Source organism: Nicotiana tomentosiformis, chromosome 3, assembly GCF_000390325.3.
Source record: "Nicotiana tomentosiformis chromosome 3, ASM39032v3, whole genome shotgun sequence".
Lineage (NCBI taxonomy): Eukaryota > Viridiplantae > Streptophyta > Magnoliopsida > Solanales > Solanaceae > Nicotiana > Nicotiana tomentosiformis.
The window spans coordinates 34,111,893-34,256,071 of NC_090814.1; the positions used below are offsets into that span (position 1 = coordinate 34,111,893).

The 144,179-nt window shown below is 38.9% G+C and overlaps 3 protein-coding genes, 1 long non-coding RNA gene and 1 other non-coding gene across 7 annotated transcripts; 3 read left to right on the forward strand and 2 right to left on the reverse strand.

The window, feature by feature from the left end:
• The first annotated feature begins 51,640 nt into the window (after window positions 1-51,640).
• LOC104094407 (ceramide synthase LOH2-like) lies at window positions 51,641-67,225 on the forward strand. Of its 3 annotated transcripts, none has more exons than XR_685888.3 (7): window positions 51,641-52,057; window positions 55,322-55,530; window positions 61,279-61,434; window positions 65,721-65,906; window positions 65,996-66,174; window positions 66,928-67,016; window positions 67,102-67,225. XR_685888.3 is itself a non-coding variant. In XM_009600336.3 (6 exons), the coding sequence occupies exons 1-6, from the start codon at window positions 51,941-51,943 to the stop codon at window positions 66,945-66,947; spliced, it is 867 nt and encodes a 288-aa protein (XP_009598631.1). In that variant the 5' UTR covers window positions 51,666-51,940; the 3' UTR covers window positions 66,948-67,225. The 3 variants fall into 3 exon arrangements, 1 of the variants encoding a protein (XP_009598631.1); XR_685889.3 differs by having other exon boundaries at window positions 51,666-52,057; window positions 66,928-67,012; XM_009600336.3 differs by having other exon boundaries at window positions 51,666-52,057; window positions 66,928-67,225.
• Window positions 61,441-64,788, forward strand: LOC138907004 (uncharacterized). Its single transcript, XR_011414673.1, has 2 exons — window positions 61,441-63,214; window positions 63,815-64,788. It is a non-coding gene; the product is annotated as an uncharacterized lncRNA (long non-coding RNA).
• A 24,962-nt stretch (window positions 67,226-92,187) lies between the features above and the next one.
• LOC104106831 (ethylene-responsive transcription factor ERF109-like) lies at window positions 92,188-93,349 on the reverse strand. The gene has a single exon (XM_009615469.4). The coding sequence runs from the start codon at window positions 93,329-93,331 to the stop codon at window positions 92,498-92,500; it is 834 nt and encodes a 277-aa protein (XP_009613764.1). The 5' UTR covers window positions 93,332-93,349; the 3' UTR covers window positions 92,188-92,497.
• Window positions 93,350-98,217: 4,868 nt separating this feature from the next.
• On the reverse strand, window positions 98,218-98,324 carry LOC117279322 (small nucleolar RNA R71). Its single transcript, XR_004509734.1, has one exon. It is a non-coding gene; the product is annotated as a small nucleolar RNA R71 (small nucleolar RNA).
• A 13,553-nt stretch (window positions 98,325-111,877) lies between these two features.
• LOC104106834 (uncharacterized) lies at window positions 111,878-113,436 on the forward strand. The gene is made up of 3 exons (XM_009615475.1): window positions 111,878-111,910; window positions 112,376-112,522; window positions 112,609-113,436. Exons 1-3 carry the CDS (start codon window positions 111,878-111,880, stop codon window positions 113,434-113,436), a joined length of 1,008 nt encoding a protein of 335 aa, XP_009613770.1.
• Window positions 113,437-144,179: the final 30,743 nt, after the last annotated feature.

The following is a 144,179-nucleotide window of genomic DNA, read 5'->3' on the forward strand; positions in this document are numbered from 1 at the left end:
GGGGTTATTGCGTTGGTAATTTTCATGTGATGTTGTAATTTTCTTGTGTTTATTTTTATACTTTGTGCAATTTGTCTTGTTGTTGGTAAATTGATAATAGTCGAATTTATGTTGAAATTGGGGGTCTGTGGCCATTGCCAGGCAGATTATGATATGAAATATGGGCACGAGGTGCCGTGAGTAAATAATGATAATATTGGCACGTGAATTATCCATGCAGTTATGATATGAAATGAGGGCACGAGGTGTCGTGGCTAAATGATGATGATATTGGCACGTGAGTTGTCCGTGCGGTTGTGATAGAGAAATTTGGCACGAGATGCCAGGGAAATATGAAAGTGGGTTGAGACCCGTATTTTATGATTATGAAATGAGGTGTCACATGGTGACTTTTAATTGAAAGAATTATATTCAAAATATTTATTTGGAAGGATTTTTATTCTAAAAGATATTTATTTGAAGGAATTATATTTGAAAGAGATTTATTTTTAAATAATTATATTTGAAAGATATTTATTTGAAGGGAGTATATTTGAAATATATTTATTGGAAAGTATTATATCCTGAAGATTATTATTTGAGAAGCATATAGGCGAAAGCTTTATAATTGAAAGACTTAATTTAATTGGGTGTACTTGTATTTATTATTTGTTGAGCAATATTAATGGTGTTCTTGTTTCCCTGCTATGCATATCACTGGTTGATTAGTGTTGCCATTATTGTTATTTATTTCCTATTATTTTGTATACTATATTGCACAGGTTAATAGACTAGTGAGTGTCTTGATTGTACCTCGTCACTACTCTACTGAGGTTAGTCTTGATACTTACTGGGTACCGACTGTGGTATACTCATACTACACTTCTGCACATTTTTGTGCACAGCTAGGTATTAGAGATATCAAACTTGGACAGAGTTAAAGCGGGATCGTAAGGATTTAAGGTAGAGCTGCTTGGTCGTCGCAGTCCCTTGGAGTCTTTTTATTTTATTGTACTGTTAATTTTTAATCCAACAGTATTGAGTATTCGATCCTTGAGATCATTCTATATATTCAGTTAGTGTTCATGACTCAATATTACCAGTCTTGGGAGATTTTTATATTTGTTTCCGCTGTTAGTTTTGATTACTTATAAAAACAAATGGCTTGAATTGTTGTTATAATCGGCTTACCTAGTCTTAGAGACTAGGTGCCATAACGACGCCTGAGGTGGGATTTTGGGTCGTGACAAAGTGTCATCACAACATCCTACGGAGGGAAATTAGGGTCGTGACCAGTTGGTATCAGAGCTCTAGGTTCATAGATGCTACGAGTCATAAGAGAGTTTAGTAGAGTCTTGCAGATCGGTACGGAGGCGTCTGTACTTATCTTCGAGAGGCTACAGGGCTATTAGGAAGACTTCACTTCTTTCATTCCTATCGTTCGAGTTTTGTTGATCTCGAGTTTGAGCCTTTTTCATTCTATTCTCTCACAAATGGTGAGAATACGAGCTGCAGTCACTGATGACGCTGCCCCCAGAGCCGGTGTTGCTAGGGGCCGGGGCAGAGGCAGAGGTCGAGGAGGAGCATGTACCATAACTAGAGCACCTATCAGAGCAGTAGTTGAGAAGCCGCCAGTAGCTCAGGTTGGGGGACAGGCACCAGAGGTGCCTGTCGCTACCCCTGGACTTCAGGAGACATTAGCACAGTTCCTGAGCATGTTTGACACATTGGATTAGGCGGGGTTGATTCTGGTTGCACTGGCTACTTCATAGAGCAGGGGAGGAGCTCAAACTCCCACCGCCCGTACTCCAGAGCAGTGAGTCCACGTTGGTTAGGTTCCAGGGGTCATGTCAGCACAGCATATTGTTTCAATTCAGCGCGTGGTAAGGGCAACAGAATCTGAGGAGGAACAACTTAGACTTGCGATGTTCAAGAAGTATCACCCTCCTATTTTCAGTGGTTTGGCTTCAAAGGATGCCTAGGGTTTTCTAGAGAAGTGCCATTGTATTCTCTGCACTATGGGTATTGTGGATACGAGTAGGGTTGCTTTTACTATGTTCCAGCTTAAGAAAGTGGGATACCAGTGGTGGCGAGTGTACGAGTTAGATAGTTCGGCTGATGCAGCTTCACTTTCATGGACTCAGTTCTCAGAGATGTTCTTGAGAGATTTTGTTTCCCTGACGCTTCAGGATGAATGGCGCGTGGAAATTGAGCAGCTGCGCTAGGGAACTATGTCGATATTAGAGTATGCCGTTAGATTCAGTAATTTGTCCAGACATGTACCTTCTTTGGTTTCTACCGTTAGAGAGCGAGTCTATAGGTTCATTGAGGGGCTCAGTCATGATATCCAGTTTAGCATGGCTCGGGAGTTGGAGTCGGATGTTCCATTTCAGCAGGAGGTAGAGATCGCTCACCGAATAGAGGGCATGTAGGACCAGGAGAGAGAGGACATGCGGGGTCAGGAGAGAGAGGACATGAAGGATAAGAGGCCTCGTATGGAGGATCTACTAGTCCCTATTATGGGGACAGGGCACTCCATGGTAGAGGTTTTGTGAGTCAGCTAGTCCAGTTTGCATTTTGGGCTTCACGTTGTGTTTCAGATACCTATGGGTCTTAGGGTACCCGTACCAGACAGCTTCCACAACCACGCCAGGGGAAAGGTTGCTTTGAGTGTAGAGATACCAGCCACATGGTGAGAGCTTGTCCTAGACTCCAAACAGATGTGTCACAGTGGGGTATTCATAAGTTCTGCTCTAGTTGCTGATATCCCTGCACCGCCAGCTTGAGGTGCACGTCAGGCGAGTAAAGGGTGCCCAAGAGAGGGAGGCCCGGCCCGTTTATATGCTTTCTACACTATGCCTGAGGCCGCTACACCATATGGTGTCATTACAGGTATGGTTTCTATTTGTTACATAGGATCATAATTAATATTTTGATTCGGTACTTCTTATCGAGGTGAGTCCTCCTATCATGCTTCACATATGGGTGGGCCTCGTGATTTTGTACTCTACTTATGTATTTACCCCTGTTGGGAGATCCTATAGTGGTAGCTTGTGTCTATCATTTTGTTTTATTCATTATTGAGTGTTATGATACTAGAAATGACTTCTGTCACCCATTACGGTAGGTTTTGATGTGATTTCTGGGTGGTCGATTGTGATTTGTGATTTAGATGCTCTACCGGTATGGGAGTTCAGGATGAGTTGTGACTTTGTTAGTGCAAATTGAATTAGTGCGAGGCTTCGGTTGGTATGATGTGTATTCTACTTGTGATTCAGAGCTGGGGATGGGATCCTCGCGCCTTCATATGATTTGATATGTTTGAACCAGGCTGTGGGCCGCGGTGGAGTTATATTAGGATGAGATCCTTCTGATTTATTCATATACTTGATTCTCCCTTGTGGAATTAATTTGTAGTATCTTGCTGATAGGGAGTTGTGCATGTCGGGCTTATTTGATAGTTTTCTCTTATGTGTTTCTCTTTGCATATTTACAACAGGATGAGATCCATGTCTCTTGCATTGTTGCCAGTGTTATGAAGGTTTGAAACGAGGTTTTAACTGAGATAAGGCCAATTTCTAGTGTTGTATTTGATTATGGGCAGTTGTCGTGATCAATGATGTTGTTATGGGCATATGCGTGATGTGTTATGATGTGTGGTTGTACCGTGTGAGTGTAGGAATGAGTTGTTATAGCTGATTGAGGTTGATACCGTGTGTTGATATGGAAATCGGGTCTTTTGGTAAAGATCGGATGGAGAGCAATTTGGTTCTAAGGTTTATTAGTATGGATAGAAGAAATAATCTTCAATTAAGATAGTGTTGTCGGGCTTATGTGAATTGGGATGACGTGGAATCACCCGCGACAATATGTATGGTAAGTACACTCAGTGATTTGATAACCTCGAAACGGTCCTTGGCACGTTCGAGGACGAACATTTGTTTGGGGGGGGGGGAATGTAACGACCCGACCGATCATTTTGAGAATTAGAATTCCGTTCGGTGGTTTAAGGTCTCAAGCATCTTCGTATTATGTGTTATGACGTGTGTGTGTGGTCGAGTTTGGATTTCAGATGATTCGGGATTGATTTGGAAGAAGGATTCTTGTTTTAGAAGCCTAAGTGGTAAGAGTTGACTGGAGTTTAACTTTTGTATAGACGACTCCGAAATGGCATTTTGATGGTTTCAATAGCTTCGTATGGTGATTTTGGTCTAAGTAGCGTGTCCAGATGTTGATTTAGAGGTCCGTAGGTCGCTTCGGCATGAATTGGCGAAAGTTGGAAAATTGGAAGATTTTAGAAAGTTTGACCGGGAGTTAACTTTATTGATGTCTGGGTTGGATCATGGTTTCGAAAGTTGGAATAGGTCTGTACTATCATTTATGACTTGTGTGTAAAATTTAAAGTCAATCGGAGTTGGTTTGGTATGAATCGGCATTAGTTTTGGAATTCAGATGTTCATAAGTTTTGTAGGCTTGAATCAATGCATGATTCGTGATTCTAGTGTTGTTAGAGGCAATTTGAAGCTTCGAGCAAGTTCGCATCATGTTTTGGGACTTCTTAGTATACTTGGTTGGGGTCCCATGGGGCTCGGATGAGTTTGGATTGTGCCGCGCTCTTATTTGATATTTAGGTGTCATTTCTTTTGGTATAAAGGGTACCACATTGTGAAAACGACCTTTTATTTGTGAATCAATTGAACCATCAGATTTGTATCGTAATTACAAAACCATAGCAATAAGAATCGTCGTATTCCGAGGTCGTATGATAAAGTTATGCTCATTTTCATGTCGGAAAAGACTGTTGTTTTTCTGGTGTTTGAGGGAATAGAGACAAATCGTTGGTGTCAAATGCGATTTATAAGTCTCAGGTGTCAAATGCGATTTATAAGTCTCGGGTGTCAAATGCAATTTATAAATCTAGTCAAATACGACTTGCTTGGAGAGGTTTCTAAAAACGGGGGTTTCACCATTTTTATCATATTTTGAGTTGTAGACATCGGTTTGGGCAATTTTTAAGGGGTTCTTTACGTGGTTGTTTGGGGTAAGTGATATTTACCCGGATTTAATTTTATTTCATGATTTTATATTTTTTTAATAATTAAATTAGTGAATTGAATGTAAGAAAATGGGAATTTTGTAAAATCTTTCAAAAATGTAAAATGGGAATTTGAAGGGCGATTTGATATCAAAATTTGATAATTTTTATATGGTTCGATTTGTATCGGAATGGGTGTTCTGATTTTATAAATTTTATCGGGTTCCGAGGTGCGGACCCGGGTTGAATTTTTTAGGTTAACTTTTTAGTTTTAATTAAAGACCGAAGCTTTATTATCCGGAATTGTTTCCTATGAGTTTTATTTATGATTTGAAGTTATTTTGGCTAAATTTGAGTCGTCCGGAGGTTGTTTCACTCGAGAAGGTCATTTTAGAGTATCGGTCTAGCTTCTTTGAGGTAAGTATCTTGCCTAACTTTGTGTGGGGGAAACTACCCCTTAGGATTTGAGTCATTTGTGCTAATTGAGTCATATGAAGGCCGTGTACGTGAGGTGACGAGTACATACTCGGGCTTAATTGTGGAAATTTGACTATTTAGGGCCCTTAGGTTCTTATGTTCATTAGTTATGAAGTTGTTTTATCATGTTAAATCCTCCATTTACTAAATTTACCCTTACGTGTCTTATTTGGAATTAATTGATTCATGTTTTACCCTTGTTGCCGATTGAACTTTTATGTACCTTAAGTGAAGTTGTTGCCTCTTTTATTGCCATGCTATCTTTTCCGTAATTGCTTGTCCTTAATTGAAGTTATTATTATCTTTTCAGTAATTGCTTGTCCTTAATTTAAGTTATTATTATCTTTTCCGTAATTTTTTATCCTTAATTGAATTTGTTGTTATCTCTTCCGTAATTGCTCAACCTTAAATGAAGTCTCGCTATCCCTTTTCATTGTTGACTCATCCTTATTTGGAATCATTGTTACACATTATCTCTCCCTTGTTGAGCTATTCTTGTTGAGACCATTATTCCTTGTTGTGTCTTTTTTTGTGAGCTCGTTCTTCCGTTTCTTTGTGTTCTGAAGTTCTTGTGTTGATTTAGTTGCCGTATTCTCGTGTTATTGTTATTGTTGTTGTACTTAGTATTGCTGAGCCGAGAGCTATGAGTGTTTGTGGTATTAAAACTATTTTGAGGAAATGTTGTGGCTCATGTTGTGAAAGTCATTTTATTGTGTTGTTATGTTTTGGCACACGTGGTATTGTTGAGAGGATTGCCGGGGTGTTCACACGTGAGTTGTCCGTGCTGTTGTTACTATTGATATTTGCACACGCGACGTGACAAGGCGGGCTATATATGTAGATTTGCACATGTGGCGAAACAAGGTGGGAATATTATTGTGCGTGTGCGGCGAGACAAGGCGGGCATCTAGTTTATTATTGTGCACGTGACGAGACAAGGTGGGCTATGTCAGGGAATGATTTGTGATGACTTGTGAAGGCCTGGGGGCATTGTTATTGTTGTTATTTGTTCAGTGGCGTGCCTACCTTGTGTGAGTTATACCGTGTACATTTTGTGGTGATCATTTCTTATGTGCCATTCATTATCTCTACTCTTACTTATTGACTTGAATTGTGGTAGAACACTTGTACAAGCATACACATAAATAAATCACTCATATCAGTTTAAGAAGATGAATCCTTATGTTATTGACCATTTACATGTACTCCCGTGTACTTGCCTTCTGTGTGAGAGTTATCCGGTTGGTAAGTGAGTTGTCCGTGTAGTCAAGAGTCTTTGATATTATTGGCACATGAGTGGTCCGTGTGGATATTAGATATTGTCACTCTCTTGGCACGTGCCTGCTATTATGAATTGTAATGTGGGCACAAGATGCCAAGTGATTAGGGTCCATGAATTAGGACCCGGGATTTGTGATTTTGAGGTTTGGTACCTCGTTGAAATTCTTCGATAAACCTGATGTGAAAGTGGTTGTTCTTATTGAGTTGTTACTTGTTTTCCTTTATTTGGTTTCACCGGATTTAAACTGCGTCAGCTTACTCTATAGTGTTATTACTGGTTGTGCCTCGTTGCTAACTATTGCTTTTAGTTCCTATTACAAACATTGAATTATTATTGTCATCATGCATAGCTTTATATTGATATTGTTCCCCGTTAGTTCTACATTCATACTTGTTCAGGTTGTTTAGTCCAGTGGGTGTCTTGACTGTTCCTTGTCACTACCCTACCGAGGTTACTCCTGATACTTACTGGGTATCACTGTAGTGTACTCATGCTACGCTTTCTGCATATTTTTTTGCAGACCCAGGTATTCTGGAGTTGGTTGCTCATTAGCTAGTTGTTTGGACTTTGCTTTGGAGACTCAAGCTATACTTGTTGTCGCGTCCGCATGCCTCGAAGTCACCTTCTGAAACTTCATTTTGTACTATTTATTTCTCTTCCGGAACAGTTGTATTTAGGAATTTTCTACCAAACTCAGTAGAGCTTATGACTTGTACTACCGGTTTTGGGGTTGTAAGTTTTGTATAGAGATTTCTATATCAGATCCAATTGTATGTCGAATTCTGCTATTAATTCAGTAAGTGTTAGGCTTACCTAGTCCCTAAGATTAGGTGTCATCACGACATCCTACGGAGGAAAATTGGGGTCGTGACAGATGAACACCAAATAAACATGTCAGATCCCGCACATTTAGTGCAGAAGTGTAGCATGAGTACGTAAATCAATGCGTACCCAGTAAGTATCTAGCCTAACCCCAGAGAAGTAGTGACGAGGGGTCGACATCGATACTTACTAGAGGTCCAATAAAGCAATATGATAAATCATAAGCAGATATGAAGCACAACAACAGTAATAGGGTAAAACTGTAAGTTACATAATCTTTCATAAATTTCTTTTAAAGATATAATTTTTCTCAGCCTCGTATTCTATCTCAACAGCTCAGATGTATCAAGTGCCAGTATCAAACGAATAAGGAATACCATATCAAAATGCCACGCATCAGTGGAAGGATAATATCGTGAATATTCGGACTGCTAGAGATATAACGCACGATTATGCCGAGGTCGTACGACCCGATCTAGAATAATATGTACAATGCCGAGGGTCGACCGACGCGAACCATAGATGCATTTATTATACTGCTGAGGCATTCGGCCCGCTTCACAAAAAAAGAAGAAACTTATCGAATTACGATACACATGCTTTCAATACAGTACATGAGCATAAAGTGAATATAACCTTTATCGTTTCTCAAATAACTTGCCAACAAGTCAAGGTTATAATGCTCGGCCTAATATATATATATATATATATATATATATATATATATGTATGTATGTATGTATGTATTTCTAAATCAATATCAATTATAAATTCAATTAATTAAGCGAGCAGAATGAGTTCAAATAATTCAAATATTACATGATAAAGTCCTAAGTCTACCCGGACATAAACATGCTTTAGCTACGTACGGACTCCCGTCACCTCGTGTGTACGTAGCACCCACAACTAGTAGCACATAACAATTACATCACCTAGGGGGTAGTTTCCTCTTCACAAGGTTAGACAGGAGACTTACCTCGCTCCGAAGTTCCATAACCGGCTCCAACGCCTCTCTAACACCTCAAACCAATGCCCATCGATATGAAACTAGTCAAACAAGGTGCAAATCAATCAAAATATACACCAATGTTTATAATTTAACAATTTATAATAATTAACAACTTCGCTCGAAAAGTCAACAAAGTCAACCCTCGACCCACGTGCCCGTATTCCAAAAATTCTTGAAGATAATCATTACCCATAACACCACGAACTCGAATATATAGTTTATTACTAATTTCATGACCAATTTCGTGATAAAAATCCAAAAATACCAAATTCTAGGTTTTCTTCAAAATCTTACAATTTCCACCAATTTCCATGTTAAAATCCATGAATAATTCATGTATTTAACTCACAATGTGAAGAAATCACTTACCTAGTGGAGGATGATGAAAAAGCTCCTTCACAAATCACCCCAAGCTCGGCTCCAATGGAAGATTTGAGATAAAATGAGCCAAAATCCGCCTTTGCTAACTTATACACTGCCTAGACGACCTTCATCGCGAATGCGAAAATCCCCTCACTTTCGCGAAGCACATCCAGCTTCAGCTCCCAACTCCTCTACGCAAACGCGAGAAAGGGCACGTGAATGCGCTTTACCAGCCTGCCCATCGCGAACGCGTCTACCCTTCCGCGAGCGCGAAGACCAAGTCAGCCACTAGACCAGCTTCTCCATCATGAACGTGAACACCCAATCGTGAACGCGAAGCCTTACCCCCAAACCATTGTGAACGAGTGACAACAGTCGCGAATGAGAAGCACAGAAATCAGCAGCCAAAAATCCCACTTCGCGAACACGATAACACCTACGCGTTCGTGATGAACAACACCAGAACCAGCAAAAGCAGCAACAAATAAATATCTTTAATATAATTCTTTCAATTATAAAGTCACCATGTGACACCTCATTTCATAATCATCAAAATACGGGTCTCAGCCTATTTTATATTTTTCGTAAACACGAGTCTCAGCCCATTTTTATATTTCCACGGCACCTCGTGCCCATAATTAAATCATCGTATTTCCCTGGCACCTCGTGCCCTCATTTCATATCACAACTGCACGAACATTTCACGTGCCAAATATCATTATCATTTCATCACAGCACCTCGTGCCCATATTTTATATCAGAACTGCACGGATAATTCACGTGCCAATATCCCCATTTCATATCACAATTCACGGCACCTCGTGCCCACATTTCATTTTATAAATCGCCTGGCAATAGCCACAGGCTCCCAATTTCAATATAAATCAGATTATTATCAATTTACTAACAACACAACAAGTTGCAAAAGGTATAAAAATAACACAAGAAAATCACAACATCACATGAAAATTGTCAACACCACAAACCCACATCATCACATATCGTCCCTGACAATAGCCACCCTTATCGCTCCTATTGCCACCCTTATCGCTCCTATAGCCACCCTTATCGCTCCGCCCAGACAATATCAATAGCCACCATTATCGCTCCTATTGCCACCCTTATCGCTCTGCCCAGACAATATCAATAGCCAACAAATACAACAGTGAAATGCCACCCTTATAACCACATAATAACAACGGTGAAATGCCACCCTTATCTCCCCAAAATAACAACTCACACAACACAATATTTTACACGGGAAATTGTCACAACAACGTAACAAAAATCAATTCATATCACAATTTGCCCAATGGCCACAACCAAATTTCAAAGCTACAACCAAGTCAATTAATTTCACAACAAATAGCCAAAAACTCCACACAATGTGTACAACACCAAAAAACAATCAATAGAGATAGAAATTACTCAACATAAAGCAAAGACTTCATTTAAATTCAATTTTTTAATAATTATATAAACACCTCTTCTTAAGCTCATTTAAGTAATTATTTGCAGAAGAAAAATACATAATGAAATTAAATTATAATAATTATCAAACCAGCAAATTCACGAAATTTCATAAATAATTAAACAACAGTCACATCACATTATCATATAACAACAGAGTCGACAACAAGGATTTAGGCACGACAAGTAGATGATTAAATATATGCCAACAATTATCCAATTTACTACATAATATGCTCAAGACTTTAACTCAATAAAATTTGCACATATAAACCAAGTACGTACTCGTCACCTCGCGTACATGATTTTCAATTACACAAATGGCACATAAGACTCAATGCCTAAGGGGAAATTCCCCCACTCGAGGTTAAGCAAGACACTTACCTCTTTGAAGTTATGCCGATATTCCAAAATCGTCTTCTTACTTGAATTGACCTCCGAACAGCTCAAATCTATCCAAATTAATTGTATAACTTCATTAAAATTTATCGGAAACAATTCCAGATAATAATACGTCGACTTAAAAATTTATTCCAAAAAGTCAACAAAAGTCAACGCAGGACCCACCTTATGGAACCCGACATAATTTTTATGAAATCCGAACACCCATTCTGATACGAGTTCAACCATACCAATTTTATCGAATTCCAATAACATCTCGACTTCCAAATCTTAAATTTTCGTTTTTGGAAGATTTTACAAAAATCTTGATTTTTCCTCCATTAAATCCAAATTAAATGATGGATTCAAAGACATAATCATGGAAATTAATCAAAACTGTATAAGAATCACTTACCCCAAACACCCACACAAGAATCTCTCCAAAAATCGCCTTCTACCGAGCTCCAAATTTGATTTTGAGTTATGAACTCAAAGCCCTATTTTTGGGACTTTTAATTCTGCCCAGATAGGCCTTCTTCGCGTTCGCGTTCGCGAAGGCCAAAACCCGACTGCCTCAAATCCTTCATCCCGTTCGCGACCTCCTCGTCGCATTCGCGAAGGCCAACTATTTCTGCCCCATCATTTCCTCTTCGCGTTCGCGAACTTCTTGTCGCGTTCGCGATGACCAGCTGACCAACTCCTTCGCATTCGCGTTCGCGAAGGCTAAACGACCCCAGGCCCCAATCTTCCTTTCTTCTTCGCGTTCGCATTGCCTGGGCCGTGTTCGCGAAGGCTTGCCCTGCTCCTTCTTCGTGTTCGTGTTCATGTTCGCGTTCGTGTCCACAGCCTCGCGTTCGCGAAGGCTAAACCATCAGTCCCTCAAATTCCTCTTCGCGAACGCGGGACTCCCTTCGCGTTCGCGAAGAAGGAAACCAGACTTCAGCAACAGCAGTCCAAACAGCTCCAATTTGGTCCAAAACCACCCCGAAACACACCCGAGCCCCTCGGGACTTCAACCAAACATACCATCAAGTACCAAAACATCATACGAACTTAGTCGAATTCTCAAATCACCTCAAACATCATCAAAACGACGAATCGCACCCCAAATCAAAATCTATGAACTTTGAACTTTCAATTTCTATAACTTGTGCCGAAACACATCAAATAAATCTGGAAGTTGTAGTAGGTCCATAATGTCAATTATGTATTCAGTTAGAGTTCATGACTCGGTACTACCAGTCTTGGGAGGATGTATATTCATATTTGTTCCGCTGTCAGTTTTGATTATTTATTTAATTCAAAAAAGAAATGGCTTCAAAAGGTAGTTGAAACCGGCTTACCTAGTGCCATCACGACGCCTGTGGTGGGATTTTGGGTCGTGACAAGTAGATGATTAAATATATGCCAACAATTATCCAATTTACTACACAATATGCATAAGACTTTAACTCAATAAAATTTGCACATATAAACCAAGTACGTACTCGTCACCTCGCGTACATGGTTTTCAATTACACAAATGGCACATAAGACTCAATGCCTAAGGGGAAATTCCCCCACTCGAGGTTAAGCAAGACACTTACCTCTTTGAAGTTATGCCGATAATCCAAAATCGCCTCCTTGCTTGAATTGACCTCCTGACAGCTCACATCTATCCAAATTAATTGTATAACTTCATTAAAATTCATCGAAAACAATTACGGATAATAATACGTCGACTTAAAAATTTATTCCAAAAAGTCAACAAAAGTCAACGCGGGACTCGCCTTTCGGAATCCGACATAATTTTCATGAAATCCGAACACCCATTCCGATACGAGTTCAACCATACCAATTTTATCGAATTCCAATAACAACTCGACTTCCAAATCTTAAATTTTTGTTTTTGGAAGATTTTACAAAAATCTTGATTTTTCCTCCATTAAATCCGAATTAAATGATGGATTCAAAGACATAATCATGGAAATTAATCAAAACTGGATAAGAATCACTTACCCCAAACACCCACGCAAGAATCTCTCCAAAAATCGCCTTCTACCGAGCTCCAAATTAGATTTCGAGTTATGAACTCAAACCCCCATTTTTGGGACTTTTAATTCTGCCCAGATAGGCCTTCTTCGCGTTCGCGGTCGCGAAGGCCAAAACCCGACTGCCTCAAATCCTTCATCGCATTCGCGACCTCCTCGTCGCGTTCGCGAAGGCCAACTATTTCTGCCCCATCATTTCCTCTTAGCGTTCGCAAACTCCTTGTCGCATTCGCGATGACAGCTGGCCAACTCCTTCGCGTTCGCGTTCCACGCTTCGCGTTCGCAAAGGCTAAACGACCCCAGGCCCCAATCTTCCTTTCTTCTTCGCGTTCGCGTTGCCTTGGCCGCGTTTGTGAAGGCTTGCCCTGCTCCTTCTTCGCATTCGCGTCCACAACTTCGCATTCACGAAGGCCAAACCATTAGTCCCTCAAATTCCTCTTCGCGAACGCGGGACTCCCTTCGCGTTCGCGAAGAAGGAAACCAGACTTCAGCAACAGCAGTCCAAACAGCTCCAATTTGGTCTGAAACCACCCCGAAACACACCCGAGCCCCTCGGGACATCAACCAAACATAGCATCAAGTCCCAAAACATCATACGAACTTAGTCGAATTCTCAAATCACCTCAAACAACATCAAAACGACGAATCGCACCCCAAATCAAAATCTATGAACTTTGAACTTTCAATTTCTATAACTTGTGCCGAAATACATCAAATCAATCCGGAATGACTTCAAATTTTGCAGACAAGTCATAATTGACATTATGGACCTACTCTAACTTCCGGAATCAGATTCCGACCCCGATATCAAAAAGTCCACTTCCGGTCCAATTCTCCAAAAATTTAACTTTCGCCATTTCAAGCCTAAATTGGCTACAGACCTCAGATTCACAGTCCGGACATGCTCCTAAGTCCAAAATCACTCAACGGAGCTAACGGAATTGACGTAACTATATTCCGGAGTCGTCTTTACACAGTTCCGACTACAGTCAAAATCCTAAGACTTAAGCTTCTGTCTTAGGGACTAAGTGTCCCAAATTTCTCCGAATCATCCGTAAATCAAACTCGACCACACACGCGGGTCATAATACATATTGCGAGGCTTCTCGAGACCTTAAGTCACTGAACGGGGCGTTAATTCTTAAAACGACAAGTCGGGTCGTTACAAATAAATGACCTGCATCTCGAGAGCCATCTTGCTCATACAACACCACAAGCTACATGGGATCACAACACATGTGCGAATAATCATGCCATCTCATAACCCACATGGCACAATAGAGTATTACATGGAATTGCTAACAACGGGGATAACATCCAACGCCCGAAGACTCCTCCGTGAGCAATGCTACGCCGAATGAACACATCCGACATGACGTAGAGCACACATTCACATTAGACCCACCAACGGACCTCAAGCCGATTCTGATCATACCATATTGGGCCAACAACCTTTCAAAGATCCACAATGTCCCTATTCATGACACACACGAGTAGACGTCTAATCCGGATCAAACTCCCACGGTCCACAACCAAATGAATAGGGCGCCTTTCAGGCATAAACTCCCGCATTAGCGATAGTACTAGAATCTCCGTACTTGTTTCAATCCTTAATAATCAAGTGACTAACATGTCACACATATACAATTTTCCTGTGGGATACGCTCCCACGACCTTCCGTACTAGGTAGCAAGGTATGTACCTCCATACCACCAACCATACATTTTCTGTAAAGAAAATCAAGAATCCGCAAATCAATACACAATATGTTTTCCACAGAACACCATTTTCAGGAAACACTAAGATAATGCTAGATTACTCTGAACATCTGAATTCCTCCCTGCTCATCCGAGCTCGTGACATTCTTAACAACACTGAGTTGCAACCTTGATCCTCAACTTTCAATTCCCATGCCGCTCACTGCACCGATCATGCCACTACGCGAGAGTATAAGAATTCATCGTAACCCTTGAAATACTAGTAGAATAAATACTTCATTGGCTAGAAACCTTTCACTTACTCATTTCGGAAGATGAATCACAACACACAGCCAACTTTTCATAACCACGAAAGACACAGAACTCAAGTTGTGGCCTAAGCCGCGATAATTATTCTGGGATCCATTTACACATACAAGGTGTCACGACACAAAATCCAACTAGTCGTGATGGCACCTAACCCAACCCGCTAGGCAAGCCAATTATCAACTATCCAATTCCAATAAAAATTAATAAAGCAATTAAGTAAAGAAATATATGAATCTGATACATTCCCCAAGGTCTGGTAGTACAAATCATGAGCTTCTAAGAATAGAGTTTACAAAGGTGGTATGAAGTAAATACATTATCTGTTCAAAAATTACATAAACGGACTTTTATGAATCTAAGGCTACCATGAACAAGAGGCAGCTACAACTGGAACGCAGGTACATCTTCAGATCCAGCTCCTAACGAACACAGCAACACCAGCAGCCAACATCTGCACACAAGGTGCAGAAGAGTAGTATGAGTACAACCGACCCCATTTACTCAATAAGTAACAAACTTAACCTTAGGTTAAAAGTAGTGACGAGCTTGTACCAAGGCCAGAGTCCAACTCCGATAACCAACAGCAGTTCATAACAACATAAAGCAAGTAATAAAAGAAGTAACTCAAAGAATAAATGCTCAGCTAAATCATGATTTCTAACAAAAATAGTTCTGCCTTTCAAGTGTATCAGTGAAAATCCCAAGTCATTTACCGAAATTGCCCAAAAATATAAGTATGTTTGAAAACAGTAATTCTCCCAAAAATCCTTTCAACAATAAATAAGATGTTTCATTTTCTTTCCAGATAGCCCGTGGAAAAATGCATCAGTATGCCCATAGGCCAATATGTGTGAGAAGTCATGAATGACGTGATACCGTACAACATGAGCAAAATACATCTCTATGCCTATATGTCATGTGTGCATGTCAATGCAATGTATCTCAGAGATGTACTTATATACTCACACTCTCAGAGTACTCAATCTCACTGTCTCACACATTCCACTCATCATGCTCAATCACTCGGTACTGTATATGGCCAATCCGGCCCTGGGAAGATCCATCCCAGAATATACACATCAACTGATCATCAGTCACTCAGTACCGAGTAGGGCCAATCCATCATGTGGGGAATCCATTCCCATGTATAAATGCTTCAAACAAGATCCATGTCCAGGGAATATCCATCCCTCAATATAAATCAACCGCGATCACTAGGGGTGTGTGCAGACTCCGGAATGGCTCCTTAAGCCCAAGCGCTATCATAAATCAGTATAACCACTATGGTGTGCAGTCCGATCCCATAAATGTCACTCATAATCAGGCACTCGGCCTAACTCAGTCATCAATCTCTCCAGTCTCTCTCTCACGGGCTCACAGTGTCATGATATTAGCCCGGAAAACAATGATATGATGCATCCATAAATAACAACAGAGGCTGAGATATGATATGCATATGAATGCGTATGACTGAGTATGTAATGCAATGAAAGCAGCCAACTCAACAATAGAAATGACCTCAGTGGGTCCCAACAGAATAAGCATGTACCCTAGACATGGTTTATAATACGAATCACAGCTCGATAACTCTAGTACGTAGAGATATCATGATTACAGATAAGTTCAGGTAACTACACGGTACCATAGAAATAACGGAGTCATAGTTCACATGGTGCATGCCCACATGCCCGTCACCTAGCATGTGCGTCACCTCAACACCAAAGACATAACACGTATAATCAGGTTTAATACCCTGAGCTCCAAGATTAGAAGAGTTACTAACCTCAAACAAGACGAATCCAATGTCGAGCAAGCTAAACAATGCTCCATAAATTCAATTCTGCACGTAATAACTCCTGAACGGCTCAAATCTAGTAACAATTAATTTGATTCAGTCCACACAAATTATAAGAATTAATTCCATATCAAAATTCTAATATTTCTCCACAAAATCCGAAATTACACTCCAAAATCGCCCATGGGACCCACATCTCGGAATCCGACAAAATTCACAAAATCCGACAACCCATCCAATTACAAGTTCAACCATACTAATTTCCCCCAAATCTGACTCCAAATCGATGTTCAAATCTTGGAAATTCATTTTATGAAATTGTAGAAAAATCATCCGATTTCTCTTGAAAAATCAATAATCTAAAGCCGAAAATGAAGATTAATTAATGGAATATAATCACAAGGGAGTCAAGAACACTTACCCCAAGTTGTGTGGGAACATTCCCCTCCGAAATCTCCCAAACCGAGCTCCAAATTGTTGAAAATGAAGAAAGAAACCAAAACCCACGATTTAAAGCTTCTGCCCAACGACTTTCGCATCTGCGGTCGCATAGTCGCACTTGCGACATCCGCTTCTGCGGACGAAGGTCGCTTCTGCGCATGTTGAGCCGCTTTTACGCCCTTCGCTTCTATGACTGCCTTGTTGCACCTACGACCATCGCACCTGCGCAAATTCAACCGCAGGTGCGGTCACACTAGAACCAGCGGCAACTAGCAATAACAAAATGAAGAAAAATGATCTGAAATCAATCTGAAACACGCCTGTACCCCTCGAGACCCCGTCTGAACATACCAACAAGTCCCATAACATAACACGGACCTACTCGACCTCAAATCACACCTAACAACATCGAAACGATGAATCACACCTCAATTCAAAATCAATGAACTTCGGAACATCAAACTTCCACACCCGATGCTGAAACCTATCAAATCACGTCTGATTGACCTCAAATTTTGCACACAAGTCATATTTCACATTAAGGACCTTTCCAATTTCCATAATCGGGTTCCGATCCCTAAATCAAAAAGTCAACCCCCCGGTCAAACTTTCCAAAAATTCAACTTCTGCAATTTCAAGCCAAATTCCACTACGGACCTCCAAATAATTTTCCTGATACGCTCCTAAGTCCAAAATCACTATACTGAGCTATTGGAATCATCAGAATTCAAATCTGATGTCGTTTACACATAAGTCAACATCTGGTCGACTTTTCCAACTTAAGCTTTCCATTTATGAGACTAAGCGTCTCATTTCACTCCGAAATCCTTCCGGATTCAACTAACCCGGTAAGTCATAATACAGCTACAAAGCACAAATAGAGCAGTAAATGGGGAAACGGGGTTGTAATATTCAAAATGACCGACCGGGTCATTTTATTCTCCCCCACTTAAATATACGTTCGTCCTCGAACGTGCCAAGAGTTGTTTCCAAGCCATCAAATCACTATTCCATCTTACCACGCACGTACCTGGGGGTGAGCCCACGTCACCCTATTCTATAAGGACCTGACAACAGAATACAACTGAAAATCATTAATTTAACCTTAGCCGAAAAATCTTGGAATTCAATTTTCAACACTCAGAATTTTTTTTCAAGACACGAATCTCACAGTTACACATTGTATAAGTCTGAACAAGATGCATAGAGCCATAACCATAACCACAGATATAATCACATAACATACTACACAACTCGCGTGCTCGTAGCACCATTCCCGATCACAGTAACTACTCCAAACTCACATGGTACTAGTATTAAACCCTATATCAAACAAAACTTTGTTCCAAAACCTTTGTACATTGCTAATAATGAAAGAAACACGCAGAAATCTCATGATCCCTTATCAGATCAACAAGTCATGGAGTTCACTCGCCCCAACCAGAACCATAATCACATTCTAAGCCGACTTTCAATATTATCCTCCCGAATACACCGTAGTCAGACCTGTTAGTACCCGTTCTATGTCCGATGGACATATATTATTAAACACAACTATCCCACAGACATGCCACACCAATAGAACTCATAGCCACAAATCGTGCTATCCGTGCGCCAATACGCAATAATTCAAATGTACTCAGTCATGGAAAATGACTCAAATGAGGGAACTTCCCTGCAAGATTAACAAGTACCGCCACAACGAAATGCTGAAAATCCATCACACACCGTAGAACCATCACACGATTCTAACACAAGGTTCATACCTTAACATAACTCCGCTGCAATGCGTGACCCCATCCAAATGCTGGTCCATATTATATACCTCGAGCCACCCTATTCAAAATCAATAACCACGGAGAGGCAAATGACATAATGCCACACAAAACCTGAAAAAACATAACCAATATGCAATCGATCATGAAATACCCCAAATACTCATCTCGCTCGAATTTTGCTATGAGGCCCCCAATAGAACCGCACCATGCGTGCATATAACCAATGAATCACAACTCCTCGTAGCATAGAAGATTAACTCACAGATCATTTCAGAACACGAATAAGCTCAACATCAACTGAATGGCATATCCCTCAACAATAGCAGTATGGAGTCAACCAATCCAACTCGATGTAGAATACACATCTTAATTGGGCCTACCAATGGACCCCAAATCAACTCTGGTCACCCACAAATAGAAACATAACCCTCCAAAAAACCATAATGACTGAATCATAATACATACTATCATCTGGCTAGCTTCGGCCACGACTTCACAGTCTGCAACCATGAAATAATCTGCTCCTGAAAACTCCCAGTCTTCAAATCCATAGAACACATGAATCACCATTTCGGATCCCATCTCCACCGCCCGAATGTCTAACACATCTCTCATACACGATCTTCCCACGAGGAATACTTCTCTCATTCTTTCGTGCCACATAGCAACATCTTAAAATCATCAGTCGATCAACCATGAGAGTGCCACAATACCTATGACATATCCATAATTCAAAACATAGTGCGCCTTCTGAAATGTACACTCTACTCACGCAATACCAAATAGTTATAGCATTTATCTAAACATCGAAAACCGTACATGCCCTCTAAGAATTATGAACTCCCCTTCAAAACTAAATTGTGACCTTGCACACGCAAATCTTAATCCCACACAACACACCGCATCTATCATGCCATTATATGAAAAATACGAGAACCTCATAATCATTCTGAGTCACCAAAACATTACATACCCTGTTAGTTAGAAACCTTTCTCTTGCTTCCTTCCAGGAGGAAATCACAATATACAACATGTCCCCCACACTAGTAGAAACATATCTGGTTAGAACCATGATAAAAACCATCAAGAACTCTTCAAAACCCATATGTACATAACCGAGCTATTGGAGCTGAATCTCCCTATCTCTACCAAGCCACACAGGTCACCAAACATCTATAGAGCCTCACCACATCATAATTACCCAAAGCTCACTACAATACATCCCAACACAAAACGACACCGCCTTAAGGCCCATAAATCACTCTACTCTTCTTAAGCACCACAAAAGTACCAAAACCGAAACACCCACTCCGAAAATGCCTAATCTGAATTTAAAATTGTTCTTCTTACCTTTCTTATACTAAAATGTAGAATCCGTAGTCATGCAGAATTATCGCAAGTCTCGGCACCATTAAATGTAAATCTCAAATTCTATCCATACACAAATCCAAAAAAACTCTCGATTGCTATATATAAATCTCGAACCCATTAGAATCTTCTCGGGAGTCACCCACTTTGCTCAAATCTAAAGTGCACCGCCCAAACAGGCTGAAAACACGTGCCCCATTAGCACAGCAACACTCAAAAAAGTAATCCTACCTTAATACCACTGATCAAATTCATACTTCGTACGCACTACATCATTCACAAATAAAAATTCACTCATCCCATGATTTTCATATACTCATAAAGCGTAATATAACCCGTATTTAGGAATTTCAGTACTCGAGTCATCCTCGATCTCAACCTTTGCAAGTCATAACTATTCCACAAGTATGCCTCACACCAAAACTAAAATTTAACATATAACCATGAAATCAAATCGTCAATAGCAGGCTCCCCCACTTAGCTCAAAGCCATAAATTAAAACACTCGATAACTCACAATACCCATACTCTATTACTGCCATAATACCGCAGTCAGTTCAACAAAAAATATTCTTAAGCTCATGCAACACTAACCATAAAATACCCCAATAATCCGCTAAACTCACATTCATTTTCTTGACACTCACGTCAACTTTCTCAACCAGATTCAAATTCAAATCTCAATACATACGCCCCGCTGGCAGAAAAGAAACTCTCCACTCACATTATAAGGAGCACACCTACGTAGATTACTCCGCATGGGATAACCCACCTGCTTAGCCTCAAATTGGTATCTTGCTATACTCTTTCGCATTCACAATTACTATGCAATCACTTAGCCTATCTAAGTCCAAACTCATTAACCAGACATGAGAATTTAATTTGTCCCAAAATTTAACAATGTGAAAGATCCTTCAACACATTCATACTCGAGATTGTACGTCACATCAAAACAAAAATCAAGCACCCAATAGCCTTTCCTTGCATTCCAAGAAAATAATTCTCGTCACATTCAAACTATCTTAACACATCCCGCAGTTACATCATACTTATCATATAGCCATTCAACCGCTCATCGGGCCACAAATTCCATTCATAGGGACACCACCGGACATATGAGTCCAATTGTACAAGTTACAACTGAAGCTACCGATCCTAAGATACGGTCTAAACCTGGCCTCAAGTCCTCCAGACTGGCCTATCATTAAAACATATAATACCCATCTCGAACCTCGTTAATAGAATCACAAGTCGGTGATGCATAACTGATACCGAGCGCTCACATGCGCACACGAATGCGTGGAAGGAATTCAAAGAGTTATGTTTCAAGCTGAATAAATTTTGCATGATACGGAAAGAGATATGAGAAGTATATATCCTAAATGCCATATAACCTGTCGAAGATAGGTATGGACGTCATCATACCGATCCGCAAGACTCTACTAGACACTTGCTCATGAGTTGTAGAACCTATTAACCTAAAGCTCTGATACCACCTTGTCACGACCCAAAATCCAACTAGTTGTGATGGCACCTAACCCAACCCGCTAGGTAAGCCAATTATCAACTATCCAATTCCAATAAAAATAAATAAAGCAATTACAAGTTCAACCATACTAATTTCCTACGTCTCGGAATCCGACAAAACTCACAAAATCCAACAACCCATCCAATTACAAGTTCAACCATACTAATTTCTCACAAATCTGACTCCGAATCGATGTTCAAATCTTGGAAATTCATTTTATGAAATTGTAGAAAATTCCTCTAATTTCTCTTGTAAATCAATAATCTAACGCCGAAAACGAAGATTACTTCATGGAATATAATCACAAGGGAGTCAAGAACACTTACCCCAAGTTGTGTGGAAACCTTCCTCTCCGAAATCGCCCAAACTGAGCTCCAAAATGTTGAAAATGAAGAAAGAAACCAAAACTCACGATTTAAAGCTTCTGCCCAATGACTTCTGCAGTTGCGGTCGCATAGTCGCACCTGCGACATCCGCTTCTGCGGACGAAGCTCGCACCTGCGAAGGTCGCTTCTGCGTGCGTTGGGCCGCTTATGCGCTCTTCGCTACTGCAACTGCCTTGTCGCACCTGCGACCATCGCACCTATGCAAATTTAACCGCAGGTGCGGTCACACCAGAACCAACAGCAACCAGCAATAACATCATGAAGAAAAATGATCTGAAATCAATCTAAAACATGCCCGAGCCCATCGGGACCCTGTCCGAACATACCAACAAGTCCCATAACATAACACAGACCTACTCGAGGCCTCAAATCACACCTATCAACATCGAAATGATGAATTACGCCTCAATTCAAAATCAATGAACTTCAAAACTTCAAACTTCCACAACCGATGCCGAAACCTATCAAATCACGTCCGATTGACCTCAAATTTTGCACACAAGTCACATTTCACATTATGGGCCTATTCCAATTTCCAAAATTGGATTCCGACCCCGATATCAAAAAGTCAACCCCCCGGTCAAACTTTTCAAAAATCAACTTCTGTCATTTCAAGCCAAATTCCACTACGGACCTCCAAAAAATCTTCTGGACATGCTCATAAGTCCAAAATCACCATACGGAGCTATTAGAATCATCAGAATTCAAATCCGAGGTCGTTTACGCATAGGTCAACATCCGGTCAACTTTGTCAACTTAAGCTTTCCATTTATGAGACTAAGTGTCTCATTTCACTCTGAAATCCTTCCGGACCCGAACCAACTGACCCGGTAAGACATAATACAGCTACAAAGTACAAATAGAGTAATAAATAGGGGAACGAGGCTATAATACTCAGAACGACCGGCCGGGTCGTTACACAAGGCCTTCAGAATCAATACCTCCAATCGATCAAATTGTGGTGGCTGTAAAGCCCACACATACAGCTACGGATCACCTGTATAACTTAACACGCTGAAGGAACTGATCATTGCCACAATCATGCTGATTCAAACCATTACTAACCGACCCAGCTTCTTCCAATTTACTCTTGACTTGCCTTAGAAATAATAGTAATTCCATTCATAAACATAACGAAACTCAACAACACTCATCCTAAGCGACCCAATTCACGAGACCACATCGTCTTAATACCCATGAACCATCTCATACCCTCCTCATGCGCACAATGGCATCTCCAACTGGAACACCCATTTTGAAAGACCTTCTGTGAATTCGAGGTTATTTTTCCCATTCCTCTAATACCGCCTCGTAGACCCGATGATAACATAGAAAATTTCCCAAGTAATCTTCACACTCTGCTGCAAAATCCCGGTCTTCAGCCATATTACAAACCCAAAATCCTTAGACACCGCGCTTACATTCTTGAACCCGTTAGAACCACTGTTGAGAGTCACCTACAATGATCTTGTCATGAATATAACCAAACTCCAGCACTCTGTTAGCACATGAACACTCCCAAAGAAGCAACCGGATGAATTCCTTTCCTTGTACATCACATCCACAAGAAGCATAAACTACGAGTCTTCCCAAAACTTGCACATGAATTGATAAGGTGAAATATATCACACATTCATCAAGTTCTTTACTCGAATTACCCCTGATATTTTCTTTTCTTAGTCACAAATAATCCACCAATGCACCGATAACTAGAAACCACACAAACAGACAACCACGCGATCCAATCATAGGCGGTGGGATCCCCCACAAAGCTTTAAGCTACAATCACATAAATCTAGAACCCACAAAGATTCCTCCTTCTCAATTACCATGTTCTCGCACCGCTAACCCGACAAATTCTCGCAATCTCATATTAAGCTTTTCATGAAATATTCTGAATTATCAACCACAAATGCACATTCGACGTCCTGACAGTCGCACCATCTTCTTCAAGCGATTCACGCTCACATCCCAATATATACCTCCCACTGTGTAGAAAGTAGAACCCTTCGTAGAACTTTATCAAGAATCACGCAACAGCTAACCTGCTCAATTGAGGTAGCCCACCTGTGGAATTCCATTTTGACATCTCCCAATGACATTGCCCTGGTTACAACTACTATGAGATCAGCAAACCCTCATGAGCCCATGCTAGTCCACCAGTTGTAAAAGTCTGTTCATTTCCCATTAGCATCCACTGCAAGTCTAGGCATACGTTCCAAACTCGAAGTCAGGTTGCACCCAAAAACGATAATCAAGCATTTCAAACCCCTCTTCCTTTTAAGCAAACTCCTCTCTGTCATATTCAATCTTCCTCAGTACGGTAGCCACCGTCCCAATGAAATTTATAGACTTAATCATTGACCACCATGATCCCCAAATCGCTCTAAAATTCCTCAAAGTATGTGGCTATCCTACCACAGAATCCATATGTTGCTCTGCCACTCCCATTTCAATAAACCCATCTCCTTAAGCAAACTTCTCGACCTCTATTGTTCATACTTGGATTGCTAGCAATTCAACCACCACGAGACACCTCCCACCATGTCCTTCCTCTTCCTTCGCTGCCTCAAATCAAAATCCATCTTTGTAGCACATGAACTAATAAATTGCTACCAAATCTAAGCCTCCTTGAAGATCATCTTTCTCGAGCCATCTACATTAGAAACACCGATTTGATTCTGAAATCTCTACACACCGCCATCTCGGACAATCGCTTCTCAGGCACCATTTCACAACACCCTACCCCGAAGGCAAATCAAAGTAGACCATAACACCGATGAGCCTTAATGCATTCAAACAAGGATGATGACACCACATCATAAATAAGAATTTCCACCATGTTCGAAAATATCCGATCTCGCTACTCCGTCAACCGAGGCCTGAACATCCATAGTCCAATTGCCTCTCCTCCGCTGGACTTAAATGCAGAACCTCTAAACCATGAACCGAGTATTCCTCATTTCGAGTCATTCATTGTCGTGACACATAAATAAGCACCATACCATTTACACCAACACTACGCGATAACCACTCATGAACATCATAATGCACTGTGCATAGCCGCAAAATCGTAGGCAACACTAACATTACGCTAAAATGATAAGAACATTCCACCACGAGGCGACGACAATAGCCCAATCAAATATGCAGGAAGAAACATCTTGCACCACATCTGCAGTACCATGATAACTCCTCGATGCCCAATTGATAATAAGCGCTCCACGTCGCATAAGATTGAGTAGGAAGGAAATGAAGGCATAAACTTCAATGGAATAAAATCGCACGATGAGGAATCATGAAGGGAAGTGCTCCTAATAGCCCTATATCCTCTCGAAGATAAGTACAAACATCTCTGTACCGATCCGCAAGACTCTACTAGACTTTCTCATGACTCGTGAGACCCAAGTGAACCTAGAGCTCTAATACCACACGACCCAATTTCCCACCGTAGGTCGTGATGGTGCCCAACGTTGCCGTTAGGCAAGCCAACAATGAACTATCAATTTAATTATTCATTTTTATTATTTTTTGAAATCATGAATCTTGTTAGGCGGAGACATAAATGCGTTAAAGTCATAAATAAATAAAATTTAAATAATATACGAGTAAAAGTGTATCTAGGTTAAGCAAACCATAAACAAATTCTAGAAATGTCCCAAAACGCGGTGTCACCAGTGCATGAGCATTTACTAAGGAGCACAATAATAATACAACATCTGTCTGGAATGTAAATAAGATATGATAAAGTAAGTAGTACGATGGAGACTCTGTGGGTTGCGATATGTAGCCTGGAATACATCGCATCATAAAGTCTCCTCAGCAGCTGCGCCAACGCGCCAAGATGACCACCAAATAAATCGGTCAGATCATGCACATTTAGTGTAGAAGAGTAGCATGAGTACGTAAACCAACGCATACCTAGTAAGTATCTAGCCTAACCCCGGATAAGTAGTGACGAGAGGTCAACATTGACACTTACTAGAGGTCCAATAAATCAATATGATAAATCATAAGCAGATATGAAGCACAACAACAGTACTGGGGTAAAACTATAAGTTACATAATCTTTCATACATTTCTCTTAAAGATATAATTTTTCTCAGTCTCGTATTCTATCTCAACAGCTCAGATGTACCAAGTGCCAGTATCAAACAAATAAGGAATACCATATCAAAATGCTAGGCATCAGCGGAAGGATAATCTCGTGAATATTCGGACTGCTAGCGATATAATGCACGATTATGCCGAGGACGTACGACCCAGTCCAGAATAATGTGTACACTGCTGAGGGTCGACCGACATGAACCATAGATGCATCTATTATACTACCGAGGTGTTCGGCCTGCTCCACAAGAAAAGAAGAAACTTATCAAATTACGAGACACATGCTTGCAATACAGTACATAAGCATAAAGTGAATATAACCTTTACCGTTTCTCAAATAACTTGCCAACAAGTCAAGGTGATAAGGCTCGGCCTAATATATATATGTATTTCTAAATCAATTTCAATTATAAATTCAATTAATTAAGCCACCAGAATGAGTTCAAATAATTCAAATATTACATGATAAAGTCCTAAGTCTATCCGGACATAAACATGCTTTAGCTACGTACGGACTCTCATCACCCCGTGCGTACGTAGCACTCACAACTAGTAGAACATAACAATTACATCACCTAGGGGGTAGTTTCTCCCTCACAAGGTTAGATAGGAGACTTATTGTAAGACCCGTAAAACGTTACCTAAGACCCGAGGTTTCGGGATGCCGAAGTAGGCTTATGCTTTTGCAATGTTTGAAGTAGACTTTTTGGGTTGAAGAGTGCATTGGGGAGTTGAAGAATCTTTTTTTTTTGGAAATACAGGGCATTTTCGGCGGTCCATTTTGCGGTGGCAGAACTGATCTGCGGACCGCATATCGGCCGCAGACCGAGGCAGAAATTTGGGCAAAGTTTTGGACCATTATGCGGTCCATTAAGTGGCCGCATGATCATTTTGCGGGCCGCATAACCCCTCGCAGATCCAATACAAAAAATTTCAGAGGGACGTTCTGCAGCGCATTATGCGACCGCAGAATAGGTCTGCGGACCGCAGACCGGTCGAAGAGTGAGGCAAGGGTGCCCAGTTTTGGAGGGCCATTATGCGGTCTATTTCGCGGACCGCAGAAGCGTTATGCGCTCGCATATGCGACCGCAGACCTGCATTGGGGCTTCATTTTTTCTAATTTTTTAACACGACCCCATTCTTATAAAACAACCTTGGGGATCATTTAAAAGGGAAAACATATATTTATAGAGAGTGTGAGTGCCATAGAGTGAGAGGGGAAATTACTAAGCTCATCATCCATCAATTCTTGCTCAAAGTTGAAGAATTTGCAAGAAGAATTTATTAGGCCTTCATCCTAGAGGAAGGTTCTACTCCATAGCCCTCAATTTCATAATTTTAATTGAAATAGGTAATAAGCCAAGCAATTCTTGGGTGTGGGAGTTATTTATTATACATGTATGTACCATCAAGGGTAGTGGGAAGATTGTTGAGTTCTTTTGGATGAACTTTGGGTAGTGGGGTGAAAGAATCCACCATATGAGGACCTTGAAACCTTAATGCTCACCTAGTGTTTAATAAAATGCTCAAGTGAGCTAGAGCTATGAACTCCTTCCTAATTTGTGTTCAATTTTGCTATATCTCTAAATAGATCGAAGTGGCTAAAACTTCCAGAACATTGTAGTAATTTTAAAAGCTCAAGGCAAGGTATGTTGGCTAAACGTCTCTCTTAGAATTGAATTCCCACGATGCACTTATAAGTCCCGAGTTGTCCATTATGAAGACTTTTATGAATAAGTTTGGCGTCGAAATATGTATTTATACGAATATGTTCAAAATATGTTCCGGAATATTCTTATCATGTTATGTTATTCTTCGGGAGCGTGTTCAAAGTATGAGTATGTATTAAAACGTTGTGACTTCAAGTCAAGACCAAATGAAAGTGATCATATCAAATTGTGTAAGAAATCACATGTGCCTAAGGCCCTAAATTGCTCAAAGGGCTTAAAGTCTCGAATAAAAATGTTTGTTGTTGACAATCCGTGTTAATGTTTGAAAGTGGAATAGTGAGCATGAATTATGAAGTACGACCAACGTGCCAAGAATGATATTGGGTTATGGCCAATGATGCCAATAAAATGAATGACATGTAAAAGAATATGAATTGAGTGGTAAATACTTTTAATAATAATGCCTTGGGAGTATTGTTTAGCCACTGAGGAAGGGTAGGTCAGAACAACCTAACCCCAAAATTACATGTGCTGGTGTAGGAGTAATTGAGGGGTAAATCTCTGTGTTAATGTGATGAGACTGTTTCCCCTTATATGGGATGAGATTGGTGTGTTGAGATGTTTCCCCTTAAATAGGATGATATTATTGCTAGCGTGATATGATGTGATGTCGACCCATACGGCATTGAGGTGAGACGGCTTAGCCGATCGGGCTGAGATCGGACGCCATACCGCGCACATGGTGGTATTGTGAATGTATGTCTCGGGGTGAGACGGCTTAGCCGGTCGGGCTGAGATCGGACTCCGTGCTAAGACACGGTGGTGTATCAATGCTAAAGATCTCCCAGCTTAAATTACTAAAACCTACTAGAAATTTACCTTTCCCCTAACTTAACACCTTAATACTGTTTGAGTCTCTTATTTGATTTCATGATTTATTCTCCGTTTACTGTTACTCGTTCTATTGAGAGGGTGTTTAGTTTTACATACTAGTACTATTCCATATGTACTAACGTCCTTTTTATCGGGGGCGGTGCATCTTTAATGAATGCAGATGGTTCCATAGCAGGTAGCATTGATCAGTGACAGCATAACACCCTCTCCTCAGCTAACTTGGTGAGCCCCACTTCATTTTGGGGTCCCGTATCTCTTATCCTTGTACATAGCATTTTGAGGTATAGCCGAGGCCTTGTTGCCGGCACTGTCATAGCACTCTTTTGTTTCTGTTAGAGGCTCCATAGACATAGTATGGGTTGTATCTATTTTTGGGAAGGTTAAACTAAAAATGTTGTAATTGTATCATCTGTTCCCCTTTAACTATGATTCTACAATGTACTATTTTGAAGACTTGTTAATGACGTAACTAAAGGAAATGAACTGGTATTATTCACATGACCTCTTACTGTCTAATTAATGAAATGTATTCTTCTTTTTATTTATGGGTGAGTTGGGTAGAAGGTATTGTAAAGACTTGCTTGACCGGGGTATCTCGATTGAGCGTCGGTCGCGCTCCCCGAAGTCGGGGCGTGACACTTACCTCGCTCCGAAGTTCTATAACCGGCTTCAACGCCTCTCTAACACCTCAAACCAATGCCCATCGATCCGAAACTAGTCAAACAATGTGCGAATCAATAAAAATATACTCCAATGCATATAATTTAATAATTTTATAACTCTCAACTTCACTAAAAAAGTCAACAATGTCAACCCTCGGGCCCACGTGCCCGGATTCCAAAAATTCTTGAAGATAATCATTACCCATAACACCACGAACTCAAATATATAGTTTATTCTTTCTTGTCCAATTTCATGATAAAAATTCAAATATACCAAATTCTAGGTTTTCTTCAAAATCTCACAATTTCCACCAATTTCCATGTTCAAATCCACGTATAATTCATGTATTTAACTCACAATGTGAAGAAATCACTTACCTAGTGGAGGATGACGAAAATGCTCCTTCAAAAATTATCCCAAGCTCGGCTCCAATGGAAGATTTGAGACAAAATGAGACAACCCATCTTTGCTAATGTATACACTACCCAGACGACCTTCATCGCGAACGCAAAAATCCCCTCACATTCATGAAGCACATCTAGCATCAGCTCCCAACTCCTCTACGCGAACGTGAGAAAGGGCATGTGAATACGAACGCGAACACGAAGCTTTATCAGCCTACCCATCGCGAACGCGCCTGCCCTTCCGCGAGCACGAAGACCAAGCCAGCCACTAGACCAGCTTCTCCATCATGAATGCGAACAGCCAATCGCAAACATGAAGCCTTACCCCCCCTCCCCAAACCATCGCGAGCGCGTGAAAATAGTCGCGAACGCGAAGCACTAAAATCAGCAGCCAAAAATCCCACTTCGCGAACGCGATAACACCTACGCATTTGCGATGAACAACACCAAAACCAGCAACAGCAGCAACAAAACATGAAGAAATGATCTGAAACTATCCCGAAACAAACCCGAGGCCCTCGGGACCCCGTCCAATCACACCAACAAGTCCCAAAAAATAACACGAACTTACTCAAGACCTCAAATCATGTCAAACAACATCAAAACTATGAATCAATGATCGAAACCTTCTTTCAACTTTCAAACATTCAAACTTCGATGAACGCATCCGATTCATACTTAATCATTCCGGATTGATGCCAAACTTTACGCACAAGTCACAAATCATGATACGAACCTATTCCGGGGCTCAGAACCTCAAACGGACATCAATAACACCAAAGTCCACTTCAAATCAAACATAAGAAATTCTTAAACTTTCAAAAGGCCAACTTTCCATAATAAGCGCCGAAATGATCCCGATGCACTCGATACTCAACCCAGACATACGCCCAAGTCCAAAAGCAACATACGAACCTATTGGAACCTTCAAATCTCGATTCTGAGATCGTTTACTCAAAAGTCAAAGCTTAGTCAACTCTTCCAACTTAAAGCTTCCGAATTTAGAATTTTTTATCCGAATCAACTGTGAACTCCCCGAAATTCGATTCCGACTACACATACAAGTCATAAAACATGAAGTGAAGCTACTCAAGGCCTCAAACCGCCGAACGACGTGCTAAAACTCAAAACGACCGGTCGGATCGTTACATAAACGTACACAAATAGAAAAACTGTCAGGACATTATGACTATCAAATAAATGTACACAAATAGATAAATGATTATAAAAAATGAGAGAAGCCTTAAAAAGGGGTGTTGCACATATAGAAGGTAGAAACGATGATGCGTTTATTTTTCTAAAGAAGGATATTAGATTACTCTATTTTGAAAGGCTATATTATACAAGCCTGTTAATGACAGGATTTGGTTAAAAATTCTTAAAAGCCGCCAACGGCTAAGACTAATTTTGAAAGACAAGTTAATTAGTTACATAATTGAAAGGACACGACCAATTTGAGAAAAGACACAATAAATCATACATACCAATTTTCATCCTTAATTTTTAAATAGTATTAATATTAAATAACATTTATTTATTATATTACATAAATGGTATTTTAATTATTTAAAAGGGTATTTTGGTAATTCAATATTTAAGTTATAGGGCTTTTAATATAATAAAGATTAATTACTAAAATATCATTTTTGTCCCTTAAATTTTCAGGCTTCCTTTAAAACTTCAAAACATCATATCTCCTTCATTTTAAGCCCAAATTGGGTGACTCTAAAGGCTATCTTGAGTGTAAAGCAAGGATTATGTTGGGCTTATCAAATATGAGTTTTGGAGTCATATAGGATCCGATTCGATCTATAACAGCTGATGCGTTATTTGATTAAAGATTCGATCTTTATCGATTGGGTTTGTCTATATGGTATTATTTGATGTTTTTGAGTTGCTTTTGGCTAGTTTCGAGTCGTTCAGATGTTGATACACGCGGGATGGCTTTTCTAGAGTATTGTTTGGCTTGCTCGTTATTTGATTTGGCTTGTTCTAGGTAAGTAACATTTTTAAACTTAGAATTGAGGGTAATTATCCCTAGGAACCATGTTATTTGTGATGTGTTGGGGTGGCTCACATGCTAGGTGATGGTCGTGTGAACGTGCACATGGGGAAATGAGCTAGGATTCATGCTAGAAATCATATTTAGGCTATGTGGCTACTTGATTGAGACTTGATGAGACTATTTATGTTGTTGTGGGTTATATGATTTAACTGTAACTCAGTCATGATTCATCATTTGCATACTATATCTCAGTCTTTGTTCATCATTCATCATTACATCACATGTTATCATTGCTTTACCATATGTGGAGTTGTTGGGCTGACTGGTATGAGATTGTGAGCCCTTGAGACTTGAGGTGGGCCTTAGAGCCGTGTTGATAGTGTTGTTGTGGATCAGGCTGCACGTCGTAGCTGGCCATATTGGCTTTATTATTATTATTATTATTATTATTATTATTATTGTGGATTGGGTTGCACGCCACAGCATGCCTTATTGGCTTATTATTATTGTGGATTGGGTTGTATGTCGCAGCAAGCCTTATAGGATTTTGATTAGCTCTTGGGCAGGATCCGCCACTCCGGAGTCTGACATACCAGTAGTGAGCAAAGGCACAGTGATATATATATACACGTGCTTTGGTGAGGGGCTTATGAGCCAGACACCCGTACAGTGCTGAGTGATTTTTTTTTTTTTTGTGTGTGTGTGTGTGTGTGATGAACTGGGCATTTGAGACAGACAGCTTGAGTATGTTTGAGGGTGAGAGTACCTGGGAATATCACCATGAAATCATTCATTTGACATGCATACTTGGCATGTAGGCATAGAGATGTATTTTTCCTCATGCTAGACGATATTGTGACATTCATTATTTGACATGTAGGCATAGAAATGTACATTCCTCATGCTAGACGATATATGATAATTGATGACTTGACATGCATATTGACATGTAGGCATAAAGATGTACTTTCCTCATGCTATCTGGTAATAAAATGTCTTATCTATTGTTGAAAGTTTGGGAAGAATCACAGTTTTATGATATACTCATATTTTGGTGATTCTAGTGAAAGATTTGAACTTTACCATTATACCTTGAAAGCATCTGTATTTTTCCGTAGTTGCGCATAATATCTTTTGAGTTATTACTTTTACTGCCTTTATTATATTATGACGAGTTGTTATTGGCTACTGGTGTTGGACTCTGACCATTTTTTGAGCTCGCCACTACTTTCAACCTAAGGTTAGATTTGTTACTTATTTAGTACATGGGGTCGGTTGTACTCATACTACACTTCTGCACATTGCGTGCAGATCTTGGAGTTGATGCTGCTGTGAATGGCAGGAGCTGGCATTGAAGATGTACATGCATTCCAGTTACCGCTACCACTTGTTCTTGGTAGTTCTAGATTTGAGATTCTGTTTACGTATATTTTAAACAGATGTTGTATCATTTTTCTATCAGTTTTGTAACTCTAATTCTTAGAAACGCATGACCTGTACTACCAGTCCTTTAGTTATTATATAAGAATTCAGTTATTTCATCATTTATTTCCTATTAATCTCATTTAGATTGTGTTTATGGATAATTGGTTTACCTAGCAGGTTGGGTTAGGTGTCATCACGACTAGTTGAATTTTGGGTCGTGACATGTGGACTGAGATTATGACACCTAAGTTGTCGTGCAGTTGAGATGACTATGGCATGATGACTTACGTAATGCGACTACGGTGATTTTGATATTGTTATGGAATGATAGTTTGTGTTGTGAGGCTATTGTGATATTAATATGTTATAGCACGATGGATTACTGTGCTGGTGAGTGGATATGAATCCATACCTCTAAATTCAGGTGATTAGTGGATTGTTGGATGCATGGAGAGTGTCGTATTGATGTATATGTTGAGTCTTCATTATGCATATACATTTTAGACTCATGTAGTAGCATTCATATAAATGTTATTTGAGAATTGATATAATGTTGGGGTCGGTTGTACTCATACTATATTTTTGCACCTTGTGCAGATTTTGGAGTTTAGTTGATGTGGAAGCTGAAGTCTAGCATTGAAGATGTACCGGCGTTCCAGTTGCAAGCTATCACTTTGTTTGTATTTTTCTTTATGTATATTCCAAACAGATGTACTTTCTTCATATCAACATTGTAATCCTAATCTTAGTCGCTCATAACTTGTACTACCAGTTCTTGGGATAGTTTTATTAATATTCACGTTCTTATTTTAAATTTATTTAATAATCTTTAGTTTGAGCTATTGTATATGGACAAAATGGTTAATCGAGATCGGGGAAGCAGACCGAGGTTCGATCCCAAGTTATATTGGATCGTTACATGAATAGATATTGTCTAGCTCGTGATTCAGGGATAGATCAAGATCGAGACCAGCTAAGGTCGAGACCGAGAAGGATAGAGATCTAGCGAGATCGAAGGAAGCTTGCTAAGTTGAATAACAGAAAGCCGAGGAATCTGTGATCGGGCGAGGATTGTGGTGGAGATATCGGCATGTATCAAGTCAAGACCGATTGATTAGCAAATCAGGAGATTTTCTTCTGTATTTAGAATTATACCATATGTAGAACTCCTCTACTATATAAAGGGGTTCCAATCATTTTATAATCATCACATTCACGCATAACAAAGCAATATATTACGTTTTCTCTCTTAAGCTCTCTTATTCAGTAATTCAGTTCTTACTCTTCAATAATACACTTAGTTAGTGCGAGGGCAACCTAGCTCAAGGGCCAAAGCTGCATGATATATCGGTTTGCTTTATTGTAAAGTTAATTTCTAACTTCAATTCTCATATTTCTCAGTTTGTGCCAAGTGAAATCACATATCCTTAAAACCACTTACAAATTTAATTGTTATCCGATTTTAAGGGTAAACAGTTTGGCGCCCACTGTGGGGCTAAGGATAATAGTGATTGCCTAGTTCTAATTTTCATAACTCACACTGCTTTACACTTGTTCTTGTAAGTGTTTTTGATTCGAGGATTAGCATGTCGAACTCTCGAGCAATACCCACACACATCGACAATGGCCTTGGTTTTCATGGCAAAAATGACAACGTAGCCGCCCTAGGAAATGAAGTGCCTCCAGTTGACCTCAAGGGAGTACCGGTTGCAGACCCCATCGACGTCAGTTCCCATGTTTCCCTTAATGAAAATCTGGGCGTTGACCCTGAAAATAGCATCCGCAGAGATATTCGATCAACCGGTCAGAATGCACAGGGTCGCGAAGAAGAAGGAATCAGCCTTCAAATAATATTCAAAATGTTGCAGGCTCAACAACCTGCAATAGCACAACTTCAAAATCAGAAACACGCACCGAGTAGGGTCGAACCCGAGCCATCACATGAAGTTATTTACAGTGTCGAACTAGTGCCGAGGAGGTCAAATATGAATGAGTCAGGGACCGACCCCGCTATCGTGAAAATGTTCGAGAATCTAACAAAGTGAATAGAATCAGAGGAGAAGAAGATTGAAGCGAATAACAAAAAAGTGGAAACATATAACTCCCGAGTTGATCAAATTCCAAGGGCACCACCGATTTTGAAGGGTTTGGATTCAAAGAAATTCGTACAGAAGCCCTTCCCCCCGAGCGCGACTCCTAAGCCTATTCCAAAGAAATTCCGCATGCCAGAAATTCCCAAGTATAATGGGACTACCGACCCCAACGAGCATGTCACTTCTTACACATGCGCAATAAAGGGGAACGATCTAGAGGACGATGAGATTGAGTCCATACTGCTGAAGAAATTTGGAGAAACATTATCAAAAGGGGCGATGATATGGTACCATAATTTTTCCACCTAACTCCATTGATTCTTTTGCCATGCTCGCAAATTCCTTCATCAAAGCACATACCGGAGCGATAAAGGTCGAGACTAGAAAGTCGAACCTCTTCAAAGTAAAACAAAAAGGCAACGAGATGCTCAGAGAGTTCGTATCTCAGTTCCAAATGGAGCGTATGGATCTGCCCCCGGTCGCCGATGATTGGGCTGTTCAGGCTTTCACTCAAGGCCTAAACATATAAAGTTTGGTAGCCTTACAACAGTTAAAGTAGAACTTGATCGAATATCCAGTTGTAACCTGGGCCAATGTGCATAATCGGTACCAGTCAAACATTATGGTCGAGGATGACCAATTGGGGGCTCCTTCCAGGTCCGTTTATCCAAAATGGACCATCGACAGAGTGAAAAGGGATATTGACCAGTAAACACAGTCAAACAGAGATCGATATCATTCATACGATGGAGATCGGAGAAACAACGGGCCTGGACGCAACCCCATTCGAATTGATAGAAGAAATGATTGAGTACAGAGCTCTCGAGGGCTTATGAGTAAGAGTGGTTTTAACAGAAATGTCGAACCCAAAGAAGCAACACGACTATCGTAATACAACTTCAACGTCAATGCATCAGCCATTGTATCGGCCATTAGGCGCATCAAAGACACCAGGTGGTCCCGACCTCTACAGACTGATCCGGCCAAAAGGAATCCTAATCAAATGTGCAAATATCTGGCACCCATGGTCATAGAACAGAAGATTGCAGACAGCTGAGGGAGAAGGTAGCCCGTTTGTTCAACGAAGGACATCTTCAAGAATTCTTAAACAATCGGGCTAAAAACCACTTCAAGAACAGAGATTCAAACAGACAGAATGAACAAGAAGAGCGACAGCACGTGATCCACATGATTGTTGGAGGGGTCGATATTCCTCAAGGGGCCGTATTCAAATGCATCAAGGTGTCGATCACGAGGGAAAAGCGGACTCGAGACTACGTACCGGAAGGGACCTTGTCTTTCAATGACGAAGATGCAGAGGGGATCTTACAACCCCACAACGACACACTGGTAATATATGTCCTTATGAATAAAATTCAAGTTAAATGTGTTTTGATTAATCCAGGTTGCTCGGCCAACATTATTCGATCAAGGGTCGTAGAACAGCTCGGCCTACAAGATCCAATTGTGCCTGCAACCCGAGTACTTAACGACTTTAGCTTGGCAAGCGAAACCACCAAAGGTGAAATTACATTGCCAGTAAATGTGGCCGGGACCATCCAAGAAACAAAGTTCCATGTGATCGAGGGTGACATGAGGTACAACGCCCTGCTCGGAAGGCCTTAGATCCATAACATGAGGGAAGTACCCTCGACCCATCACCAAGTTTTGAAGTTCCTGACATCGAGGGGAGTCAAAACAGTGTATGGGGAGCAACTCGCTGCTAAGTAGATGTTTGCAGTCGATGAAGTGATACCGGTATCGGCACTCTCATCAACGAAGGGATCAGATTCAAAGGGAAAGAAGGAGGCCAAATAGCAAACACAGACACCGGCCTCGACCCAATTGCAGGAGCAAGGTATCGACGAAGATGATGACTACTAGACCTCTCGATCCTTCATAATTTCCGATGACTCCGACGCCACCAAGTCAACGGTCGAAGAGCTGGAACAAGTCACACTGCCCAAACATCATCCCGAACGAAATGTATACCTGGGCACGGGGCTTACCCCCGAGCTTAGGAAAAAACTTATTCATTTCCTTAAAGATAACATGGATTTCTTTTCTTGGTCCCACCTCGATATGACAGGGATCCCACCAGAAATTATCACTTACAAACTGAGTCTGGACCCTAAATTCCGCCCGGTGAAGCAAAAAAGAAGGCCTCCATCCGAGGTCAAACATGCCTTCATCAAGGACGAGGTAACCAAACTTCTCAAAATAGGATCTATTCGGGAAGTAAAGTATCCCGAATGGTTAGCAAATATAGTGGTAGTCCCTAAGGAGGGAAACAAATTTAGAATGTGTGTAGATTATAAAGACCTGAATAAAGCATGCCCCAAGGATTCTTTTCCTTTGCCTAATATCGATCGTATGATCGTTGCCACGGCCGGCCATGAGACTCTCAGTTTTCTCGATGCCTATTCTGGGTACAACCAGATACAGATGAACCCGGAGGATCAGGAAAAGACCTTGTTTATCTCTAAGTACGGTACCTAGTGTTATAATGTAATGTCATTCGGTCTAAAAAATGTTGGTGCAACTTATCAACGCCAAGTAAACCAAATGTTCGACGAACAAATAGGAAAATCAATAGAAGTTTATATTGATGACATGTTAGTTAAGTCTCTGCGAGTAGAGGACCATTTCAAGCATTTGCAGAAGACTTTCGATATACTGAGAAAGTACAATATGAAGCTCAACCCCGAAAAGTGTGCATTCGAGGTTGGCTCGCGCAAGTTTCTTGGTTTCATGGTATCCAATCGGGGAATCGAGATCAACCCCGATAAAATTAAAGCTATCGAGGATATCACGGTAGTGGATAATGTAAAGACCGTGCAGAGACTAACGGGGTGGATAGCCTCCCTAGGATGATTCATTTCGAGAGCCTCAGATAGGAGCCACTGATTCATCTTGTAGCTTAAGAAGAAGAGCAATTTTGCATGGACTCCGGAATACCAGCAGGCCTTGGAGGAACTAAAATGGTATTTATTGAATTTGCCGCTGCTTCACACCCCGAAAGTGGACAAACAGATTTACCTATACTTGGCAGTCTCGGAGATAGCGGTAAGTGAAGTCCTGGTCCGAGAAGAACAAGGTACGCAATTCCCTGTCCATTATGTTAGTCGGACCTTAGTTGAGGCCGAAACTAGATATCCACACTTAGAAAAATTAGCGCTTTCTTTAATAAGCGCCTCTAGGAAACTAAAACCATATTTCCAAAGTCATCCAATATGTGTTGTAACAACTTATCCTCTTCGAAATATTTTGCACAAACCCGATCTTTCGGGTCGATTGGCCAAATGGGCCATAGAAATCAGTGGGTACGATATTGAGTATTGACCCCGAACCACCATCAAGTCTCAAATCTTGGCGGACTTTATGGCTAACTTTACGCCGGCCCTCGTACCCGAGGTTGAGAAAGAACAACTGATAAAATAGGGTACGTCTTCGGGAGTCTGGACCTTGTTTACGGATAGTGCTTCGAATGTGAAGGGGTCCGGACTAGGCATCGTACTAAACTCACTCACAGGTAATGTAGTTAGACAGTTTATCAGAACTACAAAATTGACTAATAATGAGGACGAGTATGAGGCCATTATTGCGGGTCTTGAACTAGCTAGAAGCTTGGGAGCGGAGGTCATAGAGGCTAAGTGTGATTCATTCCTCATGGTAAACCAAGTTAACGGGACTTTTGAAGTCCGAGAAGACCGAATGTAGAGGTACTTGGATAAATTACAGGTGACTCTACATCGATTTAAAGAATGGACCTTGAAACATGTACCTCGAGAATAGAATAGCGAGGCTGATGCTCTTGCAAACTTAGGTTCATCGGTCGAAGACGACGAACTCAATTCAGGGTCTATCGTACAACCCATGAGATCGGTAATCGAAGAAGGTCATGCCGAGATAAACTCCACAATTTTAACCTGGGATTGGAGATACAAGTACATAGAGTAGTTAAAGAACGGGAAGCTTCCATCAGATCCAAAGGAGTCGAGAGCTCTGCACAAAAAGGCAGCACAGTTCACTTTGTCCGAAGACGGAACGCTGTTTAGAAGGATGTTTGATGGACCATTGTCAATATGTTTGAGACCGGGAGATATCAACTATATCCTACGGGAAGTTCACGAGGGCACTTGTGGAAATCATTCTGGTGCCGAATTGCTGGTCCACAAAGTAATCAGAGTAAGGTACTATTGGACTGATATGGGGAAGGATGCAAGGGAGTTCGTTCGTTCGAAAATACGACAAATGCCAAAGGCATGTGCCTGTGATTCATCAACTCGGGGAACTACTCCACTCGGTCACGTCCCCATGGACCTTCATGAAATGGGGAATGGACATCGTTGGCCCTCTCCTGTCGGCCCCAGGTAAGGTTCAGTTTATTTTTTTTATGACTGATTATTTCTCTAAATGTGTTGAAGCACAAGCTTTCGAGAAAATCAGAGAAAAGGAAGTCATAGACTTCATTTGGGACCATATCATATGTCTATTCGGGATGCCCTCCGAGATTGTATGTGATAATGGAAAATAATTCATCGACAGCAAAGTAACTAAATTTCTCGAGGATCACAAGATCAAAAGGATCCTATCAACACCCTATCATCCCAGCGGGAACGGACAAGCCGAATCAACCAACAAAACCATCATCCAAAATATTAAGAAGAGATTGACCGACGCCAAAGGAAAATGGAGAGAAATACTACCTGAGGATCTATGGGCATACCACACAACATCGAAATTTAGTACCGGAGCAACACCGTTCTCGTTAGTTTATAGTGCCGAAGCTTTGATCTCGGTCGAGGTCGGAGAACCTAGCATCAGGTTTCGATATGCCACAGAGGAGTCGAATAACTAGACCATGAATATGAGCCTAGAATTGTTGGATGAAATAAGTGAAGCCTCTCTCGTCTAATTGGCCGCCCAAAAATAGCGGATCGAAAGGTACTATAATCGAAGAGCCAATCTTTGACATTTTAATATCGGGGACTTGGTGCTAAGAAAAGTCACCCTCAACACCTGAAATCCGAATAAAGGAAAACTGGGTCCGAACTGGGAAGGACCGTACCAGGTTCTCAAAATCATCGAAAAAGGATCCTACAAGTTCGGCACGATGAACGGTGAGCAACTACCGAGCAATTGGAACGTATCGCACCTAAAATGATACTACTGCTAAGGTACGACCCCTTCTATTGTCATTTATATTTTAAACTAACCCTTGCAGGAGTTTGACCAGAAACAACAATTGAATCTTTGACACGAAGCCTTTAGGTTTGAAAGCACGCGTTGCACTCTTTTTTTCTTAGACTGGTTTTGTCCCTAATGGGTTTTCCGGCGAGGTTTTTAATGAGGCAACCATCAATCGTGCTAACTTAGAACAATTCAACAGTATCCAAGGCTTCTTTATAATCAACCTCGAATACTGTGGGGCATTGCCCTGGAATGTCAACTTTGATGCGAGGAAGTTACTTCATGGCAGCACGGTCTCGATAGGAAAAAATTATAAGGGCTAAACGATCAAACGAACCGTACCCGTGTAGTTTGCTCGAGCCCTGGCACAGAACATGTACTCATGTATAATCATTTATAAAGAGAAGTATTTTTCTTTACCTATATCTCATGCCTTAGAAAATATTTTCTACTTTACAATTTCATACTCTCGATCTATTATGTAAACAGGCTTAAGGGCCGACCATAACCAGAGTTCGGATAATTACCCGCACGCTCGGTGACTGCCGTCCGAAAAATAAACGAGATCGAATTATTAAAATTTTGAGATCATAAGACCTTTTAGGCAGCCCTCGATTTTTATAGGCCACGGCCACCCCACTCGGGGACTGACACTTTGGGCAAGCTCGAAGTAAAACAGGAAAATAAGCCCAAGGGGCAAATCCCTAACTTAAGAGGCTACGGCCGAATTAACACGGTTCGGAGACATCCGAATTCCGTAAAAAATCAGGCCTTCGAATTCTTTCATAAACCGGTTAAAAAGGCTACCCCCAGCAAAATCATAAAAGGCTCGATAATATCAAGCCTCGAAAACTCTAATGAGTACAAAATTGTTTGAACTCTCAAATAATTCCTTATTTCATGCTAAGGCATTATACGTTTTGCAAATACAAATGATAAAAAGCTTTTTCAAGCCAAAAAGGGGAGAAAGCCATAAACAATCTGTTTACAAAGGCCATATCGGCCTAATACAAAAATAATTTATATATATAATAATACAAAAGCCTAAGAGCTGTTTTTGCTTTGAGTTCGAGAGACCATCCTCGCTCAAATAAAAAACCTAAGGGTTACCTTACTTCTAGTTCGAGCAAGCACTCACTCGATCGTAAAGCCTAAGGGCTATACTAGTTCAGTTTCAATCAAATTGTCTAAACCTCAGACCTTAGAATATAACTTCATAATTTTATAAGGCACCAGAGTAAAATGATAAGTTTAAACACTCAGAAACCCTTCTACGTGGGTGGTGATCACTTCTTCTAGTGCCAGTATCACAACCTCTTTGTTTCCCTAGTTGCAATCTTTCTTCACCTGGTCAAGGAGGCTTTTGGGTATTGAGCATATATATCTCGATACTGGCTCACATTGACCAGGAACCGATGAGGGTTTCTCGACCTTAAAGTCGGAATCAATGACACACCCCCGGGAATAAGTTCTTCAGGGCATGGCTTCACCACTGGTTTCTCGCCGGCCGACCAAGATGAAGAAGCAGCATCTTTCTGCAAAACAGTTTTAGATGTTTAAGAATGGAGACTGAAGTATTTGGTGTTTTAGGAAGAATAAGCAAAGAAACTCAAAGACCTAAAGATAGGAAGCTTTGAAGAAGGCAAAGAACTATGGAGATCGAAAATGAAAAAGATTTGAAAGTAAAGTTTGAAATAATGAAGAAGGGGGCTATTTATCAGTTTCACAATGACGGTTCAAAACTGGTAGTGGCCGATAATCAACTGACGCGCATTAAATACCTAGGAGACTGTATCAACGAGACGTTTCAGTCACTTCTGTTGCTTATGTCATGACGATTACGTCATGATGTACCGAGGTGAAGATCGAAGGCTCAAATCGTTTCTTGTCATTACTCTCCAAAAAATGAGGGGACTATCTCTATAAAGTCAAAATCGGGATGGTTAATCGAGACCGAGGTGGCAGACCGAGGTTTGATCCCAAGTTATATTTGATCGTCACATGAATAGATATTGCCTAGCTCGTGATTCAGAGATCAATCGAGATCAAAACCAGCTAAGGTCGAGACCGAGAAGGATAGAGATCTAGCGAGATCGAAGGAAGCCTGATAAGTCGAATAACAGAAAGCCGAGGAATCCGTGACTAGGCGAGGATTGTGGCGGAGATCTCGACATGTATCAAGTCAAGACTGGTTGATTAGCCAATCAGGAGATTTCCTTATGTATTTAGAATTATACCAAATGTAGAACTCCTCTACTATATAAAGGGGTTCCAATCATTTTGTAATCATCAGATTCACGCATAACAAAGCAATATATTACGTTTTCTCTCTTAAGTTCTCTTATTCAGTATTTCAGTTCTTATTCTTCAATAATACACTTAGTTGGTGCGAGGAAAACCTAGGTCAAGGGCCAAAGCTGCATGATATATCGGTTTGCTTTATTTTACAGTTAATTTCTAACTTCAATTCTCATATTTCTCATTTTGTACCAAGTGAAATCACATACCCTTAAAACCACTTACAAATTTAATTGTTATCCGATTTTAACGGTAGCCCTTTTAACCAGTTTATGAAAGAATTCGAAGGCCTGTTTTGTTACGGAATTCAGACGTCTCCTAACCGTGTTAATTCGGATGTAGCCTCTTTAGTTCGAGATTTGCCCCTTGGGTTTATTTTCCCATTTTACTTCGAGCTTGCCTGAAGTGTCAGTCCCCGAGTGGGGTGGCCGTGGCCTATAAAAATTGAAGGCTGCCTAAAAGGTCTTATGATCTTGGAATTTTAATAATTCGATCTCGTTTATTTTTCGGACGGCAGCACCGAGCGTGGGGGTAATTATCCGAACTCCTGTTAAGGTCGGCCCTTAAGCCTGTTTACATAATAGATCGAGAGCATGAAATTGTAAAGTAGAAAATATTTTCTAAGGCATGAGATATCGGTAAAGAAAAATACTTTTCTTTATAAATGATTATACATGAGTACATGTACTGTGTCAGGGCTCGAGAAAACTACGCGGGTATGGTTCGTTTGACCGTTTGGCCCTTACAATTTTTTTCCTATCGAGACTGTGCTGCCATGAAGTAACTTCCTCGCATCAAAGTTGACATTCGAGGGCAATGCCCCACAGTATTCGAGGTTGATTGTAAAGAAGCCTTGGATACTGTTGAATTGTTCTAAGTTAGCACGATCAATGGTTGCCTCATTAAAAACCTCGCCAGAAAACCCATTAGGGACAAAACCAGTCTAAGGGAAAAAGAGTGTAACGCGTGCTTTCAGACCTACAGGCTTTGTGTCAAAGAATCCATCGGTGTTTCTGGTCGAACACCTGTAAGGGTTATTTTAAAATATAAATGAAAATGGAAGGGGTCGTATCTTAGCAGTAGTATCGTTTTAGGTGTGATACGTTCCAATTGCTCGACAGTTGTTCGCCATTCATCGTGCCGAGCTTGTAGGATCCTTTTTCGATGATTTCGAGAACTTGGTACGTCCTTCCCAGTTGTCTCTTTGATTGTAGTACCTTTCGATCCGTTATTTTTGGGCGGCCAATCGGACGAGAGCAGCTTCGCGTCTTTCGTCCAAAAATTCTAGGCTCGAATTCATGGTCTCATTAATCGACTCCTCTATTGCATATCGAAACCTGATGCTAGGTTCTCCGACCTCGACTGGGATCAGAGCTTCGACGTCATAAACTAATGAGAACGGTGTTGCTACGGTACTAGATTTCGATGTTGTGCGGTATGCCCATAGAACCTCGGGTAGTATTTCTCTCCATTTTCCTTTGGCGTCAGTCAATCTCTTCTTAAGATTTTAGATGATGGTTTTGTTGGTCAATTCGGCTTATCTGTTCCCGCTGGGATGATAAGGTGTTGGTAGGATCCTTTTGATCTTGTGATCCTCGAGAAATTTAGTTACTTTGCTGCCGATGAATTATTTTCCATTATCACACACAATCTCAGAGGGCATCCCAAATCGACATATGATGTGGTCCCAAATGAAGTCTATGACTTTCTTTTCTCTAACTTTCTCGAAAGCCTGTGCTTCAACCCATTTAGAGAAATAATCAATCATAAACAAAATAAACTGAACCTTACCTGCGGCCGGCGGGAGAGGGCCAACGATGTCTATTCCCCATATCATGAAGGGCCCTGGGGACAGGACCGAGGGGAGTAGTTCCCCTGGTTGATGAATTGTAGGTGTATGCCTTTGGCATTTGTCGCATTTTCGAACGAACTCCTTTGCATCCTTCCACATATCGGTCTAATAGTACCCTGCTCTGATTACTTTGTGGACCAGCGATTCGGCACCGGAATGATTTCCACAAGTGCCCTCGTGAACTTCCCGTAGGATATAGTCGATATCTCTCGGTCCCAAACATATTGACAATGGTCCATCAAACATTCTTCTAAACAGCGTTCCGTCTTCGGACAAAGTGAACCGTGCTACCTTTGTGCGCAGAGCTCTCGACTCCTTTGGATCTGATGGAAGCTTCCCGTTCTTTAAGTACTCTATGTACTTGTTTCTCCAATCCCAAGTTAAACTTGTGGAGTTTATCTCGGCGTGACCTTCTTCGATTACCAATCTCATGAGTTGTACGACAGTCCCTGAGTTGAGTTCGTCGTCTTCAACCGATAAAGCTAAGTCTTCAAGAGCATCGACCTCGTTGTTCTGTTCTCGAGGTACATGTTGCAAGGTCCATTCTTTAAATCGATGTAGAGTCACCTATAGTTTATCCAAGTACCTTTGCATTCGGTCTTCTCGGACTTCAAAAGTCCCATTAACTTGGTTTACCACGAGGAGGGAATCACACTTAGCTTCTATGACCTCCATTCCCAAGCTTCTAGCTAGTTCGAGACCTGCAATCATGGCCTCATACTCGGCCTCATTGTAAGTCAATTTTGTAGTTCTGATAGACTGTCTAACTACATTACATGTGGTTGATTGTAGTACGATGCCTAGTCCGAACCCCTTCGCGTTCGAAGAACCGTCCGTAAAGAGGGTCCAGACTCCCGAAGACGTACCCAATTTTATCAATAGTTCTTTTTCAACCTCGGGTACGAGGGTCGGCGTAAAGTCAGCCACGAAGTCTGCCAAGATTTGAGACTTGATGGCGGTTCGGGGTCGATACTCAATATCGTACCCACTGATTTCTACGGACTATTTGGCCAATCGACTCAAAAGCTCGGGTTTCTGCAAAATATTTCTAAGAGGATAAGTTGTTAGAACACATATTGGATGACATTGGAAATATGGTTTTAGTTTCCTAGAGGCGATTATTAAAGGAAGCGCTAATTTTTCTAAGTGTGGATATCTAGTTTCGGCCTCACCTAAGGTCCGACTAACATAATAGACAGGGAATTGTGTACCTTGTTCTTCTCAGACTAAGACTCCACTTACCGCTATCTCTGAGACTGCCAAGTACATGTAAAGTTGTTCGTCCACTTTCGGGGTGTGAAGCAGCGGCGGGCTCGATAAATACCGCTTTAGTTCCTCTACTGTGATATCCTCGATAGCTTTAATTTTATGGGGGTTGATCTCGATTCCCCGATTGGACACCATGAAACCAAGAAACTTGCCCGAGCCAACCCCGAATGCACATTTTTCGGGGTTGAACTTCATATTTTACTTCCTCAGTATATCGAAGTCTCCTACAAATGCTTTAAATGGTCTACTGCTCGCAGGGACTTAACTAACATGTCATCAATATAAAATTCCATTGATTTTCCTATTTGTTCTTTGAACATTCGATTTACTAGGCGTTGATACGTTGCACCAGCATTTTTTAGACCGAATGGCATTACATTATAACAGTAGGTACCGTACTTAGTGATAAAAGAGGTATGTTCCTGATCCTCCAGGTTCATCTGTATCTGGTTGTACCCGGAGTAGGCATCGAGAAAACTGAGAGTCTCGTGGCCGGCCGTGGCATCGATCATACGATCGATATTAGGCAAAGGAAAAGAATCCTTAGGGCATGCTTTATTCAGGTCTTTATAATCTACATACATTCTAAGTTTGTTTCCCTTCTTAGGTACTACCACTACGTTTGCTAACCACTCGGGATACTTTACTTCCCGAATGGATCCTATTTTGAGAAGTTTGGTTACCTCGTCCTTGATGAAGGCATGTTTGACCTCGGACTAGGGCCTTATTTTTTGCTTTACCGAGCGGAATTTAGGGTCTAGGCTCAGTTTGTGAGTGATAATTTCTGGTGGGATCCCTGTCATATCGAGGTGGGACCAAGCAAAGTAATCCATGTTAGCTTTAAGGAAATGAATAAGTTTTTTCCTGAGCTCGGGGGTTAGCCTCGTGCCCAGGTATACCTTTCATTCGGGTTGATGCTTCGCTAGTATGACTTATTCCAACTCTTCGACCGTTGACTTGGTGGCATCGGAGTCATCGGGAATTATGAAGGCTCGAGGGATCTAGTAGTCGTCATCATCGTCGATCCCTTGCTCCTGCAATTGAGTCGAGGCCGGTGTCTGTGGTTGCTATTTGGCCTCCTGCTGTCCTTTCGAATCTGATCCCTTCATTGATGAGAGTGCCGATACCGATATCACTTCATCGACTGCAAACATCTCCTTGGCGGCAGGTTGCTCCTCGTACACTGTTTTGACTCCCTCCGATGTCGGGAACTTCAGAACTTGGTGAAGGGTCAAGGGTATTGCCCTCATGTTATGGATCCAAGGCCTCCTGAGCAGGGCATTGTAACTCATGTCATTCTCAATCACATGAAACTTTGTTTCTTGGATGGTCCCAACCACGTTTACTGGCAAAGTAATATCATCTTTGGTGGTTTCGCTTGCCATGTTGAAGCCATTAAGTACTCGGGCTGCGGGCACAATTTGATCTTGTAGGCCGAGCTATTCTACGATCCTCGATCGAATAATGTTGGCCAAGCTACCTGGATCAATCAAAACACGTTTAACTTGAATTTTATTCATAAGGACATATATTACCAGTGTGTCGTTGTGGGGTTGTAAGATCCCCTCTGCATCCTCGTCATTGAAAGACAAGGTTCCTTCCGGTACGTAGTCTCGAGTCCGCTTTTCCCTCGTGATCGACACCTTGGTGCGTTTGAATACATCCCCCTGAGGAATATCGACCCCTCCAACAATCATGTGGATCACGTGCTGGGGCTCTTCTTGTTCATTCTGTCTGTTTGAATCTCTGTTCTTGAAGTGGTTTTTAGCCTGATCGCTTAAGAATTCTCGAAGATGACCTTCGTTGAACAAGCGGGCTACCTCCTCCCCCAGCTGTCTGCAATCTTCTGTTCTATGACCATGGGTGCCATGATATTTGCACATTTGATTAGGATTCCTCAGGGCCGGAACAATCTATAGAGGTCGGGGCCACCTGTTGTCTTTGATGCGCCCAATGGCCGATACAATAGCTGATGCATCAACGTTGAAGTTGTATTCCGATAGTCGTGGTGCTTCTTTGGGTTCGACATTTTTGTCGAAACCACTCTTACTCATGAGCCCTCGAGAGCTCTGTCCTCAATCATTTATTCTATCAATTCGAACGGGGTTGCGTCCAGGCCCGTTATTTCTCCAATCTCCACTGTATGGCTGATATCGATCTCTGTTTGACAGTGGTTCCCGGTCAATATCCCTTTTAACTCTGTCGATGGTCCTGTTTGGATAAACAGACCCGTAAGGAGCCCCCAACTGGTCATCCTCGATCCTAATCTTTGACTGGTACCGATTATGCACATCGGCCCAGGTTACAGCTGGATATTCGATCAAGTTCTGCTTTAACTGTTGTGAGGCTACCGAACTTTGTATGTTTAGGCCTTGAGTGAAAGCCTGAACGGCCCAATCATCGGCGACCAGGGGCATATCCATACACTCCATTTGGAATCAAGATACGAACTCTCTAAGCATCTCGTTGTCTTTCTGTTTTACTTTGAAGAGGTCCGACTTTCTAGTCTCGACCTTTTATCGCTCTGGTGTGTGCTTTGACGAAGGAATTTGTGAGCATGGCAAAAGAATCAGTGGAGTTAGGTGGCAAATTATGGTACCATATCATCGCCCCCTTTGATAAAGTTTCTCCAAATTTCTTCAGCAGTACAGACTCAATCTCATCTTCCTCTAGATCGTTCCTCTTTATTGCGCATGTGTAAGAAGTGACATGCTCGTTAGGGTCGGTAGTTCCATTATACTTTGGAATTTCTGGCATGTGAAATTTCTTCGGAATGGGCTTAGGAGCCGCGCTCGGGGGGAAGGGCTTTTGTACGAACTTCTTTGAATCCAAACCCTTCAAAATCGGTGGTGTCCCCGGAATTTGATCAACTCGGGAGTTATATGTTTCCATTTTTTTGTCATTCGCTTCAATCTTCTTCTCCCCCGATTCAATTCGCTTTGTCAGCTCCTCAAACATTTTCAAGATAGCAGGGTCGATCTGTGACTCATTCATATTTGACCTCCCCGGCACTGGTTCGGCCCTGTGAACAACTTTGTGTGATGGCTCGAGTTCGACCCTACTCGGTGCGTGGTTCTGATTTTGAAGTTGTGCTATTGCAGCTTGTTGAGCCTGCAATATTTCGAATATTATTCGAAGGCTGATTCCGCCTTCTTCGCCGCCCTGTGCATTCTGACCGGCTGATCGAACGTCTCTGCTGACACTATTTTCAGGGTCGACGCCTAGATTTGCATTCAGGGCAACATGGGAACTGACGTCGATGGGGTTTGCAACTGGTACTCCCTTGAGGTCAACTAGAGGCATTTCATTCCCTGGGGCGGCTACGTTGTCGTTTTCGCCATGAAAACCAAGGCCATTGTCGATGTGTGTGGGTACTGCTTGAGAGTTCGACATGCTGATCCTGGAATAAAAAATGCTTACAAGAACAAGTGTAAAGCAGTGTGTGTTATGAAAATTAGCACCAGGCAATCACTATTATCCTTAGCCCCATGATGGGTGCCAAATCGTTTACCCTTAAAATCGGATAACAATTAAATTTGTAAGTGGTTTTAAGGATATGTGATTTCACTTGGCACAAACCGAGAAATATGAGAATTGAAGTTAGAAATTAACTGTAAAATAAAGCAAACCGATATATCATGCAGCTTTGGCCCTTGAGCTAGGTTGCCCTTGCACCAACTAAGTGTATTATTGAAGAGTAAGAACTGAACTACTGAATAAGAGAGTTTAAGAGAGAAAACGTAATATATTGCTTTGTTATGCGTGAATGTGATCCTTACAAAATGATTGGAACCCCCTTTATATAGTAGATGAGTTCTATATATGGTACAATTCTAAATACAGAAGGAAATCTCCTAATCGGCTAATCAACCAGTCTTGACTTGATACGTGCCGATATCTCCGCCACAATTCTCGCCCGGTCACAGATTCTTCGGCTTTCTGTGATTCGACTTAACATGCTTCCTTCAATCTCGCTAGATCTCTATCCTTCTCGGTCTCGACCTTAACTGGTCTCGACCTTAGCTGGTCTCAATCTCGATCGATCCCTGAATCACGAGCTAGGCAATATCTATTTATGTCACGATCCAATATAACTTGGGATCGAACCTCGATCTGCCCCCGATCTCGATTAACCATACCCGATTTTGACAGTACACAATAATATTAACCTATATATGTGCTAAAAGAATGAGTCAGAACACCAGATCACACGCGAGAGGTGGAGTTGTTACAATATATTTGAATTATTTTTATTATAATTTTAGAAAATTTATGTATCTTTTTCATATTTTTTTTGTGCTTAGTTTATACTTTATTTTAAATATGCTAGAATTCATTAACTAAGGGTAGAGTTCATCTACCAGAGCTACTTTTATACATAATTTACATCTCATGTCAATTTTATCATTAAAAAAATTTATCCTTCAATTTTTTTCAAGATGAAAATAATTTCAGAAGAGGTTTTAATGCAATGTTCCCAATTGTAGCATTTGATGACCATTTTAGCTAAGTATCACAAATTATATTTACTGGGACCTGACTCTTTAGACTCCCTCGGCATTATTCACTTGATGACCGTTTTAGTTACAAAATGCAAGTTGGTTTTACAGGGTTCTAATTCTTTAGTTGCCCTCCCTTTTATTTTACTGTATTTGCGTTAGTTTGACTAGCGTGAAAATTAATAAGGTAAAGAAGAATTATGAATGTTGTAGTCTTAACTAAAATATGTGCAAGATATAAAATATACCCTTTGAATCTCATAGTCTTATTAAACATACCATATCATATGTATAAGGGAGTATCATTAAGTAAAATAAAAATATTTAAATAAAACACTTACCAAATATAATAAGTGACATTCGTTCTGACACAAACTAAAATAAAAAAAGTAAAATAAATAAATTGAACCACAGGGAATAATATTTTCGATTCAAGCATTGGACTTTCTCATGCAGGTTGCAACCACAACTCTTGCTACCCGTTGGAAGCATGGCAACTTTCACAATTTTATACGAATAATTTTTTTTTTGTGGCTAAAAGCAAGAAATTAGATACAAATAAAATGTTTACTTTGTTAGTATGGTTTGGTTTAAATATTTTGTAAACATGACTAAGTTGATTTAAGTTTTATAAGTAAAAACCAAGACAAGACAATATAATAATAATAATAATAATAATAATAATAATTCAAGACAAGGTGAACCAGGATCATCTCTAATTATTTTTTTAATACTTTTCGTGCATAAATTTAAACAATCTCTTATGGCTTATAAATCTTTTAAAAATAACATAATAATTTATTGATACTTCAGAAATCAAATAGCCAGAGGGAGAGAGAGGCATTTAGAGCACAACATAATTTTAACTTGTTATTCAATTTAAATCTTAAATTGAAGTATGATACTTTTTCGTAAACATAATATATGGAGTATTGAATATTGAAAAAGATAAAATAAAAAAAAAACAAAAGAAATTTCAAGTTAGTTACATCGTACGTACTATATGCATATTGCACCTGTAGACAGGGAGGTCACGGTGTCAGCGACTCAACATTAGCCGTATACGATTGCGTATTCTTCGATTTGTTACCATACCATAGAGGACCACAAACTTCGAAAAGCTTTAGTTCGCACAAAAAAAAACAACCCCCCCCCCCCCCCCCGGGCCCTCGCCATTCACAAAGATCTCACCACCTCTTCTTCCTCCTCCTCATTGTATTACTCCATACGCCTGACACAACAATAGGGTGGGAATAAGGCGAATTCGTGTCTGTTCCAATGATTGGCAATTCATTTCTGTACATTATTGTTGATTTTGGAACAATTGATTGATGATAGATGTGAGTTTATAGGGAAATTTTTGTTGCCATTTCAAAATTGAGGTTCTGAAATCCTCTAATGGACTCGATTTGGGTAAATGATGTTGCCCCTGGCGTTCCGGATTTCATGTATGCGATTTACTTCATATTTGCTTTCTTCGCCGCCAGGTTCTTCCTTGACAGATTCATCTTTCGCGTAAGCTTCCTCATTTGATTAAGCTTTTAACCTTATTTTTATGTTTGTTAAAACTCGTTTCATGGATTCTTTTATTTGTGAGCAATATAGAAATATGTTAATTTATTATGACATAGTAACCCAGTTGACCGAATACGGAGTTTAAGAAAAAAGAGAAATAAAATGAGTCACATTACTTCCAAATAAGGAAAGCGGTCATTCTTTTTGGTACGAACTAAAAAGAAAATAGGTTCACATAAATTGAAACAGAGGGAGTGGTTGTTATTGTTTTTGTATCCAAAGTAATTGTGTTATTTAACTATGAAATCGGCCTGATTGTCGTATTACTTTGGAATATTAGCTGCTTCATGGTGATTGGACTTGAGTAATGACGGCAATTTAAAATATTACACTCAAAACCATGGGTTAAAATAATTACTTTATTAAATACAAATATATATGAGCTGCTAAAAAGGTAAGCTGAGGGTGGTATAACGGTAAAAATAATGTTTTCTACGAAAAATATTTCATTAGAAAATCTTTTTTCATTAATCAGGTAAATAAGTTTTAATTAATGATAAGGCCAAAAAAAAAAAAAGACACCACAAGGAACTACAAAGACATCCAAATCTTCTACTTGGGAAACCCATTTTCTAGATTATTTTTCGGTATTTGGTTGGGTGTAAATATTGGTGACTTATATCGATCTTATAAGGTGAAAATAATGTATGGGAATAATTTGGTGATATTTCCGAGTATTAAAGGTTGACAACAATGTACAAGTAATTGTTGAAGCAAGTGATATAAAATAAGACATGGGATGTTTGCCAAAAAAAAAAAAAATGATTCTGCCAAAGGTAATGTAGAAGTAGTTTTCTTCCTTTGGTTAAAAATATATCTTTTTTGCATAGGAAAATGGGTTCTGCCACAAGTGATAAGAGTAGAAGAGTGATAGGAGTAGAAGTTATTTTCTCCTTGCAGTGGAGAACTTTTTTTGGTGGAAAAAATCATCTTCATCAAACATTAGAAAATGATTTTATCAAGAAAAATATTTTCCGCTAAAACAATTGACATATATGATATACCAAACACATCAGATCTCTTAAAGCAAATGGGTAAAGAAGACAGAGGCGGAGCGAGCATTTCAACTTTGTGGGTTCTAAATTTTAGAACACGATGATTTTAAGAGCTACTAATTGGGTTCTAAATTTAATACTTATACATATTTAGCTCTGTTTTAAAAGGCGTTTCTGGGGCGAGCCCCGAGGCGAGGCGTACCAAAAACGCCCCGGGGCGATGATGTGGGGCGAAAGTCTCAAGAGGCGTACGCCCCGGCGTATGCCCGGGCGTTCGGGGCGCGTTTTTTTAGTAAGGAGTAAGCCCCAGAGACTTTTTCAAATTAAAACAAAATTTGTTGAATTAGTCCTTCATATAATACCTAATTTCTCAAAAGTCAGTTTGGTAATTACTCAAAAGGTTTAAAAAGGAACTCAAAAGTATTAAATTTAAAAGTAAAGATCTTTTTTATTGATTTAAGCCCTAATTCATGGTTTTTTCAATTTTTTATCTTGTCCGCTAGTATGCTAATATCTCCCAAAAGCAACGAATATTAAATTTTTTTTTACAAATACAAAGAGAAATACATTCTTCTTCATAGCAACAAATTCAAAGTTCAAATTGCAGCTTTGCAGGTTAATCATCTTTTTTGTTCCTCTATATAGAAAACTTTATTCTTTTAGACTCAAATTACTTGTGCTTGTAAGTAACGTATAATAGATTGTTTTGATTAGTTTTTTGTGGGGATGAAGCACACACATATATAGTTTTCTTCAATTTTTATGCAATTTTACATGTTTATAAATATTTACTGTCATTATATTATTTTATAAAATATTAAAAACTAAATACCTATGGGGCTTACGCCCCGTTGAGGCATATGTAAAACGCCTCGCCTTACGCCCACGCCTTTTAAAATACTGATATTTAGTGAATTTCTTAACACAAATAGCTAAAATTACTGGTTTCGGCCGAACCCGCACTTAGGCTTCTACCTCCGCCCCTGAAAGAAGTTGTATCTTTAAGGATTTAAATCTGCTGAATTTTGTGACCACCTTATCTAAAATTTAAATTGTTAGAGAGCACACATTTTATGTAGTATTTAATTATTCCTTCAACTCGCTCCTACGCCCGATTCTTTTTATTGGCAAGAGCACAGGGACGTTTTTTTTTTTTTTGATAATAGGTGGTAGTGTGTTTGAATCCAAGACTTCTGCTTACTCTAATTCCATGTTAAGAAAATGGACCTTTGACCTTACTAAATCTCAAATTGTAGCTCATGAGGTGATGATATTACACGACCATATAAAAAGATTACATGCCATACTCTCGATCAATGTGGGAATCTAACACCCTTCGCATGCCTAGGGTTGAGATCTGGAGCATAGATAACGTAACATGAGAGCCCAACATCAGGGTAAAGCTCTTGGTTAGCCAATAAAAAAGTTAACTCGAGTACCATGTTAAGTTATTAACTTTGGTTAGCCCATAAAACGGTCATCCTTTTAACATTTAATTTTAGCTAACTTCAACGTTTATTAATGGTTAGATGTTCTCAATCAATCAACTACGCCTAGATACGAAATTATTTGGGATTTACTGTATGAATCCTCTGTACCCATTCTACTCTATTCTGTAGTTAGTTGATCGTGAAGTGTATTATGTATTCAGTAGACAAAAAGATCATCAGAGTATGGCTATTTAAACCTGGTTGTCAATCTGTAGTGATCTTCCTCCTTTATCCATACATAAGACTCACTATGCTTTAGGAAACTTACATAAGAGGATTTTAGAGTCGGACTTTTAGTTAGATGTAAAACCTTAAGCCGTTTACTCTTCAAACTTCAAAGTAATGAATGATTTGAAATTTAAAGTTGTTTACTTATGGGTCCAAAGGAAGAATTCTGTGAATCAGTGTACGGGTTAACGTCAATCATCCTTGTGCTCTTACAATTTCATGATTTAAAGGTTTATGCAGCATGAATTGGGTGGGGTCTTAAGTCTTAACTGTCAAACTAGTATTGGTTTTGACACTCCTTTACACAAAAGTTGATTTCAGCTGCTTGAAAGTAGTGTAGGAGATTATATGATGGGAAAGTGAAAGGAGACTATTGAAAAATTATCTTGGACACTGTTACAGAACTAGTAGCTATGTGACTGACAGATCCGATTAACTTCTTTCCCCATAATATAATACATCCATGTTTCTTATGCATTCTTGTTCAACAGAGGCAAGCCATTTTGTTGCTGCGATTGGGAACCACCCACTTGAAAATTGATGAGCCTACAAGAGCAAAAATTGTTAAATGCTCTGAATCCATGTGGAAACTTGCATATTATGGCACTATTGAGTTTTGTGTCCTAAAAGTTGCCTATCACGAGCCATGGTTCCTAGACATTAAGGAGTATTTCAGGGGCTGGCCAAATCAAGAGCTACAGTGAGTATTGCGTCCCCTTTGTATTATGACCAATTATCTGATGAATGGCACTCGACATTTAATCTTTGTGTTAAAAAGTGAAAATAGATAGTTATTTTTAGTGAATGACTACAAAAGAAAGTCCCTAAGATTTGGTATTATTATTTTCCTTTTTGACTTGGGAACTTCTAACTTTTAGTCTCAAATTTCCTTATCTTGCAGCTTGTCCCTGAATTTCAGAAGGGGGTCTTTTCATCTGTATTACTTCTAGGAAATATCTAAAATTAACAGTTAATGGTCCAATTCAAATTAGTTCAGGAAGTCACAGAATTGCGTTGCTAATTCTCTGAAACTAGGATGGAAAAACCTTAAGTATTTTGATTCTTATTAAGTTCCCACCTGAGACTCATATTAGGAGTTTGTATTTCAAAAACTTTGCAGCACCTTAGGAAAAAGCTCTGATTTCTTTTTGTAGAAGAAAAAAAGGAAAGAAAATCTTCTTTTGCTTGCTTATTCGCTGAAATCTCTTGTCAAGAAGCCCCATGATCCTCTTACATGTTTGTTACTGTGATCTGCTGATTTGCGGATAGGAGTGGCACTGGTTGTTGCTTTTTAATTGGGTTAATCACAGTGCTATAACCTGGACCTACAGTTTTTTCAATAACTGGGCTGATTTGTTGAAAGTTCAAGCGGGATGATTAGGACATGGTGATCTATGAAATGAAATACTTTTGTCTTGTTAAATGTTGAAGTTGTCATCTTGCTTCGTCTTAAAGTTTAAACTCTTAGAGACACATTTTTAATATTATAGTATGTCTCAGTACACCCCATCACGTGTGGGCTTGATTCTATTCTTTTTCGTGACCAAACATATAAAAATATTTTTGGGTGGCGGTGAGATTTGAACCCAAGACTTCTGCCTTTCTGGTACCATGTGAGAAATAAAGAACACGAGAAAGCATATTGAGAGAAAGCTTAGCCTGATTATACCCCCTAGCTTTGTGGCGTTTAAATAGTGATGTACACCTAACCTAAAGTAGAAAAGAACATGAAGGTTACAAAATTACAGAAAAGAATATTCCTAATTGATTCCTACTGATTCTATAAATATTTTTGTTAATGTCGAAACATTCTTAAGACTCCTCATCAAGTTGATGCACCACAAATCGTATGTCCCGAGCTTGTTACACATTGTCACTAATTTGGGCACGAAACTTGGTGAATATATTTTCTAATTGATCAAATTTTACGGACTTCTAATGTCTATTGAGAGTATCTTTTCTATGCAAAGTGACAATCAATTCTATGTACTTGGTCCTTGCGTGAAACCCCGGATTTGATGCAATATGAAGTGTTCTTTGACTATCATACACAAGTTTCATCACAACCGATCTCTTCAAACTTCATTTCTCTAAATAGTTGCTTGATTCATACAAGTTCACAATTTGCTACAGTCATGGCTCGGTATTTTTCTTTCGCAATAGAATACTAGACCTAGCAACCATATTTTGCTTCTTGCTCTTTCGAGACACCAAGTTACCTCAAAGCCGAACACAATATGCAAAGGGGGAGCTTGCATTCAAAAGTGATCCTACCCAATCTACATCTATATTGCCAATGATATGATTATGCCCTCTATCCTCATGGAGCAATCCTTTCCATGGAGCAGATTTTATGTAATGAAGGCCCAACGGGGTACCACATGGAGAGTCCAAAAATTGAATTACAATGCTCACCAAAAAGGCAATATCAAGTGGTCACTATGAGATAATTCAATTTCAACAAGCTGCCTATATTCCAGGATCACTAAGAAGCTCTCCCTAACCTACTATAAGCTTGTGACATCAGATCCATGAGAGTATTAATAGGCCTATAATTTGTCATCCTTGTTTTCCCAAGAATGTCAAGAGGATACTTCCGCTACGACATGTCAATACTTGATGTGGATTCCGGAACCTCAATACCTAAAAGAATAATAGTCTGCCTAGATGCTTGGTTTGTATGTATTGAAAAAGGTGTTGTTTCAGCTTAGCAATACCCTCTTGATCATTGTTTGTGCATGTCATCAACATAAATCACCAAATAATTGCATAGATTTGGGGAAGAATGCCGATAGAACATAGGATGATTAGCCTCAATATGAGTCATACTGAACTCCTAAACAATTGTAGTTGAACTTATCAGACCATGCTCTAGGTGATTGCTTTAGACAATATATCAATGTAACCAACATATAAGATCTTTAAGCTCTCCTAAGCTATAAAACTTGATGGTTGCTCGATATATGCTTCATCCTTAAGATTAGTGTGAAGAAAAGCATTCTTAATGTCTAACTAATGAAGAGGCAAATGGCAATAGTGGGCATTAATAGAAAATGACGAATATATGCTATTTTAGTCGGTGGAGAGAAAGTATTTCGATAATCAATTTAAATATTAAAGTATAGCCTTTAGCAACAACACAAGCTTAAGACGATCAATTTGACCATCTGGACCAACCTTGACTGTATATACTCATCAATCTTTGCCTGTTGCGAGCATGATCATAACATTATTCCATTGGACCCAGAAATGATACATTGGAAGAATCCGTTGGGTCTTCCAATATCAATAGGTTGATTGTTTCGCTCCTGTATTTGCCAACCTGGATAAGAAGGTGCTTAGTCTTAGGAATAGAAATAGAGGACAAAGATGACGCAAAAGTATAATGATGTGATATTAACCGACGATAACTCAATAATATACATGGGATTAGGATTGGCGAGTACCTTTCTGGATGGCCATTGGTGGACTATGTGTGCGAGGCAGGTCCATAGTAGGCGAAGGATTTGGTGCAGGGCGTGAATCAAGACTATGTGTTGGGAGACTAATCAGCAACAGATAAAGGATCCGGTATAGGGCATGAATTATCTAGACTTGACGTGCTAGTGATAATGATAAGTAATAAGTGGTGGTGTCGTGGGAGATGATGGGAGAATGAGGACTTATTGGATCTCCCAGTAAAACTACATAGACGTCAAGATGGTCAGAAGAAGTAAAAGGTGTGAAATAAGGTTGAGTTGCAAGGAAGGTGACATTAGCTGACAAAAGTATTGACGAAGGTCGGATGAGTAGCAAAAGCTTTTTGAACTCGAAAATAATCGTGAACAATACACACTTGAGAGCATGAGGGGTTAATTTATTTCTTCCAGGGGTTAGATTATGAACAAAACAAGTTCTTCCAAAGGAAGAGAATACAAAAATGAACATATGAATAAGATAGTGTGTGGAACTTGATCCTGAATAACTGAGGAAGACATGCGATTAATCAAATAACATGCGGTGTGAACCGCATTATCCCAAAAACGCAATGAAACATGTAATAGTCATATATGTATAGTGCGAGTGGTCTGAATGAGATGTCTATTCTTCCTCTCAGCTGCTCTATTTTATTGAGAGGTATGAGAACTAGATGTTCGATTAACAATCAAACTAGAGTTTATAAACTGTTGAAAGTGAGAGGATAAATATTCTAGTGCATTGTCATTAAGAAAAGTGCGAATAGAAATCTCAAATTGAGCGGAAAAAGTTTGAAAAGTAGAAAACAACATAAAATGATCCTTCATTAGAATCTACGTATACCTTGAGTAATTGTCAATGAAACTAACGAAGTAACGTAACTCCAAAGTAGAGCTAACTCAACTAGGACCTCAGACATCGGAATGGACCAAAGAGAAAGGAGATTCTTCATGATAATCAGAATGGTGAGCAAAGGAAGGATGATTATGCTTACGAAGTTGACTAGACGAAAAATTTAAGGTAGATAGGTGAGACAAACTAGTTACCATGTTTTGAAATTTAAAATAAATTGGAATTTCCAAATTGTCTATGAAGTAACCCAAGTAAGTCGGTAACATGAGAAGCTGTGGTGATCTTGGAAGGTTGAGGTAGTAAAGTCCATGTGATTCACGTCCGATATCTATTATCCGTTATATGCTGTAATCTTGTATGATAACAGAGTTATCGAGAGAGGTAAATAAACAATTAAATGACTGAGGAAAAAGACTAACATATATTAGATTGAAGGAACAACCATGAAGATGAAGGACTGAATTTAAGTTAAAGAGAGCAGTAGCATAGCTTGACTTACTCCAGTTGCCATGGTTTTGGTTCCATCGCCCAATGTAACAGTTGGAAGAGATTGAGAATATGAAATAGAAGAGAAAAGAGATTTATTGCCTGAAATATGATTTGAGGCTCTTGGGTTAGAGCACAGGGAAACATAAGCTACAAAATTACTAGTTTGAACGGATGCAACATGCGAAGATGCTTGATTACGTGTATCTTTGTTCTTAAGAAACTGATTTTAATTGGATAAGGAAGTCATCCGACCGTTTGAATTACCTGAATCCATTTTGTATAACTAATATTTTTAAATCCCAATGCATAATTGGACAAGTAGCCGCAATTTATGAAAATAGCCTCCAAAGAAGGTCAATACTCAACAGTATCACCATAATATTCTGGAATATTCTGATTGACGGAAATGACATATGTGAATATTGTGATCGCGGAAAAACTCATCGGAATGTCTGAGAAACAGTGATGGCTCTTTCTGCTTGAATCAACTCCCAGAACTCCGAAAATATGTGTAAGAGTGGAAAGCAGTAACAAGAAAAGCTCTGCACGAAAATCTGACAGGTGGCCTCCGATGATGGTTGGAATGTCGGGAAAGTTCGATGGGTTGATTTAAAATGGAGAGGCGGCCCACAGGTGATAAGATCTCGCCAGAAGGTTGCCGCGAAACTCCACATGCACTTGCGCGTGTGATAAACTTGCTGAAAATTCTGGGGCTTTCTGGGGTTTGGTCGCCAGAGAGTTCTGATCCTCTTGGTAGTGCTTGTTGATGCACAACACTCACGGATAGCAACAATAACTTTGATAGAACTCCTTCTCACCAGAAAAGTTGCATGGTGACAAGATTTCTCTCCCGCATGTCGCAAATAAATGCACATGTCCATCTACACAGAACTCTTTGTCCATTGTCGATACTTTATTACTGAATTCTCAATTTATGTCCTGTTTAGTACTTGTAGATTCCATTTGCAAGCATCCAATTGCTCCAGTTATTTATATAATAAGAAAGAGCACAAAAGTAAAAAGTTCCTTACCTGCAACCATCCGAAAGACCAAGCGAAAAAGAGTTGTGTCTAATCCTTACAAAATGAAGAAACAGAAATAGTTACCCCTACTTTTGTTCTCATAGAAAACCATATGCCTCCATTATTCTTCAACAAGGCTCTTTCTTTCTATAGCCCTTGGTCCGGGAGACTGGCAATTTTTCAAATCTCTCCTTTTCACAAAATCGATTCTTTTCCTCCTCTTGTTATCTTGGCGCTTACCTCTTCATCTCCTTCAACTCTTCTCTCTTATTTTTAATCATTTTTATTTGTTTTGGTTAAACATTTTTCCCTCAAGTGACACTTAAAGCACCATTTTTTTCTTTCACCTTTTGCAATCAAGATATACATGAAAAAATTTCACTGGATAGGTGTAACTGCAGACCTGCTCCATTCCTTAGCTATCTCCTTGTGTCTTTCCTTCTTATCTTTGTAAGCCATAATAAGTCACCTCTATTCAGTATCTTTCTGCAAGTGTCATCGTGTTAGCAGCTGTCTGTCTGTTATGTAGATGTATCTTCTTCTGCCGTGTGAATATAGAAACCATCCTGGTTCTTCCCAAGAGTTTGATAGTCTAACATAGTTTATGTGTTTTCTTATTGACATTGTAGGGTTGGAATAAAACTTATCTATATGTGCCAATGTGGGTTCTACCTCTATAGCATTGCTGCCCTCCTCGTTTGGGAAACACGAAGGAAAGACTTCTCTGTGATGATGTCTCATCACATAGTCACAGTTATTCTGATATCATACTCGTACATTTCAAGGTAACCTTACTTCATTAGAGGTTTGTACCTTTTTATCACTTTTTTCTTTTCTGTTTTGGGATTTATAGATACTGACCTTGACATAATAGGATGAGATTTTGTCTAGTATGAAGTGACAGTTTTAGAAGTTCCCTCTATGTATGTTGGATGAAGTACATATAGGAAGTGGGAATGTGTTTAGGTCTGAGTTATTTGTTATCATGTTAGTCAACCACTGACCACGGGGTTGTTTGGACATGTTTCAAGAAATTGTGTCTCTGCTTTTGTTTTCTTTCGAAGGTCGCGTTAGAGTGCAAGGTGAAAGTGGATTTGATACTTTGAGCAAATAGAGAAAGTAGAATGAAACAAAAAGATTGAACATCTAATGAACAATCATATATCTGAATATTGGCAGTATGTTGTTGTGCATATTCATATGAATAACATTAATCATATCTATGTTAACAATTAAAGAAATAATATTAATCATTTGTAATCGGACATGATCATTTATATATATATATATATATATATATATATATATATATATACAACTAATAACTTTATCAAGAAAATATAATAAACAACTTATAAAGTACAAAGTAGTTTTCCATTTATTTGTAAATGCAGTATCAGAGGAATGCAATTGCAATAAATTCGCGGTCGGATTATCAGATAATAATTAGTCTTTGGGGTCCATTTTTAATTCATCTACCATAGTGAAGAAATGTGTCAAATTTCCAAAGTCAATTATCCTCTCCTTGCACTTAATCTGTTGATTTCACGAAACTGGGCAAATTATTAAGATAACTTGGCTTTATACTGGGCCACACCCTCTCCCTCTGTCCTGGTTCCTTTTCTGATTATATATTTTCTTAACATGTGATAATCTCTTTCATGACTTTATCTAACTAATTATCTTCTATGGTATCTATTAAGACTTTGCTTGAGGTTCATCTACTTTAGGATTTAGGATCAAAATTATCTTATCATTCTTGTAGATTAGCAAATTCTCTATGCTGAAAACTTGATCTTTTGAAGGAGGCTGACTCCTGAAGAATGTTTGTGACAAGCAGAGTAGGGCAGAAAATTAACATGTTTGGACAAATAATTTTTGCTTTAGGTTTAATTTTATTCGTTAGCCATGATTATGGCTAAGCATCCTTAAGAAAAAAATTAATTATGGTGCTTTTGTTGAGATTTCACATCTTCAAAAACATTCTGTTCTTGAGAGAAGTATCCAGAAAAGTTAAGGCCATATATAGCTGGTACCACAGTATTATAAACACAGTTTTATTGCTTGTTTGCTTTCCTTTTGCATTACATGTCTGGTGCATAATCAAAATAAATAAAGGTGCACGATGAAAGGAACCGTCCAAGCTAGAGCATATTGTCAACCTAAAAGTTGTTGTCATGAGTTAACTGTCTGGTTTAACTGTCCAAGAGCACAGGAGTTTAATTATTATTCCTCTCGAACGTTACGTAAGTTTTTGAAACAACAATATTTGAATTCGCTAGGAAATGCAATGTCATTCTTAGCAGATCTTCAACCTAAGGCGCTCAATCTTATTTATCAGATTTTGTTGGGTTGACCTAAGAAAAAAAAACTTAGGTTACTCTCGTTGTATTTTATCTATGTCCTGTTTGAGATTCTTGTTGGGCTGGTAGTGAAATTGAATGAACTCCTTTGAATTTGGAGATAGTTAACATTTATAGCATTTTGATCATATAATCAACTCTGACTAGTTTTATGTTTGAGGTCGTCTAGTTATTGTGTACAAGTCAATCGTACTAATAGCCTGTTTGGCCAAGCTGGAAAAATCGCCTTATTTTGAGAAGTGTTTTTTTCAAAAGTGCTTTTCGAAAAAGTACTTTTGGAGAAAAGCAGTTTGTGTTTCGCTAATCAATTTGAAAAGCACTTTGAACAATAATTTGTGTTTGGCCAAACTTTTCAAAAAGTGCTTTTAAGTGTCAAATTACAAATAAAGACATGAAAAGATTTGCTTAATAGTTAATATTATATAAGTAGATAAATAATTATAAATATTTATTATTTAAGATAATAATTAAGTTTTTTATTTTATTTAAGTAAAATATAAAAATAAAATTGAAAAGTACTTTATTCTTTCAAGATAATTTAAATATATCAAAAAATCATTCAATAAATATGAAAGTTCATCCCAAAAGTCATTTTATATTACTTAATAGTTTAAACTAAGTAAGGTTATTTTGGTATATATAATATTTTGCAAAGGGTATTTTTGGTAGGAAGAAAAGTCAAAACTGCTTCTGCTTCTGGGGAGAAGCTACTTTTTTCTGCTTCTTCAAAACTGCTTCTGCTTCTGGCCAAAAACACTTTTTTTTCCCAAAAAAAACTTGGCCAAACAGGCTATAAGTTAAGGTGTTATATGGAAAATTTCTTAAAGCCAATTGGTCTTCACTAATTCTGTTGATAGAATGCCTAAACTGACTCGTGTCATAGATTCTATGCATATTTCAACGGGAAAAGGGTCTGATTTACCCCTTTACTTTGATAAATAGTATACTTTTAACCTCCGTTATACTATTGGTCCATTTAAAGCCTTACCGTTAGCAAAGTAGAAACAATTGCCCCTATTTTTAGTGGGAGTCCACCATGGCAAGGGCCCAGTTATTAAAATCCAATGTGGCCTGACATTTTGGGTGAGGTGGACGCCGTCTGGCATGCCACCTCACCAAATTTTACTTTTTCCTTATTCTCTTTCTTGCTCTTTCTTATTCAGAGTATTTTCCTTTCATTGCTGATAATTTTTACCCATTAATACCTAATTAACGTAAAAGCCATCAATAACCATAATCTTAATCAACACTAGAACCCACCCAACTCATCCCTCTATCTAGCCAGAAACAAATCATATTTTCTTCATTTCTTTTCCATATAACCAAGAAACCACTGGAGAAGGCAACCAAAGAGAAAATCTTTAGTTTAAACTTTGATGTCAAAAGTACCATTGAGTTTGGTGGTTCTTGAAACTGAATTTTGGGGCTCGCATTTAATGGCAACTGCTGCAAAATTAAACTTTTGGTAAGAGATTGAACTAATAATACATTTTGCTAGATACTTCAGTTGGGTGTTAATGAATGTTGTTGGATACTTCAAATCTAGTGGTTCTTTTTTTATTTGGAAGCCTTCTTTCTTATGAAGATGAAAAGAAAAACTCTGCTCAAAAGTTGAAATCTGGCCGGAAAAAATGGTGGCTGACGAACCTAAGCTTTCCGAACAACCAAAAGGTTTCCTCAACTTTTAACCTACTCCATTTTCCTTTCTTTTCCTTCATTCCGTTTAGTATCAAATTCACCAACAAATCTCTCTCTATATATAAGAAAGAAATAAAAGACAGAGAAGAAGCAAAGCAAAGATGGCGTGGAAGGGGAGATAGCAGCGGCCTGAAAATTAGAAAAGAAAGAAGAGGAAGGACGAGAAAAAGAAGAAAATTCTGGAATGAAATAAGAATATTCAGAAGTGATAACTAATATAATTAATTATATATCATCCAATCAAAAGATGACACATGTAGAGTTTGAAACAAGAATTCTTGCCACAGTGGACTTCCGTTAAAAATAGGGGCAATTGTTTCTACTTTGCTAACGATAAGGCTTTAAATGGACCAATAGTATAACGGAGGTTAAAAGTATACTATTTATCAAAGTAGAAGGGTAAATCAGACCCTTTTCCCTATTTCAAAAGTAGGTGAAGTCCTAGCAGCAATCACTGTAAATGCAACTTTTTGAACGTCATTGTAGGATGAATTGTGGAAAATCTGTTGCTTGGATACTTGAATTCACCTTTTGCGAAACATTTCACAGAGTGATCTTCAAGTTAATTTGACGTGAATCCATTCATTTCTAGGGCTGCTTTAGTTAACTTGCAGATATTTTGGTCAATGATTTTTAAGAACAAGTTCACCCTTCGTGGCTACTAAGGATAAGCTACAAAGTGAGTTGAAGGTCATTACTTCTTAACTGCATTATCTTAATGGTACCTTTTTTTCTTATTTTTTCTTATGAGGACCTCTCTTTTCCTTCTTATTTCGCAGTGAAATACCATAAAAGAGTCATGATTGTGTCATGACTGTTTGTCACCGAGTTTTGAACCTTGCGCCATTGGCCTCGGGGATTTCTTGGTTACCAAAAATAATTTAACAAGCATCCAGGAGATAAATTAGCAAATGAAGCATATTCAAGATACTGCCTTCTGATTTGAAGAATGGAGTAGTTTTATCTTTAGCAGTTGGTATGTTAATTTTTTTTGTGTTCCAAATTCGCAGCTTCTTTAGAATTGGGATTGTTATTCTTGCATTGCACGATGCCAGTGACGTCTTTCTTGAAGCTGCTAAAGTGTTTAAGTACTCAGAGAAGGAGCTTGGAGCTAGCTTATTCTTTGGTCTTTTTGCCATCTCTTGGTTTGTACTTAGGCTGGTTTTCTTTCCATTTTGGGTCATACAATCCTCAAGGTTTGGCCTTTACCAGATTTTGAACTCATAATTTATCTCCCTTCTTTTTCTGAGTTTTCCTAATGGCTTCGATGTATTTCATTACCCAGCTACTATTTATGTGAGGTCTTGAGGCTGTCTGAGGCCTATGATACAACGGTATACTATGTCTTCAACACAATGCTCTTGACTCTACTTGTGTTCCACTTGTATTGGTGGATTCTAATATGTTCAATGATCACGAGGCAGTTGAAAAATAGAGGAAAAGTTGGGGAAGATATTAGATCTGGTGAGCATCTTTGTAGTGAAGTTGAGGAAAACTACAGCTATCTTATGTTATTGAACTGGTGCTGAAACTGTTGTACGTATGTGATTAACCTTTGTTTTTCCTTTTCTCCTATTCAAAAGAAAAAATGTGGAGAGCAATTTAGAAAAAACATGAAGATTGGCAATCCAAATGTCTTGCGCCCTGCTAGACATTTTCTCAAATAGCTGAAACTGAATCAGAATTTATCCTATACGTTATTGGATGAATGAGATATTGTAGCAATTAACGTACTGACTCGTTTCTATTTTAATATTCGAAAATTGGATGCTCATGTCCTATACAGCTGACTGTTAAGATGAATCCATTTTTTTGGAAGTTCTTTTATTGAATGGTGTATTGCTATCTAGCATTGGAAAATGGACTATTGTTTGCAAAAGATTTTAAATAGGCCTTATGCCTCTTTTCTCTAGATTAGTAGTCTGTTTCCTGACATGAGCTTGTCTTAAACTTCTGTGAAACTCATCTCTCTACTTCTTTGGTAGTTGCAAAACCAACCCTCGAGATGTCTTTTGAACTGCCTCCGGCCCAGGAAAAATTTAAAATTGTATTATCTCTCTTTTTTGTTCCTTCTTTATTGTTTCTTTTTTTGGTGCAATTGAAGGGGATACGGAAACTGATTATATGCTCTGACCCGGTTTTGTCATATTCTCCATTGCAATGGAGGACTTGAAGATACTTTTAAACTGCTGGTGATGTGTTTCTTTTTTAATGCAGATTCAGAAGATGATGACTAGCTTATGCTCAAATCTTCTGCAGAAACGTGTTATCTTGGGAAGATTCAGAAGATTGCATATGACTTGTAGGTTTGTCACGGCGTCTGGTTCCTTCTCCAATTAGGCCTAGGTTGTCATCATCTAAGTTTTTGTTCTCTTTTTCTTTTGATTGTAGGAGAAGGTGAAAGAGGCGTCTATCATTTTAATTATATTACAAAAATTTAGGTGTACAAAATAACAGGCATCTCCTTGTATAATGTTCTCTCTAACCAGATAATGAAAACAATTTAAGCAGACCATCTTTGCTTATGTCTCTTAGCTTGATTTAAGGAGGTTAGGCTCATTATGAAGAACGAAAAAAGAAAAATGGAGGAGCACGTCTCACTGCTTCAATTTTAGTAACTTTTTGGTTCTATTTACTTTCATGCTTGTAGGGGATAAGAGCCTCCGCATCCACATGTTTAGGTAGACTAGTTTCTGGACACGTGCGTTGCACGTGTATCCCATATTAATTTTATATAATACATATTTAAAAATAGTTAAAAAGAATTTGATTGAAATATTAATTAGAAACTAAAATATTTAAAAAGCTAAACAATATTTGTTGCATATCATTAATACCTCTTATGATGAAGTTAGAGGTCGTACTCTGGGACCAACTCTATCTCTAATATAATTTTCAACCATAAGATAAATTAAAATTTTCCGTATATGTTATTTAAAGGCGGTTTAAAATGAAAGTAGTTTGTGAATATTTCAAACAGCATATTCTTTCTCAAGAATGAAATTGAATATGCAAATATTTTGACACATCATGGGTAAATAAGCTAAAATAACCACGATACTATTTTCATATTCCATACAATTTCTATCCATATATCAGAATTGAAATATATAGGGTTCTCCAATAGTGCCAAATGAAGTTGATTTAAGGCCTGGTATTTATATAAATCAAATGAATATATAATATTTGTCTTCACATAATTATAATTTTTAAATAATGCAAGAATTATGTTTGTATTTATTCATGTATATCGGATTAAATGATAAAATATAAGTTGTACCAAAGTTTTGAAAGTAAAAAATAGCCTCGAACACTCAAAATCCAAAAGCCAACTGAGTGTTCACGAGAAGTATAGTACAAATAAAGACATTAAAGTGTAAAGGGAATTAACACTTCTTTTAGCAACAAAATTGTAGGAGTAGTTCCAAAAAGCTAGTACATTACATATCAAACCACCATAACCTACAATTGAAGAGTACTTAATTTACATAAGAAAATGAATCTAATAGTAATCAAAACCTCAATACCAATTCTTATCATTCTAATCCAAGGCTTGGTCGGCGTCATATGTCATCTTTCTAAGACTGGGAGAAAAGAAGTTCATGCAGTCATACCGATTCAGTGGACACTAATTTTGCTGCCAATGCCATCTTAACTTCTCTTTTCAGGCAATCATCAAAGATTTATGTAAAAGAATTATGTTAGAACTTAAATAGGAGATGAAAGACAATTAAAGCTCGATAGGAGATGCGGAAGATTTATGTAAAAGAATTTTGGGAAGATCGATCTTAAATAGGAGATGAAAGACAATTTATAAGTTACACAATTGTAACTTACACTTTATGTTAGAACTTAAAGGGAATTGAATGGGAGAAAGGTAATGAGGAAGAGAAATTCTCAAAACCATTGTGTATAAAGCTCTCTAAACGTCCAGATAAGAGATTCGTCTTCGGATTTTTATTATGTATCGGCATTTAGTAAATGAATAGTCCATTTATTGAATTAATTAAATAAATTTTGTGCATTAATTATTTAAGGCAACTCCTCAAGTGATCCAAATTTAATTTTGTATAACAACAAAGAAAATATTGGTTAATGTACCATTTCATGAATGAGGTAATATATTTATTTTTCTAAGGGTATTACAGCTCTCAGCCTTTTGTTTCCTCATTGATTTAAATGACTTTTTATATGACTTAGCATCAATAATTACAATAAATAAGTACTTATATCCCATTCAAGGTTGCAAGTATAATTAATGTTTACCCACGTAATTCTTTAATAATTTGTAGTTTCCATGTTCATATACATTGTATATGAAAAGATGTAAGTAGCTTAATAAATTTGTTAAAATGTATAATTATATTATTGTACAAAAATATTGTAGATATAGCATTTGATTGAGGATAAAATAGTCATTCAATTTTTATGGGAATTTTAGTAATTCAATTTTGACATTAGGAGCTTCCTACTTTTAGTATAATATATGATATGATGATGATATGATATGACACAAATACAAGTCAAAAAGGGGTTCAGAGTATTTGTGTGGTTATAAAAGCTTCTCATTAAGGGTAGAATTGGAAGTTTAAGCTAAATTGTTTCAAATTTTAGAAATGAGTCATTCTTTTTGGAACAGACAAAAAAGGTAAAAAAATTCACATAAACTGGAACCGAGGGAGTATATTAAAAAGGAAGGATTGAAACCAGGGCATGCAAAACTTATTTGCACTTGGTCTTTACCCCAAATGTAAATATGAAACAAGTGTCTTTCATATAACCTTTATCACTAAACAATGATTATTGAATAAATATTTTTTACTTTAATAATTAAACTTGTAAAGTTAAACTGTTAAGTTTAGCGTAAAATACTGGATTCGAGTAAGTAAACAAAAAAAGAGGAAGATATCAAGTGATAAAATAAGAAGAAAAATCCGAGCTCTAAAAAAGGAGCTTCAAAGAGATCAGGACTCACCACAATCAAGTAACTTTAAATATCATTCCATAGTTAATCTTGCAAGGTGGCACTTCATCTTAATAAAAAAAATATTTTAAATGGGTAAAAACAAGAAGTTCGATGCTCATTAATTTTGGAGGGCCAAATATGAGCCAGTCCATGATAAGGGCATATTTGGGACAAAAATCAAACGGAGGGCAAATTTGTTATATTTTCATAGTTGAGGTACAAATATGTACCAATCCAAAATAAGAACAAATTTTCTCTATTTCTCATAGTTTAGGAACATTTTTGGTCCTTTTCCTTTAATCTTTATAAATCTTGGCTCATCCGACCCTTTCATATAAATAATAAAAATACAATTTAAATAATATTTCTTTTCCTCATGTCATGTATGTGGCAATAATTACAACAGGATTACTGTTTTTCTATGACACAGAATAGAAATAATCATGTGAGTTAATTTCCGACTACACGTGACACTATCGGAGTGATACATGTGGCTAATGATATTGTCAGGGCGGAGTGATATGGGTGGCTATCAGAGAGATAACGGTGGCAATGTCAGGGATGATGTGTGATGGCTTGGGGACATTGTGTTGGTAATTTTCGTGTGATATTGGGCTTTTCCTTGTGTATGTCATACACCTTACGTGATTTGATGTGTTGCTTCGATGAGCTACTCGATATCTTTGATATTACTTGTTGACTTGGGCTACAGTAGTACACTCGCACAAGCATACACCGTAACATGCCACTTATACTAGCTCAGGAGTATGAAGCTTGACATTTATTAATCATGTCCATGTGTTCTTGTATTATCGATTTTCATGTTGATATTGAGCCTGTGACTACGCTGGGCGGATTGTGATTATGAGACTGTGATTATGCCGGATGAATTGTGATTGTGAGCCTGTGACCAGGCTGGGTGGATTTTAATTGTGAGCATGTGACCACACCGGGCGGATTGTGAATGTGAGCCCATGATCATGTCAGGCAGATTGAGATGTTGGCATGTGAGTTGTTTGTGCGGTTGTGATTTGAAATGTGGGCACAAGGTACCGTGAGCATAAGATGGTGGGTTGAGACCCGTTACTTGTGATTATGAGATGAGGTATCACAGAATGATTTCGTTGTGAAACTTGTGTTAGAACAGCTTGATTAATTGGTTGTCCTTTGTGTTCCTTATTTGGTTTTAACGATACTTCACGGTGTTCTTATTGCTTTACTGTTTATATCACTTGTTGATTCTTGTTGCCATTTACTGATTTCTACTTTCATTATTAGCTTTATACTTCTATACTGCACATGTTATTTTGTTTAATGAGTGTTTTGACTTGTACCTCGTCACTACTCTACCGAGGTTAGTCTTGATACTTACTGGGTATCGACCGTGGTGTACTACTATACTTTTGCACATTTTTGTGCAGAGCCAGGTATTAGAGATATCGGATTCGGGCAGAGTTAGCATATTGGCCGCGGGGATTCAAGGTAGAGCTGCTTGGTCGTCGCAGTCCCTTGGAGTTTTTTCCTTTCATTGTACTGTCAGCTTATTATTTGAAGAGTATTGTATTTCGTTCTTTGAGATCTTTCCATATACTTATCTAGAGTTTGTGACTCCGTATTACCAAATCTTGGGAGGTTGTTATGATTATTGCCGTGTAGGCTTATTACGCTTTTGTTTCGGTATTCATATTAGACTCTGTTTCAAATTATCATCATTAAAAAATTTTCTGATCGTTAGTAATCAGCTTACCTAGTCTTAGAGACTAGATTCCATCACGATGCCTGCGGTGGATTTTTGGGTCATGATATTTTGTATCTTGGATTACATGTTGTAGGCGTAGTCATACTTGGATGTATGCATACATCCCTACATATTGATTTCTCTGTCCATATGCATCACATACTTACCTCTTGTTCATATGCATATATATATCCTTGCATATGATACTTTGTTATGGACTGAGGTTGGTATGATAGGTCATTCTGTGTGGTTATTGTGATTATGGCACGATGGCACATTCTGTGGGGCTTGATGAGTGATTTCTGAGATAATGATGATTGATCATGGAGCTATGATGTTCGGGCGCATGAATTAGGTATGGATCTCCGAAGTCATGTAATTACACATGTTATGTTGGACTGTGTGCGCAATATTATTGTACTTCGGAGAGGTGTTGGGCACCTAAGAGGTGTCAGTTGAGGTAACGTTTGTGTCTTTATCATGCTGTCATGACCCAACACTCTAACCTGTCGTGATGGCGCCTATCGATGGTACTAGGCAAGCCGACCTTTCAAAATATTCAATATTTCATAAAAAGGATAATTCAAAGCTTTTTCATACTAGAAATTTTTACAGAAACCGGAGTTGAATTCAAAATAAAATGCAGAAAGATAGCCCCAAGCATCGGGGTGTCACCAAGTCATGAGCATCGAGATATCCAGTCTAATAAAAACAGTGTCTAAGTATCAATACAGGAAAGAAAGAAAACATAGGAGGAGAGACAAGGTCTGCGGACGCTGACAGCTACCTCATTGTATCCGGTACTCGATCGCGCACGAACTCAACGACCTCCGTGATAAAATACACCTGAATCTGCACTTGAAGTGCAGGGTATAGCATGAGTACAACCAACTCAGCAAGTATCAGAAATAAATAAGGAACTGAGAAGGTAGTGACGAGCTATATAAATACAGTTTATTTTCAATAATTCCAGCAAAGAATAGACATGCTTTCAAATCTGGCAGTTCAAATCAAATCAGTTTTATACAGTTACAGTGCAGGTAAATCCAGATATAGAATATTTTAGAAATTTCACGACAATGACAGACAACAACTAAACGAAAAAGCAAGTACAACTTCTCAGGGCAACAGTCACTCAACTCGTCACAACATCTCAATCACTCGGCTCTCAACCCTGAGTACTCACACTCAATAGGTACCTGCGCTCACTGGGGGTGTGCAGAATCCGGAGGGTCTCCTTTCAGCCCAAGCGCTATATCCACACGGATAACTAACGTGCTGCACGGACAACTCACGTGCTATAGTATCAATATGTGGAACCGCACAGACAACTCACGTGCTGCACGGACAACTCACGTGCCATAGTATCAATATGTGGAACCGCACAGACAACTCACGTGCTGCACGGACAACTCACATGCTATAGTATTAATATCTCACAGCCAGGCCCTCGACCTCACTCAGTCATCAACCTCTCTAATCTCTCGGGCTCTCGAAAATCACAAAGATCGGCCCAAACATAGATAACATAGTGTATCAATAAGAATCAAGAAGACGCTGAGATATGATACGCAAGTAAAACCATGACTGAGTACAAGATAACAATCAGCAAGTAATTCAACAAGTACACGACTTCTACAGGTCCCAACAGTAACATCACATAGCCTAAGCCTGATTTCTAACATGATTTGCAGCCAAATTTCTATAACATAGGGAGAGCATATAGCTAGCAACAAGTTATTCAACTTTACAGTTTCACGGAATGGACCAAGTCCCAATTCCTATGGTGCACGTTCACACGCATGTCACCTAGCATGTGCGTCTCCTCCAAAATACTCACATAGTCTAATAATCTGGGGTTTCATACCCTCAGGTCCAGATTTAAAACTGTTACTTACCTCAAACCGTGCAAAATCCTACTTCGCAATGCCTTTGCCCCTCGAATCAATCTCTAAATGCTCCGAATCTAGCCACAAGCAGTACGATATAATTAATATAGGCTAAAAGAATCAATTCCACAAGAAAAACACAAAATTATAAGCCAAAATCTGAAACCGGCTCAAACCGGCCCCTGGGCCCACGTCTCAAAATCCAATAAAAGTCACAAAACCCTAAAGGCCATTCACTCACGAGTCTAACCATACTAAATTCATCAAAATCCGACATCATTTGGTCCTCCAAATCCCCAAAATCCTCTCTCCAATTCTCAAGCCCTAAACCCCCAAATTTCACTTCAAAATCTCGCTAATTAGGTGGGGAAATCAGTGGGGAATCAAGATTTATGATAAAAAAACGAGTACAAGAAGCTTACCTCAATAATCCCCTCGAAAATCTTCTCCAAAATCGCCTATGTCCGAGTCTCTAATGGTGAAATAAGTCTAAAATCGCGAACCCTTGCTTTTTAAACCTTCTGCCCAGACTTTTCGCACCTGCGGTCCTATTTCTGAACCTACGGAACCGCTCCTGCACAAAAACATCGGCACCTGCGAAACTCACTAAAAACACTGGGCTCGCACCTGCGCTCCAGGTCTCGCACCTGCGGAGTCGCTCCTGCGGCTCTTTGTCCGCTTCTGCGGAAATGCCAAACTTTTCATTTTTCGCATCTGCGGCCCATCCTCGCATCTGTGGGCTCGCAGATGCACATCCTTTCTCACACCTGCGGTTCCTGCCCTTCCTGGCTTTGCCCGCATCTGCGGCCTCCTCTTCGCTTCTGCGTGTCTGCACCTACGGTTCCCCACTCGCAGGTGCGATTACACCAGCATGAACAACACTTCAGCTATCCTTCAACATAAAACTTTGATCCGTTAACCACCCGAAATCGACCCGAGGTCCCCGGGACCTCAACCAAACATACCAACACGTCTTATAACCCGCTACGAACTTAGTCAAATCCTCTAATCACTTCGAACAACACCAAAAGCACGAATTACACACGGATTCAAGCCTAATGAACTTTGAAATTTCCAAATTCTACAAACGACGCCAAAACCTATCAAATCACGTCCGATTGACCCCAAATTTTGCACAGAAGTCATAAATGACACCACGAACCTACTCCAACTTCTGAAATTCCAATCCGACCCCGATATCAAAAAGGCAACCCCCGGTCAAACTTTTCAAAAATTCGACTTTCGCCATTTCAAGCCTAAATTAGCTACAGACCTCAAATGCACAGTCCGGAAATGCTCCTAAGTCCAAAATCACCCAACGGAGCTAATAGAACTGACGAAACTCCATTCCGGAGTCGTCTTCACCCACTTCCGACTATGGTCAAATTTCTGAGACTTAAGCTTCCGTTTTAGGGACTAGGTGTCCCAAAACAAGACCTCCCGGCAAGTCACATAAGCAGAAACAGATATGGGAAAAATAGTAAATAGGGGATCGGGGCTAATACACTCAAAATGACCGGCCGGGTCATTACATCCTCCCCTCTTAAAACAATCGTTCGTCCTCGAACGAGCATAGAGACATACCTGAAGTGGTGAAAAGATGAGGATAACGGTTGCGCATATCATGCTCGGTCTCCCAAGTTGCCTCCTCGACTGGCTGACCCCTCCACTGAACCTTCACAGAATCAATATTCTTTGACCTCAGCTTTCGAACTTGCCTATCCAAGATCGCCACCGGCTCCTCAACATAAGATAAATCCTTATCCAACTAGACTGAGCTTAAATCCAATACGTGAGACGGATCGTCGTGATACTTACGGAGCATAGAAACATGGAATACTGGATGAACTCCTGCTAGACTGGGAGTCAAGGCAAGCTCATAAGCAACCTCCCCAACATATCGCAATACCTCAAATGGACCGATAAACCTCGGGCTCAGCTTGCCCTTCTTTTCGAACCTCATAACACCCTTCATGGGTGACACCCGGAGCAAGACCTGCTCTCCAACCATAAATGCAACATCATGAACCTTCCGATCCGCATAACTCTTCTATCTGGACTGGGCTATGCGTAGTCTATCCTGAATCACCTTAACCTTCTCCAGAGCATCCCAAACCAAGTCTGTACCCAATAATCTAGCCTCACCAGGCTCGAACCAACCCACTGTAGACCTACACCGCCTACCATACAGATCCTCATACGGTGCCATCTGGATGCTTGACTGATAACTGTTGTTATATGCAAACTCCTCTAGTGGCAAGAACTCCCACGAACCCCAAAACTCCATCACACACGCACAAAGCATATCCTCTAATATCCGAATAGTGCGCTCGGACTGTCCGTCCGTCTGAGGGTGAAATGCTGTGCTCAACTCCACTCGAGTACCCAACTCATGCTGCACGGCCCTCCAGAACCGTGATGTAAACTGCGTACCCAGGTCAGAGATGATAGATACCGATACGCCATGAAGCCTGACGATCTCGCGGATATACACTCGAGCCAGTTGCTCGGAAGAATAGGTATTTATCATATGAATGAAATGAGCTGACTTGGTCAGCCGGTCCACAATCACCCAAACTGCATCCAACTTCCGCTGAGTCCGTGGAAGCCCAACAACGAAATCCATAGTGATCCGCTCCCATTTTCACTCCGGAATCTCTAATTTCTGAAGTAGCCCACCTGGTCGTTGATACTCATACTTCACCTCCTGGAAATTTAGGCACCGAGCTACGTACTCCACTATGTCCTTCTTCATTCTCCTCTACCAGTAATGCTGTCTCAAGTCCTGATATATCTTCGCGGCACCCGGATGTATAGAATACCGCGAACTGTGAGCCTCCTGGAGAATCAACTCACGCAAACCATCTACATTGGGCACACATAACCTGCCATGCATCTCCAATGCACTATCATCCCCAATAGTGACTTCCTTAGCATCACCGTGCTGGACCGTGCCCTTAAGGACTAGCAGATGGGGGTTCTCATACTGACGATCCCTGATACGATCATAAAGAGAAGACCGGGAGACCACACAAGCCAATACTCGACTCGGCTCAGAAATATCCAATCTAGCAATCTGGCTAGCTAAGGCCTGAACATCCAATGCCAATGGCCTCTCTGCTGCTGGAAGATATGCTAAGCTCCCTAAACTCTCCGCCCGGCGACTCAAGGCATCGGCTACCACATTGGCCTTCCTGGGATGGTATAAAATGGTGATATCATAGTCCTTAAGAAGCTCCAACCATCTCCGCTGACGCAAGTTAAGATCCTTCTATTTGAACAGATGCTGTAAACTCCGATGATCAGTGTAAATCTCATAATGGACCCTGTACAAATAGTGCCGCCAAATCTTCAAGGTGTGAACAATAGTTATTAACTCAAGGTCGTGGACAAGATAGTTCTTCTCATGAGGCTTCAACTGGCGAAGCATAAGCAATCACTCTACCCTTCTGCATCAGAACACACCCAATACCGATCTGCGAGACATCACAATACACTGTGTAAGAACCAAAAACTGATGGTAGAACTAGAACTGGAGCCGTGATCAAAGCAGTCTTGAGTTTGTGAAAGCTCTCCTCGCACTCCCCCGACCACCTGAAAGGAGCATCCTTTTGGGTCAATTTAGTTAAGGGAGATGTAATAGATGAGAAGCCCTCCACGAAACGACGGTAATAACCAGCCAAACTGAGAAAACTCTGAATCTCCGTGGCTGATGATGGCGTGGGTCAACTCTGAACCGCCTCTATCGTCTTTGGGTCTACCTAAATACCCTCACTGGATACCACGTGTCCCAAGAATGCCACTGAACTGAGCCAAAACTCACACTTGGAGAACTTTGCATAAAGCTTCTCCTCCCTCAATCACTGTAACACAATCCTCAGATGTTGAGCATGCTCCTCCTGGCTACGAGAGTACACCAGGATATTATCAATGAATACAATAACGAACGAGTCAAGATAAGGCTGAAACACACTGTTCATCAAATGCATGAACGCTGCTGGGGCGTTGGTCAGCCCAAAAGACATCACAAGGAACTCATAATAGCCATATCGGATCCTGAAAGCTGTCTTAAGAATATCTGAGTCCCGAATCTTCAGCTGGTGATACCCTGACCTCAAATCAATCTTGGAGAACACCCTCGCTCCCTGAAGCTGGTCAAACAGATCATCAATACGTGATAATGTATACTTATTCTTGATTGTGACCTTGTTCAACTGTCTGTAATCAATGCACATTCTCATAGTACCATCCTTTTTCTTCACAAATAGAACTGGTTCACCCCAAGGTCACACGCTAGGCCGAATAAACCCCTTATAAAGGAGTTCCTGAAGCTGCTCCTTCAATTCCTTCATTTCTGTCGGTGCCATACGATATGGAGGAATAGAAATGGGCTGAGTTCCCGGCACCAAATCAATACCGAAATTAATATCCCTGTCAGGCAGCATGCCCTACAGGAAACACATTCGGGAAATCTCGCACCACCGGAACAGAATCAATAGCAGGGGCCTCTGCACTAACATCTCTCACAAAGGCCAGATAAGATAGACAACCTTTCTCAACTATCCGCTGAGCTTTCAAGTATGAAATCACTCTACTGGAAACATAGTCTATAGAGCTGTTCCACTCAACCCTCGGCTACCCCGGCATTACTAACGTCACGATCTTAGCGTGATAATCTAGAATAACATGACAGGCAAACAACCAATCTATACCCAAAATCATGTCAAAATCGACCATACTAAGCAACAAGAGGTCCACTCTAGTCTCCAGACTCCTAATAGTCACCACACATGACCGATATACACGGTCCACAATGATAGTATCGCCTACTAGAGTGGATACATGAATAGATGAAACTAGGGACTCATGGGGCATATCCATAAAACGAGCGAAATACGAAGACACATATGAATAAGTGGAACCAGGGTCAAATAATACAGAGGCATCTCTATGGCAAACTGAGATAATACCTGTAATCATAGCATCTGAAGTAATGGCATCTGGTCTGGCAGGAATAGCATAGAAATGGGCCTGGCCGCCCCCTGATCGACCTCCCCCCTAGGGCGACCTCTAGCTGACTGAACCCCACCCCTAGCTGGCTGGGCGGGTGGTGGAGCTGCTGGTGCTGGTGCCATCGACCGAGTACTCTACTGTGGAGCCCCACTCAACAACCTAGGGAAATCTCTCTTAATGTGATCAAAATCTCCGCACTCGAAACAACCCCTCCTCTGACGGAACTGCTGCTCCTGATGCCCTGAAGAACTACTCGTAGACACCTGAGCTGATGAAGCAGGGTGAGAACTATGCGCTGGTAGTGCACTGAATGAAGACTGACCCTGCTGATAGCTGTGTGAACCATGGCCACATGATGCACCATGGTGAACTTGGCGAGCCGTTTGAGTATGTTTGAAAGGACGACCCCTACCCTGGTGGAACTACCCCCAGAAGGAACACCGCTGAAGACACCCTGACCACGAGTCCTCTTGGCCTCCCTCTCGACCCGCTCCTGTCTGTGAACCATTTCAATCTGACGGGCAATATCGACAACCTCATCAAAAGTAGCACCGACACTCTCTCTCTCTAGTCATAAGCAATCGCAGCTGAAAAGTGAGGCCATCTATGAACATCCTGGTCCTCTCCCTGTCTGTGGGAACCAACCAGATAGCATGACGGGCCAACTCTGAAAATCTCATCATATACCGCGTCACAGACATATCACTCTGACGAAGCTGCTCAAACTGTCTGCGCAACTCCTCTCTGCGGGACTGAGGCACGAACTTTTCCAAAAGGGGTGTTGCGCCGACCTACATACACCTCTCGTAAGCCTCCCACCAACTGAATGTAGCTCCAGAGAACTAAAAGGTAGTGAACGAGACCCCACTGGTTTCCAGAATATCTGCCGTACAGAGTATCCTCTGACACCTGTTCAAGAAACCCTGTGCATCCTCTCCCTCTGCACCACTGAAAAATGAAGGCTGGAGCCTCCCAAACCTCTCCAATCTACGTTGCTCATCCTCTAGCATAGCAGGAACAACAAAATACTGAGCAACGCCAATCGGTTGGGCTGGTGGTGCCCCCGATGTCCGGAACCCCTATACCATCTGCTCTGGTGTGCGGGCGGCGGGAGTCTGAGTGCCTCCCCCGGCCTGAGAAGTGGCTGTTGCGGCAAAAACAAAGACCGCATGAACAAGACTGGTACACGCGGTCAGAATCTGAGCTAAGGCCTCCTGAAGGCCTGTAATCATAATGGGCACGGGTGGTGCCTGAGCTAGTCCAACAGGCTCGTACACAACTGGAGCCTTCTCCTGAACTGGGGCAACTGTTGGGTCTGCACGTACTGCCCCAGCTGCTGTGCGGGCTACAACTCTGCCCCTACCGCGGCATCTACCGCGACCTCGGCCTCTCGCGGCCCTGGCTGGTGGTACTGGTGGCTGTCCCTCCTGCCTCATAGTACGTATCCTCACCATCTGTGAGAGAATTAGAACAATAGAAATTAGTCACCAGAATCAACAGATTCGCACGACAAGAATTCAAGAATGTGATGTTTTTCCTAAGGGTTCTGCAGCCTCTCTAAGATAAGTACAGACGTCTCCGTACCGATTCGCAAGACTCTACTAACCCTGCTCATGACTCGTGAGACCTATGTAACATAGGCTCTAATTCCAACTTGTCACTACCCAACACTCTAACCTGTCGTGATGACGCCTATCGATGGTACTAGGCAAGCCGACCTTTCAAAATACTTCAATATTTCATAAAAAAGGATAATTCAAAGCTTTTTCATACTAGAAATATTTACAAAAACCGGAGTTGAATTCAAAATAAAATTCGAAAAGATAGCCCCAAACATCGGGGTGTCACCAAGTCACGAGCATCTAGATATCCAGTCTAATAAAAATAGTGTCTAAGTATCAATACAGGAAAGAAAGAAAACATAGAAGGAGAGACAAGGTCTGCGGACGCCGGCAGCTACCTCGTAGTCTCCGGTACTTGATCGTGCACGAACTCAAGGACCTCCATGATCAAACACACCTGAATCTGCACTTAAAGTACAGGGTGTAGCATGAGTATAACAAACTCAGCAAGTAACAGAAATAAATAAGGAACTGAGAAGGTAGTGACGAGCTATACAAATACAATTCATTTTCAATAATTCCAGCAAAGAATAGACATGCTTTCAAATCCGGCAGTTCAAATCAAATCAGTTTTATACAGTTACAGTGTAAATCCGGATATAGAATCTTTTAGAAATTTTACAACAATGACAGATAGCAACTAAGTGCATCAACAAATAAAAAAGAAAGTACAGCTTCTCAGGGCAATAGTCACTAAACTCGTCACAGCAGCTCAATCACTCAGCTCTCATCCCTCAGTACTTACACTCAATAGGTACATGCGCTCACTGTGGGTGTGCAGACTCCGGAGGGGCTCCTTTCAGCCCAAGCGCTATATCCGCACGGACAACTCACATGCTGCACAGACAACTCACGTGCCATAGTATCAATATGTGGAACCGCACAGACAACTCACGTGCTGCACGGACAACTCACATGCTATAGTATCAATACTTCATAGACAGGCCCTCAGCCTCACTCAGTCATCAACCTCTCTAATCTCTCGGGCTCTCGAAAATCACAAAGATCGGCCCAAACAAAGATAACATAGTGTATCTACAAGAATCAAGAAGAGGCTAAGATATGATACGCAAGTAAAACCATGAATGAGTACAAGACAACAATCAGCAAGTAATTCAACAAGTACGCGACCTCTGCGGGTCCCAACAATACCATCACATAGCCCTAAGCCTCATTTCTAACATGATTTGCAGCCAAATTTCTATAACAACAAGTTATTCAACTTTACAGTTTTACGGAATGGACCAAGTCCCAATTCCTACAGTGCACGCCCACACGCCCGTCACCTCCAAAATACTCACATAATCCAATAATCCAGGGTTTCATACCCTCGAGACCAGATTTAAAACTTGTACTTACCTCAAACCGTGCAAAATCCTACTTCGCAATGACTTTGCCCCTTGAATCAATCTCCAAACGCTCCGAATCTAGCCACAGGCAGTACGATATAATTAATATAGGCTAAAAGAATCAATTCCAAAGAAAAACAAGAAATTATAAGCCAAAATCCGAAATCGGCTCAAACCCGGCCCCCGGGACCACATCTCAAAATCCAATAAAAGTCACAAAACCCGAAAGCCCATTCACTCACAAGTCTAACCATACTAAATTCATTAAAATCCGACATCATTTGGTCCTCCAAATCCCCAAAATCCACTCTTCAATTCTCAAGCCCTAAACCCCCAAATTTCACTTCAAAATCTCGCTAATTAGGTGGAGAAATCAGTGGGGAATCAAGATTTATGATAAAAAAAATGAGTACAAGAAGCTTAATTCAATAATCCCCTCGAAAATCTTCTCCAAAATCGCCTAAGTCCAAGTCTCAAATGGTGAAATAAGACTAAAATCGCGAACACTTGCTTTTTTAAACCTTCTGCCCAGACTTTTCGCACCTGCAGCCCTATTTCCGAACCTGCGGATTCGCTCCTGCACGAAAATATCTGCACCTGCGGAACTCACTAAAAACACTGGGCTCGCACCTGCGGCCCTTCATCCGCTTCTACGAAAATGCCAAACTTTTCCTTTTTCATATATGCGGGCTCGTTCGTAGATGCGCATCCTTTCTCGCACCTGCGGTTCCTGCCCTTCCCGGCCTTGCCCACATCTGCGGCCTCCTCTTCGCTTCTGCGTGTCCGCATCTGCGGTTCCCCACTCGCACGTACGATTACACCAGCAGGAACAACACTTCAACTATCTTTCAACATCAAACTTTGATCCGTTAACCACCCGAAATCGACCTGAGGTCCCCGGGACCTCAATCAAATATACCAACACGTCTTATAACCCACTACGAACTTAGTCAAATCCTCTAATCACTTCAGACAACACCAAAAATATGAATTACATACAGATTCAAGCCTAATGAACATTGAAATTTCCAAATTCTACAAACGACGCCAAAACCTATCAAATCACGTCCGATTGACCCCAAATTTTGTACACAAGTCATAAATGACACCACGAACCTACTCCAACTTCCGGAATTCCAATCCGATCCCGATATCAAAAAGTCAACCCCCCGGTCAAACTTTCCAAAAATTCGACTTTCGCCATTTCAAGCCTAAATTAGCTACAGGCCTCAAATTCACAATTCGGATACGCTCCTAAGTCCAAAATCACCCAACGGAGCTAACGGAACCGACGAAACTCCATTCCGAAGTCGTCTTCACCCACTTCCGACTACTGTCAAAATCTTGAGACTTAGCTTATGTTTTAGGGACTAAGTGTCCCAAAGCACTCCGAAACCAAAAACAAGACCTCCCGTCAAGTCACATAAGCACAAACAGATACGGAGAAAACAGTAAATATTGGATCGGGGATAATATACTCAAAACGACTGGACGGGTCGTTACATATGCATAGACATTCTAGACTCATGTAGAGGCATGATACACATGCATTTACCACTCTTATATGCAGATTTGGTGCCTTATTTATGCTCTTGATCATTTTATATGAAAAGCATATTTAGTATTTGATTATTGACTGGGTACATATTTGTGGTTCATTGGTTGTCTCTCTATTCTTTGTGTTTGTATGAATTAAACAGGTTATGAAAAGTGAATATCTTTTGTCCGTCAAAACCTAGCTATTACTTCATCGGAGTTAGACTTGATACTTACTAAGTACGCGTTAATTTTGTACTCATATTATACTTTTACAGATTTTTGTGTAGATTCTGGTGTTGGTCCCAGAAGCGTCTAGGAGGGTTCTTAGTAGCTTGGCTTTGGAGACTTCTTGGTGAACTTCCATGTTGGATCCGCAACTTATGGAGTTCTCGTCATATCTATCCTACTATTTTCTTATTTCATACAGTATTTCTACATTTGAGATGCAATTGTACTCTATTTAGTATACTATTACTTCGTACTATTGAATATTGGGAGATTGATGTAGTATTTTTTACATTTAGTTGATGATGATAGACTTATTTATATTATGACACCTGATTATCCCTTATTTTGTCTTACTTTGGTTGTACAAATATGTTCGCTTACCTAGTATATTAGATTAAATGTCATGGCTAAATTTTTGATCGTGACATCCAATTTTAATATAAAAGTTTTCTCCTTTTTATGGACCGACTTCAGCTGATCTTCATTAGCTAGAGAAGGCACCACAGTTCAGCCCACTGACCAAATCAATCTCCCTAAGCCCACATTAACATGGCATATTATCAATCAATAACTACATCGCCTCTTTTTTTCTTCTTATACTTAGATTGACACACAATAATTGAATGAGCTAGTTGCCTAAAGCAAAATTTGGAGGAGATGCCTTAATGTTTTTAAAATCTTTTTTATATATTATTTTAAGTTTATTTTCTCAACCCATTTAGATACAAAATTATTAATAATTTTCTTATAATCGAGTTATTCTAATAATTCTTTCTCGACAGATAATATTACTAATCCGATCCATTTAGCTTCTCGTGAGACATTGTTGATACCTGATCCTATACAAGATTTTATCAATTTTAATTTGAAAAAACTTTTCTAATTGTTATAGTAATATTATACTATAAGAAATATAAGCTTTTGGTAGAAAATCAAGTCTTGTTATCTTATTAAGTATATCAATTAGAATTTTATCTTATACTTGTAATATTTTCTTTAATGCTATATAATTTAAAAAATAAGTCTAAACTATCATATCAGAATGGCTATTATGTTTAAATCAAGGCTAAGTTAATATTTTTTTTAAAATTTTTATCATCTCGTGACCTCAATTTTTACCTACTAAATAAAAAATTTAAAACATTTTTATACGGTTCGGATTATTCGAATCTAAACTGTTAACATCAGTAACAAATTAAATTTTCTTTTTCTTTTCTATATTAAAAAATGTATTTTATAACCATAAGATAATCAATTTTTTATATAAAAAATTAATTTTAAAATTACTACAATAAAAATTTGGGGCCTAAAGCGACTGCTTGGACTGCCTTATTCTTCGGCCGGCGTTGCACCACCACCATTGCCTACTTCTTCTAATTGCCTACTCCTCCTTCTTCTTCTTCTTTATTGATCAAATCGTCTGGTTGATTTCTTGGAGCTTTAATATTTTGTGGCTCCTCAACTACTGTTAACCTTTTTCCGGTTGCCTAGAGGAAGGCGCCTTGGGTAGTATTTAACTGGCCAAAGTGATGATCTCGCTTTCTTGTCATCACCATGACTGCATACTCACAATACATCTTCAAACTCAAAAGAAACAAAACAAAAAATACAGGCAAAATAACACATTGACTTCGAATAAATTAGAATAACAATAAATAAGGGTTTCAAACCTGTAGTAGTTCTTCAACTATAAATGTTTAAATCATTGCTCTTGAACTGTAGAAATTTAAGAATTTAAAAAATCATGGAAATAACGAAAACAAATCGCTAGCTTGGATTTTGAAGACGAAGAAGAGGAGCGGAGAAGTGGAGTTAATGCTCTCATTTGGGGGAAGTGAAGAAGCATGAGAACTTTGATCAATTGACAACCGGAAAATGTTTTTTGTGTTATAAAATAAAGACCATAAAGTAAAGACAAGTATATAGAGAAATTGATATATTATTCAAACTTCAAACTTCTGTACATAATGAACTGAATTCTCCTCTATTTATAGAAGAAAGGAAGCTGCTGTGTAAGCTGCTACTGCAAGCTGCTTGTAAGCTGCTGTGTAAGCTGCTGCTGCAAGTTGTTTGTAAGCTGCTGATCTAAACTGTTGTGCCAGATATAGATAATCTTCTATCATGGGTAATATTTATCCATAACGGAGTACCGAAAGGATAAGCTTTTTCAGGAGGCTTATTTCCAATAGAGTACTAAATAGATAAATGTATTTATGGCGGAGTCTCATATGGATAAACTTCTTCACGAAGCTTATTTACAACGGAGTACTAAATGAATATCCATAATATAATATATTCATAACACTCCCCCTTGGATGTTTATTAAAAGATAATGTGCCTCGTTAAAACCTTACTAGGAAAAATTTCGTGGGAAAAAAATCCTAGTGAAGGAAAAAGAGTACACATATTTAGTAATACGCATTGCTAGCTGCCTCATTAAAAACCTTATAAGGAAAACCCTGTGGGAAAAACCTTAGTAAGGAAAAATATATATCGCGTATTTTACTCCCCCTCATGAAAACTTTGTTTCAAATATTTAAGTCTCCGCATTCCAATCATGTATACCATCTTCTCAAAAGTTGAAGTTGGTAAAGATTTGGTGAATAAATCTGCCAGATTGTCACTTGAACGGATTTGTTGCACATCAATGTCACTATTTTTCTGAAGATCGTGTGTGTAGAATAATTTTGGTAATGTGCTTCGTTCTATCTCCTTTTATAAATCCTCCCTTCAATTGGGCTATGCATGCAGCATTGTCTTCGTATAAAATTGTGGGTCTTTTCTCTCATTCCAAATCACATTTTTCTCGAATAAAATGAATTATTGATCTCAACCATACGCCTTCCCTACTTGCTTCATGAATGGCTATTATTTCAGCATGATTTGAAGAAGTAGCAACAATAGATTGTTTTGTGGAGCGCCATGATATGATAGTACCTCCACATGTAAACACGTACCCGGTCTGAGATCTAGCTTTATGGGGATCAGATAAATAACCTGCATCTGCATAACCAACAAGATCTGCACTATCTTTGTTAGCATAAAACAAACCCATATCAAGAGTTCCCTTTAAATATCGCAATATATGCTTAATCCCGTTCCAATGTCTCCGTGTAGGAGAAGAGCTATATCTTGCTAGTAAATTAACAGAAAATGCTATGTCAGGCCTTGTAGCATTAGCAAGATACATAAGTGCACCAATTGCACTGAGATAGGGTGTTTCAGGTCCCAGGAGTTCCTCATCCTCTTCTAGAGGTCGGAACGGGTCCTTATTGACTTCAAGTGATCGAACAACCATTGGTGTACTCAATATGTGCACTTTGTCTATGTAAAAGCGTTTTAAGACCCTTTCTGTATAGGCAGATTGATGCATAAAGATCCCATTTGCTAAATATTCAATTTGTAGTCCAAGACAAAGTTTTGTATTTCCAAGATCTTTCATCTTAAATTCTTTCTTAAGATATTCAATTGCCTTTTGGAGCTCTTCTGGAGTTCCAACAAGATTTATGTCATCAACATAAACAGCAAGTATAACAAATTCTAATGCTATTTTCTTTATAAAAATACATGGACAAATAACATCATTTATGTAACCCTCTTTCAACAAATATTCACTGAGGCGATTATACCACATGCGCCCAGATTGTTTTAAACCGTACAAAGATCTTTGTAATCTGATTGAGTACATTTTCCGAGATTTTGAATATGCTTCAGGCATTTTAAATCCTTCAGGAATTTTTATGTAAATCTCATTATCAAGTGACCCGTATAGATAAGCTGTAACCACATCCATCATATGTATTTCAAGCCTTTCACGTAAGGCTAAACTGATGAGATATCGAAATGTTATGCCATCCATAACGGGTGAATATGTTTCTTCATAATCGACTCCAGGTCGTTGTAAAAATCCTTGTGCAACAAGGCGAGCCTTGTATCTTTCAACTTCATTTTGTTCATTCCTTTTTCGCACAAAAATCCATTTATGACCAACTGATTTTATACCAGCAGGTGTTTGGACTACTGGTCCAAAGACCTCTCTTTTAGCAAGTGCGTTCAATTCTGATTGAATTGCCCCTTGCCATTTTGGCCAATCAGATCTTTGTTGACATTCTTCGACAGATCGGGGTTCAAAATCCTCACTATCTTGCATAATGTTAAGTGCAGCATTATATGCAAAAATATTATCCACCACTATTTCAGATCGATTTAAATTAATCTCATCACCAGTAGAACTTATTAAAAGTTCTTCGCTCACTTGAGTTTCGGGTTTATTGATTTCTTCAGGAATCTCATAACTAATCAGATCTTGGGTCTCTTCAGGAGATCCCTTCATAATATCATTTTGATCATTTGTCGATTTTCGTTTTCTAGGATTTCGATCCTTAGAACCCATCGGCCTACCACGCTTCAGGCGTGCTTTAGGTTCACTAGCTCTCATGCTAATAGATGTCCTGCTGGGACATCAATTCGGATAGGCACATTCTCTGCAGGGATATGTGACTTAGTTATCCTTTTTAAATCAGTAAATGCGTCTGGCATTTGATTTGCTATATTCTGTAAATGGATGATCTTCTGGACCTCCTGATTACATATAGCGGTACGTGGATCAAAGTGAGATAATGATGAAACTTTCCACACAATTTCTCTTTTGATTTCCTTTTTCTCTCCCCCTAATTGTGGGAAATTTATTTCATCAAATCGACAATCTGCAAATCGAGCAGTAAATAAATCTCCCGTCAGTGGTTCAAGATAGCGAATAATAGAGGATGATTCAAACCCAATATATATTCCTAACCTTCTTTGGGGAACCATCTTACTGTTGTGGTGGTGCTACTGGCACATATACAGCACATCCAAAAATTCATAGATGGGCAATATTTGGTTCATGACCAAAAACTAATTGTGACGGAGAATATTTATTATAATGTATTGGTCTGAGACGAATAAGTGATGCTGCGTGCAAGATAGCATGATCCCAAACAGTAGTGGGAAGTTTTGTTTTCATAAGTAGTGGTCTTGCTATCAATTGCAGTCGTTTAATAAATGACTCTGCAAGGCCATTTTGAGTATGAACATAAGCTACCGGATGTTCAACTTTTATCCCAACTGATAGACAGTAATCATCAAAAGCTTGAGATGAGAATTCTCCAGCATTATCAAGGCGAATAGCCTTTATAGGATAATCTGGGAATTGTGCCTTTAATCGAATTATTTGGACTAATAACTTTGCAAACGCCAGGTTGTGAGATGATAGTAGGCAAACATGAGACCATCTTGAAGATGCATCTATTAGGACCATAAAATATCTAAACAACCCATTTGGTGGGTGAATAGGTCTACATATATCCCCATGTATACGTTCTAAGAAGGTAAGGGACTCAATGCCAACCTTCATTGGTGATGGTCTAGTGATCATTTTGCCTTGATAACAAGCATCACAAGAAAATTCATCATTTGTAAGAATCTTCAGGTTCTTTAATGGATGCCCACTCGAATTTTCAGTAATTTGTCTCATCATTATTGATCCAGGATGACCCAAACGGCCATGCCAAAGCACAAAAGTATTTGAATCAGTAAACTTCTGGTTTACGATAGAGTGTGCTTCAACTGTACTAATCTTTGAATAATATAAGCCAGAAGATAAAGTTGGTATCTTTTCTACAATGCATTTCTGGCCAGAAATATTCTTTGTAATACAAAGATATTCCACATTCATTTCATCTATTGTCTCAACATGATACCCATTTCGGCGGATATCTATAAAACTCAACAAGTTTCTTCGGGACTTGGAGAAGTACAATGCATTGTCGATAATAAGTTTTGTTCCCTTAGACAGAAATACAATAGCTCTTCCGGAGCCTTCAATCAAACTTATATTACCAGAAATTGTAGAAACATTTACTTTTTCCTTATGCAAATAAGAAAAATATTTCTGATCTTTGAATATGGCATGAGTTGTTCCACTATCAACTACACAAATATCTTCATAATTGGTCTTTGATCCAAATATAATTTGAGGATTATCCATATTCTTCAAAATGACATAAACAAAATAAATATGATAGTAAATATTATAACTTTTATTTATGTACAACAATTATATAACTATACTATCTACTACAAATAACAAAAATTAAAATATTTACATCTCTACAGATTCACTACCGATCACATGACTTGTTTCTCCTTCTGGGAGTGCAAAGTAATCAGCTACATCCTATTGCATGAAGTCTAAATTATCTTCAGAAATAAAATTTGCTTCAGCATTTTTCTTTGTCTTCTTCAGGGAAGCTTGATATAGCTCAACCAGGTGCTTTGGCGTACGGCATGTACGTGACCAGTGCCCTTTTCCTCCACATCTATAGTATGCATTTTTTGGCTTTGCTGCTTGCATCGCTTCATGCTTTTGTTCCTTCCTTTTCCACTGCTGGTGGTGAGGAGTGTTCTTTGGTGCATTATTATTACTACGATTAGAGTTTCCTCCCCGACCACGGCCATGACCACGACTAGGGCCACGTTCTCTTCCACATTTAGCTTGGTGGAAGTTCGTCTCATTCACTTCAGGGAATGGACAAGAACCAGTAGGTCGGCTTTCATGATTTTTTATTAATAGCCCATTATGTTGCTCGGCTACAAGAAGATGTGAGATAAGTTCAGAATACTTTTTGAATCCCATCTCTCGATATTGCTGCTGCAAGAGCATATTCGAGGCATGAAAAGTGGTGAAAGTTTTCTCCAACATATCATGATCAGTAATATTATCACCACATAGTTTCAATTGAGAAATAATTCTGAACATAGCAGAATTATACTCACTGATAGATTTAAAATCTTGTAGCCTTAGATGAGTCCAATCATAACGTGCCTGTGGAAGAACGACCATCTTCAGGTGGTCATATCTATCTTTCAAATTACTCCATAATATGACTGGATCTTTAACAGTAAGATATTCCATTTTCAGGCCCTCATCAAGGTGATGGCGTAGGAATATCATTGCTTTGGCATGGTCTTGGTTTGATGCCTGATTTTTATCTTTGATGGTGTCTGCCAGACCCATCGCATCAAGATGAATTTCGGCATCAAGCACCCAAGACATGTAGCTTTTGTCCGATATATCCAGGGATACAAACTCAAGTTTAGAAAGATTTGACATTATTTAGAAAAAGAAAGTTCGTACCTCTGATACTTTCAAAGTATTTTCTCGAGATGGCAGAGTCTCGTGCTGATAACGTGTTATAAAATAAAGACTGTAAAGTAAAGACAAGTATAGAGAGAAACTGATATATTATTCAAACTTCAAACTTCTGTACATAATGAACTGAATTCTCTTCTATTTATAGAAGAAAGGAAGCTGCTGCTGCAAGCTGCTGTGTAAGCTGTTTGCAAGCTGCTGTGTAAGCTGCTTGTAAGCTGCTACTCTAAGCTGTTGTGCCAGATATAGATAATCTTCTACCATGGACAATATTTATCCATAACGGAGTACCGAAAGGATAAGCTTCTTCAGGAGGCTTATTTCCAATAGAGTACTAAATAGATAAACATATTTACGGCGGAGTCTCATATAGATAAGCTTCTTCAGGAAGCTTAGTACTCCGTTGTAAATAAGCTTCCTGAAGAAGCTTATCCATATGAGACTCCGCCGTAAATATGTTTATCTATTTAGTACTCTATTGGAAATAAGCCTCCTGAAGAAGCTTATCCTTTCGGTACTCTGTTATGGATAAATATTGTCCATGGTAGAAGATTATCTATATCTGGCACAACAGCTTAGAGTAGCAGCTTACAAGCAGCTTGCAGCAGCAACTTACAAGCAGCTTACACAGCAGCTTGCAGTAGCAGCTTCCTTTCTTCTATAAATAGAGAAGAATTCAGTTCATTATGTACATAAGTTTGAAGTTTGAATAATATATCAGTTTCTCTCTATACTTGTCTTTACTTTACTATCTTTATTTTATAATATTTTTATTATATTTGCTGAGTTTTAAGTGAGCCCCTAAATTTTTAAATATACAAAAAGGTCTCCGACCACACTTATAGCATATTTGGCCAAGCTTCTAAAATCAGCTTATTTTGAGAAGTGTTTTTCTCAAAAGTATTTTTTAAAAAAGTGCTTTTGATGAGAAACAATTTGTGTTTGACTAATTAATTTGAAAAGCACTTTTGAGCAGTAATTAGTGTTTGGCCAAACTTTTGAAAACTGCTTTTAAGTGTATTTTTCTCAAAAATGCTTCTTAGAAAAGTGGTTTTGGAGAGAAGTTAATTTTTTCTGCTTCTCAAAAACTGCTTCTGGTAGCTTCTTCTCAAAAGCACCTTTTTTCCTTCCAAAAGCTTGGCCAAACACCTCAATTTTTGGCCAAAAATGCTTTTGACCAAAAAAGCATTTTTGGCCCAAAAATAAGCTTGGCCAATCAGGCTATTAAACTCCTTTAATCATTTTTCATAGGCGGAAATAAATGAAAAAGAAAATAGGGTTTATTTTGTCAATTAAGACTCATAGGGTCAACCCAACTAATTCTTCCAGGTATCTTTTGAGAGTCAAATTAAATATGTGGCAGCAAGAGAACAGAGGTAACTAACGTGACCTAGCCAGCAGAGCATACTTACCAAATATCAAATCCGAACGTGTTATGCCCCTCAACAATTACAATAGACTCCCTATGTCCGTCCTACTCATGTGCATTACCATCACACGCACACCTTAAATATCTTGCTTATCCCTTGTCACTTTTTAAATATTAAGTAAGAGCTTATCTAACGGTGTTACACTAATAAATTATTATAAAATTACTTTTACGCTGCGATGTATATATATTACTATATTATACTACTCATGAAGTAATATGTCAAATTGACATGTTGATCCGATGTCGATCAAATGTAACTGAATATATGGAGAAATTACTATTGAGTAGATACGCTCCAGATGAATTGCCCACCCGAGGATAGTTGTTTACAAATCGGACATGATTTTAGTTTTCAAATGTGGTCTCAGTTGCCTACTTAATTATATATGCTCGCGGCTTTTTCAGTCGACATTAACTATGATTCCTCGTTTCCTTTGTTCCTTTTTCAGATCCTCTCCAGCACCAAGCTTCTGAATAGATAAACTAGTAATGTACCAAAAAATAGAAACTTCTGAGATAAACACCTTCGTGTTTTTGCATTTCATTCAACAAATATACCATTGGTACGTTTATAATACAAATGTATATGTACAGAAACTACTACCTTGTAAAATTGAAGCATTTCCCCGTTACAAGGCCCATATTTGACTAAAAGAAATGGGCATAGGAGCTTACTAATACTATTTTTCCCTATCTTTTGCATAACTAATGAAAATCTAATCTTGCGCCTATTGCATAATTACACTCAATTGATAGAGGCCTTGGTACTAACCATCATAATATATCTTCTTTTCAAATATCCTAGAGAGAAATTGAAACTTATAAGCTCAGAACATTCGCTGCAGCAAAATCAGAAGAGCCGCCACTGAAATTCATAATTGTCAACCAACGCTGAGTCTCGTTATCACCCATTAACTGATCCCAGAAATCATTGTCTAATTTGCTGATTCCCATTTCCACATCAGCATTTCCTTGCTCAAACTGTAAAGAAGATGGAGTAGTCTGTTCTTGAATTAATGTGTAATCAGAAAATGAGAAATTAAGCTTAGCTCTTGGACCCCTAAACTCAATGGCTGCTCTATCATAAGCTCTAGCAGCCTCTTCTGCGGTAAGGAAAGTTCCAAGCCATACTCTAGCAGCTTTCCTCGGATCTCTAATCTCAGCAGCCCATTTTCCCCATGGCCTCTGTCTCACTCCTCTGTAATTATTTTTCTTCTTCTTCTTCTTGACAACACTAATCTTCTTGTTATTATTATTATTATTAATATCAGTAGTAGTTGTGGTTCCGAAGTAGTCACAGCCCAAACATCCTTTGATCCCGCAGAACTTGCAAGGTTCTGGTTCATCAATAACGCGTAGGAGAGGAGGTTCAAAACTAGATGAAAACGAGGGCGTGGAGATAACATTTTGAAAACATCCAAAGGAATTGAGCTCTGAATTTGCATGAATTGGGGTGGTGTTTCCTATTATGACATTCTTTAAGGCTGCAACCATGACGGAAAACTCTTGCTCGGCGGTGAGGCGAAGGTGGTTGTCGTAAGTTGCTTCTTCTTTAACTCTAATATTAGTTGACCACTGCATCACTAAAAATCGACTTTGATCTTCAGGTGGTTTTTGGAGATTTGAAATACTAAGAGAGTCAAAGGTATACATACAGTTATTTATATAAGGGGGGGGGGGGAAGGGGAAGGGGAAGGGGAAGGGGAAGGGCCAGCTCATATATATAACACATTTTGTACACGGGATTGAACTGGTTTTGTCACGTGGGAAAATTTGGTGATGTGGCAACGGTAAGCGCTCAAGTCTCAGGTGATCAATGCTGATGACGTGGATGTTCACACGGTGCTTTCAGTTTCGTGGATGGTGACCTGACCGCCAACAAGCTAAAGGACCAAAGGTGAGATAAAAGGAATGACGTCATGCCTTACAATTACAAAAAGAGATGCTTTGAAAAGTCCAAACATAACTTACTCCCTGACAGTTACTTCTCTTGGTTCTCGCAACCAAGATAACAAACCGTAACTATATTTGACTGCTTCTTTCTTTCCTTTCTTTTTTCCATATCTTTTTTTCGATAGAGTTAAACTTCTATTAGCTTATTTACACATTAATTTTTTTAGTTTGTTTAAAAAATAATTTCGTTTAACATTTGAAAAAATATATATCTATACTTTTAATTTTTTTCCTTAATAACATTTTTTAGGCATATTTAAGATTATATATGCGTGTTAATTTTTTTTCCTTATGCCAAGTGAATTACTTTCACATATTAAGTTCACATAAAATGTACGTGGAAAATAATAAATGTTACAGATAATCGGTTAACTAATTCTAAAAAAATAAATAAATTATTATAAAATATTAAATTGCTGATGAAATAAAAGTAATTTACACAATTATACCTAATTAAGTTAACCTCTTTTGGAATAGTTCAAAACTGAATAGTTGGAAGAGCAAATTAGTAAAAGGACGTTATGTATGCAATTGAACTTAAGTGATATAGACTTTAGAGTAGAATTATAACCATTGAACTGCTATTGCAAATTTATATCCTAATTAATTATTTGATTGGTTATTCCTCTTTGTTTCAACTTCTTTTTTTTTTTTCAGTTTTCTTTCTCTTTATAACATTTCTTAGGCATAAGAATAAACGTTTTAGTCTTTTCATCTTGAATTTCTATTTCTACTTTTATTTTGATAAATTTTTCAATGTTTTCAATGTTTAAATTGTTTACAAGGTATTGTTTGATATCTTAAAGTAAGTTCAATTGTGGTCAACTTGAAATGTACTAATTGCAAGAGGACATTCAGTATACATGTTAATAAAATTATAAAAAGTCTCCTCATAATAATTAATTCGAAAGTAATACTTGAAGAATCCAAAATACTATAGAATATGTTTTAGGTTACGTTACATAATATTCGGCATCTAAAATCAATTTGTCGGAAGGAGATCCGATAGCTTGGCTAAGTCGAGAGGGACTCCCGGGTCGAGAGGATTTGAGAGTAGCACTACAGGTTTACCATGAGGTACTACCACACTACCTTGTCACCCCTCCTATGTACCATCAGGCCATTCCAGAATCAGCGGGTTACTTGTTGCCACCATCTGACGACAAAGATATGGTAGAATATTTGGAAGAAGAACCCGAGGAAGACCCAGAAGAGGATCCAGAGAAGGAATTCGTGCACCAAGAGGAAGAATCGAAGGAGGAATTTGAGGAGGACCTAGAAGAAAATCCACAGGAGGAGGGCCATGTAGAGAGTTCAGAAGGAGGCGATTGAGGCATCAATATTAGATTTCCTTTCTTGTATTTGTAAAGTTCACTAATAGTGATTTCACACCCCATTCATCGCATTATTGTAGTGACCAGTTTTTAGATTATCTTTGTAAGCCCTTGTGTTGTACTTTTATAGGTAAGTAGTTTCTCTTCTGTTTGGGAATCATTGTACCTTTGTTAGAGGCTTTTATAGCCACATTTCACAACACTTTTTGTATTATCAGGGTTCGTCCAATTTATCAATAAACTGCTTAAGTTTGTTCCGAATCCGAAATATTTCAAATAACTTAAATTATTCTATTATTATACTTAGTACATAAGCCTACCTCTGGCAAAAAGATACCTCATTTACATAATTAGGATGTGTTTTGTTTGTTATCTTATATGCCCAATATGATGCTTTATTTATACTAAGCGACTCTATGCAATAACATATGTTCATTCTATCTCAAAACTAACTTCTATCTTTTATTTTTTTGCTCATTTTTTCTTTATTTTTATCCCCCAAGTAAAGATTAATTTGTGTTGATTACCAAACTGGATGAATCACATTACAATCTCAGATCCAAAGGGAAGATGGTTAACACAAAAGACACGATAGAAAATGCTTTGGCAGTGAAAGACATTCCCGGAGTTTCAAGTGGGGGAAATCATACTCTAAATGCTGAATATATTACTCGTCTGGAGCACAAGAATGAAGTGCCAAGGGGAGAATTGCAACAAGTTCAAGACTTGGCAAATCTGGTTGTAACAACCCTTCCGAACCCACCCCGCTTTCCATCATTAGACACACCAATCCCTAAATAATTTTCCCATCTAAACAACAATTTGCAAATACTCTTGTTACCATAACTATCATAACACCTCCTACTTCTTCTCATGTTATACCTCCGGTCACTCCTGCCAACCCACCAAATCCCCCTCATACATATACCGTTTGTTCTAAATTATGTTCACACCTCACAAGTTCCTCCAGTTAACTAACCCTGTCCATACCCTTCCTCAGAATACCACTACCCTCACCCATCTAAATGTGCATCATATACCAGTGACTGATGGTAAGTTATAATCTCATATTTTAGTCTCTTATTGCACTCTAGTTCACTGCACTTTATTCATATTTTAGCTTTAATTGGTAGTATTTTGCACTTATTGTGTGTTTTATGCCTTGTAGGAGTGATTTCGAGCTTTGTTGATGTTATGGAATGAATTCGAGCTATTTGGAGTTTTGAAGTCTGAGTAAAAGCCCAAAGGATTAAGCCGGAATCATGTTCGGGGGTCGAGGACCAAGTCTGGATATCAAAAATCGAAGTTTGAGTCGTACTCTGAGAAAACTCCACTGCCGCAGCGCGTGGGGCGCTGCAGTTGTACAAAAGTTGCTGCCTGATAGATGTTGAGCTCTCTGGATTTTCCCACTAATGCCCCGTATGGCACGTCTTTCCATGCAATGCGCCTGTGCAATTTTTACAGAGTGAAAATTCTATTTCGGCTAGGAGAAGGTGGTTTTGTCTGGGCCCGACTCTATTTGGTATAAATACATGAAAAAATATTATTTTCTGGACTTTTGACATACTTTAGACCTAAGGAAGCTAAGGAGGATTTAGAGGAGAAAAATCACAAGGATTTCATCATTCCTTCCTCACTCAAGACCCGAGTTTGGATTGAATTTATGTTTTTCTATACTTTAATTATATTTGTGACGAATTGCTCCATGTCTATGAAGTAGTTCTCTTTAGGGTTGGATGAATTTGGTGTATTGATAATTGTTTGTGGATTATAACTCTAGTTTTATATATTAAAGCATTTTTGAATGATTTAATTGTTGCATCTATATTCACTAGTTCATGTAATCGAGAGAGACATAACTTGTGATATCTTTGCATTATATTGTTGGTTGAGTTTATTAATTCTTCTTAGTAATCGAAAGAGGCTAGTTCAATCACTGATTAAACCTAGTTAGGAGGATAATCGTAAAGACCAATCCACTACGCATTCTTGCATATCTTCACGTGCTTAAATTGGTTCATCTCGCGAGGTTGAGACTTAATCGAGAGAAGAGTTTTTGCTGAATGTGTGAACTAATAATTGAGTGAATTCGAGAGACTCACTTAAACATTAGAAGTGAATTATCTAGAGTTAGATCCCAAACAATTATCTTGCACATATCCTATCAAAAACCTATCTTCTCCCATTGATAACCTTCTTTGCTTATTTCTTGTTTCGATTGTCACAAGTCAATAGCTTTAGACTCTTAGTTAATTTTAGTTAGAAAACATATAAATCTCAATTGTTGATCTTCTTGGATAGCAACCAAGCTAGAAACTACGAGAACACTATTTAAATCCAATCCATGTGGATACGATATTATACTATACTATATTTGATTAGCGAGCATAATTTAAGTGTGTGTTTTGAGCTCGTCAAATTTTGGCCTCGTTGTCGGGGATTGGCAATCAATAGTGTTTGAAATAGTTTGTAGTGCTAATTCAGGAATTTTTCTTTTTATTTATTTTTACGTTTGGTGTTCGTTGACTGTGCGCATGTTACAGGTTAAGATTGGTGCATGACTCAAGCTTTGCGAAAGAAGTGCTACCATACGAGTCAGAGATAGAAAAACAACTGCGACAACTAAGGAAAGAAAGAGATCTCACAGAGACTTCAGAAAAGGTTGGGCAATCCTCAACCAAAGAAATTATGGCTGGAAACGGTGATGATAATGTATATTTGGCTGCAAGAGAAGCAGCCCAACCACGAGAAAAAGCTGCACGAGATGCTGAGGAAGAAGCTATTAGAGATGCACAGATTATCTATGAAGAAGAGAGGGGTCGGAGAATTGCTCAAAATCAACCCGTGGTTGTAGACCAGTTCGAAAATATAGCTCCCATGCCTGGGAGACCTATGGGCGATTATGCTAGACCGGTCTACAATCAAGGATTATCAAGTATTAGACCACCTCCAATTATAGCTAATAATTTCGAATTGAAGCAAGGGTTGTTTCAAACCCTTCAGAATTGATGTGTCTTCAGAGGGAAGATGAATGAAGATCCAAACACACATCTAATGGACTTCGAGGAGATTATGAACACCTTTCAATACAATGGTGTGTCACGAGATGCAGTGTACTTAAGGGCATTCCCCTTCACACTCAAAGATGATGCAAAACAGTGGTTTCAAAGCTTACCCACGGGATCGATTAGAACATGGGAGGAGATGACCAAAAAATTCCTTGTTAAATATTTCTCCTCAGCTAAAACGGGCAAGTTTAGAAGAGAAATCCATAACTTCTGTCAGAACGAGATTGAAAATGTTTTTGAAGCATGAGAGAGGTTTAAGGAGATTGTTAGAAAGTGTCAACATAGCGAAATTGAACTCTGAATGCAACTCCAGGACTTTTGGGATGGATTGACATCGGCCTCATGTAAAACATTGAGCAATGCAGCTGGAGGCCCTTTGATGAAGAAGACTCCAGAAGAGATAGTCACAATTCTTGATGAGTTGTCTGAAGATGCAAATCAGTGGCCCTCTAAGAGTGCTGAAAGAAGAAGATCAACTAGTGTTCACCAAGTTGATGCTACTACATCTATGCAGGTACAACTTGATGATATGGTGAAAGAAATACGAAAGATGACCTTAGCCTCGATACAAAATGAGCCCCATGCAGTTTGTGATATATGTGGAAGATGACACCCTACTCATGAGTATCCAGCCTCAACTGAGGAAGTGAATGTTGTGGGAAACTACAATTTTAATGCAATGGGTCAGAGGAACCCCGGTTTTTCATGGAGTTCACCTGGGGGGTACTGCGAACGCTTGGAAAAAAATAACTCTAGACCCTAGGGACAAGGAGCTCCGGCATACCAAAATCAGCAGAGGCAGCAATTTCAGCCTCAACAGCCCATTCATCCTGGTCTAGAGGATCTAATGAAGGCCTTCATTATCAATACAGATGAGAGGCTGGACACCCATGGAGCAGCTATCAAGGAGTTGGGCACATCTTTTCAAAACCTGGAGAGACACGTGGGACAGATTGTAATAATATTATCTGAGAGGGCTCCAGGAACTCTCCCCACTGATATTGAGAGAAATTTCAAAGAAACAGTGAATGTTGTGACTCTGAGAAGTGGACAAGTGTTGAAAGATCCCACCCCGATCCAAAACGATGTGAAACTTGAAAAAGAAAGTGGGGATCAGCTAAAGAATGATGTTGATAAAAATAAGAAGGGCCAGATAAAAGCTGAGAAAAAGAAGAAGGGAGAAACTTCGAGAAGGGAGGAACATGATGAGAGCGAGCATATGCCTGCTTTACCTCCCCCCTAAAAGCTATCTAGAGAAAAGCTGGACAAGCAGTTTGGGAGATTTCTGGATGTGCTGAAATAGGTTGATGTAAACTTACCATTCACATAAGTGCTCTGACAAATGCATGCTTATGCCAAATTCTTGAAGGAGATCCTTACAAAGAAGAAGAAGATAGAAGATACCTCAGTGGTCAAGCTTACAGAGCATTACAGTATTTTATTGCAAAAACAAACTCTCATAAAAGTGTGGATATCCGGGGAGTTTTACTATACCTTGCTCATTGGGAACTATCAATTTTGATAAATCTTTGTGTGATTCTGGTGCCTCAATTAATCTAATGCCTCTATCTATTTACAGGAAATTGGAGAAGGAGATTGGAGAGATATGGTATGCACCAATATCGTTGCAGCTGGCAGACCAAATGACTTTAATACCCGAGGGGATAGTGGAAGATGTGTTAGTTCGATTGGATAAGTTCATATTTTCTGTGAATTTTATAGTGGTGAAAATGGAGGAAAACAAGAAGGTCCCCCTAATCCTAGGAAGATCATTCTTAGCGACGGGAAGAGTTATATTAGATATACACGAGAGAAAACTCATGGTTAGAGTGGGTGAGGAAACTGTGACTTTCGAGATGGATGGAGACAAGAGGGTACAACAAGACAAACCAGCTGCGAGTGTTGAGTGGAAAGTGAAGGGCTCAAAAGAGAAGGAAGCGGCGAGCAAGAAAGATAAGTATGGGGTGTACCCCAAAAAGGCTGAGAAGAAGCTGTCTGCATGGATGTGCGCATTAGTTCGGGCACGAGGAATGGAGCCGGACTTAGACTCAGACCCCGACTAGATATTCAGGAAAGTTTCCTCTACCTTATGCTTTTTAATTGTGTGTTATGGGGATATGCCACAACTTAAAGTGTGGGGTGGGGGATATTTGTATATATGTATGTATGTATATTAGTTTTCTGTTTGTTAGTTGTAGTAGTTAGAGAAAAAAAATTGAAAAACAAAACATAAAAATTTTAAAATTTTTGATTTTTCCCGACAATGGATATCTTCGACATGCTTCTTGAGGGATTAAAGTCGAAAGAAAAAAGACAAAAAGATTTTATTCTGTTAGGTAGTGTAATAATTTCCCCTTGGTTTTTGTTTGTGTCGTGGTTCTTTTTCAAGGGTTTTGTTTCAACCAGGTGTAGTTAGTTTTGTTTTGTAGAGTAGTAGGAAAACTTGTGCTATGATTTGAATTGAAAGAAATACCTCTTGACTTTATTATACCTTGAGAATAGTAAGTGCTTTAGTTGTGATGCTTAGGCTCAGTTTTTGACTCTTGTATAAGTATCTTAAATTATATGATCTTAACTTTGCTTAACTGCTTTGACTAGAGTGTCTTGATTGTCTAATCCTGAGTGAGTTATGTGCCATGTGTGTGGGAGGTTTTGTGTATTCTTTGCATTGCATTTGATGTTTATAACTTGCCCCGTGTGTTTGCAAAGCGAAATAGTCATTTTATTCAGTCTTGGAAGTGATATAGGCATTTCTTTGTTGAGCCAGTTATATGCTTTTACCCACCTAATTGTTATGTATCTTAGTTAACCCCATTGAGCGTGTAATCCTGTTTCTTTGGCAACCACATTTCAAGCCCTACCCATTTGTTTAAATTGATCATCTATTTGAACCTTATACCTCTCATGAGCACTTGAATTTGTTATGAACTTTGTAAACGTTGAAGTGTGGGGTGGTTGGTTTGGATTTTGAGTGGAACTATTGAAATAAGAAGAAAAATGCAATGTTTTGAAAAAGAAAGAGCCACTTGAATTGAAAAAGACAAAAAAAAGGGTATGATTGTGAAAAAAAATATTCCTTGATAGTGGTAACTTGATGTAATTGTACTTAAAGAAGTAGGGAGTTAATGTATATTGATGTGAAGGTAGGGTTATGGCTTGACAAAAGTGTGGGGTTTTGAATGGTTAATTGTATGTATTAAAGTGATTAAGGAGGTGTAGTCACTCTTATATCCAAAAGTATCCTACACATCCTAGAGCCTACATTACAAACGATTAAAGTCCTACTTGATCCTTGACTGAATGAGCTCAATTAGTAGAGTAGTACACTATGGGCAAGCCTATGGTACATATTTTGTGGCATATGAATGTTATTTCTGAGAGTGAGTGAATTCTTTCTATCTTGAGTTCCTGATTGTTTTTAAATTTTATTGTGTGTTGAACTACTCTCTATTGTTGTGTGAGGGCACTTGATTCATGAAGGAAAGGTAATGTCGTTAACCTCTGTGTTAGAGTAAATGAGCGGGTTGTGAAAAATGCGTGGTGTTTTTGAGTCAAATCTTGAGGCGATGATGTTACAGTATTGTGCTTAATCTGTTTTAAATATTCTTGGTGTGATGAGTTATTAGAGTTGTTGAAATAGGTCGTGTCTATATGAAGTGTAGTTTGATTGTTCAAGGACGAGCAATGGTTTAAGTGTGGGGTGTTGATGGTAGGCTATATTCTCGTATTTTAGTCGCTTATTGCACTCTAATTCACTGCACTTTATTCGTGTTTGAGCTTTAATTGGTAGTGTTTTGCACTTATTGTGTGTTTTATGCCTTGTATGAGTGATTTTGAACTATATAGATGTTATGGAATGAATTAGAGCTATTTGAAGCTTTGAAGTCTGAGTAAAAGTCTAAAATATTAAGCCAGGATTGTGTTCGGGGGTCGAGAACCAAGTCCGGACGTCAAAAATCGAAGTTTGAGTCGTACTCTGAGAAAACCCCACTGCCACGACGCGTGGGGAGCCGCGGTTGTACAAAACTTGCTGCTTGACAGATTTTGAGCTCTCTGGATTTCCCCATTAATGCCCCGCATGGCGTGTCGCCCCATGCGGCGCGCCTGTGCAATTTTTACAAAGTGAAAATCCTATTTCAGCTAGGAGAAGGTGGTTTCCTCTGGGCCCGACCCTACTTGGTATAAATACATGGAAAACGTTATTTTCTGGAATTTTGACATACTTTAGACCTAAGGAAGCTAAGGAGGAGTTGGAGGAGCAAAAGCACAAGGATTTCATCATTCCTTCCTCACTCAAGACCCGAGTTTGGATTGAATTTATGTTTTCCTATACTTTAATTATATTTGTGATGAATTGCTCCATGTCTATGGAGTAGTTCTCTTTAGGGTTGGATGGATTTGGTGTATTGATGATTATTTGTGAATTATAACTCTAGTTTTATGTATTGAAGCATTTTTGGATGATTTAATTGTTGCATCTCTATTCACTAGTTCATGTAATCGAGAGAGTCATAACTTGTGATATCTTTGCATTATATTGTTGGTTGAGTTCATTAATTCTTCTTAATAATCGAAAGAGGCTAGTTGAATCATTGATTAAACCTAGTTAGGAGGATAATCGAGAGAGGTTCTCCTAAAGACGAATCCACTATGCATTCTTGCATATCTTCACGTGCTTAAATTGGTTCATCTCGCGAGGTTGAGACTTAATCGAGAGAGGAGTTTTTACTGAATGTGTGAACTAATAATTGAGTGAATTCGAGAGTCTCACTTAAACATTAGAAGTGAATTATCTAGAGTTAGATCCCAAACAATTATCTTGCACCTATCCTATCAAAACCCTATCTTCTCCCATTGATAACCTTCTTTGCTATTCCTTGTTTCGATCGTCACTAGTCAATAGCTTTAGACTCTTAGTTAATTTTAGTTAGAAATCATATAAATCTCAATTTTTGATCATCTTGGATAGCAACCAAGCTAGAAACTACGAGAACACTATTTAAATTCAATCCCTGTGGATACGATATTATACTATACTATATTTGATTAGCGAGCATAATTAAAGTGTGTGTTTCTAACTTGTCAAATTTTGACACACATTGATGTTTCTCACAAGCTATGTGTTCCACGAGTATGTGCGATAGAAGAAATAACCTGCACAACAACCGTTATGATCATATGTACCTTCAAATAGATTAGTATGCTGAGATGGAGAATAATGCAAAGGTGTCATGACCCAAATCCTACCATAGGGGTTGTTATGGCATCTAGTTCCTAAGACTAGGTAATCCTGTCACATAACGATACTATCAAAATATAACAACACTAAACTTTGCACACAAGTTTCAAATGATAAAACGAACATATTCCAAGTCCCGAAACTAAAATCCGAACCTAATAGTCACAATGTCAACCCATGGTCAAACTTAAAAAATTTTAAAACCTTTAAATTGCCAACTTTCGGCAAAAAGAGCCAATTCATCGTAGGAACCTCCAAATTCAATTTCGGGCATACGCCTAAGTCCAAAATCACCATACGGACCTACTGGTATAATCAAAACACCGTTTTGGGGTGTTTTTTGATGTTTGGATGTAAATGTATATTTGTAGTGCATTGCTTACCTTATATTTTAGTGTTTTAATGATTAATTGTGCGATGTTTGAGCTTAATTGTGTCATTTTTATCTGTAACTTCATTGGAGGATGAAAACGCGTGAAGGTTGCACACAATGATGTCAAAGATACAGAAAAAGAGCACAAAAAGGCAAAATAATTACGTGAGGCCCAGAACCAGGCGCCAAACCAGGAGACTCCTGGTCCCAAGCGATATGCACCGTGCGACACAACAGGCTTAGCGAGCTCCAGGGTGCGCTCTACACGAGGCCTCGCGAGCTCTGAGGCCTGGCCCTTTCCCAGTCCGTGCATTAAACATTTTCCACTTGGATTTGGGCTTGGGGACTCCGACCCTAACCTATAAATACCCCCTAAACATGATATTTTGGGGGTTGATTAATTTTGGAGCCGACAAAAGGAATAGAAATAGAAACGGAGCACAAAATTCATCGATTATTCCATCTTTCATCTAGTATTCATAGTTTTTATGTTTAAAAATAATATTTTAATTATTGTCATGAACATGAGTGACTAAGAACCTTATTATTCTGGGGTTATGGGTCGTTATTGACTATTGTAGTTTGACAGTTGATATTATTGCTTGATTTTATCATATTAATTTATTTATTCAATCTTGTACTTAATTATTCTATTGCATAGCTAACAATGGAATACTATGTACGAATTTATAGTTGAACTCGAAAGTGGGAACCATAGATTGCATATAAGATTAAATAGAGTAAGTTCTGGAATCCTGTCATCGGAGAATAGATTCGCGATTATGATAGACATATTCTATTTGCCTTTCTTTGTTATTTTTGCAGGAAATACGCATGCATTCTTGTTAATTTTTATTATATAGACATATAGTCTTATGTTGGCTTAAATAGGCAAGGGAAGCATCGGAAGAACTTCGCAAGCATAACAAACCATGTTAACCAACAAATTAGATAAATCAAGTGATTAAATCAACATAAATAGTGCAATAGGAGAGACATTCATCCCATAACCCCGGAATATTTTGTTAGCTTTTTTTAGCAAATGTACCACTAGGCAGGTTTCCTAGTGGTTACTATATATAAATCAATCCAAAATCAGTTCCAATGTTTACAACTTGTCCAAAACCAAAACTAAAAGGAGTAGCACTACAACTAACTACAATGAGTATGCTAACTATTACATGAAGTAATGAACAAGCTTTCAAAGCATTGTGTTGTGCGTATCCAGAAGCCAAGGGCAAAACCTCATAGTAGCATCTCTAAATATCTCACAAGGTGCCAAGTTTTGCATTCCATAGGACATGGAAAATGTGAACCTCCAACCTCCAACACAACATGCAGTACCTCTCCAGGAATCCAAACTACATGTATATGACTAAATGTTGAACATGAAACTAGAAATGAAAGACCTGAGATAGCAGAATGAGCACCTCATCATAGCATATGAGCACTTAGACCTAAATGTAAGGCTAAATACACAAATATGGACTTGTTCGTGCACTTCCAAAGGCTGCCAGTGATAGCTTTGAATGAACTGAATTGTCTTCTTTGTACACCGTATGTGTACACTACCAGGACTTCTCTAGGATGAGACTATGATCATGCTAACCCCACTAGACAGTAATGTGTAAGCAAGAAGTACTAAGATATCAACTATAGTATACATTGTGACAAACTTATACATTGGATTCCATATGAAAGCTGCTAGAAGACCCTTCAATTGCCTGATTTTCATATACATTCCATACAGTGCCATGTCATCTCCAGATTGAGCATGAAACCATGCTAATACACTAGATAACAACATGACAACATACAGTCAAAGACGAGAAAAAATAGGTAGAAACATCTAGAACTGCTTCATCAATCAGGTGTCCTTCTCTTGGCAATCCTAACCCTAAGGCTGGGCACTTGAGCTTTGTCAAAATTTAATAGTCTTCTTCCTACAGTAGGTAATTCATAGAATGTGTTAAATGTGGTTGTAACTGCAAAAGAAAACATAAAGTTAGCTAAAATATCTGCCAATGCATTGCCGTCCATTAGCACATGCTAGAAGATCATATTAAAGTGGTCCTTCACCTCCTTAATCCTCTTCACTTCTGCCACAATGCACCAAGGAGGATCACATTCTCCTTATATGATCTTTTTCATCACCAAGGAGTCAGTTTCAATTATAAGAGGGTGCAGCTCTTGTTCCACACATTATGCCAATCCTCTAACTATGGCCCTTGCCTCTGCTACAATGGTGGGTGTCTCCTCTATAATCTGTGCCCTAGCATACACCAAATCTCCAACACTGTCCCTTACACAAAAACCAAATGAGCTTGGCCCTAGATTGCCCCTTGAAACTCCATCAGTGTTACACTTGTACCATCCCACATGTGGCACTTTCCATGTTACTCTTCTAGTCACAAGAACATGCTTATATCCTTCAAAGAACTTGATCATGTCCGGCCACAAGAAAGGGATAAGAGAAAGCCAAGGATACCTCGCCTTTTCTAAGTAGTGAAGTGTATTATTGAATTCATGAATCACTATATTATATGACACTGCTCCACCATTTCTAAATGCATTCCTCCTCTTCCACAACTCCCAAGTAACAACGGCTGAAACTGCCTGATATAAGGGCTTCAATTTTTTACAACATTGAGTATTCCACCAAGCTCTAATGACTTGATGAACCTGTACCAGTTGTATATAAATCCATGTTGCACCAAAGAACACCTTCCAAACCCTAGAGGCAGTGGAACTAGTAAAAAACAAATGATCAAAAGACTCTTCTTGTGGTTGTTGACAATACCAACACCTTGATACATGCAAATAGCCATTCATTATCCATAAATAATCAGTAGGAAATTTAAATCTCCATAGAAAGAAGGATATCTTAAATGGCAAACCTCTAATCCATATGTTTTTGAATTCTGGATAGGGTTTGCCAAGCACTACTCATAGAAAACTTACCTGAAGCAGCCCAGTAATCATCACTACCATCAAAGTGTATATTGTGCCTAATATGATCAGCTATCTCCTCAGAAAATGTTTGCTCTAACAGCTGCTCATTCCATCCTTCACCTTATCTCAAATCTGCCACCTCTTGGATGCCTTCATTAGTAGGAAATTCTGGAGGTACTACATGATACAAGGACCCAATTTTGATCCAATTTTCATGCCACACATTGGTAAAACCCCTTTGCATCTACCACCATATTTCATGCTCCACATCCTGCCTTGCATTCAACATTTGCCTCCAAACATGTGACCCTCCTCTAAACTGCACCACTGTTGGTATCTCTGTCTTGCAGTACTTATTCCATATAAAATTTGACCACAATTATTTTGTGGTCCTAAATATCCACCATTGCTTAGCAAATAGTGCCTTCGATACATCCACCAAAGACCTGAACCCTAATCCACGTTCTTCTTTGGGAAGACACAAGTTGTGCCATAAAGACCAATGCCTACTCCTGCCTTCTTTCTTTGTGCTCCATAAGAACCTTGCAAAGAGCTTATGTAGATGTTCTAGTACATTGTTAGGTGGATCAAGAACTGAAAATAAGTGCATTGGTATGCTTTGCAACACACTAGTAATGAGTGTAACCTTGCCTCCATATGATAATAATTTGCCTTTCCATGAATGCAGTTTTGCCTTTACCTTCTTGATAAGATCTTCATAATAATCCTTCCTTCTTCTAGTGTAGAAGATAGGACATCCCAAGTAAGTAAATGGGAATTCACCTTTATAAAATCATGTGGAATCACCTACTTCTTGAAACAAAGCATTAGCTACATTAGCATGCATATTGTAGGAACTCTTGGACTTATTGATAAGCTGGCCTGAAATCTTCTCATAACTGCCCAAGACTGCCATCACCTTCTTCAAAGAATCCAGATGAGCTGAGGCAAAGATGATGGTATCATCAACATATGCTATATGATTCAAAGGATTAGTCCACTTAGGCATCCCAAATCCAACAAAAGACTTATCCTCAAACAATTTATTCAAGGACCTTGATAACACCTCTGCAGATAGTATGATCAAGGCAGAAGAAAGTGGATCTCCTTGCTTAACACCCCTTGTGGATTGGAAAAAACTTGAAAATTGCCCATTCACCAAGACTAAGTATCAATTATTTGACAGCAGGTTCCAGACCATGTTAATAAAATGCTCAACAAATCACATCTTCCTTAGCACATGCAACAAATATTTCCATAAAACCCTATCATATGCCTTGGTCATGTCTAACTAAATCACCACATTAGCACGCTTAACCCTTAGCCTTATGTTAGTGACAATCTCTTGTGTGAGAAGTATGTTCTACAAAATGCTCATTTCTTTCACAAATCCAAATTGATTAGGTAAAATCAGTAAAGGCAAAAACTTTTCAAGTCTATCATGAAAAATCACCTTGTTGATGAAGTTACTCAAGCTTATAGGTCTCAAGTCTGAAAATGTTTGCACCCTTGGCTTCTTTGGCAGTAAACCAAGTTTGTATGTGCGATGGACTTAGGCAAAGATGCACCACCATAAGAATGTAGTACCATACTGTGTATGTCATAGAGAATGATCTCCCTACACTCTTGATAGAATGTCCTAGTGAATCCATCAGGACCACTAGCACTATCACCGCTAAGTTCAAAAATAACTCCCCTGACCTCCTCAAGTGTAGGATACCTACAAAGCTCCAGGTTCTGCTCCATAGTGACCATAGAAGGTACATTATTTAGTAAAGAGAAATAGGTAGGATCAGCCTCTTTAGAGAACTATCTCTAATTGAAATCCACTGCAGCATTAGCGATTTGATCATGATCTTCCACCCAATCCCCATCTTCATTCTGGATCCTATTCAATTGAAGATTCTTCCTCTTGCCATTGACATGGTTGTGAAAGAAACTAGTGTTTCTATCACCCTCAGCAAACCATGTCATTCCTGCCTTTTGCTTTCAATTGTTCCTCAATACTCAAATACTTTTTCAATTCTACTTGAGCCTTTTGAAGAACAATCCTATTGTCAATGGTTGGTTCCTCCTCAAACAACATCTCCTTCACCTTTACAATATCCTCCAGTATTGCTAATTGCTTGAAGATGTTTCCATATGTGCACTCTTCACCTTTTTCAACTTGTGTTTGAACATGAGAAAATGATCACCTATAAAGTCAACATGCCAATTCTGCCTCACCATCTCTTTGAATGATTCATGCTTGGTCTAGAAGTTCAAAAACCTGAATGGTTTGACATAATTTGTGGCATGTTGTCTACAAATTAAGAATAAATGTGCATGATCAGAGCCTGTTCTTATCGAGTGTTCCACTTCAATTGTAGGAAAAAGATTTTGAAATGGCAAGTTCACAAATATCCTGTACAATCTTTTAAAAATGCACTCAACATTAGTTCTACCGTTCCACCAAGTGACAGGACTCCCCTTGAACCCTAGATCAAGGTCCTCATAAAAAAGCAAAGTCCTCATACTCTGGAGGATGTACTGGCAAGCCACCAATCTTCTCATCCTCATGAAGTACCACATTAAAGTCTCCACCTACCACCCAATGCAACTCCATATTACTTGCAAGGTAATACAAATTATCCCACAACTCCAATCTCTCAAGTGCAGAACACTTTGCATACACAATAGTCATCATAACATGGTGTCCAATGTCTTGATGAAATATTTAAATTGTTACCTGCTGCTCAGTCTCCATCACAAGTTCCCATTCCTTACAACATCAATAAACAGCCAAATCTTACCATTAATATTTGACACAACTTCCATGTTTAGTCTTCTCCTATACCCCTCAATATGTCTCAAATTTTGAAATGGTTCCATCAAAGCAATCACAAAGAATCCTTGTTCCCTTTGCATGTTGATCACCCTCTAAAAGGATTGTTGAGTGTTCACAGACCTTATGTTCCAAATCAAAGCTTTGATCATCATTTAGTTTGTGAAACTACCCCTTTGGACAATGATGTTTGGCGATAAATACATATTTTTAGTGCATTGCTTACCTTATATTTTTTCAATGATTAAATGCGCGACGTTTGGGCTTAATTGTGTCGTTTTTATGTGTAGGAGCATTGGAGGATGAAAATCCTTAAAGGTTGCACACAAGGATGTCAAAGATACACAAAAAGAGCACGAAAAGACAAAAATCGGACAAACTCCAGAACCAAGCATCAGGCCAGGCGATGCCTGGTCTTGGGCGCGGTATACCAGGTGCAGGAGTGGGCTAAGCTTGCTCTGAGGCGCTGTACACCAGGCCTCGCGATCTTTGAGGCCTGGTCCTTTCCTAATCCGTGCATTAGACGTGTTCTACTTGGATTTGGGCTTGGGGACTCCGAACCTCACTATTAATACCCCCTAAATGTGATTAGTGAGGGGTTGGTCAATTTTTGATGCAAGCAAAGGCAAAGAAACACAAACGGAGCACGAAATTCATCATTCTTCCATCTTCCATCAAGTATTCATAGGTTTTATATTTAAACACAATATTTTGAGTATTGTCATGAATATGAGTGGCTAAGAACATCATTATTCTGGGTTTATGGGTTATTATTGACTATTGTAGTTTGACGGTTGATAATATTGTTTGATTTTATCACATTAATTTTTTTTATTCAATCTAGCACTTAATTATTTTATTGCATAGCTAACAATAGAGTGCTATCTATGAATCTATTGTTGAACTCGAAAGTGAGAACTATAAATTGCATATAAGATTGAATAGAGTAAGTTCTTGAATTCGGGCATCGGAGAATAGATTCGTGATTAGGATAGACATATTCTAGTTGCCTTACTTGGTTATATTTACAGTAAATACACATGCATTCTTGTTAATTCTGATTCTGTAGACACATAGTGTTAGGGTTGGCTTGAATAGGTGAGTGGAGCGTTGAAAGAACTTCGTGAGCAAAATAAACCTTGTTAATCAACAATTTAGATAAATCAAGTGATTAAATCAATCAAAAAAATGCAATAGGAGAGACATTAATCCAATAACCCCAGAATATTCCCATCTCATTGAATTCTTCTAAGTGTTTATTTTTTCTACTTGCGATTCTCTTATTTGCTTATTAGTTCATAGTACTTTAGTTAGTAAAAACCACAATCATCTTCTTCAAAATATCTTGAACAAATAACTCGTAACTAGTTTAGTTTAGGAAGTAGTTGATCATAAATCCTCGTGGTAACGATACTCTCTCATCACTTTATTACTTGTCGATCACGTATATGTAGGTGTGCGTTTGGACCCAACAAGTTTTTGGCCCGTTGCCGGGATTTAGAAATTATCCATTTGTCTAAAATAAGCTTTTATATTTTTGTTTCTTCGAGTTTTATTTTGTTTTAGTGTTTCTGACACTATAGGTGTTCACCTTGAATGCTAAGAAGAAGTAACAATATGAACAATCTTCCTCTTCCTGTTCCTGAACCCGAAAGACTCCTCCATATGTTAAGGAGGGAGGTGGAAGAAAGAGCAAGAATTGCAAAGATGGGCATTGTAATCCAACCATAACCAATAAAGATGGCAGAAAACGAAGAGAGACCGATGATTGAAGCCGCAAGGCCTAGTCTCGCGAACATGAATTAGGCTATCATGAAGCCTGATATAACTAGGCACTTTGAGCTGAAACATTACATGGTACAACTGATTCAATCCACAAGGCTATTTGTGGGGTTGTCAAGTGAAGATACCCAAAGGCATATACAAAATTTTTTGGAGATTACGGATACATATAACTATCCGAACGTTTCCAAGGACTATGTCACACTAACTTTGTTTCCCTTTTATCTAATGGGGGAAGCAAAGGAATGGTTAAACAAAGAGCCCGCATACTTGATCCACACTTGGGATGATCTAGCACAAAAATTCTTAATCAAACTTTTTACCACGAAGAAGACAAAGGCACTGAGGAGCCAAATTCTTGGGTTTCAACAACGAGATGGTAAGGCTCTTCGTCAAGCTTGGGAAAGATACAAGAAACTACTCAGAGATTACCCACATCACTGTCAGACTGATGAAGTCCTGGATCATACTTTGTTGATGGGTTAGACGAAGCATCCAAGATGAATCTTGATTCAGCCTGTGGCGGTAGTTGCATGGCTAAGTTGTATACTGAAATCTAGATGCTGCTGAATAAATTTATGGCTAATGATAACAATTGGCAATGAGACGGGGAACCACAGAGAGAACTTTAACAAAAGGTTGTAGGTGTTACTAGGCTTGATGATTTCTTAGCCATGAGAACTGATATAGCAAAGTTAGCCAATCAGGTAAATAAAATGACGATGCAACAAGCGCAGCCGATGCAGTAGGTGCAACAAATTTTTACATGTTGTGAAATTTGTGGAGAAGGTCACATGAGTGACCAATGTCCGGTGAATCCCGAATCTATTTATTAAATGGGCCAGCAAGGTAAAGGTCCAATGAAATAGAACACACAATATAGGAACACCTATAATCCTAACTAGAGGAATCACCCGAATTTCTCATGGGGTGGAAAGCAGGCCACTCAAAATCAATACAGGCTTTAGGGGAACTATAATCAGCCTCAAAAGCCACCTCAACAAGAAGATGAAAGGACTAATTATATGTTGAAAAAGCTGTTAATTGACAACCAGCAATTGAGGACAGATTTTCAAAATTTAGAAAGGTAGATTGGGCAGTTAGTTGCACAACAAAATACCCGACGTACTGGAGCACTCCCAAGTGATACTGAGAAAAATCCCATCGAATAGGTACAAGCAATTAAACTAAGAAGTGGGAAAGCATTGGAGGAGCTGCCACCTAAAAAGTATGTGCCTAAAGAAGTTTTTGAAAGATTGGTACCACAACCAGAGGTAGAAGCTGAAAAGAAAGATGATGAACACATGCAAGAGATTGAGGCAAGGCCACCACCGCCTTTTCCTCAAAGGTTGCAAAAGTCGAAAGATGAGTCCAAGTGCAAAAGTTCTTAGATATCTTGAGCTAGGTGCGGGTGAATCTACCTTTGATTGAAGTTCTGCAAGAAGTTCCTAAATATGCCAAGTACTTGAGAGACATTGTGGCCAATAAAAGAAGGTTGACAGTGTTTAAAACGGTTGCACTTACTGAAGAGTTCAGTGCTAGAGTACCGAGTAAGATCCCGCCTAAGTTGAAGGATCCAGGTTATTTCACAATTGCCTTGGCGATCAGAAAACATAAGGTTGGTAGAGCCTTGTGTAATCTGGGAGAGAGCATAAATTTGATGCCTTTATCTATTTTCAAGAAGCTCAAATTGGGAGCACCTAGGCCTACTACTATGACTCTACAACTAGTGGATCAGTCATTAGCAGTGCTTGAAGGAATAATTGAAGATGTGCTGGTGCGAGTGGGGAAGTTTATCTTTCCCGTTGAGTTTATTATTCTTGACTACATGGCCGATGAGGAAGTTCCAATTATTTTGGGGAGACCATTATTGGCCACTGGAGGAGCACTTATTGATGTGAGGGAACACAAGCTAAAGATGAGAGTGCATGATAAAGAAGTTGCATTTAATGTGTACAAGGCACTCAACCTGCCCAAGCATTACGAGGACTTGTGCATGATTTTGGTGATTGAACCAAAGGTAATAGAGCCCGGGATTGATGTGAGTGTTGATGATATCACAAAGAGAAGTGAGCCTGAAAAACTTCAGTTGGTTAAAAATGTAAAATTGTGTAAGAGAAAGATAAAGAAGTTGCGTGACAAGAACCTTGCGCATTGTGAGTTTGAGCCAGGTCAATCCGTGTTTGTGCTTAAGTCAAGATTGAAGCTCTTCCCTCAAAAGCTCCAGACTTGATGGTGTAGTCCATTTGAGGTAGGTTGTGCTACAAGGCATGGCGATGTGGAACTTAGGGATCACATACATGGTGACACATTTTTCGTCAAAGAGCAAAGAGTCAAACACTATTGGAGTGGTGGTGTTTGTTGTCACCAAACTCTGCGGATTGTACATTAGTATATTAGTATCTTCTAGCTTCTTATTTTGTTTTTGTAGTAGAGTAGTATCTTAGTAGTAGTTTTAATAGCTTAATTATAAGGAATTTTATTTTTTTGAAAAACTTCGGACTTTTCCCGACGATGGATCTCTTAGGCGGTTTTCTTGAGGGATTAAATTCTACAAAAAAAATTTTGAAAAACAAAAAAAATCCCAAAACATGTCTTTTATTTTCCTTTAGGTAGTAATAATCCCCCGTGTTTTTTCTTTGTGCCTCAGTTCTTTTTCATGGGATGTAGTTTGAACCGGATAGTTTTTTTTTTGAGTAGATTAGAATTTAGGAAATAAATGGAGGAAGAATGATGAACCTAGGCGCCTTTGTCTTGTTTGATAGTAGCATATTTAGGCTTTGACATGTATAATATCTTCCCTATGTTTTGAAATTGAGCATGATGCCTTTATATATTGGATAGCATGTCTTGTGACGCCTATGTCTCTTTTACTTGACTATTGTTCACTTTGTGCTTAATGCTTAATATATTGTGGCTCTATGAATACTTGCATTATTTGAGAGTCGGAATGAGACCGTCCTTGGTGAGTCATATGCCATGTGTGGTAAGGTTTTTATGTATTCCATGTTATTGTGCTTGAGTCTAGAACTTACCCGGTATGTGAGTTGAAGCAAAATTTTAGGTGATGCTCGATTTGAAAAATGATTTTAGGCCTTCTTTGATCTTTTCGAGCTTAATTGCTTATCACAAATAAAATCTATATAAAATCTATCCCTAGTAAATCCTTTTGAGCATATAGAATTTTATTCGGCATCCACATTACAAGCCCGTATCCCTTTTGTTTCTTAATTGATATTATTTTGATCCTTTTACCTCTTAAAGTACTTTAATTGTGAAATAAGCGCTAGAAGAAGTAAGGAGGGAATTTGGGTGGCTTTCGAGTGGAACCAATGAAAGGAATAAAGGTGCACTTATTTTGTAAAATAATACACCGCTAGCGAAAATTGAAAAGGAAAAATAATAGAAAGAAAGAAAAAAAAGAAGAAAGAAAAATCTGAAAAAGAGAGAAGGAAAACTATAGGTGAATAAATTGTAGTCTTGTTCTTGCTAGTGGTGTATAAAGTAATGTAGTGCTTAAAGAAAGAGGAAATAATTTTGGGGAGTGATCTTGTTTGTAAAATTAAAGTGGATTGAAGAATTTGCGCTTAAAGTTATTATGTGATGTGTAAAGTGCTTAGGAGGGTGAACCACTAATCCTAAATATATCCTACCCGTCCCGTTGCCCATATTACAACCATATAAAGTCCTAATTGATTTTAGATTGTGTGATCCTACATTAGGAAGTAGGAACCATATAAAGCACTTATTTATGGGCAAGCCTATGGTACAAATTGCATGCATGTGACTTCTTTGTGAGAGTGAGAGACTTCTTTGATATATGTGAGTCCTTAAAATATATTTGATCATGAGATTCGAATGTGTGGATTCAACTTACTCTCTTGTTCTTGTTATGATGGCACATGGTTTCGCAAGGGATAAGTAATGTTATTAGACTTCTCTGTGATGTTGGGTGTTCAAGTCGTGAGCGCATTGTGATATTAAGTCGGTTTTTGAGACGAGGATTGTTATAAGAATGTTGTCTTTGTTGTGAATATTTCTTTTGAAAAATGGCATAAGAAAAAGGAGTGTTTGTAAGTGCATATGCTCAAGCTTAATTGTTGCTATCAACCGTAGTCATTGGTGTAGTGTGCTTCGATTGTGTAAATATAAAGTGCTCAAGAATAGTGTAATCTGTTGGTTGACTCGAGGACAAGAAATATTTAAGTGTGGGGTAGTGATGTTTGGAGATAAATGTATATTTTTAGTGCATTGCTTACCTTACATTTTAATACTTTAATGATTAAATGTGTGATGTTGGGCTTAATTGTGTCGTTTTTATGTATAGGAGCGTTGGAGGATGGAAATCCGTAAAGGTTACACACAAGGATGTCAAAGATACACAAAAAGAGCACGAAAAAGCCAAAATTGAAAGAACTCCAGAACCAAGCACCAGGTCAGGCGATGCCTGGTCCTGGGTGCGGTATACCAGGCGCTCGAGTGGACTAAGCTTGCTCTGAGGCGCGTTGCACACCAGGCCTCGCGAGCTCTGAGGCCTGGTCCTTTCTTAGTCCGTACAGACATTTTCTACTTGGATTTGGGTTTGGGGATTTCATCCCTAACTTATAAATACCTCCTAAACGTGATTAGTGAGGGGTTGGTCAATTTTAGAGGCAAGCAAAGGCAAATAAATACAAACAGGGCACATAATTCATCATTCTTCCATCTTCCATCTAGTATTTATAGCTTTTATGTTTAAAAATAATACTTTGAGTATTGTCATGAACATGAGTGGTTAAGAACCTCATTATTCTAGGATTATGGGTTGTTATTGACTATTGTAGTTTGACGGTTGATAATATTGCTTGATTTTATCATATTAATTTGTCTATTTAATCTTGCACTTAATTATTCTATTGCGTAGCTAACAATAGCGTACTATCTACAAATTTATAGTTGAACTCAAAAGTGGGAACTATAGATTGCATATAAGATTGAATAGAGTACGTTCTTTAATTCGGGCATCGGAGAATAGATTCGTGATTAGGATAGACATATTCTAGTTGCCTTACTTGGTTATTTTTGCAGTAAATACACATGCATTCTTGTTAGTTCTGATTCTATAGACATATAGTCTTAGGTTGGCTTGAATAGGCGAGCGAAGCATCGAATGTACTTCGTGAGCAAAATAAACCCTACTAATCAACAAATTAGATAAACTAAGTGATTAAATCAATCGGAAAAATACAATTGGAGAGACATTAATCCCATAACCCCAGACTATTTCCCATCTCATTGAATTCTTCTAAGTGTTTGTTTGCTCTACTTGCTATCTTATTCTCGTATTTGCTTATTAGTTCGTAGTAATTTAGTTAGTAAAAACTACAATCATCTTCTTCAAAATCTCTCGAATAAATAACTCGTAACTAGTTTAGTTTAGGAAGTAGTTGATCATAAATCCTTGTGGAAATGGTATTCTCTCATCACTTTATTAATTGTCGATCACGTATACTTGCGTGTGTGTTTGGACCCAATAGACAAGATTCTTGTAGGTTGATGTACTTCTTTAGTCTGACCTTGATTCTTTCATTTTTAGCACTTCTACCAGTAGCTCTAGGTGATAGGTCTGCCTCTCTTGCCACTGCCTTGAAGTTCCCTGCAGTTGATTCATCCTATCCTTCCTCCTCAAGTTGACTTTGTTCTATTACTGCATTCTAAATTTCCACAGGAGTAACATTTTGTGTGATAATGTCATGCATGATTTGGTCAGGTGATTTCAATGGCACATTAACTTGAATTTGCACAGCCTTCCATTGGATCATATGACAACATGTTCACCTCGTTAAACACCATTGCATTCTGTTCCTTACCACTCAGTGCCTCCTGTACCACCTTAAACTGTAAATCATACAATGTCCCTAAGCTAGGGTTCGCTGTAGCATTAGATGCAGGAATTACAGTTTCATTAGTTTCATGAGCCTTGCCATCAACTGTTTGGTTCTGGGACCTCACTGTATAATGTAAGATTATTATTGGAGCATTATTAGTGGTCTAACACCTTCACCCTCCATAACTTGAGCTGCAATTGAAGCAAAATTCTAGACAGTGTTCCTAGGGTTCACTGTAGCAACACTTGCAGGAATTACTGTTTCATTGAGATCAAGGGTCTTGCCATAAGTTGTTTGTTGGTCAGACCTCACTATATCCTCTAAGACCTTAACATTACCATTAACAATCTGATCACCACTCTACCGGATCACCTCCAAAAGTAGCAAAAACTTGAACAATTCCACTAGGGTTTACTGTTCCATTGGTGTTCTTCTTCCCAGATGCATAAACAACTGATCCACCTGTGATTATATCATCCCCTAGTGCTCCTTTCTGAAATCCACTTGGTTGGATTGCTTGTTGTTTCCCTGTTCCTTGAATAAAATAAACCCTAGTTTTCTTCCCAGATGCATCAACAACTGATCCACACGTGATTAGATCATCTCCTAGTACTCCTTTCTCAAATCCACCTGGTTGCATTGCATTTTGTTTCCCTGCTCCTTGAATAACATAAACCCTAGTTTTTTTTTGAAAACTAAGGTTTACTATAGCATTGTCCTCAATAGTGTTAGTTTGTTTTTCCTGTGTGTTGCTGAATTGATCTTTGGTCCTAGCACTTGAATTAGCATCAGAAATATCCTCCATAAGCTCCACTTCATCACTCCACAAAGCATTGCCATTGTTTGTTGCTCCAGTGTGCTCTAATGCCTTTGATGATTCTTCCATCGTTTGTGAGGGTACATCATGATGCGAATGGTTCATGGTGACATTCAATATCTCTTTAGGAGCCCCAAACCTTCTTTGTACCCAATCAATTGTCCTTTTCTTAGTAGCCTCCACCCCAATCCCTATAGAAATAAGATTAGGGTGACAATTCTTTGCCGCTACAATAATCCCAGTGGTCTTAGGAGTGGAGGTGGAATTTTGAATATTCTCTAGTTGCTTCTTCTCCCGGTCCTCCTTGGATGCATTCTCCATTTGTTTCTTCTCTTTATCTTTAACATTCACATCTCCATTACCATCAGTGAGCATCAAAGTTGATTGTTCAATTTCTTCAACTTCTAATGCATCAAATTATTTCTTGTAGCCACTGTCTCTTCATTGATCTTTCCCTTCAATTTGTCAGCCTTTTGTTCCTTTGCATTGTCGATTATATAGCCCCTCTTATCTCTTTGGTACTTATTTTGTATTCTTTGCATCCACTCTTGCTTTGCAGGTTTAGGAATAGGTTTCCCAACTACCTTACCACTTGTGAGAACCTTAGTAGTGTTAGCTGCAGTTCTAAAAACTTCCTTTCCTTTACTTGATCTTCAATAGCTTCATCAAATTTTTGTGCAACTCAGGATTAATCACCCAACAATCTAGTTCATTTTTCCCTTGCTTCTTGAAAGTCTTACAATACTTTGGCATGTAGTCATACTTGATTTTGATCCACTTAGATTCCTCAGGCCCAGACTCATCTTCTTCCTCTACAATTTTAATTCTCTGAGGGAATTTAGATAACAAATTCACCTCCACCTTAACCTTTGCACAACTAGGTCTAGTAATATTTTGAGTTTCTAAATCAACATGTAATGTATTACCTACTGCACTTGCCAATGAAAAAAATGAATTCCTTACCAAAAATATTAGGTGGCAATTTAGGAAAGCTAATCTAAGAATTGCAATAGGTATTTCTTCCTCAGGCTTCCCTCATGGATTCCACTTCGTGCATCTCATCTGCCACATCTCACGTTGAGCTTTTAAGTAGAATGCAGGCTTGGATAAAAGATGAACATAATCCTCCATTAATGACATCCATATCAATACATAATCATCCTTAATTAAACCAATTGAACTAGCACCTTTAAGTTCACATTGAATGGAAATAACTTTATGAAGTTCATTGATCACAAGCTTCCCATAAGAGAATTTGCCAAGAACTGCCAGTTGTAGACCTTGTTGAACAATTGATTGCTTAACTTCTTGCTTCTTCCACCTGATGATAGGCTCACCATATAGATGCTCGACTGTTTTAATAGGAATTTTGGCTAGTGTTTGCATGGGCGCATTTAATGCTTTAGGTTGTAATAATTGTGTGTAGTTTTGGAGTGGACTAGGGTTTATTGATGTTGTTTGAGGCTGTGGAGATGGTAGGGATGACTGACCAGCCTCACTAGGAGGCTGGCCAGTGGCCGGAGAAGCCATGAATAGCCTGCTCGATCTTCGGCTGCTTTTCTTTGCAAATCGCCAGTCGCCAGAGTATTAGGTTTACTATTTGTTACATATTTTGAATATTCTCTTGAATTGTTCACTTGTTTAGTAATTTCATAGTCATTTTTAATCATACAAATCACAATCATCTTCTTCACATCCACTTCAGCAATAAATTTGTAATTAGTTTAGATTAGACGATAGTTGATCATAAATCATCGTGGGAACGATACCTTTTTATCACTTTATTACTTGTCAACCGTGTATACTTGCGTGTGTGTTTGGACCCGATAAGTTTTTGGCGCCATTGCCGGAGATTTAGAAATTAGCTACTTGTCTGAAATAAGCTTTTATTTGAGATTTAATTTGTTTTACTGTTTCTGACTCTACAGGTGTTCACATTGAATGCTAAGAAGAAGTAATAGTTTGAACAATCTTCCTCCTTTTGATCCTAAACCCAAAAGACTCATCCACAGGTTAAGGAGGGAGGTAGAAGCAAGAGCAGGAATTGCAGAGTCGGGCATTGTAGTCCAACCATAGCCAATCGACATGGAAGAAAATGATTAGAGACCGGTGATTGAGGCTGCAAGGCCTAGTCTCGTGAACATGATTCGGGCTATTGTGAAGCCTAATATAATTGGGCACTTTGAGCTGAAACAGTACATGGTGCAATTGATTCAATCTGCAGGGCCATTTGTGGGTTTGTCGAGTGAAGATCCTTAAAGGCTTATACAATTTTTTTTTGGAGATTACGGATACATATAACTATTCGAGCATCTCCAAGGACTATGTCAGACTGACTTTATATCCCTTTTTTCTGATGGGGGAAGCAAAGGAATGGCTAAACAAAGATCCAGCAAACTCAATTCGCACATGGGACGACCTAGCACGGAAATTCCTCATTAAATTCTTTCCCACAAAGAAATCAAAGCCACTGAGAAGCCAAATTCTGGAATTTTAGCAAAAAGATGGAGAGACTCTGCGTTAGGCCTGGGAGAGATATAAAAAGCTACTATGAGATTGTCGTCACCACTATCAAACTGATGAAGCATTGGGACATACTTTTGAGGCTGGGTTGGACGAGACCTCCAAATTGAATCTAGACTCAGCTTGTGGAGGAAGTTGCACGCAAAAGCCATACAGTGAGATTTAGACTCTGTTGAACAATTTCGCTGCAAACGATCTTAACTGGCAAGGTGAGGGTGAACTAAGAAGAACGATTATACAAAAAACAATAGATACACTCGAGCTGGATGAGATGTCAGCCATGCAGGCAGAAATTTCCAAACTAACCACCAAGTCGCTAAGATGGCAATGGGTCAAGAGCATCAGATGCAATGGGTGGCCATATGTTGTGAAATTTGTGGAGATGGTCACATGAGTGCCCAATGTCTAGTTAATCCAGAATCTATTTATTATGTGGGTCGGCGGGGTAGAGGTCCAATGAACCAAAATGCACAATATGGGAACACTCATAATCCCAACTAGAGGAACCACCCAAATTTCTCATGGGGTGGAAATCAGGCTAGTTAAAATTAATATAGACCCCAAGGAAACTATAATCATCCCTAATAGCCACCCCAATAGAGAGAAGAAAGAACCAATGATATGTTGAAAAAGCTTCTAATTGACAACCATCAGCTAAGGACTGATTTTGGAAATTTAGAGAGGCAGATTGGCAGTTGGCTGCTCATCAAAATTCTCTATTGTGTAGAGGTCCTTCTAAGTGATATAGAGATGGATCCTCAAGTAAATTATGTAACTTTGAGGAATAGTAGAGAATTGGAAGAGGTGCCAAAAAGAAAGAAAGAGAAAGTCATTCCTGAAGGTGAATTGGTCCCTAAAGTTGTGGGTGAAGCTGAGAAACAAATTGAGGAAAGTGAAAAGACTCCAGTTGCAAGGCTACCACCTCCCTTCCCACAAATATTGAAGAAGAAAAGTTATGACAGAATGTTCAACGAATTTCTTGATATGCTGAGCCAAATCCAATTGAATCTCCCATTGGTTGATGTGTTGCATGAAATTTCAAAATATGCCAAGTACATCAAAGATATTGTGGCTAATAAAATACTAAGGTGTATAGATGCTAAACAAGCCTCGACTATCATGGCCGAAGTGCATTCCGGGGTTTGCGGGCCACATATGAGTGGGTACATCTTGGCGAAGAAGATTCTTCGAGCAGGTTATTATTGGCTCACCAGATGGTGTCGATCTCTGGTTGGTTGGTTTGAGCCGGGTGAGGCTAGGCTATTGGGTACTGACTTGGTTCAGGATGCTTTGGAGAAGGTTAAAGTGATTCAGGAGCGGCTTCGCACGGCGCAGTCTAGACAGAAGAGTTATGCCGACAGGAAGGTCCGTGATGTTTCTTACATGGTTGGGGAGAGGGTTCTGCTCAAAATTTCACCAATGAAGGGTGTGTTGAGGTTTGGGAAGAAGGGAAAATTGAGCCCTCGGTATATTAGGCCTTTTAACATACTTAAGAAAATTGGAGATGTGGCTTATGAACTTGCTTTGCCACCTAGTATATCAGGTGTTCATCCAGTGTTCCATGTATCCATGCTCCGAAAGTATGTCGGGGATCCGTCTCATATTCTAGATTTCAGTACAGTGCAGCTGGACGGTAATTTGACTTATGATGTGGAGCCGATAACTATTTTAGACCGGCAGGATCGAAAACTGAGGTCCAAGAACATAACATCAGTGAAGGTACAGTGGAGAGGCCAGCCAGTCGGAGAAGCTACTTGGGAGATTGAACAGGAGATGCGGAGTAATTACCCACACTTATTTGAGACTCCATGTATTATTCTAAACCCGTTCAAGGACGAACGTTTGTTTAAGAGGGGGAGAATGTAACGAACCGGCCGGTTGTTTTGAGTATTATAACCCCGTTTCCCTATTTACTGCTCAATTTATGCTCTACATTTGTTATGTGACTTGCCGGGGGTAATTGGTTCGGGTCCGGTGAGGTTTTTGAATGATTTGGAACACCTAGTTCCAAGGTTTCGAAATTTAGTTGAAAAGGTTGACCAGATATTGACGTATGTGTAGTGACCCGGAGAATGTTTCTAAGGAAATTAAGGTTTTGTGGTGTCGAGGTAGATCAATTAGTACAAATGGGTAAGGTAGATCAAGCTCGCCGCAACTTGGATTTTTTGGGTTGAACAATACACCGGGAAGTAAAGGAAATTGTTTGGCGGAAAAACACATTTCTGTGGTCCATTATGCGACCGCCTAATCACTCTGCGGGCCGCATAATGGCCGCAGAAGTGAGGCAAAAGAGGGCCAGTTTGGATAAAATCTGCGGTCGACTATGCGACCACATAACTGTTCTGCGGTCACATATACAGAACAGGTATGCGGGCCGCATAGTGACCCAAACAGATGTTTGCCAGTATTGGACACCGATTATGCGACTGATAGGCGGTCCGCATAACTATTATACAGTCGCATATTCGACCGCAGAACCTGTTCCGGAGCTTCATTTTTCTGATTTTATAAACCCGACCCCATTCTTATAAAACACTATTGGGGGTCATTTTGAAGGGTTTCATCTGGTATTTTAGAGAGAGGTGAGAGCATTTTAGAGAGAGAAAGTGAAGACTTAGTCATTTATCCATCAATTCTTGTTCAAGGTTTGAAGATTTCACAAGGATCTTGTTAGGGCTTCAAAGAGGTAAGAATTTCTTTCCTCAATTCTTCAATTTCGGGTTTGGAGTAAAAATGGGTAATCAATAGTATGATTCTTGGGTGTAAGTGTATTATGTATACATACCAATAAGGTTGTGAAAAGATTGTTAAGTTCAAATGGGTAAGGATTGGGTTGAAAATGGTAGAAATCTTCATAGACTTTAATTAAAGATTTGAGGGTCGAGTTGGTGTTGGATTTTGGTGAAATTTGTATGGTTGGACTCGTGGTTGGATGGGCGTTCATATTCTGTAACTTTTGCCGGGTTCCGATACGTGGGCCCCACGGGCGATTTATGAGTTAATTTCGGATTTTATTGGAAATTAGTATTTCCTTATGGAATTAATTTGCAATAATTTGTATTGACTGAATCGAATTAATTGTGGCTAGATACGAGGCTTTCAGAGACCAATTCTCGTGGCAAGGGCATAGCAGAGTAAATTATTTCACGGGTTGAGGTAACTAACAGTTTAAATCTGGTCCTGAGGGTATGAAACCCCGGATTTTTGTATCATGTTATTACTTTGGAGGTGACGCACATGCTAGGTGACGGGCGTGTGGGCATGCACCGAGGGGATTGTGATTTGGTCCGTCCCGTGAGACTGTAAAGTTGAATAACTTATTGTTAGCTATATGCTCTCTATGTGTTGTGAAAATTTGGCTGTAAGGCATGTTAGAAATCATGTTTAGGCTATATGTTGGTACAGCTGGGACCCACAAAGGTCGTTTACATTATTGATGCATCACATCATTGTTGTTTGGGCTGATTTCATGATTATTGAGAGCCCGAGAGACTGGAGAGATTTATGACTGAGTGAGGCCGAGGGCCTGATTGTGAGATATTACACTTGAGTTGGCCGTGCGGATCCAGATATTGTTACTATAGCATGTGAGTTATCCGTGCAGCACGTGAGTTGGCCGTGCGGATCCAGATATTGATACTATGGCACGTGAGTTGTCCGTGCAGCACGTGAGTTGGCCGTGCAGATTATAACGCTTGGGCTGTAGGAGCCCCTCCGGAGTCTGTACACCCCCAGTGAGCGCGGGTACCCATTGAGTGTGAGTGCTGAGGGCTGGGAGCCCAGTGAGTGATTGTTGTCCTGAGAGGCTGTACTTGCTTTTCATTTATTGTTGCACTTAGTTGCTATCTGTCATTGTTGTTAAATTTTCTGAAGGATTTTATATCCGGATTACCTGAACTTGAACTGTATAAAACTGATTTGGCTTAAACTTTTGGAATTGAAAGCATGCCTACTCTCTGTTGGGATTACTGAAAATGAACTATAACAGTGTAGCTCGTCATTATCTTCAGTTCCTTATTTATTATCGTTACTTGCTGAGTTGGTTGTACTCATACTACACCCTGCACTTCGTGTGCAGATCCAGGTGTTTCCGGGCATAGCGAGTGTTGATTCTCTCGCACGGTTGATTTTTTAGAGATTCAGAGGTAGATGTCGTGTTTCGTAGACCTTGTCTCTCTTTCCCTATCTCCTTGTTTACTGTATTTGGTCTTAGACTATTATAGACCATATTTTCATACTTGTATTCATATTAGATGCTCATGTACTCAGTGACATCAGGTTTTGGGAGTGTTTTTATCGGAAATTGTGAGGCCTTTTATTAAACTCAAACTATTATATTTTTCAAACTTTAAGAAATTGTAGTTTATTGAGATTGTCGGCTTGCCTCGTATCGAGATAGGCGCTATCACGACATGTTAGGATTTTGGGTCGTGACAACATGTAGGCATACAGATGCATTTTTTCTCATGCTACACAATATTGTGAAATTCATGATTTGACATGTAGGCATTGAGATATATATTCCTCATGCTAGACGGTATGTGATAAGTGATGACTTGACATGCATATTGATATGTAGGCCTAGAGATGTACTTTTCTCATGCTATATGATAATAAAATATATTATATGTTGTTGAAAGTTTGGGAAAAACCATAGTTTTCTGATATACTCATATTTTGGTAATTCCGGTGAAAGATTTGATTTTTTCTGTTATACTTGAAAAACATGTCTATTGTTTTATAACTGTGAACGAGCTGAGCGTGAGATCTTTTGAGTTATTACTTGTACTTCTTTCATTATATTATTACGAGTTATTTTCGGCTATTGGTGTTGGACTCGGATCATTTTTTCCGAGCTCGTCACTACTTTTCACCTAAGGTTAGATTCATTACTTATTGAGTATATGGGGTCGGTTATATCCATACTACACTTCTGCACCTTGCATGTAATTTTTGGAGCTAATGTTGTTGCGTATGGTGGGAGTTGGCATTGAAGATGTACCTGTGTTCTGGTTATAGCTGCCTCTTATTTTTGGTAGCTTTAGATTTATAAATCTGTTTATGTATATTTCGAACATATGATGTATTTATTTCGTACCAGGTTTGTAAATTCTAAGTCTTAGAAGCTCATGACTTGTACTACCAGTCCTTGGGATATTGTATAGAAATTCAGTTATTTCATCATTTACTTTCTCAGTAAATCTCATTTGAATTGCATTATTGTTAATTGGCTTACCTAGCGGGTTGGGTTAGGTACCATCACGACTAGTTGGATTTTAGGTCGTGACATTGAGAAATAGAAGGTCGTCATAAGAACCTATTACTCGCATCAAGTGTCTATACCTAAGTTGTGCGGACACTTTATTTTTTATGTCGACCCATCTCGACACGACACTAAGACGGGTGCGGGTGTGGGATACATTTCAGATTTGGTCAACTAACTTCGAATACTTTGACCGGAGTTCCTGGACAGATTTGGAGAAAAAATTAAGATTTTGATTTCTCAAAATAAAAGATAAAACAGATTTAAGACATGAAAAATGGCATAGCTTCAATATTATAGTCCTTTTGTCTCATATTCGCTGATACAATATACATGTAAGTTTTTCACAGAATATCTCGCAAATTTTAGAATATTTTTGTAGCTCTTTTTTTATAATTTTGAATTTTTTTAGAAGTCACATAATTTTATGCCCAAAAACAAGGTAAGAAAGGTGAGGAACAACGGCCTCACACAAAAAGATTTGTCTAAGCAATCTCAAAGAGATTTTCAATAAGTCAATACCAAGATTTGCTTTATGCGCCTACTGATGTGATGATAATTCAGAAGATTTTTTGCAAAGAAGAAGGGCCTTGTTCCTATGGGTTCATGTGCTAAGGCTCCACTAAAAAATACTCTTTTTCAAGAGAGAGGTTTTAGGTGCATTAATCACGCCTTGAAGGATGGAAGTAGTAGAGTAAGAGAGGTAAAGATGGATGGGAATAGATAAGTAAGAGAGAAGGCGACACCATCTAGCAGAACAGACGGAATGAGAAAAAATCCCCAGGATGGAAAGAAGCTTGAAAGAGAGAACCAGGAATGAAATAGCGAGACCAAACCAGCAAAAGGCCACGAAGGTTGACAATAAGAGCGTAAGACTTTATGCGAGAGGGTAGAGCCCTTGATCATTTCAAGAATGTAACTATCCTTAATATTCAGGAGCAAATTTAGAACCTTTATAGTGGATTAAAAGAAAGAACAGACTCATATGAAAGTTCCCCAGAAAAAATGGTTGTTGCTGAATAAGATGTGAAATACGCTCTTGCTCACGAATCTACTGTTCTAGCTCAGACCAGGCTATCTTCGAGAAAATAGGGGTCCCGAACGGGAGAAGAATAAGGCACGCTGTCTTTTGACTAGTTTGTAGTTTTTTCTCGGGCTATTTATTATAAATTTTCCTCCTCGCCTAGAATAGAAGGATAAGATAAAAGGTAGGCTAAGCCCGTATTAGCTCTTTTCAGGTTGATAAGGTGGAATTGAAAACTTTGGAGCACATCCTTACCTACATCGAATTCTATGTGTTAAGCATATAGCTTTTCCTTCTGAGCCAGGATCTGTCACGACCCAATTTCTCCCTCCGTGAACCGTCGTGACGGCACCTAGTCTCTACGACTAGGTAAGCCTAACATCTTTTGTTTGCGAAAGTGAAACTAAAGCATGAACATTAACTACTAACAGTAACAAAATATCTAATAAGCAACTGAATGCCACTCGGCATATACAATTAACACCTCTGAAAATGTACAAAACAATTTTCCAAAACCCGGAATGTCGTAAGTCACAAGCTACTAAGAAGTCTTAACCGTTCTATACATCATTTCTACAAAAAGAAGGAAAAATGAATATAGGAGGATAGAGGGGGACTCCGAGGATCTGCGGGCGCGAGCAGATGTACCATGAAGCCTCCAATAAGCAGCAACAACTACAACTAGTGATGAGGCTGGTAAGATGAACTTGGATCTGCACACGAAATATATGTGCAAGAAAGGGCGTGAGTATACCACAACGGAACCCAGTAAGTGCCAAGCCTAACCTCGATCGAGTAGTGACGAGATCATATCAAGGCTCTACTGGTATAAATATAATGAAATAAGACAGAATGAAATATCACAGTAGTATAAATATGGAAATCTAACAGGAATAGAATCAAGGAAAGACAACAACTCAGAACACGGTGATAACAACATTGGATCTCCCGAGATACCATCTCGTAGTCCCAAAAGTAAATATGCAGGGGGATCTCCCGGAATACCGTTCCGTAGTCCCAAAATACATATGCAAGACAAGGGGATCTCCCGAAATACCGTTCTGTAGTCCCAAAGTAAATATGCAGTACAGAGGGATCTCTCAGAATACCATTCCGTAGTCCCAAAGTAAATATGCAGCGCAACCAATCGAAATAACAATTACAGCAAGAAATCCTACAGTTTAGACTAAGTTCAAGTCAAGGAAAGTAGGTAATTTTACTAAACGTGCTGCACAGAGTTCAAATAGGCAGTTAAACAAGTAGGCATACTATTCTTGTCTAACAGGATAATTACATATGCTAGTGTGTTTCAAATAAGGAGAAAACAAGCTATGACTTGGTGAAAAACGGAGTTTTACAACAAATAGCCTGTGTACGTACTCGTCACCTCACGTACACGGCGCACACATATCAAACAATATCAAATCCTAAGGGGAGTTCCCCCACACAAGGTTAGGCAAGCCACATACCTCGAACCAAGCTCAAATCAATCCGTCACAATGCTCTTTCCATGAATATCCGGCTCCGAGTGGCCCAAATCTAGCTAAAATCAATTACATAGAATAAATATAGCTACAAGAAACTAATCTAGCTAACGAAATCAAAGTTAAGGCAAGAAATTGAAAAATCGCTCAAAATGCCTCCCCGGGCCCACATCTCGGAATCGGGTAAAAGTTACCAATTAAAAACACCCATTCGCTCACGAGATCACTCGTACCAAAATTATCCAAATCTGATGTCTAAATCCCACTCAAAACTCAGAAATTCGGTCGGGGAATTTTTCCCCTATTCTCCCAACTTTCTCACTCAAATTCCTTAATTATATGGAGAAAACAACCATAGATTAATGAAACACAACCAAAAACAAGTTAGGAATTGTTACCCAAAAGCTTTCTATGAAAATCCCTCATGAAATCGCCTTCTCCCGAGCTCAAAAATCAAATTTATGAATATGAACCTCAACCCTCGATTCTGCCCATTTCTGCCCAGTGATCTTCGCACTTGCGGGCCATGGGTCGCACCTGCGACGCCGCATCTGTGGAAAATCCCTCGCATTTGCGGAAATCACTTAAGAGGGCTGGGTCTGCATCTGCGATAGTGGGGGCCGCACCTGCGTTCCTGCGAAACACTATCCGCTTTTGCGATCTTCCTCCGCGCTTGGGAATCCTTGGGCGCATCTGCGGGTATCGCAGATGGGGAAATTCTTCGCACCTACGACCCCTGGTCAAGCCTCCAAAATCCGCATCTGCGCCTATTCCTCTGCACGTGCGAGCTCGCACCTGCGGTCTCCCCTCTGCAGGTGCGAAACACTAGAACCAGCAAAAACACAGCAACTGCCCTAAGTCCAAAACTCATCTGTTATGCATCCGAAACACACCTGAGGCCCGCAGGACCTCAACCAAACATACTACCCAATCCTAAAACACCATACGAACTTAGGTGAGCCCTCAAACCACATCAAACAATGCAAAAATCACGAATCACCCTCCAATTTAACTTAATGAACTTGAAACTTTCAAATTCGACAACCGATGCCGAAACCAACCAAACTACGTCCGATTGACCTCACATTTTGCACACAAGTCATATTCAACACTACGGACCTACTCCAACTTCCGGAATTAGATTCCGACCTCGATATAAAAAATTCCACTACCGGTCCAAAACTTCTAAAATTCGACTTTCGCCAATTCCAGCCTAAATGAGCTACAGACTTCCAAAACACAATCCGGACACGCTCCTAAGCCCAAAATCACCCAACAGAGCTAACAGAATTGATAGAACTCCCTTTCGGAGTCGTCTTCACATATTTCCGACTATGGTGCCAATTCTAAGGCTTAAACCTCAATTTAGGGACTAAGTGTCCCAAACACTTCCAAAAACCAAAATGAAACCTCCCGGCAAGTCACAATAGCAGAAATAGATATGGGAGAAGCAGTTAATTGGGGATCGGGGCTATAACTATCAAGATGACCGGCCGGGTCGTCACTTCCTCCCCCTCTTAAAATAATCGTTCGTCCTCAAACGAGTATAGAGACATACCTAAAGTGGTGAAAAGATGAGGATAACGACTGCGCATATCCTGCTCGGTCTCCCAAGTCGCCTCCTCGACTGGCTGGCCCCGCCACTGAACCTTTATTGATGAAATGTTCTTTTACCTCAGCTTCCGAACCTTCCTGTCCAAAATAGCCACTGGCTCCTCAACGTAGGATAGATCCTTGTCCAATTGGACTGAGATGAAATCCAACACATGAAATGGATCGCCGTGATACCTCCGGAGCATCGAAACATGAAATACCGAATGAACTCCTACTAGGCTGGGAGGTAAGGCAAGCTCATAAGCAACCTCTCCAACTCGCCGCAACACCTCAAGGGGCCAATAAACCTTAGGCTCAGCTTGCCCCTCTTTCCGAACCTCATAACGCCCTTCATAGGCAAAACCCGAAGTAGAACCCGCTCTCCAACCATGAATGAAACATCGCGAACCTTCCGGTATGCATAGTAAATATGCAGTACATAGGGATCTTCCGGAATACCGTTCTGTAGTCCCAAAGTAAATATGCAGTGCAAGCAATCGAAATAACAATTACAGCAAGAAATCCTACAGTTTAGACTAAGTTCAAGTCAAGGAAAGTAGGTAATTTCACTAAATGTGCTGCACAGAGTTCAAATAGGTAGTTAAACAAGTAGGCATGCTATTCTAGTCTAACAGGATAGTTACATATGCTAGTGTGTTTCAAATAAGGAGAAAACAAGCTATGACTTAGTGAAAAATAGAGTTTTACAACAAATAGCTCGTGTACGTACTCGTCACCTCACGTACACAGTGCTCATATATGAAACAGTATCAAATCCTAAGGGGAGTTCCTCCACACAAGGTTAGGCAAGCCACTTACCTCGAACCAAGCTCAAATCAATCCGTCACAATGCTCTTTCCACGAATATCCGGCTCCGAGTGGCTCAAATCTAGCCAAAATCAATTACATAGCACAAATATAGCTAACAAAATATAGCACAAATATAGCTAACAAGAAACTAATCTAGCTAACAAAATCAAAGCTAAGGCAAGAAATTGAAAAATTGCTCAAAAGCCTCCCTAGGCCCACGTCTCGGAATCGGGTAAAAGTTGCCAATTAAGAACATCCATTCGCTCACGAGATCACTCATACCAAAATTATCCAAATCCGATATCTAAATCCCACTCAAAACTCAGAAATTCGGTTGGGGAATTTTTTCCCCATTCTCCCAACTTTCTCACTCAAATTCCTTAATTAAACGGAGGAAACGACCATAGATTAATTAAATGCAACCAAAAACAAGTTAGGAATCGTTACCCCAAAGCTTTCTCTGAAAATCCCTCAAGAAATCGCCTTCTCCCGAGCTCAAAAATTAAATTTGTGAATATGAACCTCAACCCTCGATTCTGCCCCTTTTTGCCCAGCGATCTTCGCACTTGCGGTCCATGGGTAGCACCTGCGATGCCGCATCTGCGGAAAATCCCTCGCAGGTGCAAAAATAACTTAAGAGGGCTGGGTCCGCATCTGTGGCAGTGGGGGCTACTCCTGCGCGTGCGTGCCTGCGGAACACTGTCCGCTTCTGTGGTCTTCCTCCGTGCCTGCGAATCCTTGGGCGCATCTGCGGGCATCGCAGATGCGGAAATTCCTCGCACCTGCGACCCCTGGTCAAGCCTCTGAAATCTGCATCTGCGCTTGTTCCTCCGCACGTGCGAGCCCACACCTGCAATCTCCCCTCCGCAGGTGCGAAACACCAGAACCAGCAAAAACTCAGTAACTTCTCTAAGTCCAAAATTCATGCTTTAAGCATCTGAAACACATCCGAGGCTCCAGGGACCTTAACCAAACATACTACCCGATCCTAAAATACCATACGAACTTAGTCGAGCCCTCAAACAACATCAAACAATGCTAAAATCACGAATCACCCTCCAATTCAAACTTATGAACTTGAAACTTCCAAATTCGACAACCGATGCCAAAACCAACCAAACCACGTCCGATTGACCTCAAATTTTGTACACAAGTCATATTCAACACTACAGACATACTCCAACTTCCGGAATCGGATTCCGATCCCGATATCAAAAATTCCACTACCAGATCAAAACTTCAAAAATTCGGCTTTCGCCATTTCTAGCCTAAATGAGTTACAGACTTCCAAAACATAATCCGGACATGATCCTAAGCCAAACATCACCCAACGGAGCTAACAGAATCGACGAAACAATATTCCGGAGTCGTCTTCACAAAGTTCCAACTACGGTGCCAATCCTAAGGTGTAAACCTCTATTTAGGGACTAAGTGTCCCAAACACTTCCAAAAACTGAAATGAAACCTCACGGCAAGTCACAATAGCATAAATAGATATGGGAGAAGCAGTTAATAGGGAATCAGGGCTAGAACTCTCAAGACGACCGGCCGGGTCGTCACAGGATCACTCTTCACACTAACTGAATCTCGCATAGAATCCATAAATGAAGAAAGCATCTCAATTGGAGAAAAGTTCGTTTTTCTGGGTAATTTGCTTGTCAACAAAATTCCACTCAAAAGTAGGTTCACGTAGTGATCTAAGTTCCATTTCCCATCGAGAGGTTATGATACTGGTAAAGAGTCCTATTCTTCTCCTTGAGTTATGAAATAATTCAATAGTTCCGGGCTCCCTCACTACATTCCAAGGCAAGCTCCTACTAGATCCTACTATTCCTGATATTCCTACTGGATTTGAGCAACTCGAGTATGAACACTGTATCGCTATGCCCCTCGCTTAGCCCCGCTCTTTGGTTTAGGATGGATCCGGACTGGAAGCGAAAATACCGTAAAAATGGCTTCTTTCTTTGTCTCCGCTGGACTCTTTTGTAATAGCTTGATGAGCTGAACCAACAAGAGATATTACGTTCTACCTTCTGCTTCGAGCCCGGCCGAGAGTGAGCTTCCCGATAGTCTCTTCCTTCCTAGAAATAGAACTCTAACTATCCCGTCCCGTCTCCTTACTCGAGATATCTGAGATAGCTCCGTAAACTAATAACTTATAATAGACGAGCCCATTATCCTTATGTTCTGAACTTGCTTCTTGGTACAAGGGGAGGGGCGAAGAATTCTAGTTCTAGTTCTTCCTCTGCCTAATCTTTAGTACCGCTTTGAGATTGAATCTTTAGAACCATGTGCCTAAGAGGGCGAGGACCTTTATAGCCATAATTCTTCCCCCGGTTCTACCTCCTTCTGCAATAGTGATCTATCCCGTCAATCCCACCCGCGAGCTATCCATTCTAACCTGTCTTTGCCTAGCAAGATACGTCTAGTTCTCCCTCCGCTTGCCTATCTCAGTAGGAAATTGGAACAGTCTCCGATTTCAAAGAAAAAGCTGAGGCGAGAGCTATACCTTCTGGAACCGGAGCAATAACTGCTATAAAGTAAGGAGATGCGCAGGAACGATCCCTAAAGCAAATACTCGGAATGCTCCACGACTAAGTATACCCATTCAGACTCGCTTTTGTTCAATTATAAAAAAATAAGCACTTTGATGAAGATTTATAGCATCATTCAAGTAAATACAGATTAAGATCGTAGAAACATGAGCTTGTGATATAGCTACACCTAATTCCAGACCGGTTAATGCAAGAACTATAAATAAAGGACCAAGATCCCCTATGAAATATAAAAGATCATTCATACATAGCATAGTCCAAGCGAACCCACTTAAAATCTTTACTGAACTATGACCGGCCATCATATTAGCAAATAAACGTATTCCTGAGCTTAATGCTCGAAAACAATAAGGGATTAGCTCAAGGAGTACTAAAAAAGGTGCTAATGGCAGTGGGACTCCTGCAGGTAATAAGAAGCTTAAAAAATGAAGCCCATTTTTTTGAAATCCCACTATAGTAATGCCAATAAAAATAGAAAATGAGAGACCCAAAGTAATGAGAAAATGACTTGTAACTGTGAAGCTATAAGGTATCATACCCTGGGGATTACAAAATAACGAAAAAGTAAAAGTGACCGAGATGCGAGGGGAAAACTTTTGTTTAACATTTCCGGAAAGACCACCTATTTGTTCGTTTACCGGGTTCAGCACGAAATCATAAATAAGCTCTACCAAGGATTGCCAAGCATTTGGTACTGAGTTTCCTCCTCCCTTTTTAGTAACAAAATAAACCAAAAGTAGGACCAAACTGAGAGTTAGTAGCATAAACAAAGATGGATTTGTGAATGAGAAATATAAGTTTCCTATTTTCATAGGAATCAATGGGATTATTTCAAATTGTTCAAGTGGGCTGGAGACGATCTGCGCTAGATCCAGTGTGAAATAAGTGAATTTATCCAGTTGAGGCATTCTTGATTGATTGAGACAAAACGATTCCCTCAATACAGCTTAACTCCGTCAAGCCTGTACGAGTAGTGAAGAAGTATAGAGCACTTTGGTTGGTTGTTGACCAACGGAAAGCATGGGAGAAAGATGCACAAACGAAAAAGGGCTAAAAAAAAAAGGACGAAGTAATTTCGTATATAAAGATATGGGTTTCCGGGTTTAGATCGAAATTACATCCCCCAAAACCTATACTCATTCGTGTTTCACTTGTGCGTTTACAACATCCATTGCTTCTGACTATGTCGATGAAATGGGACCGCGAAGACAACCCACCACTAGAGCTTGCTTTGCTCTCGCTCCGCTCGCTCCCACCTGTCTTCTTCCCACTATAGTGAAAGATCTTTCACTTCACCATAGCAGGAACTTCGCTAACCTTCTCGGCCAGTTAGTCTAACTGCAGGGATCCCCTCCTGCTTACCCACCCATCGTAAACGATTACTAACGGACTTGGAATATTTCAGTACTCGTATATGTACGGCCCAAAAAATAGATTTTGATTTTATACCATTAAATTAATTAAAAAATAAGATTAAACACAGTCCATATCAATATTCAAGGACAGATCTAACATTTTATGAGAAGTATGTTAAAGTACAGCACTAAAAAAACAACTTTAGATAATAATTAAGTAATAAAGACCTAGAAGAATAAAGAATATCTAATAAATATTGATAAATGACTTCTAAATAGTAAATAAGACAAAGATCACCCGACAAGGATGAGATTATCAGAAGTGTTTTCTGATAATGATGGGTGATGATAAACAATCGTGTATTCCAATCATTCTTGGATCGGGAGAGAGGTATAACAAGAGGAAAGTATAAAGTCAAGCTTTGTTTCTATTCAATAAAGTAAGAATCTTGTACAGAGAATGTTGATGAATTTCTTTACAAAAGGTCCAATCCCCTTTTCTGATCTACATCTCTTTCTATTTATAAGGGCACCTGGGTCACGAAACCTTAGATAGTAACACAGAAGAATATTCTTTAGGGAATCTAAATCCTAAGACTGGTTATCACTTCGTGCTGAGAATTAACGCTTTTCCTCGTCTCCGTCTTCTGTCGATTCGGTTCGACCTCGACTTCGCTTTATCTTTCACCTTTGACTTGGACCTTTTGGAATCATATCGACACGTCACAACCTTCAATAACTTTTATTACTATTGACCGGGTCAAACATATAAAATAATTTTTTTGCTCATACAGTATCCATACCTGGATTCGTATCCCTGAATCTTAAAATTTAGATTTTGTCGAATCCGACTCTCGAATTCATACCCGTATCGGGTACCCGGATCCGAGTATGAACAACTTAGATTTATACCACACCAATAATAACATAATATTCATCTTCTGCATGCTTGTATTATCACCTAACTAGTTAATTAATGTAAAGGTTTACCTTATTTATTACTCGCTTTTGTCTCAAATTATCTGTCGTGTTTCTTTTTTATACGTCCCTTAAGAAAATATTAAATAGGATAGGTTTTGACTGTTTTACTCTTATTTATATTTTAAGATATAATTTCTCTTCATTTAATATTTAGTCATAATTGAGGTATTTATAGTCTTCATGAATAATTATTACTAAGGGTAAAAAAGGAAAAAAAAAATTAATTTTGTCTTGAACTTCTAAAATAACAAAATATTTTTAAACTACGACTGATAATATGAAACAGATGGAGTATTATTTATAGATCTATGTTACAATATCAGTCACTTTTAGTAGCCTATTTCTAGCCTTTTAAAAAAAAGTTGTAAATACAGATATTGACCAGCTTTTAAGTTTCCAATTTTTGCGTAAAGCTATGAAATATCTTTGGGGCAAATTTATGTTTTAATTTGAAAAAGCAATATGAAAGAAATTTCTTTAATGTGGTTACTAAAAATAGGTATGTCTATGTGACCCTTGACTTTCTAATTTGGTGTTTCGTAGGACAAAGAAATATGGATATATCGTGTCTAACAAGGTGACTAAGAATCCGAGGGCAACAATAGAGACATTACCCCGTCTTCTATTATTACTTAATTTCATAACTTTTTGCTATTCACGCTATATTAATTGGAATGGATGGGTATACGTACTAGTATTCCCAATTGTGGTACCATTTAATATTGTTGACTAAAATGGGGTCTTGAAAGAAGACGGGCTGATATGGTTATACTTTCAAGGATTCATTAATTTATTCTCTGAGAATATTATCTGCTAGTAAAAGCAGAACAAAAATCATCTGTAAAATTGATTGATCTTAATCCAAACCAAGTTGCCTATATAAAAATGTTATCTTTTTACATTTCAAAGGCATCTTCAGTTTAGTTCTTTTTTTTATCATATTTAGAACTTAACTGAAACGAACACCACCTTTTTTGAGAGTGCAGTCGAAAAGGAAGACGTGACAACTTAATTCACGTGCTCCCTTTTCTATTGCACTCTCTAGAATGGTGGTATTAACAATTATATATGTACAAACAATGTCATAGGTTATAGTTTCTAGGTAACGTTGTTTAAATATCTATTATTCTTAGGTTTGGTTTTGTCATTTTCTCCTCCATCATTTGTTCTTAAAGTTGTGGTCATGAATATGGAAGGAGGGAAATGTCAATTTGTTGCTCCGCCTCAATTTTGATCGTGTCCAATTTTACAAAGTTTAAGTATCTTTTACAACCCACTAAATAGCTAGCTAAACAAAATTTAAAAAGAGAGTAAATATATCTCCGGGCAGGGGCGGATTTATAGTTCAAATCATGGGAACGTGAACCGATAATCTCTCCGTCAAATTAGATATTTTACGTACGTATTTTCTATAATTAGTTTAAAATTATCTGTTGGCATCCATTGTAATATTTCACAATTTAAGTGAGGACATAATGGTCAATAGCAAAAAAAAAAAGAACAAAATGGGTCGTAGCCTTAAAAGAAGAAAGGAGCATCAAACTAAAGCAAATCAAATGGGCCTTGGAAAGAAAAAATGCAGCATAGGAGCTTCTGCCAAAACAGAAGCTATAGCAAAATTTTGGAGCAAACAAAAAGATAAAGAGAGGGGAAAAAAATCCTTTGCCTGCAGCAACGTTGAGCAGCAATAAAAGAAATTTGAATCAAGGTGAAATCTTCAGCAATTAGATTCTTTTAAAAGGAGAAATACAAAAGACATAGTCACTTGAATCAACAAAGAACAGAGCCAACGTAGAGAAGAAAATATAGGAAAAGAACAAGAATGGGAAGAAGAGAATGAAGAACTCAAGGTAATCCTTTTAGACTCCAGACTTACTGGTTTGTATGTCATGGGAAAATTAGGTATTGAATTTTTGATGGATTGAGATGAGATTACTAATTAAAAAAACTAGAAAAAAATGATAAGAGAACTCATGGAGCTTTTCATGAACCGAATGAATGAATAATGTGAATGTTCTTTAATTAGAAGATTATGGATTTGTTCGAGTTACCCATAGCATGGGTAAATATAATTTGATGAACTGAGAGTAAAACATGAAATTTCGAGGGTTGGGTATTTTAAATTAGTTATGAATTAGTCTAAGCAGGGAAATTAACACGACATCGATATAATGTGATTATAGATTGATTGAAGGAAGCCATACAGATTGCTCGAGTTACTAGTTTGATATTTTGACACGAGTATTGTGAGTAGTAATCTTACCGCAATTTCTATTTTCATAACATGCATGGTTTATACATTATTTTGAAATTAAAATGTGTTATTGAATATTTGAAATTGCATGTGGGACAAGTCCTTTACTTGATATGGTATTGAATAGTTTACTTGAGATGTTTACAGTTATTTAAAATGTTCTCACGGTTACTAGACATATTTTACTGTTACTTGAGATATGATTACCGTTACTGAAGCTGGATTACATGATTTGATAAGAATTGAAATGCCCTGTACTACTTTGAAAATACTTTCATGTGAATATTTACTGTTTACAAAGAAAAGTATAAATGGAAGGAGACTTTGAAGTATCTCGTAGCTAACGGCGGGTTCGTTAGACCTGGTGCACCTTGCATTTACAGATTACCGATTACAGTTATAGCCCTCGCTAGTGGGAAGGTAGAACTAGCATACAGTTATAGTTTTCCCTCGAGTAAGGACCTACAGTTATATTTGACTCCTTTTATGAAGGGGTCCACATAGTGATACATATTACATGATCCTTTCTTGAAAACCTCTCAAACATAAGGAATTGATATGACACAATGCTTACCGAGTTTATTACCGAATTGTTAAATTGATTTCTATTACAGGAAACACATGATGAGACTGATTATTCTTACCGTTTTGAAAGGACATTTTATTTTTATGATAATTTCTGAATTTTATTATACAAGCATGTATTTCTGACTTGTCCCCAATCAAAAACGGTTGTAGTTAAGTGTTATTACTCACTGAGCTAGCGACTCACTCCCCGCTATTTTTTTATACAGAGACAACAGTTAACGCGAGCGAGAATTTCGTTAATTAGAGTACACGAGTTGATAGTTCCTGGTGAGCCTCGCACTTGTTCGCGTGGGCAAAAAGTTTATTTATTGTTACTGTCTTTTTTTTTGAACTCTTAGAGTCGCTCCATAGTCATTTTTATTAGTATCATGAGTATTCATTTGTTATGTTGGACTAGTTACTAGTATTGCTCTTTCTTTCCGTATTTTTGAGATGGGCTTATTATTATTTTATTGATAAAGTTGGTAGTGTTGGTGAAAAGTCATTTTCGGTTAGTTCATGAAGATTGTGGTTGATTTAAGTGAATATTGGTTGGTTGTTAATTGTTTATGAGACAAGAAAACTTTTGGATAGTCCTAAAAGAGGGAAAACTCTATCCGATTTTCTGTAAAATATCGATGAGGCTTACTTGGGAGCACTTGCTCGTAAGCGCCGGTCATGATCCGAAATTGGGTCGTGACAAAGTTGGTATCAGAGATTTAGATTATTAGTATGACTAATGGAGCACACGTCGGTAGTAGAATATCAATTATGGTTATGTAGCCGGCCATTCCCATAATCGTGATTCTGCGAGGATGTGATAGGCTACACTTGTCTTTTTCTTATTCTTTCGTACGTATGTGGTGATTAGGGTCAAATAAGTGAGTCTGTCACCGTTTATCTTATTCTAGTGTGACTCGGACCAATCACTTGATTTAAAAAAAACTTAGCTAGAGGTTCAAGGACATCAAATGCTGCCACTAGACAAGCAACTATGTCCTAGCAGAGGGAAGCGAGTGAAGTAGAAGATAAGTCCAATGAAAGGGTCGTTTTGCCACAATGAGGGCTTTCATATAGCTAAAATGTGTAATATAGTCTATTCATGAAATTAATACTAGTCCACCACTATAGCAATAAGGGATTGTTATCACAAAACTACTTACATACAAGCAAAATGAAATTGAGATAATGATATAATGGATATACAAGAGAAGATTGGGCATGAAAATATCTCTCTAGACAAGCACCTAGATTGACTAAGATTGTCGGGAACATAAATGCATCCTTAATAGAGTTCCTAAAATTGAGACTACTAATTTTATTTATGATAGTTTGGAGGATCCTCAGAGGTTTTTCATGGAATACTTAAGGCATTATGAACTCTAGGTATTCCAGTGGGAGGTCCGTGAAGCTAGAACCTTTCAAACTGGAGAACATGTCTAGTAAATACATGGCATGATATCATACTATTAAGAATACGGATAGGTGAAGATAACTGACTTGGGAACGAGTTCACTAAACTAATTTTGAATCACTTCATTCTTGGGACCGCAAATCGCTCGCATAATCGGTGACCAAAACAGCCAAAAATCTGTCCGAGTCTGCGGTCACTATGCGGCTCGCAGACCTGTTCTGCGGTCGTATAATGAACCGCAGAACAGTTATGCGGTCGCATAGTCGACCCCAAAATTTTATCCAAACTGGCCCAATTAACTGCCCTACTCTGCGGCCATTATGCGGTCCGCAGAGTGATTCTGCGGTCGCATAATGGACCGCAGAAACGCATAACATTGCCAAATATTTTTCCTTACTTTTCGATGCATTGTTCAACCCAAAAAGTCCGAACCCTCTATTATTAACCTCTACGCGTACCTTGGCATCACAGAACCAAGTTTTTAGGAAAAATGTTTATGGGGCCTTACAATTGGATAATCCGAGCGTACCATATAGATCTTGGAGAATACATTGAGATCTTGACTTCTTTTTTTTGAGATAGTTGAGATGCTTATCTACATTGTTCTAACTGAGTTTGTTTATAATAATATCTCTTAATTAAGCATCCATATGGATCTATATAAAGCCTTGTATGTTGGGCGGTGTCATTATCTTATCGGTGGATTTTTAACTCGATGACACTAAGTTATTAGGACAATTCTTAGAAAAAAAAATGTTAGGACTAGACTTGGTGTAAGAAGTGGTTGATAAGTCCATTTGATTTAGACAAAGATAGATCACATCACAAAGCAGATGAAAGTCTTGTGTAGATAAGAGAAAAAAATAGACTTAGAATTTTACAATTGGAGATCGAGCTTTTCTACGAGTCTCTCCCGTGAAAGACGGGATGCGATTTGGAAAAGAACTAAGTTAAGCCTAAGATCTATAGGGGTGTCTAAGATACTTGACCGAGTAAAAGTTGTGGCATACCATTTGGCGCTTCCTCATGAGTTATCTTTTATTCATCCAGTGTCTCCTGTCTCTATACTAAGAAAGTGTATATTAAACTCCTCTCATGTACTTGAAGAACTGAACTAAACTGCTTGATGAGAAGTTATCTTACAAGAAGGAGCCAACGGCTATTGCCGATAGGCAAGTAAGAAAGTTACGATCAAAAGAAATTTTATTCGTGAAGGTCATATGGAGAAATCATATTGTTGAAGAAGTTATTTGGGAAGTAAAAGATGGTATACAAGTAAAGTATCCCCACTTATTTCATATTATAGGTATGCACTTGATTTAAATTTGGGGACCGAATTTTATAAGGTGGGGAGAATATAATATCTCACAATTTAAGTGAGAACATAATGGTCAATAGCCAAAAAAAAAGAGCGAAATGGGTCGTAGCCCTAAAAGAAGAAAGGAAAAACGCAACATTGGAGCTTCTGCCAAAATAGAAGCTATAGCAAAATTTTGGAGCAAACAAAAAAATAAAGAGAGGGGAAAAAAAATACTTTGCCTACAGCAACGTTGAGCAGCAATAAAAGAAATTTGAATCAAGATGAAATCTTCAGCAATTAGATTCTTTTAAAAGGAGAAATACAAAAGAAATGGTCACTTGAATCAACAAAGAACAGAGCCAACGCAGAGAAGAAAATATAGGAAAAGAAAAAGAATGGGAAGAAGAGAATGAAGAACTCAAGGTAATCCTTTTAGACTCCAGACTTACTGATTTTTGTATGTCATAGGAAAATTAGGTATTGAATTTTTGATGGATTGAGATGAGATTACTAATAAAAAAAATAGAAAAAAATAATAAGAGAACTCATGGAACTTTTCATGAACCGAATGAATGAATAATGTGAATGTTCTTTAATTAGAAGATTATGGATTTGTTCGAGTTACCCATATCATGGGTAAATATAATTTGATGAACTAAGAGTAAAATATGAAATTTCGAGGGTTGGGTATTTTAAATTAGTTATGATTTCGCCTAAGCAGAGAAATTAACACGAGATCGATATAATGTGATTACAGATTGATTGAAGGAAGCCATACAGATTGCTCGAGTGACGAGTTTGATGTTTCGACACGAGTACTGTGAGTAGTAATTTTACCGTAATTTGTATTTTCATAACCTGCATGGTTTATACATTATTTTAAAATTAAAATGTGTTACTAAATGTTTGAAATTGCATGTGGGGCAAGTCCTTTACTTGATATGGTACTGAATAGTTTACTCGAGATGTTTACAGTTATTTAAAATGTTCTCACTATTACTAGACATATTTTACTGTTACTTGAGATATGATTACCGTTACTGAAACTGGATTACATGATTTGATAAGAATTTAAATGCCCTGTACTATTTTGAAAATGCTTTCATGTGAATATTAACTGTTTACAAAGAAAAGTATAAATGAGAGGAGACTTTGAAGGATCTCGTAGCTAACGGCGGATTCGTTAGACCTGGTGCACCTTGTATTTACAGATTATCGATTACAGTTATAGCCCTCGCTAGTAGGAAGGTAGAACTAGCATACAGTTACAGTTTTTCCTCGAGTAGGGACCTATAGTTATATTTGATTTCTTTTACGAAGGGGTCCACACAGTGATACAAATTACATGATCCTTTCTTGGAAACCTCCCAAACATAAGGAATTGATATGACACAATGCTTACCGAGTTTTTTTACCGAATTGTTCAATTGATTTCTGTTACAGGAAACACATGATGAAACTGATTATTCTTACCGTTTTGAAACTACATTTTATTTTTATGATAATTTCTGAATTTTATTATACAAGCATGTATTTCTGACTTGTCCCCAATCAAAAACAGTTATCGTTAAGTGTTATTACTCACTGAGCCAGCGACTCACTCCCCGCTATTTTTTTATACAGAGACAACAGTTGACGCGAGTGAGGATTTTGTTAATTAGAGTACACGAGTTAATAGTTCCTGGTGAGCCTCGCACTTGTTCGCGTGGGCGAGGAGTGTTTCTACTTTTACTGTCTTTTCTTTTGAACTCTTAGAGTCGCTCCATAGTCATTTTTATTAGTGTCATGATGTCACGACCCAATTTCATCTATAGGTCGTGATGACGCCCAACACTACAGCTAGGCAAGCCAACAAATAAATTAAACCCATATTCAATTCTTTTAAAATTAATCGAGTAATTAAACTCTTCTTACTAGTAGGAAATTAGTAAATTAAAACAACCAAGAAGCAAACTTAAATCTGAACATTTAACTAGTGTGTGTGCCAAGACCTGGTGTCACAAGTGTATGAGCGTCTATTAGATTATACAAAACTCCAAATATTTTCTGATATAAAATAGACAGAATATAAATATAAGAGGGGACACTGGCAGGTGCAGAACGGCTCAGAAAGGGAGCTCACCACTACGCCTCTGGATAACGTGGGTGTAAGACGATAGGTCCCCCACTAGTACTTGCCTTAGGTCCTGCACAAAAAGTGCAGCAAGTGTAGTATGAGTACGTAAACAACGTGTACCCAGTAAGTATCAAGCTTAATCTTGAAGTGGTAGAGACGAGATGGCCGACTTTGACACTCACTATGGGTCAGTAATAATAATTGAACTAGAACTAGAATATCTAAATCAACATGTTTCACAGAATATAACAATAATTTATTTAACCAGCAGAAATAATTAAATTCCTTCAATTTGCAACAATTCTCAATATATATTAAATTCCTTCAATTTCAATAAATATCTAATTTATCAATTAGCCTCATTTACAGAAATAACAATAATTCCTTAACAAGCAGGGATAATAATTCTTTAAATTCCAAAGATTTTCAATTTATCAATTAGCTTCACAAGCTGCAATAAACTATCAAAGTATTGTGTAATTATTATTATTAAGCACAATTTCTGCCGAGGTCGTACGACCCGATCCAGAGTACCGTGTACACTGTCGAGGTATGTGCGGCACGATCCATAGATGCCTCTATCCTGCCGAGGCATTTGGCCCGCTCCACAAGAAAGGGGGACATTTTCTTATGTACCTCCGGAAGGAGCGTATATTTATTATAAGATAAATTCGGGAGAATGAACAATTTCTTTTAAGAATTAATTAATTTAAACAGAAAATCAAGCAAATGAGATTTCCATCCTTTAATATTTTTATCTAACAATTCACAATTCACAATATATATATATATATATATATATATATATATATATATATATATCAAATTATATTAATTAAACAAAGAATACAATTTACACAAGTAATTTATACTTTGAATCCTAAACTACCCGAACTTTAGCATTTATAGTAGCTACGCACGGACTCTCATCACCTCGTGCGTACGTAGCCCCCACAATTAGCAACAATTATTACTTTAATTACCTATGGGGTAATTTTCCCCTCACAAAATTAGACAAGAGACTTACCTCGTTTTGCTCCAATTTAATCCACT

Bases quoted from the DNA above. Each gene is read 5' to 3' on its own strand.
- LOC104094407 (XM_009600336.3), top strand. From the start codon at position 51,941: ATGGACTCGATTTGGGTAAATGATGTTGCCCCTGGCGTTCCGGATTTC. The intron at 55,531-61,278 runs GTGAGTATTGCG...TTGACATTGTAG, and splicing joins TGGCCAAATCAAGAGCTACA to GGTTGGAATAAAACTTATCT. The intron at 66,175-66,927 runs GTGAGCATCTTT...TTTTTAATGCAG, and splicing joins TGGGGAAGATATTAGATCTG to ATTCAGAAGATGATGACTAG.
- LOC104106831 (XM_009615469.4), bottom strand. From the start codon at position 93,331: ATGTATACCTTTGACTCTCTTAGTATTTCAAATCTCCAAAAACCACCT.
- LOC104106834 (XM_009615475.1), top strand. From the start codon at position 111,878: ATGAGAACTGATATAGCAAAGTTAGCCAATCAG. The intron at 111,911-112,375 runs GTAAATAAAATG...CCCATCGAATAG, and splicing joins TAGCAAAGTTAGCCAATCAG to GTACAAGCAATTAAACTAAG. The intron at 112,523-112,608 runs GCAAGGCCACCA...ATCTTGAGCTAG, and splicing joins AACACATGCAAGAGATTGAG to GTGCGGGTGAATCTACCTTT.